Below are 144,179 nucleotides of genomic sequence, written 5' to 3'. Positions count from 1 at the left end.
CAGTCTATGGCTTGTATTTTTTTTCTAATAACAATAATGTATTGCTTTGGTCATTTCTAAATGATTTTTTTTTTTAATTTTAAAAAAGCTGATAGAACTGAGCAACTTGCTCAGTTAGGGTGACTCTGGAACTTAGCGACAGAACTAACCAGTCCTCCTGGTAAACTTGAGCCAAATTTCCACTGAGCCATGCTACTTCCCATTCACTCAGACCACTTACTATGACTTCAGGCTATCGTGACATATCTTAATACATCTTGATATAGCCTAAGAGCTAAACAGCAGCAAGGACCTGAAAAAAACTTCATGTTGAATTTGAATACTCAAAACTTTGAAAAGCACATAATTGTTGTCTAAGAAGCTAGTCCTCAATCAATAGGTCAGAAGAGGTCATTTTGCACTTCCAGAACTAAAGATTTTTTAAAACTCACATGCCCGCTTCCCACCCCCACCACAGCTCCAAGATTCCTATAAATCCTGAAGGCTCACACTCCCCTGAGCCACTGTGGCTGACTTCCTCTTCCTCTAACTCACCATTTCACCTGCACTGCCCTTCCCCTGCTTCCCTCTGCCCTGCACCAAACTAAACATGAAATTCATCCTCGTGCTCATGAAGACTTCATGCTACTGGACTTCACTGAAGGTCACCTTTCTCCTTGAAATTCAGCTCCCCGTCCTATTTGTCATTCCCCTGTTCATCATACATGCAAACATGCACACACACACACACACACGCACACGCACACGCACACGCACACACACACACACACACACGCACACACACACACACGCGCACACACACACACACACACACACACACACACACACACACGGGCTCAAGTCTCCCGTTCTCCCCTCCTGATTCTCTGTTCTCTGCCCCTTCTCTCAAAACTCAATTCACTTCCTTATGCAAAGCGGCTTAGGTCTCACCCACAAGTCAGCTGCTACCTTTGTTTACATCCAAGACTGGAAGGACTATCTGGGTAGCATACAAGAAAGAGAAGAGGCTTCATAATTTCATGTTCTTCTTTCTCCATCAGGGGAAGGGAGTAGCACAGAGATTTTTTTTCTCCCCACTGTATCAATTAGGATGATTTCAGCTGTAGGTAATAGAAAACTCAACTCAAAATGATTTAGACAGAAAGGACTTATTGTATCATGTAACAAGAAGTCTAGGGATTGACTTCAAGGGCACAAGCCCCTCCATCTTTTTTGCTTTGTCATCCCCAGCTTACTGGCTTGGTCCTTAGAGCTGTCTGTCTCGTTATGGGCACAACGTAGTTGCCATAGTTCCAGAAGTCAAATATAGATAGACAAAACAGTGTCAGACTGTAAAACTCACATTTTCTTCCATAAGTCTCTTTTTATCTGTAAGGAAATGCCATCCAGCATCTCACTGATTGGAACTGGTCACGCGTGTCCCCCCTAAAATATTTTGGCAAAAGAACTGAATTATCAAAACAGGCTTAAACCCATCACGATTTGCCTCCTGGGACTGAGAAGGGGCCATTTCCTAAGCACATCTGTTCTGGTTATCTATTACTACATGACAAACCATCCAAAAATTTGATGGCTTAAAACAATTTACTATTATTTCTCATAGTTTTGTGAATTGACTGGACTCAGCTGGGCATTTCTGGGGGCACTCTGTGGCTACAGTCAGAAAATGATGGGGGTTGGAGTCTTCTGAAGGCTCAACTGGCTGGATGTTCTCCAAGATGGCTTCCTTGCTCACATATCTGGTCCTTCAGGCCTCTCTGTCAAGCAGAATAGCCCAAACTTCTTACATGGCAGCCGCAAAAGACAGGGAGCAGGACTGCCAGTCCTTTTTAATACTAAATCTGGAACTAGCCATATTCTATAGGTCAAATCAGTCCAGCCCAGATTCTAGTGGCTCCAACTTTTCAGTGTGCTAATGACAGGTGTGCACAAAGAGGGAAGGAATTCATGGCAACCATCTTTGGAGTCAAGTTACCACTGGATTTCTGACCAACATCCAAATAAAACTGGGATCCTGTTGACAAGTAGAAGGTGGAAAAACAGGCATTGAGTAGGCAACCACTGTAGCTTTTATTTGGTTAAATCATCTCTGTGGAGAAGAGGTATGTTTGTAATCCATGCTAATCATGGAGCTCCATTATGGATCTCAAACCAGAATAGCCATTGGCAAAGAACTACAGAGACTCAATCACTCACTCAGTATTGCTACCATAATTTGTTTTAATCATAAGATATTTTGCCTTATAGAAATTTAGAGATCATCTTATCCAACAATTTTACAGATTTAGAGGCAAGGATTCAGATAAATTATATGCCACATCCAAGATACCCATAACCAGCAGAGCCAGGACATTGACCACGAAGCCTCAGGCATTTCCCAGTTCCCTGTTCTGCCTTAACAATATAGAGTTCCCACTTTCAATTGTGCAGTAGAGTTAAAAGAGTGGATTTGGTGTCAGAGACCAAGTTTATGTCCAGCTTTGTGTTACACAGACCTTTAGTAGCCCCTCAATATTCAGCCTCACCTTTTCCATAGTAAAAGACCTAATTGTATTTACAGCATGTGCTTAATTAAAACACTGCTTTCCCCAAACTTCTTTGTAGATAGGTACAGCCATGTGACAAAGTTCTGGCCAATAACATTTAAGAACAAGTGTGTGCCTTTCAGGAAGCCTCTTTGCGAGCTGGCCTTTGCCCATGGCTTTTTCCTTCCCCCTTTCTGCCCTTCCTCCACTGTGATGTCTGACTCCAGTGTGGCAGATGGAGTGTAAACAGCCATTTTGGATTACACAAAGGCCACACCCTAGGGAAGAGGGCTCCTGACAACTCAGTACAGCCACCCATACGTGATTTTGGTTTCCCCCCAAAAAATTTTCTCCATCTTGACTTTCCCAATCTCCATGTGCAGCATCGCCACCTTCCCAGACAAAAAACTACTCGTACTTTGGCATCATCTCCAGCTCCCCTATTTGTCACCAGATAGCAAATCCTTCACCACATCCTTCTGATTCCTCACTGCCTGATTTGACTCTTGCCTCCTGGCCTGGCTCTGCCTGAGCAGTTATCTGATTGGTAGTGACAGTGCATCTGACAAGGCCGAAAAGAAACAGCAGGGTTCGAACCTTCCTCCGATGAATGCACAGTCCTACAAAAGAGACAGTATGCCCTTTGTTCGTTTGGTCACTCAACTTTTGTTCCATGTGTGTTTTGAGCCAGGATGTGAGGTGGTGCCAAAAGACAAGAGAGGTGATCAAGACATTGCTCCTACCCTCAAGGACTCCCCCTTCTAGTGGAGAAGAGCGTCATAGATAAATGGGAACCAGAAACAAATAACTAGATGAAAATTTATTTTCAAGAAGAAAGTCCCCAAGCTAAGTTTCTGTTTGCCATTCAAGGAAGAACAATGCAAACACCACCCAGAATCTCTTAGGCCCAGTTTACACATTTGGAAGAGGGTCCCCTAGAGCCCATGTAATAACCTACAGCACGCTAACTTCTGTTATAATCTCTTAGTGGTTGCAAAACGCCATCTATCGTTTTAGCTAAATGGGATTTGGGTGATTACATTCCTTCCAGCTCTAAATTTCTATGTTCTATGAAATACATAACTAATGACAGTTACAGCTACCCAGACACATATATATATATAAGTGCTTAGAGTGTCAGGCGTGTCTGGAGATGAGTGAGTTAATCTAGGAGGGTTTGACAGAGGAACAACCCACAGAGCATTCCAGTAGGAATGAGAGTGTGTTCCTGTCAATAATACTTTCACGTGAAGAACAGCCACTATCAGAATCCTCGCTGTGCTTAATACAAAAAAGTTACCACATATCATTAGAAAATGAGGCAACGCTAGTTAATAAAATATTATGGTTTCACTGCACATATTTATCTTCTATACACCTACTGTTTCTAAAAATGGATTTGAAATCACTCACAATGAAAAACAGGAGGATTTTGTAAAGGATGGGTGTGAATGACCTGTAACAGAGGGACTAAGTCAGAATGACTGGATGGATTGAGTATTTACCTCTGAGCTTCCTGGTGGCAGCTACGTCAAAATGTAAAACATCCTGGATTACAGAGCTCTCATTAATTGATAAGAAGAAGAATATCAGTTCACCAGGATCTCTTTTTCTTTCTCCCATCCCTGCACCCTGCCTCTGACAACTGTCAGTCTGTTCTCTGTATCTATGGGCTCTTTTGTTTTGGGGGTTGGACTGGCTTGTTTTTGTTTCTTAGATTCCAAAGATAAGAGAGATCATACACCATTTGTCTTTCTCTGTCTGATTTATTTCATTCAGCATAATGCCCTTAAGGTCCATCCACATTGTCACAAACAGCAAGAGTTCATTCTTTGTTTGTGGCTGAATAATACTCCATTTTCACACACACACACACACACACACACACACACGCACACGCACACAACTTCTTTATCCAATCATCCATCGATGAACACTTAGGTTGTTTCTGTGTCTTCACTATTGTCAATAATATTGCAGTGAACATGGGGACACATGTATCTTTTTTGAATTAGTGTTTTTGTTTTCTTCAGATAAATACCTGAAGCAGTGGAATTGCTGAATCATATGGTAGTTCTATTTTTATTTTTGTGAGAAACCTCCATGCTATTTTCCACAGGGGCTGCACCAATTTACATTTCCACCAGCAGTGCTGCAGAAAAGGTTCCCTTTTCTCCACACCCTGGCCAACACTTGCTATTTCTTGTCTTTTTGATAGCAGCATTCTACCTGGCATGAAGCGGTATCTCATTGTGGCTTTGGCTTTTTCCCTGGTCATTAATGATGTTGAGCATCTTTTTGTGTACCTATAGGCCATTTGTATGTCTTCTTCAGAAAAATGTCTATCCAGATCTTCCACCCATTTACAAAGGACCTCTTTTTTAATTCTGTGGCGTATTTATTATATAGAGATTTATGAAAGGGACACTGAATACTTTGAGAATACATTCAAGAGTAGATTTGCAAACACTTTAAATCAGTGCTCAATAAAACACTAAAACATAGAATCAAGTTATAGTCTGGGTAGGACTACCTAATATAATGTGGCTGCGAACTACAGAAACCTATTTTTGGAAGGAATGAAAGTCCAGTGCTAGAGACTCTTGTAACACTGAATTGTCCTAAGCTTAATTGCCTATTGTCACTTTGCACAGATATACTTCTGTGTGGCCTGGAACTCTGCAACAGGACTTTGAGGGGTTCTCTGAATTCTCAGTCAACAATTGCTGACCACTTGACCAAAGTATGACAAACCAGTCCACCAAGTGCTGCTACCCAGGATCACAAAGAATTCTCTGACAGAAATAGCCCTCATTCTCAGCTGGCTCACCCCAAACTCTGAATGCCCTGAATTCCACTGAACACCACTGGCAGCAATGGATGGCCTTCTCAAATGGCCCAGGTGCATTTCCACAATGCCACATGACAGACGGGGCTGCTGATGCTTCCTCATTCTCTGTCCAAAAGTTCAAGAGCACAGATTCCTCTAGTCCTCCAAGTAGATGCTGCTTTGTCCCTCTGACAGCTCTGGTTTGGTCCAACCTTGATCAGCAGACATCTGCCCAGGGGCTACCTAGCTTCTCATCACTAAGGAAGGAGCAACAGTGCTCAGCCCCCAATGCTATTCAAAGAACAAGGACTCCAGAGACCAAAGGCAAACCTTCCAGAGTAAGACAGGATTCCAGCAACTGCTTGCCAAACTTGGGTTACCCAAGAGTTTTCTGGAGGATTTAAACCTACTTCTTACCCTGAATCCCCAGATTCCCCTAGATCCACATATCACACACGGAAAACTCCAGAGGGCTTTAAACTTCTTTCCCTAAATCACGCTGGGTCTCAATGATCCAAAGGACAGCCAGCAGAGGAGTGCAGGATAGAAAGTTGTGGCTTTGTATGTGCCCCTTCCACTTGGATGGACCTGCCTCTCTCTTATTCATCTGTCAAAATCTTGTTCATCCTTCAAAACCTGGGCCAGGCATTATCACTTCTGGAAACACTTCCCTGACGATTCCCTCTCTTTATCAGAACGAATCACTCCCAGCTCTACACTTTTTCTTCACTTAGTACAGACTCCATGATTGCCTCTATCATTTCATGTATGTATTTCTCGTGTTCAACTCTAAACTCCACAAAGGCAGAGGTGTTTACCCTTCTTTGTAATCCTCAGCGCTAGCAGAGGCTGACTATTTTCAAGGAGCCCAAGTAAGTTTCAAGCAATTCCAAGTGTTATATTCAGGGTTTGCTGGGCTCCAAGATGGCCTGGGTAAGGTCTTCCTACTTTCAGTGGAGTCTACCATACTTCAAATTAGATTCTTAAGAGTTGTGAGAGCTGATCTTTTATAATGCAAGACCTGTGCTGGTGACAAATCGGGATAAGGAGGGACTGTATGCTCACTGATGTTATAGAACTTGTAGAAGGAAAGTGTTTTGAAATATTTTCTCTATTGTTCCTTGCTTCCCCCCCATTCTCACCCTAGGCCCACTGAATTCTTCCACCTTTATATTACTGGGAGTCTCTTTTCTTCTCAGATCATGGTAAAAAGTCTCTCAGTAGGAACTGACAAAGATTCTTTGTTTGAGCGAACTTCAGTCAGGCTCCTGAACCTTCTCCTGGGTCCATCTGTGATCCTTCTTGTGAAATCTAGTTTAAGCAAGAACCTCCTACCCTTGATATCTGATCACCCTCGACATCTGATTGAGTTCCCCACCCTCCACCACCCACCAGGTGATGGCTGATCACCCTGGCCTGACTGTATGTAGCAAGCATCCTGTTAGGTCAGGTTAGCCAGAACTCTCCTTTGCTCTGATGTTTCCTCTCAGTAACTTCCCAATCACTGCCCCCCACCCCCACCCCAGCCTGCTCTTTGGCTATAAACTCCCACTGCCCATGCCGTATTCAAAGTTAAGCCCAATCTCTCTCCCCTACAGCAAAGTGCACTGGACCTACACCTATGCCAGTGCACTGGACCTACACCTACAATGATGGTCCGGAATAGAGTCTGCCTGGCCATCTTTTACAAGTTATCATTGACTATTTTTTTCTTTAATAGAACCAGTAGGGAAAGCTTCTTGAAGGTACCGAACTATTTTCAGGTAAAAAGAACATCTACTACCTTAAATCCAAGGAGAAAGGTTCAAATGCATATGTGCAAAAGTGGGTTTCTCTGTTCTTAGAAGAAAATGTGGGGTGACTGGGTGGCTCAGTCGGTCGAGTGTCCAACTCTTGATCTTGGTTCAGGTCATGATCTCAGGATCATGGGATCCAGCTCTGCACTGAGCTCAGCACTGAGCATGGAGCCTGCTTGGGATTCATTCTCTCTCTCTCTCTCTCTCTCTCTCTCTCTCTCTCTCTCTCTCTCTCAAATTAAATTAAAAAAAAAAAAAAAAAAAGAGAAAGAAAGGAAATGTTCCTTTCTCAGCCAAGAATGAGAGAAAAGCAACCACACCGGGGTGGGGTGAGGGAACATTAGAGAAGAAAACTGCTGGATCCAAGGGCACTGAGCCCACCCTCGTGCTCCTGTGCTCAAGGACCCCCAGCTGACAGCAGCCAACAGTGCACCCAGGCATTCTCTGGGTTGGCATGATCTCATAAAGGTGTGCGAATTTTGCCTATCTTCCTTCCCCCACCCATCATTTTAAACAACCCTTGTCCCATGAATGTCTAGGATGTTAGCAAGCTCCTCTCACAACGGGGGGGTGAATGTGAATCATCACCTTCTGGGTGATGGCGAAAAGGGAAAGCCCCCTAACAGGCAGAGACCATACAGAATCATTCGAAAATCAGCCACCCATCAGCATAGCTGTGGCACACATCATCCCCCACAACAATAGCCTTACAATTCTGCGGTGTTCTGAAATACGGAACCTTCCCGTATTAGACATCAGACAACTCAGCCCCAAGGTTCCACTGGTCCCTCCAGGACTCTAGTTAAATCATCTATGGCTTGAGGAAGGAGCCACAGTCTCTGTCCCCAGGCAATGCAGTCACTCCTGTTTTCATGATTGTGAAGAGTCCCTCAGCTACACTCACCCAGCTTCCAGCTCATACCCCAAGTGCTACCATTGTTAGGACTGGGGATGGGGGGCGGGTACTCACTCACCGTGCTTGAAGTTAAAATCTAACCTAAAATATACATTTTTTTACTTGGCGACTGAGGCATAAAATGGAATCATGTGGGATCAGGAAGTGGCAGAGTAGAACAAAGAAACAATACCAACAACACAGAAATTAGTGTTTTCTGAGCTCTGGGAAACACATGTTTGAGAAAGTTAATTCCCTGGGAAGTACTTGCTTCTATGTTGTAGTTTTTTTTTTCTGTTCTACTCTACCACTTCCTTATCCCATGTGACTCTGTTTCATGGCTCAGTCACTGAAAAGAAAATGTATATTTTAATTTTGAAGTGTGAATTCTAAAACATCTTTGAAGTGTGCATTGGTGCAACAAAGCCGAATCCCTGGGCCTGACAGATCAGCAACAGAGGTGAGAGGATTGAAAAGAAAGTTGAGAGCACAAAGAGTTGATTCAGCAAGAAAATTCTGGATGGCATGAGGTGGCGAGAATAAAATTAGTGGCAAACTAACTTACTGTGTTGCTCAAAATCAGGTAAATATTAAGACCACCAAAAACAAAATAATTCAGGCACCTCTAGAAAGCAGGTGGTAGCAATTAACAGGAGAACAAAGGAGCAGGGTTTGGGTTTTTTGCATTGATTTTTCTGCAAGAAAAGCACTGCAGTGCTTGAGCCCAATTAAAAGAATTCTGATGTTAATCGCTTCACTTGCGAAGAAGAATAAATCCAAAAGAAAGGTGTGTACAATAGGCTTATTGTTATTTTTTTTTAATCAGAAACACAGCATTTCAAGTGTTCAGTCACATTTTTTAATGGCAAAGAGAGCTACAATTGTTTTTCCAAGACAGTTATTCGATAATTCTTACACTGTTTGCTGTTATAGGGAAAATCTTTGGAAAGAGGGAACTGATGGTCATAGAAGTACGAGACCTGCAGAAGTTCCAACACAAAAACGTTGCTTATGTCTGGTTGACAGTCCTACCAAAGTCAACGGCCATCTGGTGCTTGAACGTCCCTTGTTATTTGTGTTTTTAAAAATGACTTATCATAATTCCTTTTTGCCTTCTAAAAAATGGAAGAAAGAAAGATGAGACAGAGAGAGGGAGGGAGGGAGGGAGGGGGAAGGGAGGGAGGAAGGGCTGGTCAACTTCTTGTACCTCAGGAGGTAATTTTTAATCTCAGTGGGAAAGAGCTTTATGCTCATATATTTTGACAATAACAGTAACAACACATGTATTACCCAAGCAGCCCCCTGCTCAAGTGCACACTAAAAATCTCTTGTTCAGAAAGAGACATGATTCCTGAGACAGTTGTCACACTTCCATTTATATTTGCGGCAAAGGAGAAAGAACGTTGATTTCTCAAGCCCTCACTGTACTTCTAAGAAATCTCAAGATTCTGAAACTCCATTTGATGATTTAAAAAATCCTGCAACGTTGTATGTGGAAAGTCCTGTCTATTGAACAGGCCTGAATGTTAGGGACTCATAAAAAAACAAAGACACGACGGAAGAAGAGAAGTCTTTATTTCAAGGGAGACAAAAGGATCCCTGGATGGCAATGGGCCAGCTGCCCTTCAGAAAAGAACTTCAGTTGATGGCACATCTTTGCAGACTTTTTCAGTAAACTAGTTCAATTATCTATTAAACCTCTCCTGAACCTTTCACGAACAACTTTTTGCTCATCTCTGTTACTTAAGACAAAATGAGACAAATAGCCCAAATGGTAAAAAAAAAAATTGTACAGCCACACTTACTAAAATCAAGAACTTAGAACTTTTCCCTTAAAAAGGAGTCATAAATTTTTCGAATCTTAAGTTTGGCCACTTGTTATTTTTATTTAAGAACAAAATGTACAGAATCTTCGGAATGTTCATATGTGCAAATGGCTCAGAAAGCATACGTATAAATTCAGAGATTAACTCCCTTTGGTGTTTCACATATTTGAGCTCACATAGTCAACAAACTTTGAAGTTATGGGTTTCTAGAGCAACAAGAATTCTGCAACTCCTCCACAGTGAATACTTGATTCTTTTAAAAATATATATGCAAAAACCAAATTGAGAGACATTCTACAAACTAACTGATCTGCACTCATCAAAATGTCAAGGTCATGACAAAGACAGACTGGAGATCATTCCAGATTGAAGGAGATTAAAGAGACTTGATAATTGAATGCAGTGCATCATCTGGGATTTTCTTTTGGTATAAAGGAAATTATTGGGAAAATCAGCAAGTTGAATAAAGTAGATTAGATAATAGTATTACATCAAAGCTAATTGTATGATTTCGATGATTGGCTGTGGTTATGTAAGAGGATGTCCTTGCTTTAGGAAACATACATTGAAGTATTTAAGGGTACAAAAGCATCATGTCTGCAACTTACTCTTTAATGAAACACAGTTCAGAAAGGGCACCTGGGTGGCTAAGTCGGTTAAGCATCCAACTTCGGCTCAGGTCATGATTTCATGGTTTGTGAGTTCAAGCTCCACGTCAGGCTCTGTACTGACAGCTCAGAGCCTGGAGCCTGCTTCGGATTCTGTGTCTCCCTCTCTCTCTGTTCCTCCCCTGCCTGTGCTCTGTCTCTCAAATAAATAAATAAACATTAAAAAATAAATAAATAAATAAATAAATAAATAAATAAATAAATAAATAGTTCAGGAAAAACAAAAAATGCATATATGTGTGTAGACATGCATTATACACACATACACAAGGAATGGGGAGGTATAAAACAAATGTATAACATAAAAATGTAGAGAAATGAACGATAGGGCACATGGGAATTCTTTTGTACTATGCTTACAAGGTGTCTATAAATCTGGAACTATGTCAAAATAAAGAGCAAATAAAAATATTTTTAAATAAAAATGCATAAGATTAAATTTTACTACCTAGATTCCTACATGGCCTTTAGCAGTATTTAATAAGAATATATTAAAAGGTCAAGACTCTAGTAGGGCATTTTATCCTAAAATTATTTACGAATGAGCACTATTTCAAGAAGGAAATGTCTAACAAGAAGAAGTTAAAAAAAAAGAAAAGAAATCATTACATTCACAGCTTGATATCTGGAAAAAGGCTTTAGCATGGATACAAGTTCTTTACAGGTTAGCAAGAAACAGATTTTAAAATCTAAAGCTTCCTTATTTTAGAAAAGGGGAAATATTATTATCAAAGGAAAGAATCATCCTCCCAAAGTATCAATACCTTTTAGAAGAGAAAATTTTCTCCCCACTCCCTACCGTGGTAAACAAAGAAGTTTGGGGATAGGAAGTTGATGGGAATGGAAGTAGCAACACCCATCATTGATAGAAGTCCCAGCACAAAAATGCCCTCAACTGGGTTTTAGCCCTGGGTTCACTGGGTGATTGCTTTAACAAACGGTTTTTAAGGAGCACGTAAGAGTTCCTCAGCCTCCTCCTTTACCCCAGGCAGTGGATCCCTCCTTCTAAAGGGTGAAATTCACTCTCCCTTTCAACTGTAAACCACAGAATAAAGAAAAATATCCTGCAGATAATTTAACTGGAACAAAGAAGTCAAATAATGGCCCTAGACAGTCTGCAAAATCCAGTGGCAAAACCAAGAAGACATATACCTCTCGGGTTATGTTTTCCACATTTAATATTAAGAATTTGATCATAAACTTAAAACGTCACTTTTAAAAATGCTTGTAGCTTTCACATTAATGTCCAGGAGAATGGGTGGGTCCCCTCACTTTCTTAGATAAAGTTCTCCAGACTAAAATAGGAGGAACTCATCATTAGACATGAATAATATGACCACATTACAAGTCCCATCTTTTTTTTCAATTTCAGTAAAATTTCAAACCAAAGTGCTTCATTTCCCAATCTAAACATTTTATTAACATGTATACTTGCCTTTAATTCTATGAGTACACAAACTCCTCAGTAGAGAAGAAGGCAAATTTAAAAGTTAATCAACTGGTGATTTGTTTTAGCTCTGAGTGTCTCTAAAAAGCCATGCGAATCGTCAAGAACACAGGCCTAAATTTTTAATAGTCCCATCTAAAAAATACGAAACCATTTTTTTTTTCTAATTTGACTTCATTTGGCTTGCTCAATGAAAACTCACCTCACATTCAGTATGAAGTTTATGGCTTCAGCTCTTGAGTTATATAAGCCCAAAAAGGTCAGATCACTTATTTTCAAGAAAAAAAGGTATTTTTTTTCCTCCCATGACTCAAATATGACTAACGTGACCCAACTGAAGCCTTAAAAAGACTCACCTACCAGTGGTTTGAAAAGTTTTAACTTGAGACAACGGAATCCGTAACTTAAAATGAGAATTTCCAGCAGCATATTCTTAAGTTACCTACATTACATGTTCAATAGTAACATATGCAACTATTTATTACACTTAAGAAGTCTTAAACTCACAAGGTTTAAGAATTTCACACGGGGGGCACGTGGGCGGCTAAGTGGGTTAAGTGGCTCAGGTCATGATCTCACAGTTCGTGGGTTCAAACCCCGCATCGGGCTCTGTGTTGACAATTCAGAGCCTGGAGCCTGCTTTGGATTCTGTCTCCCTTTCTCTCTGCCCCTCCCCCACTCGTGCTCTGTCTCTGTCTCTCTCTCTGTCTCTCTCTTAAAAATAAATAAAAATTTAAAAAAATAATTTCACACAAACACATTCTTTTCTAGACTTAAAAAAATCTATTAATGTATTAATAAATTAAGTTTTAAAGTAAAGCTGTTCAGTAGTCATAAAGCACTATATTTCTTTCCTGTGGTCCTTTAAATCAGCCCTGTCTGGAGCTAGTTTTTACTATATCCTTGGATGAAAATTAGGGCAGCTCCCATAGCTTTTCTGGATACTCAGGCAACAAAAGTTCCTCTGGTGACTCTAGTCCCCCAAACAGTCTCAGTTCATTAATAAAATGTTCAATCCTGATACTGGTTAAATTCTCCAACTATACTTTAAGTTTCCTTCCCTTCTGCAGCTAGGCCTCATTCAGCTGGACATTAACAATGGTGAAGGTGAGCAAGGCTGACTTCATCATTTACTCAACCAGCACTGTCTTCTCCTCCCGACCATACGCAACTCAGCTCCAGCCAACGCTTCAGCGTGGAGGGGAGTGGGAGGGGAAGAGGGCAGGAGCGGCAATATAGTGTGAAATTGCCTTCCAGAAGACTTACAGCTGACTCTTTCAACCATTGGGCTCTTCAGTGGGAACCTGGGCAATGGAGGACCTCCTACCAGAGAATTGTGGATAGGAATTGCAATTCTCACACCTCGGAGAAAGGATCATCTTAGGCTGGGAGCTTACACCTCCTCCCTCAGTCTCTGACAACGTGCTGCACCCCTCCAGCCTCTTTCTGTCAAGGTCTTGACAGACCCTTGATAAGGGTCTCCTTATCCCTCCAGCGGGACCTTGGGACCTTGGACAATCCCATACCAGCTCTCACGCTTTAGTGGCTCACCCTGGTTCCAGAGAAACCATCAGGCATTTTTTGCTCCACAAGTCCTGAGTGGGAGGGCTGTCCCCTACCCAGTAACCAATATTCCCCATTCTGTCAAAGCAAGCAACCAGTGTCAGCCCTGTTGAAGTATATTTCCCTAGGTATGAGATGACATAAACACCCCTTCCTCCTCTCCTTTTGGAATTGTAGAATATTTCCTAAACTTGCCCCAAAGTTCCTTCCCCCCCCCCACCCCAAACTTTCCTGTTAGTCTCTCCAACAGCTCAGACAGACTAGAACAGCTAAGAGTTACAAAAACAGGTTGCAGACAACCCCTTCATGATTCCCAAGGTGGTAGTCTGGAACTCTGGAGTAGTTGGCACCTATTTTCTTGTGATCTGAGCCAGAAATGATCACATTTTGAACATCTTGTTCTTAATAGTTTTGCAATATCTGTTGAGATAATTACAATTACATTGGAACATAACAAAGCCAGGACTGGAAAATGTGGTAGTAAGCATTCAGCTTATACTGTTTCAATACAATGTGTTTAGACACAATATTACACGTATGAGTAAATCTAGAAGGAAGGAAAAATACATAGCACATTTTGATACCAATATTAACATGCCTGAGAGTTCCTGTCGCTACACAGAATTCTAGTGAAACCATTAAAAGTGGTATATCCACATGGAAGACTTCTATCTACATTACCTCGTGACCAGATGCCCTCACATTCTTCCACAAAACTCTACAGGACCACTTCCGAAGGATTCGCAGACCCCAACATGGTACTGAGTAAAGAATTTCTTTGCCACCATAGATGTGCGGAACGAGCATAGATCTCAGAAGACCACTCTACCTTTTATGTGTTTTCTCGCTCTTCTCCAATTTGTCTGGAAATAGCTAAACGTGGTCTGCAAGTAAATAAAGGTGACCTGACGATTCATTATAATAACATCACACAATCTGGTCCTCTATAAAACAAGCTAATATAAGCTTCCCTTCCATAGGTAACTTTGTATTTGTTAATATTTAGTTTCCTTCACTTCTGTTTTAAAGGAAAGAGAATACATATGATAGGGGAAGAAGAATCTATTCTTCCCAAATTATTGAGTGGCACTATTTACCCCTTAATTTCTCTCCATCTAACAAAGCAAATTACAGGATTCTAACACTTTTGGAACAAAACAGACTTAAGGGATAATTTGGTCCAAACTGCCTGTGTGAGTTTCTGATGGTTGCTGTGACACATGACCACAAACTCTGAGGCTTAAAACCAACAAAAGTCTCCCTCTCACACTTCCGGAGGCCATACATCTGAGATGAGTATGGCTGGGCCAAAATCAAGGTGCTGGCAAGTCTGAGCTCCCTCTCTGGAGGTCTGGGCTCCAGGGCAGAGTCCGCACATGCTTCTTGCAGCTTCTGGGGCCAGCCAGCACTCTGCAGCTTGTGGCCCCATCACTGCAGTCTCTGTCTCCAGGGTCACAGTGCCTCCAGGGTCACACTGCCTCTTCCTCTTCTATGTGACATTCCCTTCTGCCTCCCTCTTATCAGGACACTTGTGATTACATTTAGCATCATCCAGGACAACCTCCCTTCTCAAAATCTTTAATTTCATCACATCTGTCACAAATTCTTTTTCCAGGGGCGCCTGGGTGGCTCAGTCAGTTAAGCGTCAACTCCGGCTCAGCTCATGATCTCAAGGTTCGTGAGTTGGAGCCCCACATTAGGCTCTGCACTGACAGCACAGAGCCTGCTTGGGACTCTCTTTCTCTCTCTCTGCTCCTCCCCCACCCACTTGTACTTCCTCTCTCTCTCTCAAAATAGATAAGTAAGATTAAAAAAAAAAAAAAAAGACTTTTTTTTTCCAAGTTCCACAGATTGACTTAATCTGTCTAAAGGCCATTATTCAGCCTACTACATGGTCCATTTTAGAAATGAGGAAACCAAGTCCAAGAGAAGAGATCTTGCCCCCCAAATCATGCAATTAGTTAGAAGTAAAGTCAACACAGGAACATAAATGTCTTGATCCCAGCAGAGTACGGCCGCCTTCCTAACAATGGCTCTGTAATTTTTTTTATATTTGTAAAATTACAAAATACATGTGCACACCATACTTGTTTTTCAAAACGCATCATGATGTATATGTTGTTTTTGCATAAACTTCTTTCCATGCCGATTATTATTCTTACACTTCATTTTTAGTTACTATGTACTATTTTGTTGCACTGGGTTAGCAAAATGTAGATATCACTATTCTCAAATTGTTGGAAATTTAGATCGTTTCAAGTTTATTTGCCTTGCCAATGAACATCTCTGTACTGCAATGAATATACTTGTACATCTTTGTACCCTGTATTTCTGATTTCTAGTAACAAAATCTTAGAAACAGAATTGTACGTAACAGAGGATGCATGTTTTTGAGGTTGTAAAGCAAACTGTCCTCCAAAAAGAACAAATGCCAGAAGTATTTATGTGCCCTCTCCCCAATGCTTATCAACAACAAAAATTGGCATTCTTAAATTTTATCTGAAAAATTAAAAATGGTATCCTAATGGTGCTTAATTTCAGGTTGACTACTCTTTATCCATTTGTGTTTATTACTTGATGTATTGCGCTCTCTCTGTCTCTCTCTCTTTGGCCTACTTTTCTAGTGGGATTTACCTTTTCAATATTGATTTTCTGAGTCTGAACACAGGTTCAGGACTTTCTGCTTTAGCTTCAAACCAAACAGTTCAAATTTTTCCTATTTCTTTATTGGCCTTCCACAAGACATTTCTTTTTTTTTTTTTTTTTAAGGGTTCCTCTTGGAAACAAAACCCTGATCAAAAGCAGCACACTTCTTTATAACAGCCACTAGATGGCTTTCATTTTCCTATTGCCCTCATTGTTTTGGTCTAGTAGGAACTCCATAAATGTTGGCTGAATTAAGTCACTTGCCCAAGACACAACCAGTTAATGCTAAGCTGGGACTGGAAACGAGGTCTTCAGGTTCCCAGCCGAGTGTTATTAATGCCATTGTCACACTGTTTACAGTTCTTATGGCCTTAAGTTTTATAACTATTTGCTGAATAACTGTGCTAATCTCTGGCTCCAAAGAAAAATAGATGCATACATCCAAAAAAAAAAAATTAGTTCCAACATCATGGTTGGCCATGGTTGGCAAGATGGCAACCTTGGCTTTTCCCAAAATTCAACCTTGAATTGCGATGGAATAGAGGGCCCCCTGTGTGGTAGAATTTGGAAGGAAGTGGCAATAGCAATACCCAAGAGGATCCAATTTCCAAAAGTCTTTTTATAGAGATTCCTATTTATCATGTACTTTTGTCCTTTTAGTACAAAATTTTGCAACACCAGAAGTCTCTTTCTAATGCAGATGCTCTTGGGTGGGCCAATTCATTTGGTCCTTAAAACCCTCCAAAATGAATCAGAACAGTGCTTCCGATTGCCTGTGCACAGACTTTTGTTGAAAAGCTGAAGCTCTTGTTGAAATTCTCCTTCTTTGTTGTTGTTGTTGTTGTTGTTGTTTTAATTTACATCCAAGTTAGTTAACATATAGTGTAATAATGAGTTCAGGAACAGAACTTAGTGATTCATCACTTACATATACCAGCCAGTGCTCATCCCGACAAACGCCCTCCTTAATGCCCATCGTCCATTTAGCCCATCCCCTCCACCCAATACCCCTCAGCAACCCTCAGTTTGTTCTCTGTATTTAAGAGTCTCTTATATGGTTTGCCTCCATGTTTTTAGACTATTTTTGTGAAAAGCTCCTGCTGATTCAGTTGTTCTGGAGTGAGGCTTGAGTTTCTGCATTTCAGACAAGCTTTCAGGTGTTGTGCTACTGAGCTGAGGACTAGTGCTTTGAATGGTCTGCAATGAGCAAACATGTCTCCAGAAAAGATCTAGAAGGAATAGAACAGAGGCATGAACCTGGTGGCAATGAGGCTTCTGCATGAGCTCCAGCCTCAAAAAGGCCAGCCCTTGGGGAGTTCACACCGTAGGGGGTTCTAAACATTTTATTTATCTATTTATTTTTTATTTTAGGAGAGAGAGCAAGCTGGGGGAGAGAGAGAGAGAGAGAGAGAGAGAGAGAGAGGAGAGAGAGAGAGAGAGAGAGAGAATCTTAAGCAGGCTGCACACTCAGCCGGGACCAGATACAGGGTGGGGAGGGAAGGAGAGGAGCTCCATCTGATGCCCAGGAGATCGTGACCTGAGACGAAATCAAGAGTCAGAGGCTTAACTGACTGAGCCACCCAGGCGCCCCTCTAAACATTTTCTAGGAAGGGCCTGAATGCGGTCATAAGAGACAAGTCAGGACACCAACAACTGTTTTGCTGGAAGCCGCCTGGTTTGAAAACAAAAACAAAAACAAAACACCAAGTTGGGTTCGGCAAAGGGAATGGGTGAGTCTCACGATGAGCCGCCACTATGCCTGGCACCCCCCGGGTACGGAGGAGAGACGGCCTAGCGGCCCGCATTGTTCAAGAAGCCCCACTTAGCAGGCTCCCTGGGCTCTCGCGTGAACACCTCACAGAGGCTGACTACGCGGTAAGCATGCGCGGGAGTCGCACCTGGGTCCGCGGCGGCGGCAATATTATCTGCTTGGAGATGATCTTCATAAAGGCTGGGGGCCGGGAACGTTTGCTAAGTTGGTTTCAGTGAGACCTTCACGAAGCTCCTTAAGCAGTTTGCCTCATAGCAGGCAATATTCAGCCTTCCTCCCTCTGTGGCGTTAGGCAGGGGCTTAGAGCTTCATTAGCCCCAGCTTAATTTTTACCAGATCCCTGCTGAGCATATACAGAAGCAATGTTTTTAATTGGCCATTTTTTTTTTTATATTTTGTACTTTTCTTTCTTCCTTTTTTTTTTTTTTTCTTTAATTTACACAAATACTACTGCACAAGGGAGATGAGTCATTGGTGAAGTTGGAAGTTTTGTTGGTTAGGACGTTTTTAAGGCACTGTGGTAAAGAATACTCCTCTCTTAAAAAAATAAATAAAAATAAACATTTTTTTCTTTAAAGAACACTCTTCTCTTTTAAAACCCATCCAGTTTAGAAATACATACATCTAGTTTCATTAACGATGGGGACTATGTTTGTACAACAAAAGAAAGAAAAACTAGCTCTAAAATATTTTCCCAAACTATTGTTATGTGTAAAATCATATCATCCATTACTTTGCCAAAGAAGACGTAAATTTAATTTCTAGAAATGGCACTCGTGTATTCTGTTCTTATCTTGAAAACATCGTTTCTCTTACCAAAAAACAAAAAGATTATTTTCATTATTATTTGTCACTCACAAGCTTGAGACAAACTTGGGCTAACCTTGTTTCTAACTTTCTGAGATTGTTGACAGCAGTTCGGATTTCTAGAACCTGTTTTGAAGACGCAGTATCCAGTAATGGAGGTGTTTCAATGAGTCAGCACTTAGCTCTCCTCTTCCCAGAAAAACAAAATTTCTTGCTGGCGTTCAGTGCATTCTGCAGGGGTTTTTTCCTAGCTCTGATCTGCACTTCCCATGTTGAGAAGTTTTCTTACTCCTTTTCCACCACTGAAAAGTTAATGTTATTTTAAAGTGTCCCCTGTCACAGCCCAGATTCTCCCGAGGAGCATATTCCTTTCCATAGAATGGGCATTTTTGCAACTTAATATCTTACATTTGATTACCATTGGTGCATATGTAAGTGCTGTCTTGCTCATCTTGTTTATTACGTATATGTATTAAAAACTAATAAAAGCAAAATAATACAAAAAATGAGCATTTCATTTTGGCATCCACCCTGCTACAAAACCCTGCAGATGTCTGGCTGCCTGTGATATATTTTGGAGGATGGAATCTGCAACTGTTATAATTAAGCAATACCATTAAGTCACCCGAGAGTAAATTAGAAGCTAAACTGGTGCTATGTGCTCAGGAACCCAAGATTATGGGCTGAGATCTCTATTCAGCGGATGAAGTCAGCTCCCTTCAAACTGATTCTGAAATAAAAGGTGTTATTTCTATTCCCCACCCCCAAAATACAGAAGTGTATTAAACATGTCCCTAATATTGATTTGGCATGCCAGCTGTAATCTTAAATTGTAGGGGGAAAATGTTTTAGTAAATAGAGCTATTTCTATTTTGCTACTACTGTTTCACTTGTAATGGGCAAGAGAAATGTGTAGGTCTGGATTATTTCCAGGGATTTGGCTGAGATCCAGGGACTCAGTAGTGGGAAAGAAAAAAAAAAAAGAAAAGAAAAGAAAAGAAAAGAAAAGAAAAGAAAAAAGAAAAGAAATCAAGAGAAAGGGGAAGAAACGAGTCCTGGTACATTCTGTTGCAGTTAGAAATAGATGAAGGTAATGTCACTTCTCGAGTTTTCTCTGCATAATACCATCTGGAGAGAGACGATCCAATCCCAACAACCAAAACTACAAATTGTCAGTAATGTGAGAATAGGACATTGATACAATACTTGTCACCAAAGGCAGCTTAAGCAACCTAAAATCCAATCTATTTAGAATATTAACAATTAAAAACATGTTAACTAACTTACCTAATAAAATTAAACATATAATCTCAGACATACCACTATGCTAAAAACTCCTCTTCAACAACAGTGTAAGTTGCCCAAACTAAGACATAATGGTCTGGACCCCTGGCTACTTATGGAATGTTCTTTGAAATGGTGTCCTGAGTACAGTCTGGGAGTTTGCTGGAAATGCAGAATCCTAGGCTCACCCAAGGCCTACTCTATCAGAATCTATGTTTTACCAAGATCCCCAGCTGATTCATTCACACATTTAAGTTTGAGAACCACTGATCCAGACTCTTGGCTTCCTGTTTTCAGGCACACAAGGCTACTCAAATTCACAAAGCCTCTTAGTCCCAGGACAATTTGTCTATTTCCCACTTGTCAATCACTGCCTTGGCTTTCACAATTTGGCTGATCTCCCAAAAGTCACACTCCATTTGGGCAGCTTCCAAGAATTCTTTGCAGATACCACACTGGTCTAGAGGATTGAATCCCCTCTCTTCTTTCCAGAAGAGCTGATTTCACTGAGCCCCTCACAGACACGGTGACAAGATATTGACGCTATACATTTTCAAGTTAGTCCTTAGACTAATCTTTAGGCACCGGAATTGCTGTTAGGATGGATCACTTTTCTCCCTACACCTGACATATGTCTTCCCCGATCTCACAATCTGCTGCAACTTGGCAGCCTAAGTTTATGAAGTTTTATGTTCTTCCAGTTTTTCTTCTTGATATCACTCTGCTTTTCTTCTTCATTTGTCTGGGGTTTTGTTTTGTTTTGGTTTGGTTACCTTTTGGTTTTTTTTTGTTTTGTTTTGTTTTGTTTTTTTTAAGTAATCTCTATACCCAGCGTGGGTCTCAAACTCACGCACGACCCTGAGGTCAAGAGTTGCACACTCCTCCAATGGATCCAGCCAGGCACCCCTTCATTTGTCTGGGTTTAACTGGTTTTGATCACATAATCTTTATGCAAAAAGAAATTCTTTGTGAAGTAGCATTTGTTCTTTACATATATGGCCCCTCCAGAGTGTGTCCTCCAGAATGATTCCACAAGCCTTCTTCCATGGCCTTCTCAGGCTCCCACTTTCTCACCTTACCCCATCAACAGGATAGAACACTGTTCCCCATTCTCTATGATTTTGTTGGAAGGTTGCAAAGGACATCAGTACCTGAGGGCATATACCCTCTAGTGATCTTTTAGAAAAAGGAAAAACACAAACACAAACGTAGCTACAGAAGGTCCACTACATCATATTTATACAAATACAAAAAGATTTAATTATGGCAAAGTTCAATCAATCACTATGGTAACTAGTATATCAACCAAAAGGCTGAGGTCTGCTTTATACTCAAGGCAACCTCTGTAGATTCTTCCCCTCCCCAAAATATACTCATTTGTCAGCTACCTCCATGATTATGTTCAATCTAAGACGTGCTACATAGGGTTTGCTTTTATTTCTACTTGGCAATTTCAGTATTGCTATGACTTCCACGATCTCTAGATCATGAATCACTTGAGCAAATAATGAGCCAATAAGCTCAAATCCAAGGGAAATTTCTGCAAAGCTGTCTTTTAACTCTATTTTCACACAGAGTGAAGTGTTCCTTGTCATAGAATAATAATCTAAGAAACAAATTCTGGCTAGATCCACTACTTGGTTTCAAATAGCATATTATTTTAGTATGTTAGAATAAACATTCCTTTATTCAATCTATAGCTTTTCAGCGCCTGCTAGATGCAAGGAACAAAAGAACAAAGGAACAACTCTTACAGCTAAATGATCTTTTTCTGATTTCTTCTCAAATCCAACACAAGGGCCTCCCGGCTAATTGAAAGGTCTCCATGGCTCTCCCTACTCCTAAACTCTTCCATCAGCCCTGGGAGAACCATCAATTTAGAAGAGGCCTTGAACGCTTTTCAGCTCCCCATGGAGGCACTCTCCCAAGCATCTAGAAGAGAGAGCAATTGATGGCAAATCAAACATAATTTTAGTTAATATGTTTCTTAGGCATCTCATTTTAATTTCTGTCCTCCCCCCACATGGACCACTTTTCAAACTAACTCCAATGGTAACAATTTCCCAGCCTCTTGAAACTCTATGTGCTCAGCACTGTGGGACCTCATCAAGTTCTCTGAACAGCTCCACGCTGTGCTCTCAGCACTCTGGGACAGTGGAAGACAACTCTCAAATAAACTAGGGGGAAATATGTTTTTCCTTCCCGATTCCCAGGCAGGTAGTTGGTCCTCAACACGTTTGCTTCGGATATAGCAGCCAGTCATAAAACCTCCTGGTCGTAGTGAGAGTCACTGTGCCCACGATGCATCCCAAGGTGCTGAAAGACTTCTGGTACCAGATGAGGACAGGCATAAGGCAGAGCAGGGGGCACTCAAGACAGCAAGTCTCCACGCTGAGTTGTAAGGCACTGGCTCAGGAGAGAGATGGACATGAGCAAACAAAACCTCATTTCGACGAAAGCCCTACCGGCTTAAGCTACCTGCTCCAATTTGGACTGTTTTTCCAGCTGCGATGCTCTTCAACTTGGAAGAACGTTTCATTCCATTTTCCTAAAATGTTCCATGGTAAATTCCTCTCTTTTGCAGATGGTAAGTTTTTGGTTTCCAGAGCCTCTCTTTCTAAGTTTCCCTGGAGCTTCGCACAACCTCTTTTAGGAGATACCGTAAGAGAAAACAGACAGGATGATCAAATTTAGACAAATGCTATCTGATTCTAAAACGGAAAACACGAAGATTCAGCTATCATTACCTAGAAAAGCAAACCCTATTAATAATAACACGATGCCCCCGATACATCCCCTACTTTATACTTTGTAAATGAGTCTGCCGTTTTCATCAGTCACCCCTCAGGGTTGGCGAGAAGAGCACTGCGCCCCAGGTAATATTTTTTTGGCAACCCCTCCCCAAAACAACAAAGCCAGTCCCCCACTGCTCTCCCTTCTCCATTCCTCAGGTCGTCCCCGTCTCTCTAATTGGTATTCATCCAGCGCAGAACAGTAGCTATCAGTACTTGATGATTAACAGCCTTGTGAGACCTTGTGCTAGCAGCAAGAGTTGGCTCTTGTAGCCACCATTTTAAAGGGGACGCTTGAATGTGAGATTCTTGTTTCAAAGAGGTGCGGATGGAGAGCACTGTGTTTCCACCATCTGAATCGGTCATGGAAGCAAGAAATGCGCCGAGGAGGACGTGCAACGAAACCCCCCAGCAACACTGCTATCCCTCCCAACGCTGCTCCGTACTGGGGAGCTTTGCAAGCGTGGTCTGGATTCTACATTGCTCAAACATTGATAAATCACTTGACTGTTTGGTGTTGAGATACCCCCTTCTGTTTCAAAGGGCCTTATGATCTTCATTCATTTTTCCCCACGTTGATCTTTGTGCAGTCCAGACCCTTTCACCCCCAGCAACCACAGATTCAGGATTCCCAACTCCCTGTACCGCACCAACTTCAGGGAGTCATAGGAATTTGGATCTTCATCTATATAGACTTACTGGGGAGCAACCCGGAGTTACATGCAGAATGCAACTTCTATTCTGAGTGATCCTGAAGATCTCTAGTTACATAGAATTTTGCATGTCAAGATTACGATCCCACCACATGGGGCTCTTTGCTTTGCACTGGAGTTGGGCACAGGATTTCAGAAACATGTTTCGGGTCTCTTGGAACGACCAAGTATGTTTGGACTGCACCAGATTTTATAAGCCATGGAGCAAATGTAAATACTTTTGGATGCTGGTACACATTTTATAAATAATTCTGGCAGAGTTTTAATTCTCTAGGACTTCAGGGGTTTGTTATATTCCATTTTTCATTATTTGTTCATTTCCATGTGGCCTTATTTCTGTAAACACGGTTTCTTGAAAAATGGAATTAGGTCCAGATTTAGCAAATACAAAAGGATGATTTGTAACATTTCTCTCATAAGCTGGATCCAAGCAAAGGCAAAATGAACTCATTTACAGTTAGTGAAACATAATTGTCCATTTACACATAAAAGTAGAAGGAAAAATTGATATTTTAAATTTCCCCACTCTCTACAGTTGCTATCCGAACCTCTCAGAGTGACTAGGCCTTTCTCTCTTGGTCAGTTGTCCCACAACCCAAAGGGCCCGTATACTTGACTAGGGGAAGCAATGACTAAGTAGCCCCAGTTACAAGTTCCTCTCAGAACTATTTCTTTCTTTCTTTCTTTCTTTCTTTCTTTCTTTCTTTCTTTCTTTCTTTCTTTCTTTCGAGAGATCAAGCAAGAGCAGGGGAGGGGCAGAGAGAGAGAGGAGGGAGAGAATCCTAAGTAGGTTCTCTGCATTGTCAGCACGGAGCCTGACGCGGGGCTCGAACTCACAAACCATGAGATCGTAACCTGAGCCGAAATCGAGAGCCGGACACTTGACTGAGTCACCCAGACGCCCCTAGAACTATTTCTCTTTAGAGTGCTTCACACTCTTACCACCCAGCGTTGGTTTTACAAAGTGACTCAAAGAGAAAGGGAAAGGCTAATGTTAGAGAAAAAATCCTGAGCTGCTTGTATGATTATGTTCCCTCTGCCTGAAGTACTCTTCCAGCAGAGGTCACCATGGCCCCACTCCCTCACCTCTTTCAGGTCCCTCAGTTGCCACCTTCTGAGGAAGGATCTCCCTGACGGCCTATTTAAAATTGCACCCCCCCCCACCTCCAAACCCCCACCCTCCTTTTCTGTTTCCTTTTTCTCCAGAGCCACTGTGTGCATGCACACACAAACACACCCTGCTAGGACGCAGGCACCATGAGGAAAGAGATTGCATTTTTATCTCTTTTGTTTACTCCTGTGTCCCTAGTTCCTAGAACAGTGCGTAGCACAGGAGATACGCTCTGTAAATATGTGCTGAATAACCAAATGAATACAAATCCATCAACAATGTGCATATAAACACACTCTCAACCACCCTGCCGGTGTAATGTCCCAGATGCACATCAGCCCTCAACTCTGTCTCACTGGGATGGAGCCTCTGCTTGATATTCCCGTTAACCTGCTTTCATCTCTAAGAAGGTTGCAAGTAGGGGGAAGTGCATTTCCTGAACTCAACACTTACTGGAAGTAATTAGTCAAGCTTCTCAAGTGACTAGTCTTCGCCTTTACCTCCTCAACAGGCTCACTCGTCAACTCCGGCAGCCTAAATTCTGACCCCACTCAGCCACACAAGGCTGAAATTCTTCCCGCTCAATCGCTAAACCCAAAAGGGTAAGGTCTCATGTCTCTCTCTCTCCTTCCCTTTCCTCCCTCCTTTTCTTTCTGCTTTCTTCCCTCTCACCCTCCCACCCTTCCCCTTCTTTCCTCTTCTTTCCTCCGTTTTCTTCTTTTCTCTCCCCGCCAGCATGCCACCTTCGCTGGGACCCACCGCTCATTCTACTTGAGAGTTGCCTGCTTCGCTGTCTCGGCTCCCCCCCCGCCCCCCCCCGCCCCCCCCCGTCAGCTCCCTGTGCTTAGCCATTAGAGGCTGAGGCCTTGGGGCTCAACCTACCATTTACAACTGGTAATTCCCCAATACCTGCTCCCAGCTCAGCTCTTGCCTCCAAATTTCACACTGTGATTTCTTCTCATTTACTTACCATCTCCACTTGACGCCTCATAGCCCCTCAAACGCCACACACCCAGAACTGACCTGCTCATTTCCATGTTCCCTCTCGCGGAAGGGCATCGCCATCTGCTTAGTCGACTGAATTAAAAACCTTAGACCTTCCTCTCACTCTTAAAGTACCTGCATGTGACAGCGGTCAGCAGGCCAGAGTAGGAAGCAGAGGCGTTAGGGGAAGAATAAACCTGGGCTTGTGTGACCGTGGACAAATGACTTAAACTCTCTAAGCCTTAACTTTCTTAAATGTAAAATGGACATATTTTTCATCTAATAACAATGTTTATCTTTAAGAATTGCCATAAGGGCTCGTTTAATCATTCTACAAATGAAATGTGTCAGGTGCTATGCTAGCCACTAGGGTTCAACAGTAAATGAATTAAGTTGCCTACTCTCTGGAACACAGGCTGTAGTAGATTATGAGTTAAGTATGTAAAACATCTTATTCTGAATCTAGGAGAGTCCAGAACCGAATTAGTAGCTGCTCAATAAATGGAAGCTATTTTCGTTATCCCAGTCGCTAAGAACTACTAATGCTTCTTAATACCTCTCTGCTTCCTTTGCATAGAAGGTTCTAAACCTATTCCCTCAGCTGTCTGGCTCCAGAATTGTGCTCAGTTCAAGTGTGGCTCTTTTGGAAGCCTTCTCTCCTCCCCATGCTGATAAACTGCTACTCCACTGGGCAATCCCCCTACTTCTCTCTTTCTCCATGAGCCTCGATTCTCATTTGCCTTCAACAGAACGTAACTTATTCATCAGTAGACCCTAGTGCCCTAGCTGTGCTCAGTAAGTTTGTTGAATAAAATTGAGCTAACATGGTGCTTTAAGGTCACAAAACCATATAAGACAGATTATCTGCTCTATTCTATACACGTGGAAACCTGAGGCTCTGAGGAGGGATATGTATCTCCCCTGCTCATAGTGTCTTGAGTGACACTCGCTCACCAAGGGCTGGTGCTGGGCTGGACAACTTGGTTAAAAGAGGCTAAGAGTGAAGTGAGTTTGAACCTAGGTTTTACAGAATGCCAAGAGTTAAGAGAGGAACAAGACAGGAAAATGGGATGCTTGTGGACATAAGAGCATGCGGACAGGAAAACAGGATGCCTGGGAGCATGTGGACGTAAACCTAGCAAGGAGAGATCTAGACAATTCCCACAAAACAGAAGAGCTGTTCACATATCCAAGATTTATATTTACTGGCTATTGGATGGAATTGGTCTGAAAATGTTGAGGCTAGGACTCAAGCAGAGGTCATCTCCCTCTAAGTCAAATGCCATTAACATTGTGTTTTATGGTATAAAGCTCTTAGTCTCCTCAATCCATTTTGTGAGCTGTAGATGTCATTCCCGTCCAACATTTAATAGCTACCCTTGTGTAGCTCAAATTTGGAAGGTATCAAGAATATTTACTGAAATAATCTACCTCCATTTTTATGTTAGGAGGAAAAGGGCAGGGGAAGAAGAAAAGATTTAGAGGGTATATGGCTTCAAATACCACGGCTAACAGGGGTTAGCCTTGTGTTCCCTGAAATTCAGGAGGGCAACCTGCTGCTGCCTAGTCTCACCAGGGACAGAGGCTCCTGGTTCTGAAAGAACAGCTGAAGGACTAGCTGCCCAGGTCAGGGGCAACATTCTTTCCAAAAGCCACTGATGCAATGGACAGGAAACTGCCTTCCAGGAAGGGCAAGCTATGGAGAGAGGTGACCCTGTGTCTCCTGGGAGAAGGTAAAAATGATTCACGAGAGGGGTAACCTGAGTAAGTAGTAGACAATGACAATGTTTGGGCCTACTAACAATGCGATTTGGAGGACTTTCTTATGATTCTCGTTTTAGGAGAATAACTTTAAAGTCTTACACTGGCCAACTGCAGACCTGGTACTGTTAGCTAGACCGATTAATGCTACATCTGTTCTAACACAAATAGCCAACAGGCATATTATTTCCACATTCCTAAAGGTTGGTGAATAGCAGTGGAATTAATTCTTGAGGACATATGAAAACATACTCTCCTCCTATCTGTAGCCCATCGTGGTTTTATTCTTACAGATGACACACAAACAGAGCTTCCATTTGTAGTCCGTGATTTTGAAAATTGTAACTAAGAGATTTTGGAGTTTCCCTTTATGAATGCTACAAAAACTGTGAAATTCACCAAAACTGTGATCCTGGATTTGATTTAGATAAGCTCCTAATAACAACTATAACAAAGTATTTGTTAACGTTTGTTTTTCCGCATGGTGTTTACTTCTGAGAGTAGGTTCTCCATCCAAGTCTAACCCAAATGGGGAAGGGGAGATACAGATATATATATATCTGTTAAGTATTACATTTCATTCATTACTATAGTGTAGAATTGAACACTATTCAAATAGTAAGAAAAGAAGAATATCACTGGAATCCTAAACCTTCAGAGAATATAAAAATGAATTAATTTTAGTCCTTGCCCCCAAGAAGTTTATAATCTAGTGGGAGGATAAAACAGTAGGCTCACGTAAGAGAGCTTCAAGAAAATACAATGTGGATTCAAAAGAAAAGGATGGGTTGAGAGATAGAGATTGATGCATTTGAGGTTCCTGAAACATCTTAACAGGAATATATCAAGGCAGCAAAGAGGAATGGAAAGTTGTAGAGTGGCGGACATCTCAGAAGGCAGGAAAGTGTGGGACACTCCCACCCTACTACCCCTGGTTTGGAACACTTATCTGTAAGAACTGCATGACCTCTCTTTTTCTGAAGGAAAAAAAAAAAAAAAAAAATATATATATATATATATATATATATATATATATGTATATATATATATACATATATATATGTATATATATATATACATATATATATATGTATATACATATATATATATATATATCAATTACTAAAACTGCACCACAGATTTTTAAAATTTTTGTTTTAATCATCACAGCTGTTGATCGCCAATCAGTAAGCAAATTCTTGATGTTATCTGGGCTTAACAATCAAAAGAATCTGAATAAGTCAAGCTAATTTAATAGCTAATGTGAATATGCTGGATCTTCTATTCAGGATTCATTTTGCTATTTGTCAGTTGACCCCAAAGTTGCAGTCTTTGACAACGAATAGACAATGTGTAAGGAGAGTTCAAAATTAGAACTTGTCCCTCAGTCTATGCAAACATGGTGTTACTATACAAGGCTACTGCCTCAACTTTACCAACAGATGATCCAGCAACCACTCCCCTGAGAATTATCTGGAATGACTATTTGTGAAGTTTCATCACTGAGTGTTCACCTTTCCCTTCCCACTGACATATCTTTCCTTCGGAAATGTGCAGAGAAAAAGTAAGCATAATAAGATACACATGATAATAACCCAGCAGAACTAACTGTAAGCAAGGAGAGGGGTTTCATCTAGTACAAGAGATAGAAGGGCTTTACACTTGAACTCGGACATGATCAAGTGACTACCTTGTATCTCTCTGTGTGTTGCCCTGCTGTAAAATGGGGCTGATTCAACTCACCCAGGTAGGTAATTCAGAGACATGGTAGGAAGATTAATTATTCAGGATTCACTGAGTGCTTTCAATATGAAAAGCACGATGTATGTCACAAACAGAGGGCTGTTGACTTCAGGGGAGACAAGAAACAGCAGGCACAGATGAACTTTTAAAAAACAAAGGCCCTATTCTCATGTAAATACTCAATAATAAAAGCTATGGAAAGAAAGCCACAGGAAATATAATATATAAACAGAATATTTTCCATGAGGAGTCAGCAGATTTTATCAAGTTAATAAATTATTACAATAGAGTACATAAAATCAAACTCATGCAGAATCAGACCAGAGAATATAACGTGTGGCTGCAGGGATTATCTGGTGGGAAAGATCTCATTGATTTTTGTAGAGCATTGGATCTGGGAGATTTTTAAATTAGGCAAGGATGATGACCCAGTTTGGATGGGAAAAGCTTAGAGGTTCCCAAGGAAGAATACAGCCCAAGAAGAAATCTCTGGAGGTAGTTATTTTTAACTTTTCAGACCTGCTTGACATGAAGAGAATTCTGAAAACGGAATGCAAAAAGTAAACATTTAAAGAACTTTGATATCATTTCTCATTGTTGTGACCCTGGCAAAAACTTTAAAAGAACAGGCAAGGTTTATTTAGAATTAAATAGGGATTTGAGGAAACTAAAATTGAGTTTGCTTTCTTATATTTATGAGTTTATGAGGGGAAAAAAGTTGGGTGAATTTTCTCTTGGGCTGTGACTTGACTAAGAAATCCTTGTACAAAATAAAGATCATAAGATCATAAGCATCAAATTCAAAACATATTAGAGGTAAGTACTTTTTAGTACTTTAAGTACTGAACTTAAAAATCAGTGGAAATATTACTGGAGCACTAAGAACATAAAAAAAAAAAAATGTATACCAGTTAGCTATTGCCAAAACGATGCTGCATAACAACCATAAAAACTAGTGGCATACAACAATAAGCCCTTGTTCTCATGGTTCTATCAATCGTTCGGTGTGGTTCTGCCTCACATACGACACTGAATCTGCTCATGTCTCCCGTCTTCCTTGACCCAGTCAGCTAGCCAAGGCGTGCTCACCTCAAGGTTCTAGACTGAAAACTAAAACTTCCATTCTTTTAGCCAACGCAAGGAATACTGACAAGCCCAAAGTCAAGGAGCAGGGAAGTCACTCCATCCATGTCATGAGGATCTAGCAAGGATGCGAATGCAAGGAAGGGTGAAGAGTGAGCCCAAGAATTCCAACCACATTTTGTTCCAAACTTACATATCAAAAAAAGTCTGGAAGAATGGTCCAGAGAGAGAGATCAAGATGGAGATACAGTAACACAAGCTTTCACAACAAAACCTTTGTTATAATAATGATGTTTTTAATTTCCTTTCCATCTATGTGTATATTTTCATAGTATGCATAAGCAAAATATGTTATACATACAATAATTCTAATGGCTGACATTAACCTATTCTCCTCTTACTGATAAAATAATCTAAGAAATTTTTCTTTTTAAATAGTTTTTAAATGACCATATAATACGGAAAGCTTAGGTTTGAGAAGCATTCCCCACATACCGAAAGTTTCTGATCATGTCATTTCTGCATATAACAAATAAACCTTTTTTTTTTTTTTTTTAAAGTAGGCTCTTTGGTGGTGCTTTAATTCATGACCCAGAGATCAAGACCTTAGTTGAGATCAGGATTCTGACGCTTAACCGACTGAGCCTCCCAGGCGCCCCACAAGTAAACTCTTAATAAAAGACATTCTACTAAGTTGCCATCTCTAACCACAGAGGTGAATTCCATCTCCATGAATTTTGGGTAGAATTTCAAACTAATGAGGACTTAAATCATCAGTCCCAGGATTTCTATACCATCTTCATTGACTCAGTAAATTTATAACAGAACCTCAGTAACCTTAACTATTAAACATACTTTTGAACTCAACTACCCAGAGAGTATTTTCCATCTGCAGTATCAGCTCTCCTGGTGGAAGCTGACCTTTTACCACTATGACTATTTAAAAAAAAAAACTTCTTAAAACGTAACCTTAATCCGGGAGCTCCTGGCGTGCACCTGGCGGTCCGGCGGATCTGTCTACAGTGTTTGGCCAGAACAGACCCAGGGACGCCCCTTCTATCAGCCTCCGGCCACGCTCTAACCTCTTTCCAGTCGCAACCTTCTGAGCCATCTCCTCCGCCACCCCCTGCCTCCGGGACCAGCCAACACCCTATTTGGAGCTTAGCTCCTCATAACCGATCAACGATGAACTCCCAGATTCGTCAGAATTATTCCACCGCAGTGGAGGGCCGCCGTCAACCACCTGGTCAACATGCCTCTGCAGGCCTCCTACACCTACCTCTCTCTCGGCTTCTGTTTCAACCAGGACGGCGTTGAGCCGGAGGGCGTGAGCCACTTCTTCCGCCGGTTGGCTGAGAAGCGCGAGCGTGCTGTGCTGAGCGTCTCTTGAAAAGGCAAAACCAGCGCGGTGGCGACGCCCTCCTCCAGGACGTGCAGAAGCCACGGGAAGATGAGTGGGTAAAACCCCGGACGCCATGGAAGCCACGCTGGTTCTGGAGAAGAACCTGAACCACGCCCGTTTGGGTCTGCATAGTCCGGGTTCTGCCCGCGCAGACCCCGATCTCTGTGACTTCCTGGAGTTCCACTTCCTGACTTCCTGGGTGAACAAGTGAAACTCACCGAGAAGATGGCGACCTCCTGACTCACCTCGGCGGGCTGGCCGCCTCCAGGCTGGGCTGCACGAGTATCTCTTGGAAAAGCTCACCCGCAAGCACAACTAGGAGCCTCTGGAGCCCAGCAGCCTTGGTGGGGGCCCACTGGCATCCCCCTTTTGCACGGCTTGTGCCTGAGCTTCTCCCTGCAGCCACTAGGCAGCTTTTTAACCACCTTCGAGCCCTCTCCCAAGCCGTAGACCGAATGGAAACAAAGGTTTTTGTAGCGAATATATTTATACTAATATATTTACATACATATAAAACTAACCCATCGTATAGAAACATTGATAATGTTCTGTGTTGGTAAAGAAATAAGCACTATTCTACACTGTTCACTGGGAGTAAATTTATGCAAATTTTTGGAAGGCAGTCTGGCAATGTAGATCAGGTAGTTAACCGATACGTGAAACGATCATACCCTTTGACCCAATAATCCCTCTTCTAGGAATTGATCTAAAGTAATTACGAACAAAAAGAAGAATACGTAAGATGTTCGTTGTTCTATTGTTTATGATAAAAAAGTAGAACCTACTTAAATTCTCATCAATGGGGAATTTGTTCAAATACCATGGAATATCAGGTAGCTATGAAAACAAGCAACACTAATCATATTAAAACACCCCAAGATATATTTTGACTGAAAAGTATTAGGTTAAATACCAGAATATTGTGTATAATATATTATATGTAAATGTAAGTGCCTTATGTGTTTATGTGTGCATGAAAAGCTATATACCAAACTGTTAATGATTATCTCTAGGAAGAAAGGGTTTTTTGGTGGATTGAGGGGATGGTTACTTTTGATTTTTCTTCTTATACTACATTATTTGATTTATAAAGAATACGTACTACTTTCATTTTTTCAATAAAAAATAGCTTTTTAACTATTTTCACTTTCTGTCTTCAAAAACACCTTTTCAACTCTTTTCACTTTGTCCGCCCTACCACCTCTACATGATAAAACCCCATCAAAATCCCACATGTGCAGAAACCAAAATACTGATTGAGTAAAATGTGTTATTATAAAGTTAATGAAAGTTTAAGGGAGCTGGCGCAGCTAGGTGCCAATAGTCCTGGGTCAGGTGCTGGGTCCAAATATGGTTTGGATGAGGTCTGGTTTGCCTACCAGTTGCAATGTCTACTCTGGTTTAAACATCAATAGGGGCAACTCTGGGCTCATAGCTGGCCGAGATTTCAAAGGCAGTGCCAACAATCCAGTTATCTCCTTGTTAATTGGTACCCATTTCACAGCCATGGAAATAAGTCTAAGAGAGTACCGAGATGTGGCAACACACTCTTTGCCTCCCTGCTTCCAAAGATGGCGTCACAAGCTACTCTCCTAGCCAGGCCTCTATCCAAACCCACTGCCACCCTCTTACCTCCAGTATAAGAAACTTAGCCTGCTCCTGTTTGAGAATGGGGCTAAGAACAAGAGCCAATGCCAACCACTCTATCTGACTTTACTTACTGCAGGTGCCTTGTTGCAGGCTTTAGCACACATACTGTTAAATCATCAGTCTCTAACCAGATTGCTTTCATGTGTTTTTTCCAGGCTTTCTCTACACCCTTCCCTTCCATATCCTCCCAAGGAGACTTTTTTTCTCCCACTGGCCCTTCAAGAGGCAGTTCAAATGCAGTCCCCTTTATGTGAAGCCATAGAAATTTGCATCCTCAACCCAGAAAATGCTTCACTTTCTTCTGTGATCGTATCCGCTACTTTGTACTTCTATCCATGCACTGTGAACACACTCTCTTGCCCCTGTAATTTATTGTGTACATTTCTGCCTTCCCAAAAGGTAGTAAGAGCCTTCAGTAACTCTCTCACCATCATCCTCATGCCTTTTACTTACCCTTTTCTGCCTGCATTATACTTACCCAGCAAAATGTCAACACTGGGTAAGCCAACCACCTGCCTTTTGCACTCCCACACGGAGACCGCAGAAGAATGTAAGTAACAATGCAAAGTGCTGTCACTACTCGCTCCATGTCCCCAACAGTCCCTGGACTCTGAGTACCGCCCAGGGCTGCCCCTCCCCCACTGCTTACATATAGCAGTTGCTGAAAATCTTCCCACCCTACTCAAGCTGTCTGTGCCCACCAGATTCCTCCCCACCCTCAGCAGGTAATTCGGATTACTAGTTTAGAGAGAGACCACTCACGAGGAACTGTCACAGTCTCTTCTCCACTTGCATCTGTCCCCCATCTATGCCTATGTATCCACACTACAGTGGATGCTCTTGGTGCCCCACTCAGATCCCCTTTTGTGGCAGGTATTCTTGTCCTTCAGCTGCTCCAAGGGCTGGTTGTTTAAAATTCACAGCTACTGTCTTCCTTGAAGAATTGTCCTCAGCCAGACAGAGCCCACATGGTCTGGAAGGTTAAGCCCCATTCCTCTGATGAGCAGACCTCAACCAATGAGTGACTGGCACAGGGGGAAAAGGCCAGTCCCAGGCCTCAAGGTGAGTAAGCTGACCTTAGTATCCAGTCAAGATCACACTCTCGCTTAGCCTGCTTCCCCTACCCTCTCATACCTCTCTCATTCCTTCTCCTAAGAGCACCCCTCACCCAAATCACTTGAACAAGAATCCCTGTCTCAGGCTCTGCTCCCAGAGAACCCAACCTAAGACACACCCTGATCCCTATCTCTTTTCCTCCTGTCAGTGTGGAAGAGGTGACTCTCTTCTGTCCAAGGCCAATGTGCTCTGGACCCTGCCCTCTCCTTCCTTATCCCAGACTGTCCTGTTATCCATTCCTTCTCTTTCCTGGAGCTTCCAATTCTCCCCTCTCCATTGTCTCATTCCCATATGAATATGTTCAAGATCATTCTTTCTTACAACTAAACTATACTAAACAGAAAAACTCCACCAAGCCTTTATCTCCCTTTTAAGCAATCTACAGCCACTGTTTTCACTTTTTTTTTTTTTTTTTTTACCTCCTAGGGTAGCGTAACTCTCTAAGATACAGAGTATCAGAAGAGGAAAAGACATTAGAAGGCAAATGAATTCCACTTCTGACATGTTACGTCTGCGATGCCTATCATAGTAAACTTAAAATGTCTAATAAGCAACTGATACTGAGGGTTTCAAGAAGTGATGTGATGGTAAATATTTAACTGGCTCTCGTGCAGACAGGGGGAATGCATGCATATATATGTACATACGTTTTATACAATTTACTGATATGGAGGCTGCGTAGTTCCTAATTTACAAATAATAATAGAGCATATAATACTCTTTAGCATAAATTTCTAATCACCAATCAATTCTTGCAGAATGTTTTCGTTGACTATTGCCCAACTCTTGCAACCCGTGATTGCAGCTGGTGAATGAGTGCACTCAGGGCATAAATATGGCTGTTATTTATGTTGACATTAGGAAGTGAGAGAAAGTGAAACACTGAAAACATGAGTCAAAACTTCTCTTGCTCACCAATGAGATGAGCACTTCTTTTTTTTTTTTTTTTTTGCTAAATTGGATAATAGTTTTAGACTATTAAAATATTCCTTCAATTCTTTGTGTACTCACAACCTAACAGCTGTAGAGCAACACACTATTAAGCTTAATCTACATTATTAACATTTTCTTGGTGGTTAGGCTGAGCCCCTAGGTGCAGCATTTCCTGATGTCCGTGGTGGAAACACTCCCACTGTGACCATTTTCAAGGAACCAACATGACATCACCAAATGCAGAATTGGAAGTGAGGCACTGTAGCACACCATTATCAAGGATTTCCAAAGATACCATAGACATACAAAATCTCAAAAGCATCGATACTAAAAAGTAGCAGGTGAAAGAAAGAGTGGACCTACTCCAGCCGACTCCATCTTGTTCTGTGTCCTCCACCTTGAGTGACTATGTCCCCGACATGCCCCCTTTCCGGGAAAATCGCAGAAACCTCAGACCATGCCTCCTCCCCTTGAGTAACCTCCCGCTCACCCGTTCAAACTTCCCATCAAAACACGCCCGGCGACCTGCGTAACAGGACTCCGACCCTTCCCCAGCCAATGGGCTGAGGCCACAGCCATTACCTCACCAACTGCCCCTAGACCCCAACAAAACCTTTGTGCTTTTGAAACTCGTTCTCTCTCTGGTATCTCACCGCTGCGTCGGTGCAGGTAGGAGATTGAGCTCGAGCTAGCTCGAATAAAGGCTCTTTTGCTTTTGCATCAGACTCGGCTCCATGGTGGTCTTTGAAGATCACGAATTCTGGGCATAACAGCAGGAATATTTATTACCTTTATTCTTAATATAACTTAATTGTAAGTTTATGTGATTTTAATAATGGCTGGGTTTAGCAACTGGCTCACAAAATTCTGGAAAAGTTAACAGTTGGCTCTCATGACCTGATACAAGCCAGCTGCAACACACCATTAGTTTAAAGTGAAGTGGAGTAACCTGGTCGAGGACAGAAAATCATATATGTAGTAGTCAAACCAGGGATACGGGTGGAATTCTCTCAGGGAAAATATATTTAATAAAAAGGTAAGGGAAGGTAGTAAGGATGAAACTCTGGAGGAAACCAAGATTTAAAGGGTAGGCATTAAAAGGTAAGCATGGGAAAAGATGAGAAATAGCTGATAAAGTAGAAATGGAGGCAGCAGAGGGCAGTCAGGCGGTCAAGAATCAGGGAGTGGCCAACAGTATAAATGACACCCAAGAGGCGATCACAAGGAATGAAAATTATCATTTATGGAATCATCTGTCCCTGCATTCAACATTTATTTTAATTGTTTTTGGAGCGCTCTCAAGTGGTTAGAAATCCAGTGTACTAAAGTGGACCTTTCAGTCTTACCTTAGGCTGAGGTCCAAAACCCACTCCAAATAAGGTCCTAGCCCACCTAGAAAGGATTTTGCTAAGGAGGTAGCTAAGGCTTTTTTTCTCGACGCGTAATGTAAGAGCACAAAAGGTATAAAGTTACAGTGATGTGAGGATGGAAATTTCTCTGAAGAGAGGTTTTCAAAGGACTGTGAGTGATAACCCCATACATATTCCCCTCACTTAAAGCCCAGGATGCCCTTCGCAACAGCTGTGGGATGAATGTATCACCTGAGGTTCCTGGGGCTTGGGGAACACAGCAGACTGGTGGCCAACTCACTCCAGAAGAAAGGGTACATCTGAAAGGCAGGGAGAAGTGGTCTGCAGCCACGGAGTAGGAGACTATGTTTGAGAAATACTGTCTCTAACAGGAACCTCAGCCCGGGGTATTTATTTGAAACATACCCTGACTAAAAGGGTTCTGCTGGAGACCTAGTCACCCTCTGCAGAAAGGCTGGAGATGTGTGTTTGGATGCAGAGATCACACTTACTGTATAAACTTTTCTTCCCTTAGTTTCTGTGACATAATTTCTCCTGGTTCGCTTACTTCCTGATTTCTCACATTGTCTCCCTAATGCTCTTGATCTCACAAATGCTTATGTCACTGGAGTTCAGTCCTCCTTATATTACATGAACTCCTCAGGTCATCTCATCCACTCCATGGCATCAACACCACCCCTGTGCTTTATGACTCTTGAGTCTCTAGCTCTAGCCCCACCCTGTCTCCTTGGTTCTGTATTTAGATTTGCAATCGTCTATTAGCAGCAACACGTTAGTTCAAACTTAAACCCTTCATGGTCTCTCTCAAGTCTTTGTGCATGTTTGGGAGTTTCTTAAAAATGTAAGAATACATTTACCATAAAACCCAGAAATTTTGTTCCAAAATATGTATCAAAAAGAAGTGAAAATAAATGGACACATAAAGACTTTGTTAACACATGCTTATAGCAGCATTATTCATAAGTGCCTACAACTGGGAACGATGCAAATGGCCATCAACTGATGAATGAAAAAGCAAAATGTGGTATATCCATACAATAGAATACTTACTACTCAACAATCAAAAGAGAGAAAACTACTGATATGCACAACCAGAAGGAATCTCAAAATCAACAGGTCAAATGAAAAAAATTAGAAATAAAAGATAGCATACTATATGACTACAGTTACATGAGATTTCTAGAAAAGGCAAAATTATAGCAACAGAGGCAGAACAGTGGTTGCTGGATCAGGGATAAGAACAGACATTATCTACAAATGGGTATGAGAAATATTTTGGAGTAACGGAAGTGTTCTAAAACTGGATTATGTTGATGGCTTCTCAACTGTATGAATTTACCAAAACTCATTGAGCAGTCTACCCCAGACTTCTATTAATATTTCACTGTAAAAGAGAGAGAGAAGACAGATTTAAAAATACTGCTTAAAAAAACTAACCATCGGGGTGCCTGGGTGGCGCAGTCGGTTAAGCGTCCGACTTCAGCCAGGTCACGATCTCGCCGTCCGTGAGTTCGAGCCCCGCCTCAGGCTCTGGGCTGATGGCTCAGAGCCTGGAGCCTGTTTCCGATTCTGTGTCTCCCTCTCTCTCTGCCCCTCCCCCGTTCATGCTCTGTCTCTCTCTGTCCCAAAAATAAATAAACGTTGAAAAAAAAAAAAAAAAACTAACCATCATCTGAGCTTTCAGCAAATTATAATCTTTGCTGGTGAGGGTTTTTCCTTTGTTTTGATGGCTGCTGACTGATCAGGGTGGTGATTGTTGAAGGTTGGGGTGGCTGTGGCAATTTCTTAAAATAGGACAATTAAGTTTGCCACATCAATTGACTCTTCCTTTCATAAAGGATTTCTTTGTAGCATGTGATGCAATTGATAGCATTTTACCCACAGCAGAACTTCTTTCCAAACTGCAGTCAATCCTCTCAAACCCTGCCACTGCTTTCTCAACTAAGTTTTTTGGAATATTCTAAATCCTTTGTTGTCATTTCAAAGATCTTCACAGCATCTTCACCAGGAGTAGAATTCGTCTTAAGAAATAACTTCTTGTGCTCATTCACAAGAAGCATCTCTTCACTGGTTCAGATTTTATCATGAGATTGTAGCAATTCAGTTACACCTTCAAGCTCTACTTCTAATTCTGGTTCTCTTGCTATTTCCACCACATCTGCAGTGACTTCCTCCACTGAAGTCTTGAACCCCTCAAAGTCATCCGTGAGGGTTGGAATTAACTTCTTCCAAACTCCTGTAAGTGTTGATATTTTGACCTCTTATCATGAATCACGAATGTTCTTAATGACATCGAGAGTGGTGAACCCTTTCCAGAAGGTTTTCAATTCACTTGCCCAGATCCATCTAAGGAATCATAAATCACTGTCTATGGCATCTATGGCCTTATGAAATATATTTCTTCAATAATAAGACTTGAAAGTCAAAATTACTCCTTGATCCATTGGCTGCAGAACAGATGCTGTGTTAGCAGGAATGAAAACAAGATTAATCTCATTGTAGATCTCCATCAGACCTCTTGGGTGACCAGAGGCATTGTCAATGAGCAGTAATATTTTGAAAGGAATCTTTTATTTTTCTTTTATTTTGAGAAGTAGTATACGTAGTATGTGATTTAATGACATAAACATGGAATAAAAATAAAGAAGGAGAATAGGAGGTACCCAGGGATAAGAGGTTGCTATTTTAAAATGGGTGGAAAACAGATTAAAGACCTAAATGTGAAACAGGAAACCATCAAAATCCTAGAGGAGAAAACAGGCAAAAACCTCCTTGACTTCAGCTGCAGCAACTTCTTACTCAATATGTCTCTGAAGTCAAGGGAAATAAAAGCAAAAATGAACTTTTGGGACCTCATCAACATAAAAATCTTCTGCACTGAAAAGGAAACAATCAACAAAACAAAAAGGAAACCAAAGAATGGGAGAAGATATTTGCAAATAATATATTGGATAAAAGGTTAGTATCCAAAATCCAAAAAGAACTTACAAAACTGAACACCCAATAAACAAATAATCCAGTGAAGAAATGGGCAGAAGACATGAATAAACACTTCTCCAAAGAAAACATCCAGATGGCTAACGGACACATGAAAAGATGCTCAACATCACTCATCATCAGAGAAATACAAATCAAAACTGCATTGAGATACCACCTCATACTGGTCAGGGTGGTTAAAATTAACAACTCAGGAAACAACAGATGCTGGTGAGGATGTGGAGAAACAGGAATCCTCTTGCACTATTGGTGGGAATGCAAACTGGTGCAGCCACTCTGGAAAGCAGTGTGAAGGTTCCTCAAAAAATTAAAAATAGAACTACCCTATGACCCAGCAATAGCACTACTATGAATTTATCCAAAGGATACAGGAGTGCTGATTCATAGGGGCACTTGTACCCCAATGTTTATAGCAGCGCTTTCAACAATAGCCAAATTATGGAAAGAGCCTAAATGTCCATCAACTGATGAATGGATAAAGAAGATGTGGTTTATATATACAATGGAATACTACTTGGCAATGAGAAAGAATGAAATCCTGCCATTTGCAGCAACGTGGGTGGAACCAGAGAGTGTTATGCTAAGTGAAATAAGTCAGTCAGAGAAAGACAGATATCATATATTTTCACTCATATGTGGAACTTGAGAAACTTGACAGAAGACCATGGGAGAAGAGAAGGGGAAAAATAGTTTCAAATAGAGATGGAGGCAAACCCATAAGAAACCCTTAAATACAGAGAACCAACTGAGGGTTGATGCAGGGAGAGATGGGAAAGTGGGTGATGGGCATTGAGGAGGGCACTTGTTGGTATGAGCACTGGGTGTTGTATGTAAACAATGAATCATGGGAATCTACCCCTGAAACCAAGAGCACACTGTATACACTGTATGTTAGCCAACTTGACCATAAATTATATTTTTAAAAATAGTAACAATAAAATAAAATAAAATAAAATGGGTGGAAGAGAAGACCATACTAATAAAGTGACATTGTGTAGCTAAAGAAATGAGTATGGAGTGAGACATGTGGTTATCTGAGGGAAAAGCAAAAGCAAAGGTCTTGAGACAGAAGTGTGATCGGCATGTTCAAGAACAGTAGTGAAGTGAGACATTAAAACAGACTGTAAAGCTAAAACAGTTAAAGTGGTGGGGTTTAAGTCAAGGATAGAACAATGAAACAAGATAAAGAGACCCCCCCCCCCGAAGACTCTAATATACAGTAAAGGAAACCGCAAGAATAACAACGTTACATCGTGCAGAGGGGAAAAAAGGAGGGAAGAACTCCAAAATATTAATAATGGTTATTACTAAATAGTAGAGTTATAGACAATTTTAGTTTTCTTCCTTATGAGCTTTTATGTATTTTCTAATTGTTTTAAAATTAGCATGTGTTACTTCAAAACCTATTTTAAGGGGAACGAATTAATCAATAAACGTGTTGGGGAAACTAGATAGCTACTTCTGGAAAAATATTTGAAAAATATTACAAATTAAAGTTACTTGTAAAAAATAAACCTAAACATCATAAAACAAAGAAGAAAAGGATTTTTCCAAGCTTTCAAGCAACAAAATATATTTCCTACACAAAATCAAAATTATATATGTATAAAAGGCCAAAATGAGGGGCGCCTGGGTGGTTCAGTCAGTTAAGTGTCTGGCGTCAGCTCAGGTCATGATCTAATGGTTTGTGGGTTTGAGCCCCGCATCGGGCTCTGTGCTGACAGCTTGGAGCCTGGAGCCTGCTTCGGATTCTGTGTCTCCTTCATCTCTCTGCCTCTCCCCCACTTGTGCTCTGTCTCTCTCTCTCTCTTTCAAAAACAAATAAAATGTAAAAATAATAATATTAATAAATAAATAAAAACAAAAGGCCAAAATCAAAAAACAGACGAGTAAAAAAGTATAACTCACGGGGCACCTGGGTGGCGCAGTCGGTTAAGCGTCCGACTTCAGCCAGGTCACGATCTCGCGGTCCGTGAGTTCGAGCCCTGCGTCAGGCTCTGGGCTGATGGCTCAGAGCCTGGAGCCTGTTTCCGATTCTGTGTCTCCCTCTCTCTCTGCCCCTCCCCCGTTCATGCTCTGTCTCTCTCTGTCCCAAAAATAAATAAAAACGTTGAAAAAAAAAATTTTTTTTAAAAATAAATAAAAAAAAAAGTATAACTCACTACATAACTTATTCAAATAGAGTATAAAAGTACAACTTAGGGGCGCCTGGGTGGCGCAGTCGGTTAAGCGTCCGACTTCGGCCAGGTCACGATCTCGCGGTCCGTGAGTTCGAGCCCCGCGTCAGGCTCTGGGCTGATGGCTCGGAGCCTGGAGCCTGTTTCCGATTCTGTGTCTCCCTCTCTCTCTGCCCCTCCCCCGTTCATGCTCTGTCTCTCTCTGTCCCAAAAATAAATAAACGTTGAAAAAAAAAAATAAAAAAAAAAATAAAAAAAAAAATAAAAGTACAACTTATTACCTGTTGAACTTATCCAAATATATAAGAAGTCGTTTAAAATCATTAAGTAATAAATAAAGGCTTAGATTTTTAAAAAATAAGGAAATACAAATGGCCAATATTCAATTCAACCAGGCTAATAACTGAAGAAATAAATATTAGAATAAACTGTCATGTTCATCTATGACATGAGCAAAGATTTATCTTTAAAAATGCTAAAAATTGGCAAAACTGGGATAATATATACTCAATCCATTCCAGGAGTGTAACTTAATATAATCTAATTGGAAAGAAAAGTCACAGTATTTACCCAGAGCCTTAGAAAATGTTTATGCCCACTTTGGAACCTATCCTAAAGAAATAATCCCAAATAATAACAATTTACACTTATATAGCACTTACTATGTGCCAGGCACTACTCTATTAATATGTAATGACATTAGGAAGTTTAAATAATGTATATATTAACTCATTTAATTCTTACAACAACCCTGAAGTAGGTATACTATTATCTCTAGTTTAAGGATGCAGCACCTGCCGCTCAGAGAGGTTCAGTCATTGCCCAAGTTTTCATAACTCATAAGTGAAGGAACCAAGACTCAAAACAAGGCAGTCTGACTCCAAATCCTATGTACTCAACCACTCTGCTATCTTGCCTCTTTAGTGAACAAGCATACATACAAAGATGTTTACCCCAGCAATGATGATAATAGGCATTTTCATAAGAAAAGCCAAATCTTTTACAATAGGACAAATGATTAAGCAAAAGCTAGCACAGATAATGTAGTATGCTTTTTTTTTTTTTTTTAAGATATGGGTTTTCTATTAAGGCTTTTTATTCACTTATTATAGGTTCTAAGAAACTTTAGTCTATTAAGAAAATGAAAAAGATGAAAATAAATGGCGTACTTTTAAAAACATTTATATTGTGGGGCACCTGGGTGGCTGCGTCAGTTGAGCATCCAACTCTTGATTTAGGCTCAGGTCATGATCCCTGGGTCATGAGATCAAGCTCTGCATCAGGCTCCGAGCTGAGTGTGGAGCCTGCTTAGGATTCTCTCTTCTCCCTCTGTCCCTCTCCTCCACTCATACTCTTTCTCTCTCTCTCTCTCTCAAAAAAAAAAAAAAATTAAAACCGTTTATATTGTAATTCGTGTAGTATATAACACTGTTAATTGTAAGACACATCATTATTTTATGTATTATCAAGAGAGGAAAAAAAATTTCTATTTTAGTGACACTACAATGTGAACTAAATGGGTCTTAGATTAGATGAAACACAGTATATTCAGTTCAAATGAGGAGGTAGTATTTCTTTTTGAAGATAATTTTATATCTGAGTTTCCAAATACAAGTGATATGATACGGCTTCTTATCCTTTTCAGCCTGAATTTTCATTCATCTTCCTTTGTGGCAAACTTATTGATGTGTCAGCCTGGAGATGAGTGTACAGATCCCACGCATGCTTACCAAGGAGTTCTTGCTATCTCGTTTTCACAGAAGAGAAGTTATTACTACTAACTAAGCATGCCAGGCCAGAAGCCCATCACCCCTCATGTAAGCCAACTGTCTGCGAGAGGAACTTGGAAATGCAAGAAGCCAGAAAATGTTAATAAAAGAAACAGGTTTAACAGGCAACTTGAACATGGTTGAGTGAATATTATGCAGTAAGGAAAGCCACTTGGAATGTGATGGAATGTTCGGGAGGGTAATGAAGAGAACGGGACAAACCCTGGGAAACAGAAGGAGCATTGTTAAGGCAGAATGGGCATACGGCCAAGGCCAGGAGATGGGAAGAGGAGAGGCCCAAGGAAGCTCACGATGGTAAGGTCATTATATGTATCATATAGTTGGCTACACTGCTGCAGGAGCAAAACAGCACGTTTTCCTAGCAAGTTGCAGAACCCTGTGGTTTCTTTAGCTCCGGGCACAGACCAGAGGATAACAGAGACCGAACTAAAGGAATGCTATCATCAATGCCACTTTTCTTCCATCTGCATTCCCACAAGAATATACTCCTCCAAGGAGACTTTATTATTATTATTATTAACAAGGGGAAACAGAAGAAAATCACTGTGCTTACCAATTTGTAACCATTTATAAAAAGATTGTGATGCTCTAATTCATTAATAAATCACCAGTACGATCAGGCCTATTTAAAAATGAAATGCATCCTTCTATTATATGGCTGAAGGATAGGTATTTACACAAGTTCATGTTCCCTTATCCAAAACTCTTAGGACCAGATGAGTTCATATACAGTACAGTACATGGCACCTCCAGGGGAATGTGAGTCTGATACAGACAGACTATAAATAACCTCACCAGAGGTCAGGCCAGGGTTTGTAGCCAGATACCTCAGGATAAGCCAGGACTGTGAACAGTGGAGAAGGCATCACAGACAGTGTGTTATAGGCACTGTGTTAAGGCCCTGGCTTTTAACCCACCTGTTTTATTACTTCATTTACAATGCATGAATTCTAAATTTCTGCATACATCCCAATTCATAACCAACATTGCCAATACCCTCTTTCAACCAATACTTATGAAACTCCCATCCATCACATATTAGAAATTATTCCAGGTACTAAATGACCAGCAGTAGACAAAAACAAAGTCCCTGCCTTCAGGGAGCTGACAGTGACTCCCTTTGGGCAATGAGAAAATTCATAAATGGCCTATAGTGATTAAACAATTGTTTGATTCCTAAATCTAGTCATGATTCCTAAAGGTGCCAGAGACCACATCCTATGTCACACCTATTTATATTTTGTGATATTAATGTCAGATGTAAGAAGTTCAAACCAGGCTTGCTAAACAGCCCTTTTATGGTACACTTTTAGCAAATATTTGGAATATATAGCACATTTGTAGCCACATTCCTCTTACTCTAAAACTGTATACTTGTGCCTTAATTTTTTTTTTTTTTTTGGTCAATTTATAGCTTTTATTATTTCTCAAAAAGATATTTGGTTCTTTTTGGTGATCCTTTTGTTGTTCTTATTTCATTTATTTATGCTCTTATCTTTATTATTCCCTTCAAAACCCTTCGTTATTGTTTAATTTGCATTTAATTTCAGCTTCATCTATATTCCTGAGTTGAATTTATTTTCCATGTCTTTTGTTTTTACATAAAGGCATTTAAGGCTGTCAGTTCACTTTTGAGAACTGTTTTATCAGTATCTCACAAGTTTTGCTATTGACAACTTTTATTGTAGCTTAGTTCTAAAAATTTTTTAAATTTCCACTGCAATTTTCTCTTTAACCACAAGTTATTAATAAAATTTGAAAGTTCATAACAAATGTACTGTTTCCAGAAAAAGTGATTTATATAATATTGATTTTTAAAAAATTTGATCAGACTTCTTTTGTAAATTAGCATAAGGTCAAGTTTTGTATATATTGCATGTACTTGAAAAATGTATACCGTCAGGTACAGGATCTGAGATTGCCCTATTAGGTTTTCTGCAGCAAGACTATCCAATACAGTAGCCTCAGACCAGTAGCCTCTCACTGAGCACTTGAAATGTGACTAGCGATGTACTGTAAGTTGAAATATAAGTTAAATTCTAAGACTTTCTATGAAAAGAAGAATATAAAATGTCTCGTGGGGGTGTCTGGGTGGCTCAGTTGGTTAAGCATCCAACTCCGGTTCAGGTCATGATCTCATGGTTCATGAGTTTAAGCCCAACTTTGGTCTCTGTGCTGCTGACAGCTCAGAGCCTGGAGCCTGCTTTGGATTGTGTCTCCCTCTCTCTCTGCCCCTCCCCTGCTTTGTGCTCCATCTCTCTCTCAAAAGTAAACAAACATTAAAGTGTCTCATGAATTTTATTTATGCTGAAATAGTATTTTGGATAAATTGGGCTAAATAAAATATATTAAAATAGTTTCCCTGTTTTTTCATTTTTTTTTTTTAAAATTTTTTTTGTTTCAAATTTTATTTATTTTTGGGACAGAGAGAGACAGAGCATGAACGGGGGAGGGGCAGAGAGAGAGGGAGACACAGAATCGGAAACAGGCTCCAGGCTCTGAGCCATCAGCCCAGAGCCCGACGCGGGGCTCGAACTCACGGACCGCGAGATCGTGACCTGGCTGAAGTCGGACGCTTAACCGACTGCGCCACCCAGGCGCCCCTGTTTTTTCATTTTTTAATGTAGCCACTAGAAAATTTTAACTTACATATGGGGCTGACATTTCAATTAGATAGAACCGTTCTATACCCTTATTATTTATCTGAGCCAAGTTTCTGCTCTAAGTAGATTGAAATCTTTCCACTATGGTTTTAAGTTTTATATTTTTGCTTTCAATTGTTTTTGCTTTGTATATTCCCAAGTTATTATATCTTAAATGTTTTTTCTATTTATTATTACTTAGGATCCTTCGTTGTTCCTACTAATGCTTTTGCTTTAAACTTTACTTTGGTATTTACACACCTGTATCTATTTTCCATGTTTTTTTATTTTTAGTACTATCCCTTAATAAAAATAATATAGCTGGGTCCTCTCCCCAATTTAACGTCTTTTAATAAATAAGTTTACTTTATATTTACTGTTATTGCTATGTTTAGATACAATCCTATCCTATTATTTTTTGAGTTTCTTGCTATCTTTCCCCTTTTTACTCCTTTATTCCTTCCTTCCATTGGATTAGTACATATTCTCTATTTCTCTTGCTCCTTCTTTTTCTTCCTCTTTTCTGGCTCCTAAATTTCTGAATTGTATTTTCTTCTTAAAATCATGACTCGTACATTTTTTTGTATTAATACTTTACACATTACTCTTGTAGTTTTACCTGAAAACTTTCCAACAAAGCCTAAAGCTTTTCAGTCTTTCTATTATTCTCCTGAACATGAAAGCCCCTTTGTGGGCTTTATAAATTCATTCATCATGTTTCCTATCTTGTATCTTGCTATTATATCAACTATCTATTGCTACAGTGTTGCATAACAAAGACACACACACACAAATCAGTTAACACACAATAAACATTTACTTAGCTAAAGAGGCTGCAGAGTCTAGTTGATCTGGGCTAGACTTGCTTATGCACCTGTGGTCAGTTGGCTGGCTGGCTGGGTGGCTCTGCTGATCTTGGCTGGGGGTTGGCTAGTGTTGACTTGGTTTTGCCTCATATGTTTCTCACATTCCTTAGCAGGTTAGCCTGGGCAAATTTCCATGGCAAAGACAGAGGTACAGAGTGGAAGCAGAACTGCATCAGTGCTTCTACAAGGCTCTTTGAATCATATCAGCTAATATCCTACCAGCCACATCAAGTCACACAGCCAAACTCAGAATCAAGGGGACAAGAAGTTTGACTGCACCTCTTCAGTGAGAGGAACTGCAAAGTCACATGGCAAAGGGGCATGAATTCAGAGAAGGGTAAAGAATTGAGGTCACGAATGCAATCAACCTATCATACTTAACTTTACCTTTTCTTTGCACCCAAAAGAGAAGTTATGTTTTCCATAAATAACTATATTTGAGGGGCGCCTGGGTGGCGCAGTCGGTTAAGCGTCCGACTTCAGCCAGGTCACGATCTCGCGGTCCGTGAGTTCGAGCCCCGCGTCAGGCTCTGGGCTGATGGCTCGGAGCCTGGAGCCTGTTTCCGATTCTGTGTCTCCCTCTCTCTCTGCCCCTCCCCCGTTCATGCTCTGTCTCTCTCTGTCCCAAAAATAAATAAAAACGTTGAAAAAAAAATAACTATATTTGACAAATTTTAGGTAATTTTTTTTAATCCTATACCTTCTTTTGGGTTTTCTTTTTCGCTCAAGTACAACTTGAATGATAAACTCTCTTGGTCTTTTTAAGTCTGAACATTTATTTTACCCTCACTACAGAATTATAGTTTAGCTGGGTATAACATTTAGGCTGCCTTATTTTCCCTCAGCACTTGACACCTCTATCTTTTGACTGTTGCTGAGTTTTCCAGTCTAATCGTGCCTTTTAATAGATTTTTTTTTTCTTTCTGAATACCATCATGTTGTTTCTGGATATGGATTCATTTTTTTTTGCCCTGATTGGACTTAGGGTGGATTTATAATCTGAGTATTTATAGATTTAATTGTGGAACACTGCCAACTTCTATTTTCTTACATATAGATTTTCTACCAACCCTCTATTTCCTTCTTAAGCTACCTTATTAAAACTCTGCATTCCCTTCCATATCTCTTTAAATATGGAACAATTTGTTCACTATTATCTAATTCACAAATTTCTTCAACTGTGTCCAGCCTACAGTTTATGCCAATTGTGCTTATCTCAATGGCTATATGTATATATTTCTTTGCTTATAAGGTTTCTGTTTTTAAATATACCTCTTAATTTGTCCAAGTTTTACGTTATAATTTCATATCTGAGGATCTATGCAAATGGATTTATTTCCTCAAGTGTCTTTAACATTCTTTTTTTTTTAAATGTCAGACTCTCCTATAAAGTTAACTTTATGTGGGGTGGGAATACATGTTCTGCCAAGAGATTTGTGGACAAATTTCAGAATTTTAGTTTCATGGGCTTAAAGTAGAAGGTTTTTGTCTTTTAATTTTCTCTTTCCCTCCTTTCTTCTGTACTTCCACTTATACCTAGAGGCCCCTGCACCAAGTCCAAGATCAACCATTTGAGAACTCTTCCCTACAAAGATTATTTTAGGAATATTTTAGACCTAATTACCACACTTCAGAATATCTTAGTTTAGCTCCAGATCAAGAAGCTAAATACGTAGTTTTCAGCATCATTATGCTCAGCTTCTTCGGAACAAGGATCTACGTAATAGTCAATAGCAGCAAGCTTTTTAAAGTCACTTTTTGTTAAGTGGGAGCAACAGGGAGGAGTCACATCCTAGCCTCTGAGGTCAAGCAGTAAACCTTGCCCCAGGATCTGATCGTATAATACTTTTAATCTCAATTTCATGGGAGCCTATTTGTCGAATGACACTACTACCGGCTTCCAGACTCCAAACACGGGAGGTTCATGGTTTCAGCCTTGCTCACCAATTTACATTTTTATTCCACTTTGTTCCATATTAGATCTTCACTTATTTGAGCCTGGCCATCTTTGGTTTGGCTCACTTGTTTTACCCAGTAGTAGTAATGACAGTAGTAGCAATAGTATGTTTGGAGAGGGTACATCAAAGCATGAAATAATTTCCACTTGACTAGAAGTCTACACTGAATGTTCAAACTCACATATACACTCACACCCGCACCAAAACAAACAACAACAACAACAAAAAAACCCCATACATATTATTTCTGGCCTTAAGTGACATTCTTTAGGTCAAAATGACACATTTTTAGTGGCACAAATCAATAAACATGAACTGTTATCTTCCAACAAACTACTGCAAGTTATGGTTCAATGCTATTTAATCATTGAAACATTTAAGTAGATTTTATTCCAAAGAACCAAAGAGTTAAATGCCATGGATTTGCAGCGTGGAATTCAATTTCTTCTTATGAAAATCCAGTTATAACTTATTAAAACTCAAAATGCTTTTGGGGGGGTATGGAGATGAATGACTTTCAGAATAGCCTGAGAGTCGTGAATAAAGAAAAACATTGCTGTGTTTATTTAGAGAGTATTACCCCTTGGAGCCAGCGTTTGCACTAATGCATTTTACATTAGCGTGCCGCATCAGGAAATCCTGACTTTTTTGGTGCCAAGGGGGTAATTAATATCAGTTCACGTTCTCAAAATGGTTGTGTTTATGTGGGAATGAGGACTGAGCACTAACATGTTGAGCCTGAAGTAGGAAAGCTTGCTGTGAAGTGAGATCTTGGGAAAGAATGGAATACTGAAATTAATGAACAGAAAATAGGATTTCTATGGATAGAATAATATTAGTACTGAAAAGAAAGCCACAGCCACACTTCCTTGCTCTTAATTTACTAAGCATTAACAGAAATAATTCCCTAGTATAGTCATATTGATAGAAGATAAAATCCTTCATACATACAAACAGTATTTTAATCTACTAAGATCAGGAGTCTGAAAGTTAAAAAATTTGATGATCTGTATGAAATAGTATATGAAAATTAACCATTATTCCAAAATCTCCTTCCACAGGTAATAGAGTTATATCTCTTACAGATATAAAATTCTTCATATTTGATCTAAGCTGAATAATGAGAGCCACAATAAATGTAAAAATAAAATGCTTTTGGTACATCTTTTTTTTTTTTTTTCCAAAAGAAAATTGGCAGGGAAACTAGAATCAAAGTACATACTTCATATAGTGAAAGTCGGAAGACTAAGGAAACCACAAAAAAGCATTAGAGAAAAAAGTCCAAAGAACAAATTGAAGCAGAAGCCAAAATAAAGTTAAAAACCTAAGAGATTTTACGAAGTCCTACCTAACAAAATTCTCAATGTAAGTACTTAGAAAACATACTATTTATAAAATTATTACTACACACATGCCAAAATGATATATATGACGTATATTTTTACCAGTACTTTAAAATTAACTAAACCTCTTGTTACCAAATATAGAATTCAGTTCATTCAAGTGATGGAAAACAGACGATGATCTTAAAGGAATTATAGTTTGCCCTACTTCATCAGTCAAGAATGATTAGTCACTGGGGTGCCCGGGTGGCTCAGCTGGTTAAGTGTCCGACTCTTGATTTTGGCTCAGGTCATTATCTCACAGTTGTGAGACTGAGCCCCACAGAGGACTCCAGGCTGGAAATAGAGTCTGCTTAAGATTCTCTCTCTCCCTCTCCCTCGGTCCCTCCCCCCGACCCTGACTCCAAAATAAATAAATAAACTTAAAAAAATGATTAGTCACTGAACGATTGTGAAGTACACCATACACACAGTATACTAGGCTTGTCATTCCTAAAAATTATGACTCCAAACAGAACATGCTATAGGGTGGTGTGAACTGGCCTTCTACTACAGGACCTTACATTAGACTACAGGCTTTGATGCCATCACAAAAAGCTTAGTGAGACAGAAAGGTTGATTCTCTCGTGTCAGAGTCCACACCAATAGGCAATAGAATGGGCTTCATGAGGCCATTCAGGGGATTTCTGTTGTGCTACCAGATTATTTTTCTTACCTATAAGGCCAAAACTCCCCACTAATAGGTCATGTTCCAGCCTTTCAGAAGTGGGAAAGAGAAAATGGAGCACATTTTTAACGATGTGACCTAGAAGCTGAACACATCACTCCACCTCACATTCCACTGGCTGAACTTACAGTCACTGTCCATACCTAGTTGCAATGGAAGCTACTAAATGCAGTCACTGGGCAGGTAGTTATGTGCCCACCCAAAACTTGGGGATTACTTTTTTTAAGAGAGAGAAGAGTATTAGGGAATAAGCCATATTCTCTAATACAGATCAAAAATGGTAAAAGCCTCTCAGAATATTCAGGATTTTTTATTCACCTATTTTAACATTAAAGAATTATTTTTAATGCACTGTTTCATGAGAAACTTCTTGGTAGGTTATCACAGTTAAACATTATAGCCTAAACAAATGTATCATTCACGTATCTAAGGTCTTAAACTATAGATCTCTATCAGGAAAAAGACAAAATACAAAATATACACGTTTATCCACATATGTACAAGTATATAACCCACACATACACACATCTTTATGCCTGTGCACAATGTATATACATGTACATAAATGTGTGTATATATAATATCCTCCCTTCATTACCAAGTTTCCCAGATTAAGTAATAAATTGTATGATCACCCTATGTATACGTCTTTATTGAGTTAATGAAAATTATACTGCATTGTCTATTTCTGGGAGTTGGGGTTTTAAAAATAAACGAGATTTTATAGTGATTTCTTTTTTGGAATACTGAAATACTTTGGGGCAGCTATGAAGGTAATTAATGAGTAGGGTACAAAAAACCTTGAAAACTTCCAACAAGCAAAACTCTCCAAAATCACATTTCAGTAACTCTCTTACTGTTAAGAAGCCAGTTGTTGTTTATGCTCTTGCAGTTAACTCTTATCCAATAAAACATAGCTTGCTAGGGGGGAAGAACCCACAACTTTGTGCCAATGAAAATGTACTTAAGTGAATCTAACTAGTCTTTGAAATGGCATTAAATCAAACATGGCTTAGTTATAATTAGTGTTTAAGGAAATAGAATATGGTGACATCTCAAATCAGTTGGTTTATTCGATACATAACGTTAAAATGACCAGTTATCCACAGAGAAAAAAATGAAAGCTCTAAACTTTACAATGTACAATTTTTGAAAATCAGAAGCAAAAAATAAAACATTTTTTTTTTATAAATTTACAAGTTAGGGAAGGTTGCAAGAAGCTATGAAATTGAATATGTAAAATCTTAAACCTTTAAGACAGTGAAAGACATCATAACCTAAGTTAAAAAATAATGAACAGGGGCACCTGGGTGGCTCAGTCAGTTAAGAGTCCGACTTTGGCTCAGGTCATGATCTTGCAGTTCATTGAGTTCAAGCCCCACGTCACACTCTGTGCTGACAGCTCAGAGCCTGGAGCCTGTTTCAGATTCTGTGTCTTGCTCTATCTCTGCCCCTCCCTTGCTCATGCTTTGTCTCTCTCTCTCTCTCTCTCAAAAATAAATCATAAAACATTAAAAAAATTTTTTTAAATAATGAACAGCCTGAAGATGTGTAATATATAGAAGACATAGGATTAATATATTGGATAGAGAGCTATATATAATTATACATATTTGTGCACATGTTTATATTATTTCCTCTCTCTTACACAATAAACATCCCAATAGAAAAATGAAGAAGGGACATTAAGAAGCATTTCACAGCACAAAATAATAAAGTGTCTTTAAGCATTTGAAAAGATACTCAAACTTAACAAATAAACCAGATGTAATTCAAATTAGATCCTGAGATAACACTTTTTTAATTTTTAATGATTATTTATTTTTGAGACAATGCGAGAGACAGAGTGCAAGCAGCGGAGGGGCAGACAGAGAGAGACAAGGAATCTGAAGTGGGCTCCAGGCTCTGAGCTGTCAGCCCAGAGCCCGATGCGGGGCTCGAACTCACGAAACGTGAGATCATGACCTGAGCCAAAGTCGGACGCTTAACTGACTGAGCCACTCAGGCACGCCCCGAGATAACACTTTTTAAAGCCTATTAAAATTGTAAAAATTAATAAGGCTAATAATCTGTTGCTGGCAAGGCTTTCTCTTTTAGGAGGACACTTTTAAAAATGTACATAGCCTTACACCTAACATATTTAAAATCTACCATTATAGAAATATCTCAATAAACATACAAAAAAACCAAAACCCAAACCCTTACCAGATCGATTATGAAAGCTTTGTTTTCCTAATAGTAAAAAATTAGGCACAACACAGAATAGGAAGCATTTGAGATATTTCTAAAACTATTTTTAAAAAGGAAGTTACAATATAGTATAGGTAGTATATAATTCCCTTTTTGTTGAAAGAGAGAAAACAATTAACAGATGTTGGCTTATGTGTGTATAATCAAGCTGGAAGAAATATATCAAACTTTTTACAGCTATTACCTTTAAAAGATTAAATTATGGAGCATGTTTACTTTTTGTGTAATCTATTTTTGCTGACTTAATTATTTAACATAATTTTTTTATTAAAAATTTTTATTTTTTGTTTATTTATGTTTGAGAAAGATATATAGCGCCATATCCAAATATTAATCCTACGTCTTCTATATATTACACATCTTCAGTCTTTTTTTAACTTAGGTTATGATATCTTTCACTGTATTAAAGGTTTAAGATTTTACATATTCAATTTCATAGCTTCTTGCAACTTCCCTAACTTGCAAATTTATTTTAAAAATATGAGTTTTTTTGCTTCTGTTTTTCTAAAATTGACTGTACACTGTAAGGTTTAGAGCTTTCATTTTTTTTTTCTAGTGGGGGAGAAAGAGTGTGGGGGAGGGCCAGAGAGAGAGGGAGACACCAAATCCAAAGCAGGATCCAGGCTCTGAGCTGTCAGCACAGAGCCCAATGTGGGGCTTGAATCCACAATCCATGAGATCATGACCTGAGCTGGTCAGGCTCAGGCACCCCACAAATGATTTTTTTAAATGAAAGAAAAAGCAGTGATTTATTAATACAAGTTTTGAGATGGTTTCTAATTAATAGTGAAATTAAAAAATTTCAAGAGCAGGAAGAGTTCTAGTAGCAAGGTGTTTTTAAAAGAGTACAGTTGACCCTTGAACAACAAAGGGGTTAAGGGCACCAACCCCTTAACATAGTCAAAGATCCATGTATAACTTTTGACTCACCAACAACTTAACTACTAATAGCCTACTGTTGACCAGAAGCCTTACCAATAACATGAACAGTTGATTATATTTTGTGTATGTATTATATACTATATTCTTACAATAAAGGAAGCTAGAGAAAATGTTAAGAAAATCATAAAGAAGAGAAAATAGATTTATAGCATGATAATGTATCTATCAAAAGAATCCACATGTAAGTAGATGGACTCATGCAGTTCAAACCCATGTTGCTCAAGGGTGAGCTGTTCCTTATTTAGAGGTACTTAGTGAAATAATTCAAGGATGTAGTATTTGCTTCCATTTCTGAGTTGAAGTAGAGACAACACAAGATTAGCCATGGCTTCCTAAGTTAGCCAGTAACCTAAGTTAAGTCACTGGTCCATGGGGCTTGTCATAACATACTCTCTACTTTGGCATATGTTTGAATATTCCATTTAAAAAGTTAAAAACATGTGCCAAAAACAATGTACCATCACAACTCTACAGAATAATAAGATATTCTTAAACAACTAAACTAGTATAACTGAATATTATTAAATGTTGATCAATGATCACCATGCTCTTTACTTAGCAAAATTGTGTTTCTAGAATTTTATAGGATGGTATGATATTTCTTCATTATAATACATTTCGCTAAAATAATAACTTCAGTTTTAGGAAATATAGTCTATATGGAGATGTCAAATTTGGTAGAAAGCTCCTGGTAAAGTTACTCTTCTTACTAGGCATCGAAGGAGTACAGTAATTTTTGTCACCACCAATTAAAAACTTTTATGAAATAGGACTGTTATAAAACAATTAAACCTTGCAAATGCACTAGTCTCTAGGAAGAAAGTCCTGGAGGAAATTCTGCTTATTAAAATTGCAATTTTAGTTTCCATTAAAAGGAGAATAAGACAACAGAAGATGGGTTGGCAAGACAAATTATTTCTTAATGTCAGTTGAGCTTATTTCCAATGAGATAACAGATCTACACCAGGTTGGGTTCAGTACAATTTTGTCTCCTCAACTCATTTATCTAATTCAGTCATCTTGATTATAGCCTCATGGACTTCATTTTCAGAGAAAGAATTCTATAACAAACAGCCCACACAACATGCTGATTACTGAACAGTTAATTCTAATTAACTTGGGCATGGCAAGAGAATTTTGATAAAGTCCTAGAATACAAATATAGTCTGCTTATACTAGACTAACTTATATAAAAAACCCACAGCAAAGTCTCCAGACAAAACAAGAGAGTCAAAGAGATCTAATTTAAAGAAACAAATGAGAAAATTAAAATCACAAATAATTTATTCTTCCGTTAGAGTTGATACAGTTTTAAATAGCAACAAAGTACACAGTGGTGGAAAATTGGCACAGAACCTATAAGCATTTTCAATCACAATAAGGCTGTCCATGCTTTATCTGTTCAAACTTGATGTCCATTTTCTACTGACCAAGTTGAAAAAATTCTATTCTGACCTTAAAACACACACGCTCTCTCTCATACACACACAGAAACACATTAAAATTCCTTTTGATTACAGTATATTGAGAACAGTACATTTTGCTTATTCAAATTTATGGCACCCCTTCTGTTTTGTTTCCAGTTAGAAGTGGGAAAAACCAATTCAATTATAAAGAATACATCTTATTCCCTGGGCATAGGCAACTGTGATGAAAATAGCAACTTACCTTTGGGCTAGATGTTTTCAGATTATGCTTAAATAATTGTGGTTATAAACTTCACAATGCATGATTTCCTGCCCAATGCAATATCCCTGAATTTACCTAAAATAATCAGGCACAGGACAGTCTCAAATATGATTAAATATGCCATGCTAACAAAGTGATCTAGACTGCAACCTTTATGCTTTTAATACAGATCAGAATAAACCTCATCAATAAGCATTTTCCTAAACATCTCTTTGTGTTATATGAACCAACATAAAAAAGGGAAAAACTTAAATGTGTCCTTTTATAAATGGCATTATTTCCAGTGAAGAAAGTTGAAATAAAGGTTTGTAAAGTCTTCTGAACTATTCTATTTTATAAACCAATTATCCTTCTAATGTTAAAAAATAAACTTACTGGATCAGTGTTGACTCTTCTTTGATACCATTTAAAAAATGCTTTGATATTATTCACTAAGTTCCCTGATTATTCAAAGAAAGTAAAATTAACACTTCCATTTTCAGTTATTGCTATTTTAGGAGAGAATTACCACTTCATTTACATGAAACTGCTACCTAGATTCCTCAGATCCCACATGAAGTAATTCTTATTGCCTCACATTTTAAAACTGTATTATAAATGATCTTTATAAAAAGGTTTTAATCCACAAAACTGGAAAGCTTTTAAAAAATGTCTTTTTACTCAAAACTATCACAGTGCCCTTGATTATCTCACAGATAAAAGGGATCTGAATTTCCTCTAAAGAACGTAACAGTGGACATATGGTGTGCTTTGTCTTCTCCCTCACCTTTATCTTTTATAGTACACCATTTTGAGACCCACACAATCAAGCATCCACCATGCTCCAATCCACATCAACAGAGGATTTCTGATTCTGTCCAATGCGTAGTGTACCGCCTTGCATATTCACATGAAATAAACATAATATACAAAATATTGCTGCTGTAAAAAGTGTACATTTCCCTCATCCCCTTACAAAAGAATCTGTGGAAAAGTATTAAATTCCCTTAACCTTCATAAACATACAAAGCTGTTCACACCTTTCAGTCTGTAACAGTCCATTTGAAACACAGTTCCCAAATCATTGCAAATTGGTTATGTCATTGTATTTTCTGTCCAATGTTGCCATCTAGAGTAGAAATGTGAAATCAAGAGTATTTTTTAGCTACTAAAGCCTTGTTACAACTAAGCCACAAAGGCTGCTTACTGATGAAACAGCCACTTATCCACAAGGTTTTTCCAAAAACTAGATGGAATGGAAGGATCTCTTCACACAGAGGTGTCCACAGTGCTGAGGTGACAATATGGCTGCTAATAGATACTGGCTATTGGAATGTAAGTACTTTTTCACTGCTGGTAATTTCCATACTGTCCCTAAAAGATAAATTTAAAAATGCAATTAGATAATGATTTGACCATAATTTGACCATAACAGTTTAGCATAGAAAATTATAAATAAATCTTAACACTGTCATACTACAAAAGCAACTTTATCAACAACAAACAGAAATTGTTATATATTTAGTACACAGTATCTCTGTAATTGCTCCTGATATTACATTCAATTGCAAATGGATTTCAGAGCCTTTGAACCTAGAATAGTACCTGTCACATAGTAGGAATTTAAATGTTTAGTGAATTTTGTTGGAACTCTACTGAGCAAGAATGAATGAGAAGTTCTGGTTCTGAATCCTGGTGTGGTTATGTGCTGTGTATTAAATATGTGTTAGTGTAACAACTTTGTAACTGTTTACCTTACTATAATTACTATTATGAATTAACATCAATGGCACCTGTAATAAGTAGCAGGGATGGAAAGGCACCTGGGAGATAAAGGGAAAAGAACCTTCCATCCATACTGAAGAAGTTTGGCTTTTCCCTGAGGCCAACAAAATGTCAGCAAAGGCATTCAGACAGGCAGCTGGTACATAAAGTCAAGAGAAGTGTGTTTCATTTTTTAAAAAAATTTTTTAATGTTTATTTATTTTTGAGAGACAGAGAGTAGGGGTGGGGGAGGGACAGAGAGAGAGGGAGACACAAAATTAGAAGCAGGCTCCAGGCTCTGAGCTGTCAGCACAGAGCCTGACACAGGGCTCAAATCCACACAACAGTGAGATCATGACCTGAGCCAAAGACAGACGCTTAACCAATTGAACCACCCAGGTGCCCCTTGTTTTTGTTGCTTTTAATAAGGTAAACTTGAGCCTGTGGGCTGACAGGACAGAAGAGAAAAAAGAGTACAGATAAAAAGAAGTGATAAATGAGGTAGAATTCTACAAGGGAGGTAAAAAAACATGGTAGGGTTAGATTTTGGAGAAGAGAAGGAACATCTCCTCCTTGAAAAGGAAGAAGAAAGGTAGAAGAGAACCTACTTTAAAAAGATTTCTTAACTGTGTTTAAAAGAGATGCTCATAAAAGCACCTATTCTCCAAAAATAGTACTCATAGGAAGCACATAATCAGCTAATTGTTTCCTTTCGCTAAATTTCCCCTTCCAAGTCACATTAATTATTTCATTTCAAGAAAGTATTCTAGGGGCTCAGTCTGACTCTTGATTTCAGCTCAGGTCACGATCTCACGGTTTCAAGAGACAGAGCCCCGTGTCAGGCTCCGTGCGCTGACAGCTCAGAGCCTGCTTGGGATTCTCGCTCTCCTTTTCTCTCTGTCCCTCTCCCACTCATGCTGCTCTCTCTCAAAATAAATAAATTAAAAATGGATGGAACTAGAGGGTGTTATGCTAAGCAAACTTAGTCAGGGAAAGACAAATATCCTATGACTTCACTCGTACGTAGAATGTAAGATACCAAACACAAGGGAAGGGAAGCAAAATATAATGTATATAAAATACAACATAAAAACAGGGACAAAACATAAGAGACTCTTAAATACAGAGAACAAACTGAGGGTTTCTGGAGGGGTTGTGGGTAGGGGGATGGGCTAAATGGGTGAGGGGCATTAAAGAAGACACTTGCTGGGATGAGCACTGGGTGTTATATAGGGGATGAATCACTGGAATCTACTCCTGAAATCATTATTGTACTATATGCTAACTTGGATGTAAATTTAAAAAAATAAAAAATAAATAAAATGTTTTTTAAAAATTAAAAAAAAGAGAATGTATTCTAGAAATAAACTACTTCTATACCTTAGGATAGTACCCTAAAAGTTTATGTTTCTAAAGAAGATATATTTGAAAATCTCTTGAATGCCACTCTGTATCTAATGGAATCATGCACTATAAAGAGAGTTAAGTATTTTAAAAATATTAATGTACTTCCTATAGTTATATTCAGCAAAATTTAAAGTTAGTGCTCATCTTGAAATATTTATGGGTAGAATATCAAATCTAAAATTTGTTTCAAAATACTCTTAAAAGAGGGGCGCCTGGGTGGCTAAGTCAGTTAAGCGTCCGACTTCGGTTCAGGTCATGATCTCACGGTCCGTGAGTTCGAGCCCCACGTCAGGCTCTGTGCTGACAGCTCAGAACCTGGAGCCTGCTTCGGATTCTGTGTCTCCCTCTCTCTCAGGCCCTCCCCCGTTCATGCACTGTCTCTCTCTGTCTCAAAAATAAATAAACGTTTAAAAAAAAAAATTAAAAAAAAAAACTCTTAAAAGAAAAAGGTAGCATGGGAGGTATAAAAAGCAACATTAGCAAAATGTTGATAATTGCTGAAATTGGTTGGTAGGTATACAGGGATCCATGATATCCTCTCTTTTGTATTTGTATAAAGATTCCTATAATACAAAGTTTAGAATAAGAACTAGTCAGTCAATGCTTAGCATCTAGGAACGTCTTATTCAATTGCTTAACTCATCATAGTATTTAGATAATCTAAGTCCCAACTCTATTGTTAACTTTCTGAGTCTAAAAATGCTCTTTGAGACTCAGTTTCTTCACTTAAAAGGTAAGACCACTAACATCTCCATCTCTAGATCTTAATTTTCTTTCCATTCATGGTGACATTAATTCCTACCTCATCAGTTTGTTAGGGCACTTAAATAAGAAAGGACATTTTAAAAATTATAAGGTATCATAAATAAGCAAGCCTCAATGCTGGAGGGCAGAGCTCCCCTAGTCAATGTGTGTAATGAAGTATTAATGATGAAAGTGATTGCACATATTATGAATCATGTGAAAGCAAAAGAGAGGTTAAGAACTTATATATAAGTTCTTATATATAAGCTATATAAATATAAGCTATAATTTATCTACTATATTATGAATTACTTGACAGTAGTGAGGTCTTAGCCATCCTTATACCCCAAGTACTGAAGAGTGCCTGACACTAATTTATAAGACTTCTTCAATAATGTATGCCAAATACTTTATTCAACCAATTACAAACATTTACTGAGCAACTATTATATGCTCATCACCATAATAAATTTGAAAAACAGGGAAGGTAAAACTTAGAAATAAATAAAGTACAATGATAGAAGTTCTATAGAGTTCAGAAACGAAAAGATTAGGGGCGCCTGGGTGGCTCAGCTGGTTAAACATCCAACTCTTGATTTCAGCTCAGGTCATGATCTCACAGTTCGTGAGTTCAAGCCCTGTATCAGGCTCTGTGCTGACGTGTGGAGCCTGCTTGGGATTCTCCTCTCTCTCCCTCTCTCTCTCTCTCTGCCCCTCCTCCACTCATGTTCTCTCTCTCAAAATAAATAAACTAAAAGAAAAAAAAGAAATGAAAAGGTTAACACAGCTAAAATAGTTAGAAAAACATTTCAGAGAATGTAGAAACGTTAAGAAAATAGTAAAAATATGAATAGCAGAGAAAAGAAAAAGGGGTATTTCAAATAAAGGAGTAGCTAAAGCAAAGGTATGACGGAAAAACGGGTAAAGAATGCTGAGGCAAGTAGGGAGTAAAAAAGGAATATACAATAATGAGAGCAGAAGCTAGTAATTACTTGGTAATACAGAACGTGGAGTAACAGAAATAAGTCTGGCTACTATTAATAATAGCTAACTCTTAATATATCTCAATAAATAACACCTTATACACACCTTGGTGTGTCAGACACTAATAAATGCTTTGTGTCCATCTATAACCTATACAGTAAATATTATCTCCACTTTATAAATGAAGAAGTTGCACTGAGAAATTAAGTAAGTTGACCCACACTTGATCCCACTGCTGGAATCAAATCAAACCACAAGCAAGGCCAAAAAAGTATACTGTATATCTGCAACCATTAGCAAATTCTAGGGTTAAAAGTATGGGTTTGGGAGCCAGAAACCAATTTCCACTACTTAACATGAACTCGTATGAACTCCACTACTTAACAGCTTCTTGCCCTTGAGAAAGTTACCTATCCTCCTTTCCTCGATTTTCTCACCTGACAAGGAAGAGTGATCATACTCTCCACCTGAAAAAGTTATTACAGAAGAAAAACCTGAAAACGCTCTTTGGATTACTCAAGAACTGACATTGCTGGAGACAGCCTATGAAAGTGAGTTCTAGTCAGTACAGGTTCTAGTCACTCAGAATTTGCCACCCAGCTGTACCACTTCTTGGCTCTGTCATCTTGGGTAAATCACTACAACTCTCTAAACCTCAGTTTCTCTATGTCTGCTTTTTCAAAATTTTTTTTTTTAATTACAAAATTCCTCTGATTAGAGTGTAAAGAAATAATGAGAAAGAAAGACAACAGAGTGGAAGGATCCTGCCGTGATGAAGGTAGGAGATGTTGATGGTCTCAACTAAGATAAGGCAGTGGTTACAGAGAACTGGAAGGAGGATTAACAAGATTCTGTCATGTATAAGATGGAGAGAGGGAGGAAGACTTAAATATCAAATATGGCACCTGGCATTCTAACTTAATGATAATACCTCTCTTCTTTGATAGAGAATATAGAAAGGAGGAGTTAAGTTTGGGTAGAAAAATTATGAATTTGTTTTGGTTATGCTACATTGATATACTTATGATACATCTAAGTGGAGATGTCCAGTAGGCATCTGATTTTGAGAAGCAAGAGTCAGACTGGAAATAGAGATCTAGGAGTCAACAGCATGCTAAACTGAAACCATGTGAGTAAATGAGATTATCTAGGGAGAGTATATTGAATGAAGAGTCTCTAGGCTAGAAACCTGAACAATACCAATCATCTTTAAATTTCTTCCTTTTAAATGTTTTTGAATGCTTATTTATTTTTGAGAGAGAGAGAGTGACAAACAAGAGTGTGAGCGGGGCAGGGACAGAGAGAGAGGGAGACACAGAATCTGAAGTAGGCTCCAGGCTCCGAGCTGTCAGTACAGAGCCCAATGCAGGGCTGAAATCCACAAATGGTGAAATCATAACCTGAGCTGAAGTTGGGACGCTCAACCGACTGAGCCACCCAGGCGCCTCAAAATTTCTTTTATTCATCTAATCAAATAAATCTTAAAATTATTCTGTCACAGTACTTTTTAGGGATCCCTCCCTCTTCTCTCTCTCTTCCCTTCCATTCCTTTCTTTCAGTAGGCTTCACGCCCAGCAAGGAGTCCAACACAGGGCTTAATAAACTCATGACCCTGAGACCAAGAGTGGGATCCTTAATCCACTGAGCCACCCAGGCAACCTCTTTCTGTATTCTTATGAGCACCATCCATGTTTAGGAAGTAAAGGCCTTATTTACTCACTTACTTATACTTTATTTACCAATATCTACTGACTACTTGAGATGTTCTACTAGGTGATGGAAACTCAAAAGTGATAAAAAATAGACATGGTGCTGTCTTTAAAGGACTGACATTCTAGGGGAAGGGAGCATGAAATACGTAATATATAATCTGTCAATGGAGATATATGCTATGTTGAAAAATTTAAACATGTAACATAATTAATGAAACTTCCCGACTAAAATGAGGAACAAGGCAAGGATGTCCTCTCTCACCACACTTTTACACCACTATACTGGAATTCCTGGGTTATGCAATAAGGGAAAGAAATAAAGATATGCAGATGACATGATCATCTAAGTAGAAAACCCCAAAGAATCAACAAAAAAAATCTTCTGAAACTAATAAGCAAGGATCGGGGCGCCTGGGTGGCGCAGTCGGTTAAGCGTCCGACTTCAGCCAGGTCACGATCTCGCGGTCCGGGAGTTCGAGCCCCGCGTCAGGCTCTGGGCTGATGGCTCGGAGCCTGGAGCCTGTTTCCGATTCTGTGTCTCCCTCTCTCTCTGCCCCTCCCCCGTTCATGCTCTGTCTCTCTCTGTCCCAAAATAAATAAAAAACGTTGAAAAAAAAAATAAGCAAGGATCATAGGATACAAGGTTAATATATAAAAATCATTTACCTATATACCAGCAATGAACAAGTGGAATTTGAAATTAAAAACAGTACCATTTATGTCAGCACCCCCAAAAATGAAAATCAGATACAAATCTAACAAAATATGTATAAGATACATATGAGGTAAACTAAGAAAGTGATGCAAAAAAATCAAAAAGAACCAAACAAATGAAGAAATGTCCCATATTTATGGATAGGAAAATCAACATTATTAAAATGTCAATTCTTCCTCACTTGATCTAAAGATTCAACAAAATCCCAATCAAAATTCCAGTGTTATTTGTGGTTACTGACACATTGATCCTGAAGTTTACAGTACAAGAAGTATAAGACCCAGAAAAGAAAACAGCCACACAGTATTGAAGAAGAACAAAGCCAGAGGACTGATACTTCCGACTTCAAGACTTACTATAAAGTCTCAGCAACCAAGACAGTGTGGTATTGGTGAAAGAACAGAAAAGTAGATCAATGAAACATTACAGAGAGCCCAGATATCAACCCATATAAATATAATAAACTGATCTTTGGCAAAGAAGCAAAGGTAATACAATGGAGCAAAGATAGTCTTTTCAACAGCATTAGAATAACTGGACATCCACGTGCATGACTCAAGACACAGATCTTACACCCTTCACAAAAATGAACTCAAATTGGATCCTAGACCTAAATGTAAAATACAAAAGAGTAAAACTCCTAGAAGATAACATAGATGAAAACTTAGATGACTCTGGAATTTGGTAATGACTTTTCAGATACAACACCAAAGGCACAATCCATGAAAAAAATAACTGGTAAGATGGACTTCATTAAAAGTAAAATATTCTACTCTACAGAAGACAGAGCAAGAGAATGAGAAGGCAAGCCATGAAGGCAATACAATATTTGCAAATGACACATCTAATAAGGACTGTTCCCCAAAATATACAAAGAATTCTTAAAATTCAACAATAAGAAAACAAACAACCCAATTAAAAAATGGTCCAAGACCTGAACTGACACCTGACTAAAGATATAAAGGTGGCAAGTAAGTGGATACGAAAAGATGTCCACATCATGTCATTTACAGAAACGCAAATTCTAATAATGAGATACCACTACACACCTATTCAAATCGCCATGATCCTGAACACTAACAACACCAAATACTGGCAAGGATGTGGAAAGACAGAAACTCTCAATAATTGCTGCTGAGAATGCAAAATGGTAGTCACTATGGAAGACAGTTTGGCAGTTTCTCACAAAACGAAAAGACTCTTACCATATCATCCAGCAACCATGCTCCTTGGTATTTATGGAAATGAGTTGAAATTTATGCCCACACAAAAACCTGCATACGGAAGTTTACAGTTTTATTCATAATTGCCAAAATTTAGAAGCAACCAAGATGTCTCTGAGTAAATGGATGGATAAACAAACTGTGGTACACCCAGACAATGGAATATTACTCAGCCCTAAAAAGAAATATGCTATCAAGCCACAAAAAGTCCTTAAATGCATATTATTAAGTGAAATGCCAGTGAAATGAAAAGGCTACATACTACCTGATTCCAAGTACATGACATTCTGGAAAAGGTAAAAATATGAAGAGATCACTGGTTGCCAGGGATTAGGGAGGAAAGAGAGATGAATAGAGGGAGCAGAGGAATTTTAGGGCAATGAAACTATTCTGCATGATACTATAATGGTGGATATATGTCATTATACATTTATCAAAACCCATATAATGTACAACACCAAGAGTGAACTCTAACGTACACTATGGGCTTGGGGTGATAAAGATCTCTTGATGTAGGTTCACTGACTATAACAAATAGAGCACTTTGGTGTGGGATATTGACAGCAGGAGAGGTTATACATATATAGGTTATGCCCATATATGAAAACTCTCTGTACTTTCTGCTACATTTTGCTGTGAACCTAAAACTCCTCAAAAAAAGAAAGTCTATTTTAAAAAAAATATTAAAACATGGGGCACCTGGGTGGCTAAGTCAGTTAAGTGTCCAACTCTGATGTCAGCTCAGGTCATGATCTCACAGTTCACGGGATCAAGCCCTGCATCAGGCTCTGCACTGACAGCACAGAGCCTGCTTCGGATTCTCTCTCCCTCTCTTTCTGCCCCTCCCCAGCTCAAGCATGCGCACACATGCATGCTCTTCTCTGTCTCTCAAAAGAAATTTAAAACAAGAATTAAAATATGTTTCCAGTCAAGATGGACCTGCAGCATGAAACAACCAAAAACCACTCAACACATATGAAATAATCCTATTCAGGACACAAGGTAACAAAGGACACCAATCTGAGAAACTAGGAACAAATGAGGTGAGCCCTCTGTATGTTTTACTGCACTGAGAGTCTCTACAGTCTCTACACTGCAGTGTGTGGAGTGAAACTAAGGCTGAGTCTGAGTTAGAGAAATAAAGCTTAGAGTCTGGAAAGAGAACAGGAGATAGAGTTCACAGGATCAAGTACCAGAAAGGAAAGAAATGCAGAGAGAGAGAACTGTGGAAATCTGAAGAGGAATTCTCTTGAGTATTCAGCATAGTACTGATATGCAAATGTATGCAAGGAAAAATACCAACCGCAAGGATTAGGGGAAACAATATTTGGCATTCATAAAGAAATAGTGCTTATTCCCACCAGCCAGAGTGAAACACCTTACAATTCAAGGGCCTGGGTGGAGTACTCAAAAAGATTTTACCTCAGTAGTAGAAATACTTAGCCCAGGACTAAACACTGCTCTGGTCCTGCCTAACAAACCTTAAAAGCAATCCTCATAAGATCAAGCTGTGTCTAAGTTACTTACCTGTATCCTAAAACAAAGCTCCAGTATATTTCTAAGAAGACATACGTTATCTATCACCCAACAAAGTAAAAGTGTTATTCACAGTTTCTGACATAAAATGAAACATAATCATGCATGCAGAGGATGAGGAAAATGACCCATAATGAGAAGGAAAAAAACAAACAATTAATCAAAAGAGACCCAGATGTTAAGAATTATCAGAGAAGGATATTAAAATAGTCATCATACTTGTATTCCATATGTTCAAAAATTTAGGCAGAGACATGGAAGATATAAAAAGGCCCTAAACTGAAATCCTATTTAAAAAACCCAACTTGAAATTCTAGAGATGAAAAATACAATGTCTGAGATGAAAAATACCCGGGAATGGATTAAAAGCAGATAAAAAATGAATAGGAAAACATCAATGAACTTTAAGATATAGCAAGAGAAACTACCCAAAACAAAACAGAAAAAAAGGGAAAATAAAAAATAGAGGATCAGTGTACTATGGCACAACTTTAAGCAATCAAATATGCACATAATTGAAAAGGACAGAAAGGGATATAGAGGTAAGAGACAGGAAAACTACTTGGTCAGAATGTTTCCAAATTTGATCAAAAACCATGAAGCCATAAATCCAAGAAGCTATATGAACCCCAAGCATAAAAAACAGATAATTTCACAAAGGGAAAATCGTAAAAAACAGCCAAAAAAAAAAAAAATCCTGTCAACCTAGGATTCTATACCTAGAATAAATATTTTCCAATAATGGAAGAGAAATAAACACCTTCTTGAACATACATAAGTTGAAGACCTGCATTACAATAAACATTAAAACAAAGTCTTTCAGGAAAAGGAAAATGATACTATGAATCCACCATAGGAGTGAAATGAATCCACCACAGGAGTGAAGAGCACCAGACATAGTAACTACATGAGTAAATATGTAAGATTTTTTCTTATTACTGAAATATCTTTAAAGGATAACTGCTTTTTAAAAAACAAAAAAATTCCATGTACTATATAGTTTATAACATATGTACAAGTAAAATTTATAACATTAACAGAAAGTTGAAAAGGAAAAAATGAAAGTAAACTATTGAAATGGTTCATACTATACATAAGGTGGTATAACATCACTTAAAATATGTTACAAAATGTATGAACCTTAAAAACATTATGCTAAGTAAAAAGAGCCAATCACAAAATATCACATGTTGCATGATTCCATTTATGTGAAACATCCAGAATAGGAAAATCTATACAGACTGAAAGTAAACTACCTGTTTCCCAGGGCTGGGTGTTTAGAGATAAATGACTATACTGGAAAAAGAAATCCCATTTAATAGTACACTCTAAAATGTTAAGTGAATTGAAGTTCATGAATTAATCAATAAAGATGGTTTTCTGGGGAGCCTGGGTGGCTCTATTGGTTAAGAGTCTGACTCTTGGTTTTGGCTCAAGTCATAATCCCATGGTTCATGGGATTGAGTCCCGCATTGGGCTATGGAATGACAGCACAGAGCCTGCTTGGGATTCTCTCCCCTCCCCCTCCTCCACTCACACTCTCAAAATAAACTTAAATAAATAAATAAATACATACATAAATACATAAATAAAATCTATAAAAAAATGTTTTTTAAAAGCAGAAAAAAATTGTTCAAAATAAGACAGAAAAAGAAATGGAGAATAAAGAACAATAAAAAAAAATCAAGATGACAGATACAACCATATTCATAATTACATAAAACATAACGTTCAAAGCCCCTCCATTAAAAGGCAGAGATTGTCAGATTGGATAAAAAAGAAGGACCTGACAAATGCTGCCTTCATGAAATACAACTCAAACATAAAAACACAAATATGTTCAAAAAAAAGGGATAAGGAGTGCCTGCCTAGCTCAGTTGGTAGCGCATGCAACTCTTGATCTCAGGGTTGTTAAGTTCTAGCCCCATGTTGGATGTAGACATTACTTAAAAATAAAATCTTTAAAAAAGAAATTAAAGGATAAAAAAGATTTATAATTCTATCACTAATCCAAACAAAGTTGGTGTGGCTATATTAATATCAGACAAAAAGACCTCAGAGCAAAGAATACTATCAAGGATAAAGGAAGTTTTTTCATAATAGTAAAAGGAGTACATTAATCAACACATAAAAATCCTAAAAATGTGTAAACCTTAAGAAGGTAGCATTCAGATATATGAAGCAGGGGCACCTGGGTGGCTCAGTCAGTTAAGCATCTGACTCTTGATTTTGACTCAGGTCAAGGTTTCAGGGTTGTGAGATAGAGCCCTGTGTCAGGTTCCACACTGGGCGTGGAGCCTGCTTTGGATTCTCTCTCCCTCTCCTCTGCCCCTCCCCAACTCATGCTTGCTCTCTCTCAAAAAAAAAAAAAAAAAAAAAAAAAAAGATACATGAAGCAAAATGGAAAGAACTGCAAGGAAAAATAGACAAACACAAATTATAGCCAGAGATTTAAAATATTTTTCCCAATAACTAATAGAGTAGAAAGAAAATCAGTGAAGATATAGGGGACTTGAATAACACTATCAACCAACTTGATCTGACATTTACAGAACATCCTCACAGACCAGATTCTGGGCCATAAAGTAAGTCTCAATAAATGTGGAAGAATTCAAGTCACATTAAGTATGTTCTATTATGAGGATGGAATTAAATGAGAAATAAGTTACAGAAAAATATCTGGAAAATCTCCAAATATTTAAAAAGCAAATTACATACTTTTAAATAACACTTGGATCAAAGAAGAAATCAGAAGCAAACTCAGGAAATATTTTCAACTGACTGAAAATAAGAACATAATATACACAAATTTGTGGGCTGCAACATAAGAAGTACTTAGAGGGGAATTTACAGCAATAAACATCTATATTAGGAAGTGGGGCAGTTCTTAAATCAATGAGAATTCAGCTATTACCTCAAGAAACCAGAAAAGAAGAGCAAATGAAACCCAAAGCAAGCAGAAGTAAAGAAATAATAAGAGGGCAGAAATCAAGGAAACAGAAAAACAAATGGGGATGGGGTGGGGGGAGGGAATCTATAAAACCAAAAGCTGGCTCTCTGAGAAGATCAATAAAGTACATAAAAACTGCTAGGCAGATTAACTGGGGGAAAAAAAGAGAGAAGAGAAGATACACATTCCCAATATCAGAAATGAAAGAGGTAGTATCACTACTGATACTAGAGATACTAAAAGGATAAAAAAGAAATCAACAAAACAAATGAAATGGACAAATCCCTTAACAAATAGAAACATCTCTTCAAGAAGAAACAGATAACCTGAATACCTTATGTCTAATAAAGAAAATAAATTTGTAATTAAAAACCTTCCTGCAAAGAAAATCCAGGTCCAAACAGCTTCACTAGTGAATTGCACCAAACATTTTAGAAGGAATAATACTGATTTCATCCACATCCTTCAAGAAAACTGAAAAGGGATCATTTCTTCCCAACTCACTTTATGAAGCCTGTGCTATTTTGATAACAAAACCAGATAAAGGCATTAAAAGAAAACTAGAGTCCAATATCCCTCATAGATGCAAAAATTGTTAACAAAATTTTAGCTGATCAGCTCTAATAACATATAAAAAGGATAATACATAGTTTATCCTAGCTACGCAAGATTGATTTAAAACTTGAAAATCAAAGAATATTATTTAACATACTAAATTTAAAAAGGAAAGCTATGATTCCTTCAAAAGATATGGAAAAATCATTTGACAAATTTCAGTATTCATTCCTGATAAAAATTTGCAGCAAACTAGGAATACAAGCAACAAGTTCTATCTGATAAAGGATATCCACACAAACCCTACACATCTCATGTAAGGCTGAAAGGCCGACTGTTAACCCCCTAAGAGCAGGAGTAAGACAAAAGATGTCCACTCTCACTATTTATATTCAACATTGTGTTAAAGGTTTTAAGGTGAGGTTAGATTAAGGGGAGAAAAGCGGAGCATTCAGATTGTAAAGGAAAAAATAAGTCTTTTTCCACACACATGATTTCTATGTGGAAATTCTGACAATCTACAAAAAAACTACTAGAAATAATAAGTGAGTTAATATTACAGTTCTGGTAAAATATCAATATAAAAAAACAAACTGTACTTTTATACAACCAGCAATTAACAATTGTAAATTAAAATTTTAAAAAATTTACAATAGTATCAAGAATATAAAAATACCTAGAGATAAATCTGACAAAACCTATGTTAAGACCTGTATGCTGAAAACTATGTAACACTGCTGAAAAAAAAATTTAAAGGGACATATGCCATGCTCAAAGGATGGATACTCACCGACCTCTTGTTAAGATACAACTCTCTGCAAATCTATACGTGTAAGGCAATTCCCATCAAAATATCTGTAGGCTTTTTGTAGAAATTGACAAGCTGATTATAAAAATCATATGGAAATGCAAAAACCCAAATGCCTAAACAATTTTGCAAAAGTTAAAGCTGAAAAACTAACACCCGATTTCAAAACTTACTGTAAAACTATAGTAATAAAGACAGCATGGTATTGACATAAAGACAGAGAAATAGGTCAGTCCAGAAAGACATATTTATGATTTTCAGCAAAGGTTCAAAGACAACTCAGTAAAGAAAGGCTAATCTTTTCAAAAAATAGTGTTGAGAAAATTAGCTATCCATTTGAAAAAATAAGATGCAAACTTCAATTCGTGCTTCATAGAAAAATTAACTCAAAATGGATTATAGACTTAAATGTAAAGCCTAAAAATATAAGGCTTCTAGGGATGCCTGGGTGGCTCAATCAGTTAAGCACCCAACTCTTGATTGCAGCTCAGGTCCTGATCTGCGAGATCAAGTTCCGTGCTGGACTCTGCGCTGACAGTGCAGACAGAGCCTGCTTGGGATTCTCTTTCTCCCTCTCTCTCTGCCCCTCCCCTGCTCATGTTCCCCCCCGCCCCTGCCAAAAATAAAGTATAAAATTAAATTAAATTTTTTAAAAATATAAGGCTTCTAGAAGAAAGCATTAAGAGAAAATATTTGTGACTCTGGGTTAAGTGAAGATTTCCCACACATAAAACCAAAAGCATGATCCATAAAAGACAAAGTTGATAAATTCGACTTCATAAAAATGTTAAAGTTCCTGTCTTCAAAAAAAATGTTGAAACAATGAAAAGAGAAGCAACAGACTGGAGAAAAATATTTGCAAATTATATATCTGATAAAGGATTTGTATGTACAATATACAGAGACCTCTCAATATTCAATAAGAAAATAAGGGACTGAATTTTTTTTTAATAAGCAAAAGATTTGAACAGACATTTCAGAGAAGATACATAGATGGAAAAATAAGCACATGAGAAGATAAGTCATTATCACTTGTCCTTTAGGACATGAAAATGAAAAGCACAATAAACTATCACCAGACATACACCAGAATAGGTAAAATTGAAAAGACTGACTCATTGACAAGTACCAAATTGTGTACTTTTAATATATGCAGTTTATGGAATGTCAATAATACTTCAAAAAAGTTGTTTAAATACAGAAGGGTAGGAAAATACAGTAGTTCCCCCTTACCCACAGTTTTGCTTTCTACAATTTCAGTGACCTGTGGTCAACTGCGGTTCAGTAGCAGATGATCCTCCTGACATATCGTCAGGTCAATAGCAGCCCAACACCATGTCACATGCATACATCACCTCACTTCACCTTATCGTGTAGGCATTTTATCAGCTCACATCATCACAAGGGTGAGTACAGTACAATAAGATATTTTGAGAGAGAAAGACCATATTTGTATAACTTTTATTACAGTATATTGTTACAATTATTTTTCTATTCTTTACGGTTAATCTCTTTCTGTGCCTAATTTAAAATTATACTTTACCATAGGTGTATTTACATAGGTAAAATATAGTATATACAGGGTTCAGTACTATCTGTGGTTTTTAAGAGTCTCAGAACATATCCTCTGTGGGTAGAGGGGGGCTACTATAAAGTGAGGCAATGCAAGATGTTACTATTTTACATAGGTAGAAGGACTCCTTGATATGATACGGTGACAGAACACAGCAGATTTGAAGAAAGGGAGGAAGCCAACTATACGTCTCAGGGAAGAGTTCTGGCAATAAAGGGTGCAGCAAATACAAAGGTTCTGAGGTAGAAATATGCTTGATGTGTTTAAGGAACAGTAAAGTGACTGAAGCAAAGTGAATGAGGGCAGCTATAAATAGAGATGAAGTGAGGGGTGCCTCAGTGGCTCAGTCGATTAAGCGTCCAACTTTGGCTCAGATCATGCTCTCAAAGCTCATTGAGCTTGAGCCCCACATCGGTTTCTGTGCTGACAGCTCAGAGCCTGAAGCCTGCTTCAGATTCTGTGCCTCCCTCTCTCTCTCTGCCCCTCCCCCTCTTGTGTGCTCGCTCTTTCTCTCTGTCTCTCTCAAAAATAAATAAATAAATATTTAAAAAATTCTAAAAATACAGAGATGAAGTGGTGGGACAGGTAGTGGGGGCACAAGTCATGTAGGACTTTGTAGGTTATTCTAAGGTCTTGCTTTTACTTTAAGTAAGACTGAAGTCACCACAGGGCTTTGCACAGTGGGGTGGCATAATCTAATGTTTTTAAAAGATCATTCTGGGTCCTATGTGGAGCATATCCTATAGCAGAGCTAGGACAAAAGCAGAAGACCAGTTCAGGTGAATGACAGTTGTAACTCTGACTTGGGTAAGAGCAGAAGGTTGTAAAAATGGCCAGATACTGGATATATTTTGAAGGGAGAGGTGATGAAATTTGCTGGTTGACAAGATGCTTGATTTGCAAAAAAGAGGGGAGCCAAGATGACTCCAGGTTCTTGGCCTGAGGAACTGAAAGAATCAAGCTGCTGTTTAGTGATATGGGAAGAAATGATGGAGAAACAACAGCCCCTAGCAAGGCTTATCTCTCAATTTCCCCCCTTTGAATTCACTGTGCACACTGCTAGAAGAGTCATCTGCCTAAACCACCACTATAATTATATTACTATTGGATTTAAGAATCTGTATTAGTTTTCTGTTCCCTTCATTATCTTGAAGAGGTGAACTACTTTCCCTAAAATGAAAAGACCAACAAGTGTTTGGATTGGGGGATACAGATAAGGTGAAATCTCTGATAAATATGGGCAGACTACTAACACTGAAGTAGCTAAAATGGTCCCCTCTTCATAGCCTTTTCTAGTGGGGAAGGAGATGTGGCTGGCATCTAGCCAAACGTCATGGGTCTTTTTCTATAGTACCATCCCAAATTCCTAGGAACTTTATGGAGTGGAATAATTATAATGAAAGAGGTAGTGTATCACATATCTATCATATATGCTATATATCACAACACATAATCTTTTACATATCATGTTCACCAAGTGCTACGCACAGCTAATATATTATATACATCATTTAAAATGTCTTATAAAGGCTTCAAATGATGTCAGGATAAAGTCCAAGTCCCGTAACATGGCTTGTGAGAGTCTTCCCAATCTAAACCTAACTTCTCTCTCCAATCTTGCCTCTCCCTCCCCATGCTTCTACTTTACTCAACCACACCCCTTAACACTAGTAGTCCTTTGTGAATGCACCTCTTTCTGACTAGAATACACTTCCCTCTTCTATGTCTACTTGTCTAATACCTACTCGTCCTTGGGCCCTCACACTATTATAATACTTCCCAAAGAACATTTTTTCTGTGATCTAGTAATCTAGATCCCCCTTCCACAAAAGTCTTGACTTCAAGGACTTCTCATACTATATTATACCATCTGTTTATTCTTCTGGATCTCATCTAGATTTATCTAGATTTAAGCTCATAAAGGTACAGTTTATGTCTATCTTTATTTCCCAATGTACCCCAATCGTAGATACTTGGCATATAAATGTTGCTCAAGAAACATTTACTTAATGACTGATGTTAAGTTTAGGGGATTTAGAAATACGTCATTTAGAGAGAAAACGGTTAGTTTAGTCCACAACATGCTGAAGTTGATGGAAATGGCAAGACATCCAAATAGAGATGTTCTGTACAAGTTGAAAAAATGGAGCTGAAGTTGGTTTGCAGAGGGTGGGCTAAGGATACTGAAAATATAAGACAGGGTGAGTAGAGAGACCAAGAAAAACACTGAGCCAAACATTTTTACTTAAAAGAAAGACAAGAAACAAGTGAGACAAGAAAATGAAACAATAAAGAAGGAATCACTAGAAATCTAAGAGAAGTAAAGAAGCACAGTAATTAGAAGCAAAGAAGACCATTCAGGAATGAAAATAGGAACATGTGTCAAATGTGTCAAAAGTGAAGGCAAGAGGGGCACCTGGGTGGCTCAGTTGGTTGAGGGTCCAACTCTTATTTTTGGCTCAGGTCATGATCTCACGGTCGTAGGATTGAGCCCCGCATGGGGCTCCACACTGAGGGTGGAGCCTGCTCGGGATCCTCTCTCTCCCTCTCCCTGTGCCTCACCTGCTCGTGCACAGGCACTCTCTCTCTCAAAATAAACAATAAACATTCAAAAGTGAAGTTAGAGAGACCAAAATAGCTAGCTGTTCCACCAGCCGTAGGGAGCATAGGACTTAAAATAGTGCCCAGCACATGAAGATAATTAATAAATATTTGTTGACTGAAAGAATAAATGATCAGAAGCTCATTTTTTAAAAAGTTAACTTGTGGGGGTGCTTGCTTGGGTGGCTCAGTCAGTGGAGCATGGGACTCTTTGATCTTAGGGTCGTGAGTTCAAGCCCCACATCAGGCGTGGAGCCTACTTCAAAATATCAATCAATCAATTAATTAATTATAAATAGATAAAAATTAAAAAGTTAACTTGTGGACTAGAATGAGCCTAAATCTTGTGCTCAGGAATCTTGCCCTTAAGCACTCATTAGCCAAGACTTTTTTTACTTTTAAAATCTAAATAAAATTTCTGCCTAACCCTTTGATTAATAGTGTATTTTTAAATATATGACTTATTTGTCCTTACCCTTTTAAGTCTCTTTTATCTCTTTTATCACTTAAATAGGAAGTGTCAGTACAAGGCGTTGTAGGCTTGAGAGAGCACTGATAAAAAAATTGCTCATACCTCAAGTTCTGATTAGTACTGCACTGTGTTGTTCCTCAAACCAGATCACCAACACTGGCCCTGGAACCATAACTTACAAAAAAAATAAGCTGTTTTAGGTAGCTTAAGTAGTCAGCAGACCAGATTTTCCTCACTAGAAGGTCATTAGACAAATCTGAAATCAATCTAAGGAAACTGCCAACATAATACATCACTTTCATTATAATTTAGAGTATGCATAACAGCAAGATTCAGAAAACAATGACTGTGGCACAGATTAGTTAAGTCTGAAAAGTTTACTGGTGAAAAGAAGGAACTTAAATAAATACTAGGTTCAAGAGGATACAGTCATCTTAGAATGAGCTACATCTTTACATATGTGAAAGCAGAAGGAAAGATAACGGGATAAACGTTAAGAAAAAAAAAAATTTTTTTTTAACGTTTATTTATTTTTGAGAGAAAGAGAGTGAGAGAGAGACAGAATCCGAAACAGGCTCCAGGCTCTGAGCTGTAAGCACAGAGCCCGACGTGGGTCTCGAACTCACGAGCCATGAGATCATGACCTGAGCCGAAGTCAGACACTCAACCGACTGAGCCACCCAGGCACCCCGAGATAAACATTTTTAATACTTGAAATAAGGGATATGAAAGGAGGCAACAGAGGCAGAAGTAACTATGGATTTAAAGAGACAGGACACCACCAATGTGGCAGAAGGTAATGGATATGCTGAAACGAAGACAAGAGCTACTAAGAGAGTTGACACAGATGGATTCCATGTCTCTATGTGTCAATGCACAGTCTTCAGCAATAAATGTGAGGGAGATGAGAGAAATCAGGGGCTTTAGAAGAGGGAATGATGTCTGGAATGCCCCGGTGAAGACCAGAGAGAGAGAAAGAGAAAGAGAGTATGAATATGAATGGATGCTGGGTCTCAGAGATAAGACATGTTTTACATGTGACAGTAACTATGGTCAGCTGTGCTAGCATTCTATGAAAAAGACTTAAAAGTAAATTTTTTTGTTAACTCATATACTATGAACAGGAGGAGGGAAAAACAAGCCTTCAAGTGAAAAACAACCTTATCAAGGGGGAGCAAATAATGGGGCAATCACACAGTTGGCCAAATAATTTACCTGGTCATATCCATAAGGCCTCTGCTGTGGCGGCTGTGGTGGTCCAGGCTGCGTTGGTCTATAACCCCCATACTGCTGACCTTGTCCTTGTGGGTAGTTAGGATACTGAGGACCTGGACCACCCTGTGAAGGACCTGCAAAATAATTAACATAAACAAAAGCCCAGATAAAAACAGAATTCTTGAAAGGGTTTAGAACCAGGTGTTATCACGTTTTTATATCTAAACAAAAAAGATAGTTGGTATCTTGATCTTCTCAAATGCTTTTTGAAATAAATTCCAAAGGTTGTAAGAATGAAAATATTATAAGGATAGTGCCATGTACAAAATGTTTTGATTCGGTGTAACCAGTAAGCTATGTGTTAGTCATGAATTTTTTTCCAAATACGTAAAAGCGACTCAGGAGTTGTTAAGCAGGTTAATTCCATGGTATCAAGAAAATTCATCTATACCACTACTAGAAAGTTAACCACTGTAAGCAACAGGTAAAAGAAAAAGCAACAAGGGCCCTGGGTGGTTCAGTCAGTTAAGTGTCAACTCTTGGTTTCAGCTCAGGTCATGATCTTATGGTTCATGAGTCTGAGCCCCTCACGGGCCCAGCTTCAGGCTCTCTCCTTCTCTCTCGCTCTCTCAAAATAAATAAACTTTAAAAATAAAAGTAAAAAGTAAATAAAAGAAAAAGCAAGCAGATTCAAATTAAAATACTGAAATAATTTCTAAATAAAGTTTGAGAATCAATGATATTTACAGCTGTATGACTCTAGATTTACACTTGCAATCACCAGAGAATCACAAAGAATAATTTTCCATGAAATTCTAGATTGATATTTGCAACCACCAAAAGAATGCTTTATGCTCTGCATTAATAAGTTTACTACCACAATATTTTCAAACCAAAACCAAAGACTTGAAAAGCCACAGGTTGCATGTGAAAAAACTTGATTCAAAAGTTACACTCTGTGTACCAATCACCTTTAATACTTAACCCATAAAAATGAATGATTTCCAATTCCAGAGATGGCAAGGGACTAATTTGGCTTGCCAAACAAATATGTCTGTTTCATAAATTCTACTACTGCCTATTGTAAAGAATGCTTTATAAAGCATAAGCCGAAAAGCTTTGACACTTAAATGTTTTCTATCATAGCCATTCAAAATCTGCCATAAAAAAAACACTGATGGCAGAGGAAAGTGTCAAAGAGAATAAATGTTCAAGCTTAAATAAATTCCATCGGTCTATTATTTACTTAATTATTATACACTCAATTATTAAAAGTCTAACTCTTCTATTAGAAGAAAGTATGACAACAGAAGCCTACAAATAAGCAAAATGGGAACTTCTCCTTTGGGATTCCCAAGGTCGAACAAAACAGCAGTTAACTACTCTAACCAAAAATACATTTCATTTACTCCCTCTTCCCACTGAAAATAATATTTATCTTAAATAAATGAATTTACCTGATTTAACCACATCATATTTGTTTTCACGTAAACACAGTAAAACTAGAATACTTATTCAAAATACAAATATTCAATGGTCAGGAAATGAAAATGCCATTTGAGAAGAGCAAGAATTCCTTTGTAAAAACAAGAAATCCCGGGATGCTTAGGTGGCTCAGTTGGTTAAGTGTCCAACTCTTAATCTCGGCTTAGGTCTTGATCCCAGAGTCGTGAGTTAAAGCCATGCTGGAGCTCACTTAAAAAGACAAAACAAATAACAAAAACAAACAAGAAATCCATGGAATATTTCTAAAAAAATTTGTTTAATGTTTATTTTTGAGAGAAAGAGAGCACAAGCGAGAGAGAGGCAGAGAGAGAGGGAGACACAGAATCCAAAGCAGACTCCAGGCTCTGAGCTGTCAGCACAGAGTCCGATGTAGGGCTCGAACCCACGAACTGTGGGATCATGACCTGAGCCAAAGTCGGACGCTTAACCAACTGAGCCACCCAGGTGCCCCCATCCATGGAGTATTTCTAAAGTCATATCTCAAATTAAAGAACTAGAACTTATCAGTTTGGGGGGAAATGCCTGGCTCCTAACACCTGACCAAATTTCAATGCATAAGTGGAAGACACAAGAGAATTTCAATCTGATTTTGGTTCTGAGGCTTGCTATAACGAGTAGAGAGAGGTGCCCAGAGTAATCTCAGAGCTTAAACTAATGAATAAAAATAATAAAATATTACTGATGTAAAAAAGAGACTATGTTAGCAAGAGATGATGTCAGATTAATAAGCAGTTACTTCTCTAGCATTAGAACCATATTTTCATATATAGAGAGTAGTGACAGTGGCCTAAAATTTATGAATGAGAGATCAGGTCTTTATCATTCCCACTCCCTGTCTAATAAAGTTATTTAAAGCTAGATATCCAGCTACTATAACTCTTATAGTGAGTTTATAATAAGAAAATACAGCTATACTTCCCCAAACTCTGTAAGATACATAACAGCAATAAATACGCCTCTATGGATGTGTATATTGCTATTTAACCAAAGAATGACAAAACATTTTCTTTATGCATTCCAAGTAAATCTCATTTGTACTCCAAAAGTCAATGTTATTTTTCATAGTAACAGTCATTACTTTTAGAAATAAGTTTGCTAAGCGAATTACGTAGATATGGTCAATAATCACCCAATTCATCGGTTTTCCAAGCACACACAAAGCTACTGGCTGGGCATGAATGCCAACGAGGTTTAAGAACTCATTTTAAATGATTACATACCTTACCTTTGGTCAATGAACCCCCTCTAGCTTATGTTTCTTTTTAAATGGATTACCAGTTTACTGGAGAAAAAACACTTTCAATTACTCAGTCAGTAATAGACTGAGCTAAAATCGTATTTTTGAAAAGAAGAATTCTTAGAGAAATAAACATTAAAGATGTCCTTCAATATTTCAAAACAAAACTGCAAAAAACTATTACCGTAGCCCTGCTGCTGTCCTGGATAGCCCTGCTGCCCTGGGTACTGCTGTTGCTGGGGTGGATATCCCTGTTGGGGAGGTGGTCCTTGGTAAGCATCTTGCTGTTGGCCATATTGTGAATTTCCTACAGGATAATTGGAGAAGAGAAAAAGAAAAAAAACTGAGAAGTTTGCTTAATTAACTTTTTTACTCTAAGATGCATAGCCAACAACACAAGAACAAAATGAAATGCCATATTGATTTTTGAAAGTTAACAAAACAAAGAAAAAACTCAAACCAAACAGAAGGATTTCGGCCAAACAAACTGCAGTTAAAGCCAATTTTGCAAGGTTGAACTGCAGCATTTTCAGCGTCTCTGCCATACGAGCATTACATTTACTGGAACATCACAGTCATAAGATCATGACTATGCTAAATAAAATAAAAAAGACAAAATTAAAGACAGCTACAAGAGCACACACTAGCTACACAAGATCAGCAAGCTGTTTCCTAAAGGCACTATACTTATATGTAAAATTATACATATGTAAACACACACAAGAAAAAAAAATTGGATTGATGGATTTATGTTCAAATAGAAAATTTCCACTGAGGAAAAAATTATTTTTAAATGTTTTAGTCTTTTTATTGTTGTTAGAAATGGCAAGTCATGGTTACACATTTTAAATATTTGTAAGGAAATTATTTTAATTGTTCTGGGATCCCTGTAACTTTCAAGACAGCCAGCAACTAGTATTCTACAAGAGCTTTGCATGGGTAGAAGTTGTCTTATGCAAGAATTTTCATTCCTGTAGAAGGGGATATATATGTGTATGTGTGTGAAGGTATATAGATACCTCCTTCGTAGTAATGTTGTGAGGAATCCTCATAAGGCCTATCGTAGCCTTGTTCAGGATACGACGGTTGCTGATAACCGTAATCATTATGACCTACATCAATTCGACAAGAGACAGGAAGAAACGTTAATGGCCACTGAGTGAAAACCCTAAATATATTTAAACTTTCAGATAAAATTGAAAAAAAGAAAAAGAAATGGAAATACATAAAAAATAATTTCAATTGCATTAGCCAAATATTTACCAATGTGATTGTTTCCATATTGAGATAACGTGCAAATTTTTTAAAAGCAAAAACAGTAGTTTTAGAAACATTACACTTAGTCTTAACTGATCATCCTCATCAAGGGGGGGGGGAGAAAAACTTTATCTTCAATTTTTTTAAAAAAAGAGAGAATGAAAGCATTTAGGCCTTTCACATGTAAATAACTTGAATTAAATTAGAATGAACAAAGGAAGCAATTATCATATTTTGTTAAACACCTGTTCTGCTGGTCGCCAATTCCACAGCATATGCTAAAACAATGCAAAATATAAAAAAGCTCCATAAGTTTTTTTCCCCTGAAAGAAACTGAAACAAATTTTTCACATTCTATTTACTTGCATAATGTATCTCATAAAGTTATTTTCAGATATAAGAACATTATTGCTTAACGCTGCCATTCTAGAAGTCTTTAGAAAGTATTTCTAGAGTATCATAAACATATACCTACATAAAATTAATACTGTGTTAAGTGCTAGAGTACCCCTTTAGTATTAAGGCTCGATAAATTTTATGACTGGACTTTAATGAAAATCAATAGTCTAGTTCTTTTAACTAAGTAGTACTAAAAAAATAGAGGAAATAACACTTCAGTTAGCTAAAATCTAAACTAAATTTTCAATGAATGCCTAATTAAGAAGGAATACAGTTATGAATAAATGTTATACTCAGTGTTCTAGGATTCCAACATTCCCAAACTACCTCAGAAATATCTACATTAAGGGTTGGCAAACGATGGCCTGCAGTATAAATATGGCCAGTGGCTTGTTTCTGTAAATAAAGTTTTACTGGAACACAGGCATGCCCATTCACATTTCCTACAGCTATTTTCATGCTACAACAAGGGTTCAGTAGTTGAGACTAAGACCATATGGCCCACAAAGACTAAAATACTTACTCTCTGCCTCTTTACAGAAAGAAGTTTGCCAACTCCTAATCTATATATTTACTGGCATAAATATCTGGTAAGAAAATATCCAATGCTGTTTCAGAAAACTGTTGTTATGAATGGAATACTCTACATAAATGTGAGAAAAAGATATTAATACACACCTATGCAAAAATGATACCATTTAGATTTTTTAATTCCCTGACGTAATAAGTAATTTACAGTAACCTTAAAGTTCTGATATATACAAAAATAATATGTCTATCTATTCTGAATAGAAAGGTCATATTTATAACAACATACATTTCACATTTCAGGAAATACACAGGACCAAAATAATAGTGTCAAATTCAACTCAGTTATATAAAACGCATTTTACAAATTAAAACAATTGTTTACTTTCAGACTTCCTAATAAATAAATTTAACAAACTAGATTTCACTTCTTTAAAATATCCACAGTATATAAACATTCTGAAGTTTCTCACTGAAAAAAATCTTAATATAATGTCTACATGTGAAACAACAAAAAAAAATCTAACATTCTGAATATTCAGGGCAAGAAAACCTGAGACTTAAAAAAATATGTCATTTTTTGTAAGAAATATCCGTACACATCCTCACTATCACTGGCAAACATTTATCATATGCAAAATTCTACAGGTGAGTGTTTGCTCTGCCTCTGCAGTAAAAACCAGCATCCTTATACTGATGTACCTTTATGCTTTACATATGAACCCAAAACTGGCAGCTAAATGATTTTTTAAATACACCACATTCTATCTTCTTACTAGTTTACATTAGCTTCAAATCGCCAGTCCCAACACTTTAGCTTTTAATTTTTAGTTTCTCCAAGTTTCTCTGTTAAATAGTTTACTTAAATATACCAGGGGAGCTTCCTGGATAAATGAAGATTTTGACAAATCCTTTCATAACAAGACAAATCATACTGTAACGTGAACAGCTACCTCCAATTTACCACAGTTTTGTATGTTTGTATTATTTTTTCCTCAACACTGTATCATAAAATTTCAAACATACAGAAAAATGGAAAACCCTGTACAGTGAGAAAGCCTACTTCTGCTTGGATCATTACTAAATGCAATACATCTTCAGTGACCACCTTTTCACAAGCCCCTTCCCACTAAAAAAAAATACCATTAAGCTAAATAATTAAAATTAAAATCTGGTTTCCAAATGCTTTTCCTATTCTACTAACTCTATACACAGTTATATTATGGGTATAATTTAGCCTCCAAAATTTTCAAATGTAAATGCTAATGTATATAAACCACAGTTCTTTGAGAAGTATTTAACGTTAACTAAAATGATAAAACTTGGAAACAGACTCAAGAACTATTATCTTCTATGTATTTATACAATGCATAAAAGTAAACCAATGGGTGAACTTTGCAGTGTGTGAATTATCTCAATAAAGCTGCTATTAAAAAAAGTGAAATCAGTAACATTTGCTTTAGTTCAATCTTCTTTTATATAAGAAAGGATTCCAATGACAGAATGTCATTCCTGATGGTACTAATATGGACTATTTAAACAAAATACACTTTGATAGAGATTATACACTAATGCAATCACTGGTGCTTTAGATTATTAAAGTGTTTCTAAATTTAGAAGAAACATATTGTTAGTTTCTTCACCCTCATTAAAATGTTTTGAACAGCTATCTGCATTAATATTGGGGAGGGAATAGAAAATGGGAAAGTTAACATTAGGAGATTTTACCATCAGGGTAATATTGCTGGTTCATGCCTTCTGGAGGACCTTGTCCACCATGACTGTATTGGTCCCCATAATAGTCTTCCTGGCCTGAGTACTGCTGTGGTGGGCCTGAAAAACCACAACCAGTCAAGACATAAATAATTTGTTTTCTATGTCATCAAAGGCTTTCTTTTCTAATCTGATATTGTAAGAGATTATTTCTCACCTGTAGATGCTCTGGCAATTGAGATACTTTGAACTATTTTTATACACACACATCCATAACACACAGCAACACCACGTTTCACAAAAATTATTACGACCATACATACAGGACCTAACAATACCAACTTAAAAAAACAAACACTAACTTCTTTAAAAAAGGTTCAAACTAGTAGAAAATTAATTTTCTTTTTGATGTTAGAGCAGTTTGGAATAAACTAGGGTTTGTTTCTGACCACATATTAAGTAACTTCTCAAAATTAAAATTGTATTTTCTGCTATACATTAGTGAGCTTTTGATATAAAATTTTATGATATAACCTCTTCCCAGAAAAAAATAAAAGGAAGCTGTGTAGCAGAAAGTTCCTATCCACTCCATGAACCTTTGTACCTACTATATCCACTACCTTTTAGAAAAAAATATGTAATAATAATAATAATAATAATAATACTAAAAATCAAGAAACACAAAGCCCTGAATTTGCCTATATGAAATGTTAATTAAAATGTAAAGCCTTTCAACTATACTTTTATTTATATTAAGCAGGAAATTTCCCAAATGTAATCTTACCCTGTTGAGGTGGTCTATAAGGAGGAATCTGTCTCTGACCCATCATATGATTGCCTTGGTTAACTTGACCCATCATTCCCATAGGAGGCTGCTGGCCTTGATAATGCTGCCCACCTCCCTGTGGCATATTGTATTGTTGAGAAGGAGGCTGCTGATGCATCATTGGAGCTGAAAAGAGACAAAATATTATGCACACAATTTTTTTACATATAATTTTAATACCTTAAGAGAAATACAAAAGTATTTTATCATATAACCCCCAAAATATGTAAGGTATTATAATGAAAACTGACTTCAATAAAAATAAATCTTTCAGTTGAAGTTCACATGCCAAAAATAATCTGCAAACGAGGGAAAACAACTAATACATGGTAGTTCATCTGAAATCCACTGAAGGAGTGTTCTAGTAATTTCTTTAAAAAACAAAGTGAATATAATATGTAAACATCCTGAATATATGCATTTTTCAAGATATGCTACATAGTATTTATCTACAGAATTCTCCTGGGAAAAACAGAATCTTTTTTTTTTTTTTTTTTTTTCAATGTTTTTATTTACTTTTGAAGGAGAGAGAGACAGAGCATGAGCAGGGGAGGAGCAGAGAGAGAGGGAGACACAGAATTTGAAGCAGGCTCCAGGCTCTAAGCCATCAGCACAGAGCCTGATGTGGGGCCCGAACCCACGAACTGTGAGATCATGACCTGAGCCGAAGTCAGACGCTCAACCGACTGAGCCACCCAGGCGCCCCAAATCTTTAAGCTATATAAGAAAATATACCACAACAAACTTCACAAAATCACACAGCAAAGCAGGGGTCAAACCAGATTAGGAAAGAAACCTAATCTCTGGACATCCCTTTTTCCCCCCCTTTTCAATTCCCACTCATTTCATTATATAATGGTAGATAGGGAAACGACACATTTATAAATACATTTATATTGGCGGATTTCATAAACTTTAATTTTAGGATTAATTCTTTAAAGGGTCTTCTTTCCCTTTTCCATCTATAAGATTTATAAATGAAAAAGGTCTTCCTGAAATCAAAGGGTTGTAGTGCTTCTTAGTAAGTACTAACACACACACAATCAAAAATACCTAGGCAGAAAACTGTAATAAGCCATAGAGTCAGGTATCAGAATTAGAGTGCCCAGGGGCACCTGGGTGGCTCAGTAGGTTAAGCATCCAACTTCGGTTCAAATCATGATCTCATGGATAGGGAGTGTGAGCCCCACGTTGGGCTCTGTGCTGACAGCTCAGCGCCTGGAGCCTGCTTTGGATTAGGAGGTAACTCCCTCTCTCTCTGTCCCTCTCCTACTCGTGCTCTCTCACCCTCTCTCTCAAAAATAAATAATAAACATGAAAAAAAAATCAAAACAACAAAAAAAAGAACTACAGCCTCCAAAGCAAGCAATATCCAGGTAGCCACACTACCACTGCTATAGTATCACATTGGCAACACTAAAAATATATCACGTGAAATAATCAACAATGGCCATAAAGTTCTGTGTTGCCACCTAACAATGTAAACAGCTCCTCAGAGGTTCACTGGGTCAAGTGATGGTATGGAGAACTCATCATTCTACCATCATAACCATTACTGTCTCAGAAGTACATATGAGTCATCCCCCAGTTTACTGCTTAAACAGCTACGTACTCCTCCTTTACTGACTCACGGACAATTTAAGGACAAAAGTAAAGGATTAGAGGCCTGAGAAAACTTGTACAGTAGAAATTACGCAGAACAGCCAAAAGTTCATCGTTTATTTAAATAAAAGTTAAAAACAAAACACAATTACCTCTTTAAACATATTACTAGCCTACAAAAGCAGCAACAACATTAGCAAAAAGAATTTAACTCTTCCACTTTGAAGACCTGTATTATCTAAAGTAATTTATCAGAGCTCTTTTTCTCCTATTTGCCATCTTTTGTTCTTCTATTTCGTTTCAAATTCCTCTTTCCCTCTAATTTTATCATAAATATAAGTCTTTCAAAGGTTACACTAGGACTTTTCTTTCAACAAGGAAATAAACTCTTTATAGTAGGGATAAGATGGCTCGGTGGAGAATGGAAGGGAAGAGAACTTAACACTAAATGCACTTAACACTGCCAGACATACTTTCATGTTTATTTCATGTAAACCACCAACAACTAACAGAGGTAAGGATCCTAATTTTCTAGTTTTTAGCTAAGGAATCCACAGATCAAGATAACCAACTGGGAACCAGACAAAACACAAGCTTGAAACTAGTTTAACTGAAGTTATAATTTTTAAAATATATTTTGTATATAATAAAGTATTGAACACTAGCAGGTATAATCTAATAGGCAGTATGATTAGGCATTTCTGTAACTCATTTTCAGTAAATGAAGGTTTTGCTTTGACTCTCTTCTCCAACACTGATTAAAGGCTTCCTGTCTCACAGAAGGCAACTATAAAACTAATGCATATAGTATGCATTGGAACCAGAACTTCAAATAGAGGAGGAAGAAAGCAGAAACATCATAGCTGGGGGGAAATCCAAAAGGATATAATAACAAAAAAAATTCTAAGCTTTGCTCTAAAGGAGAAAAGTAATCCAGCTTAAGCCCCAAATAGAAAAGACCATGGCACTTGTGCTTTATCTTTTGGGACTGTCAGCAGTTCCAATCCCAAAGAGCTCAATTACCACCACCGTTTTATTCTTTGTCACTTCCCTCCCTCCGAGGATCCTCCACATCAGTCAGGATCAAACCTAAAACCACAGAGAATGGAGGAGGATAGCATTGCTAAAACATGTTGTTTTTCATCTTTTTCCTTGAAGCCTTACCCATTAAAAAAAAAATTAGGACTTCAACTTTGATTGTTTAAGAACAGTATTATTTTCCATGTGATAATGAAATATGCTACACTGGCAAATGTCTATCATCCTTTGAGACAGTAATGGAAATGAGAGTTGAATCTCAAAAGTTTACACCAAAATTACTTGTAAAAATCTGTACTACAGAAGGAAGATTACAAAATGAGTCCATTATAACCATTTTCTACAAACAATGACATCACACATCACTATATGGCTTAAAAGTTGTTCATCTTTTAAATAAATCATTTTGACGCTAAGATGCGCAACAAAGTGTGATATTACATACACAAAGATCTTAATGTCTTAATTATCTACCATATGTTTTGTAAAAGTGTTTTAAGAGAACATATAACAAATGTTCATCACAATATTATTTCTTTCCATTCTGAGTTTCATATGTAACAGATATTCTATGGAAATAATGTGCTATATCTTAAACAGATGTAAAATATTCCCAAATCACCACATTTTATGTCATTGGAATTCTTTGTTCCAATGAGATGGTTAATACTTAGTTTTATCTTAAATTACTGGTCAAAAATTTTTTTAGAGTCAACTATAAAAATAACATTAGGTTTTCATTAATCTGTGAAAAATTTAAGATTATGTAATTTTTTTAAAAATTCTGTATACACACACATATATTCACATCTTCAAATGGAAACCAATACACTAAAACTCTATAAATCATATAATTAACCTATGAACGATTTTAAATAAAGGTTAAATGTCAGCTAACAGTTAATGAGAACTTAGTACAGGCCAGGTACTAAGCTAAGAGCTTTATGTATACTATTTATTTTCCCAAACTCTATGAAACAGGTAATACTATCATCAACTTCACTTTACAGGTAAGAAAATTTAATTTAAGGTTTACAAGCATTTAGAATCTTACCTAGAGTTGCACAGCTAGTAAATGATGACAACTTTAAAGCCACTATGTATATCTCCTCTCCAAAGTCAAATCATACTTCTCCCATGTAATATATCCCAGGATAACAGTTCTAGGTAACATTATCCATAATATACTATATCTAGATATACACACACACTATAGTTTATAGATGTTACTATACTAATAATACACTAATAGTGTATCATATGTACTGATATACTGTAATATAAAAATCCTAAAATGCAAGAAGTTTCTTTACCCCACCTCTATCTATATGCTATAATAAGAATTAGACTATGAAATTGCTTAAGTAATGCCCTCCAAGCATATTTTCCTATTCATATTTCACCACATTTTACTACTGTTCTTAACTTTTCAATCTCAAACTAAACCATTTGTAGCTCTCATTTGAAGGTATTACTAACAGTTTATTTACAAGAAAAAAATTCCAGTATTCTAGCAAACTCAATTAGCTAACCCACTATCTATTAAATAGCCATTTAAAATGAACGGAATTTTTTACATACCTACAATGTACATCTGTCCTCATCAAGTTTTCAATAGTTCATAAGGCATTTAGATATAATATCAAAGACAAAAGAACAGCCAAGTAACTAATAAAATCCTCCAAACTTAGTAAAGTCACTGTAACTAATACAAACTTAGCTGAGTTTCCTAGCAGCCAATGAAAAAAAAACAGAAGCATGATAGATATCAGCTAGTAAAAAAAGTTCACTAAGAGATATAAACTTTTCCGTAACATGAAATTTTTAGAAATTTTCATGAAAGTATTAAAACATACTAGTATCAATAACTTTTGTTGCTGTTTCCTTAGTAACACAGACCATCCTTATATGCAGATCCTCATATTAACCATTTCTTAAAGCTGTGATTTTCGACCATGCGTGATTTTGTCCCCCAGGAGACATTTTAGGTGGTCACAACTGCTATGAGTGGTGGTGCTCCTGCCACCTAGTGGAGACAGGACAGATCTACTGCTAAATATCGCAACAAGGCATAGGATAGGCCTCCACACAAATTATGCAGCTCAAAATGTCAACAGCGTTGAGTCAAGAAACCCTGGATTCTCAAGAGCATAATTGTAAATCATAGGCATCTCTACAAACTAGTCTGGGAATGAGAGTATGCATTTAGCTTTCTGGTGATTGAAAGTTAGAAAAGGGATGTATTGTTGCTTAATAAATCCAGAAAAATAAAACATTAGGCAGTTTCTTAAGAGTTGGACCTCATACATAGTTTTGACTTTACTATAAATAAAATTAACTCAAAAACAAAGTCAGTGCTAAACATCTATCATAATCGACTGAAAGGAACTCTAACAAGCCCAAGTAGAAAGCCATGGAGATGCGCTACATTAGAACATATAGTTTTGTGTCACTTAGCATGAAAGTTGGAAAATTACAAACCATTTGGCACATATGAGATTATTCTGCCCAGAAAAATTCTGAGGGAATAAATAAGGATGACTTAGAATATCTGTTAAAATTTAATCTCTAAAATTTATTCCTAGAGATTCTGGTTTAGCAGGCATGGGATAGGGCACACAAATCTTTTTTTTTAACAACTACCCCAGGTGATTCCAATCCATGTAGTCTTAGGACCACATGATGAGATAGAGTTCTAAGAGAAAGAATAACCAATCATCCACTTCGACCATAAAAGAAGCTGGATTATGGTTCATATAAAATGCTTAAATTGGGGGGTGCCTGGGTGGTTCAGTCAGTTGGGCGTCCAACTTCGGCTCAGGTCATGATCTCACGGTCTGTGAGTTCGAGCCCCGCGTCGGGCTCTGTGCTGACAGCTCAGAGCCTGAAGCCTGTTTCAGATTCTGTGTCTCCCTCTCTCTCTGACCCTCCCCCGTTCATGCTCTGTCCCTCTCTGTCTCAAAAATAAATAAACATTAAAAAAAAATTTTTTTTAATGTTTAAATTGGAGTAAGATTGCATCTCATAGGGTACTTAAGGTGTTAGCTATAAAAAGAATCATAAGGAATTCGTGTTATAAATACATCAAAACTCATCAAATGATACAGTTAAGATCTATGCATTTCACTGCACATACATGTTACCTTAAAAAGACTATTTTAAAAATAAATAAAATTTTACAATGTTAAGTCCTAATGATATGCAGACTAAAGTGTTCACGAGTAAAGTATACTGATATCTGCAGATTACTGTGAAATGCATTTTGAAAAATAAGACACAATTGATGGATTAGTAGATGGACAGACAATAAACAAATTTAGTAAAATACTAACTGTAGAATGCAGGTGGCAACTATACAGATACAATCCTTCAAGTGTCCTGCATGTTTGAATTTTATGTAAAAAAATATTGGGAGAAAATTTAAAAATTAATCCTAGGAGAATATATAAAGACTTCTCAAAATTCAGCAGTAAAAAACCAAACAATCCAACTAGAACATAGGCAAAAGACATGAAGAGACTTCACTGAAGAGGACATACAGATGGCAAATAAGCACACAAAAAAGATGTTCAGTATCAGCAGCCGTTAGGGAAATGCAAATTAAGACCACAATGAGATATCACTTCACATTTTTAGAACAGCTAAGATTAAAAAAAAAAATATGTTGACAATACCAAATGTTGACAAGAATTCGGAGAAAGCAGATCTCTCAGGGCACTTAGGTGGCTCAGTTAGTTAAGCATCCGACTCTTGGTTTCAGTTCAAGTCATGATCCTAGGGTCCTGGGATTGAGCCCAGTGCCGGGCTCTGTGCTGGGTGTGGAGCCTGCTTGGGATTCTCTCCCTTCCTCTCCTTCTGCCCCTTCCTCACTTGTGCATACACATATGCTCCCTCTCTCTCAAAAATAAAAAATAAAAATGAAAGAAAGAAAAAAGAAGAAGCAGACCTCTTATACGTTGCTGGGGGGGCAACGTTAAAATGCTACAGCTACTTTAGTGATCTGTTTGGCAGTTTCTGAAAAAACTAAACGTATACCTATATGACCCAGCAACTGCACTGCTAATATCTATCCCAAAAAAGGGAAAACTTTTGTGCAAATAAAAACACAAAATTGTACACAATTGTACATCGCACCTTTACGTAAAAAAGCCAAAAATTGGAAACTACTAAAATATCCCTCAAGGGTTAAACAAACCAGTATATCCATACCATGGAAGTCTAACTCAGCAATACCAACATATGAACTGATACATGCAACAACTTGGAAAAATATTAATTAGGTTGAGTGAAAAAAGTTAATCTATAAAGGCCTCATACTGTGTGATTCCATTTATATAACATTCTGAAAATGACAAAAGTATAAAAATGAAAGCGTAACAGTGGTTGCGAGGGATTAGAGATGGCTTGGGGTAAGACACATAGGCTCTCTCTGTATTACCTTTGTAACTTCCTATAAACCTGTAATTAATTCAAAATAAAGTTTAAAAAAATGCATCACGGGGCGCCTGGGTAGATCAGTCAGTTAAGCGTTCGACTCTTAATTTCAGCACAGGTCATGATCTCCTGGTTCATGGGATTGAGCCCCATGTCCGGCTCTGTGCTGACTGCAGGGAGACCACTTGGGATTCTCTCTCTCCCCCTCCCTCTTTGCTCCTCTCCTGCTCACACATGCTGTCTCAAAAGTAAATAAACATAAAAAAAAAATCTTTAAATAAAAAATGTAATGAAACAGAGTTTATAATCTATTGAAGAAACTCATCTGGATTTTGTCCCCTAAACCCAAAAGGTTTCAGTAAACTGATGGTCATCTGTTTTATCTGACAGTAACTGACACTTCTTTATTTGGTTCATTTCTGGAATGACAGTTGATGGATGACAATAGCACAGAGAAGAATGCTAGCTTTCTAATTTGTTATGACATGAGGAAACCTAGCTTATCTATCGGTCAACAAATAGGACGAAGTAGTGAACAAGACACGCTCCTGACTTCATAGAACTTAAGAGTCTAGGAAAAAATAATTAAACAGATACTACAAATAATTATGTAATTACAAGTACTCAAACAAACGTCTGCTACAAAGAGCCTAAGTACAGTCTACCTACTATACCTAGGTGGACTGTACCTTGTCTGTAAAGTAACTTAAAACTTGTAGAGTAAGTCTGTAAGTGATTTTTAGACTTTACTCTTTTCTGTATTTTCCAGATATTTCATATTAAATATTAGTTATTTTCATAACCAGAAAAATGTCATCATTGAGGAAAAAATTACAACCTTGAAAAACTCATCCAAGACAGCAATAGTGATCAAATTATAAACAAACATCTAATATAATCTGAACTATGATATAATTGCTGCATACACCTGAAACGGAACAGAAGCCTGCAATATTAAGCAATATTACATAGATTTAATTTTAACAGTGAAGAGAGATGAGTGTACACACAATTCTCACATATTCAAATCAACTAGAAGTCAAACATGCCATTTCTATGGGATACAATATTTGAAATAATGTCTTCATTTGTAAGTTTTCTGTGTTGCATTTGGAAGGAAAAAAGTTGTAGCGTTTTTTCATTTTGAAGATTTGTTATATTTGTTACATTTTGGGGATTCGTACAGCTCCTGAACCTGGGTAGGGACTTCGGGTCATACTCAGAAGAACTACATACTGTAGACTAAGATTAATAACTTGGGTAATCAAATCTACATAATGCAGCCCCAATATAACCTCTGAACACTGAGGCTTAGGTGAACTCCCCTGGCTGGCAATACTCTGTGCATATTGTTACACATTGGGACCAGGAGAGCAATGCATCCTGACTCCCAGGGAAAGAGACACTCCATGTTTGGTACCTCTTCTGGACTTCTCCCTATGCACTTTTTCCCTTGGTTGATGTTAATAATAATAAATCATAATTCTTCAGTGTAACAGTTTTCAGTGAGAATTGTGTATCTTTCCAGTAAATTTCTGAACCTGAGAGTGCTTAAGGGAACCCAGAACTTGCAGTCAGTGTCACAAGTGAGGCCAGTCTTAGGAACCATTCCCTATAACTTTGCAGTCGGCTAACTTCTCAGAGCTGGCATCTTTCTTACAACTTGGCCAACTGTCATCTTCCTTTCTAAGTCCAGGTCAGCTTCCAACATTTTATCCTTTCTATTTTCAATGTTATGAAATGTCTCCAAGAATTTCAACAGGAAGTATTTTGTCAGTCTTACCTTCTTTGGGACAGCTTCGTTCTTTTCATCACAACCAGTACTCTCACGTTATCAATGAGTTCACCTTCACTAAAGTACTTGCAGTACACATCTAGAGTCTCTCAAATGGCAGTAGTGTCAACATTCCCAGTCAGCAATTTCTTCTCTAACTTTATTTACAAAGGATTTGGATTTCATTTCCAGCAGTATTACTTCTCATTTCCCTACTACACTTCTATCTTTCATAAAATATCATGAAGGTTTATAACTCGGAACCAAGGAAGCAATACAGCTATATACTCTGCTTTATGTGCATAAACTGATAAATACACAGCGATCAATCACTGGCAGCATCTAAAAGTGACATGAATAGTCACTGATTATGACAGTCATCTGTTATTTATGCAGTGATTCGTAAACTGAAGAGACAGAAGCTAAGTTTGTACTTCATACAAGGGCTCACAGTTCATCTACCATAACTGAAATCTGAACCACGCTGTTGGGTAAAAGGTGTCATTTAACCAAACTGTGGTAACTCAAATTAATGCATACCAGAACTGCACAAACGAGGCCTGCCTAGATTTCTACAGGACGTGTTTTCTCATGCAGGGACTGAAGATAATCATAGTACTACTACCTCAAGGATATTGTGAGGATTAAATTGGATACATACATACCTGGCACTCGCTGAATATTAGTTCCTATTTTTGATCAGTAATATGCACCCGCCCCCCAAAAAAATACTCGTGTTACCACTTGTGTTATACTTGTGAAACACTTGTGTTAACCAAAATCAAATCAGTTTCTTTACTGTAGGACTTCTGAGACGTTTTAACACACTAGCAAGCAGGCAGAGTCCTCCAAAGCATTTTAGCAATAATTATTACCTAAGTCTATCTGGACCAGAATTTAACAAATGCTGAACAAAAGGCCTGACATAATTAATAAATAACTACATATTTCCACAAAAGTAACATTACCATTTCAGAATCCTATTACTAGAACAAGTCATTTTAAAAAGTTAAATTCCTAGTGTTCTAAAACTTCCAAAATGTTTTATATATACTAAATAAAGGGTGACTAGCCTTAATATATAAAGAACTCCTTCAAATTAGTAATAAGTAGACAAATCACAGAATATAGAACACAATAGGCAATTCACAGAAAAAATGCAAATAGCAAATGCTATGGGCTGAATATATGTGCCTCTCAAATATTTTAAGTATTTATGTATCTTACCTAACAATTTTATTTCTAAACTTCATTCTACTAAATTCTTGTTTAAGTACACAAAGATCTATATACAAAAATGTTTGTTCCAGAAGTAGTTATAATAGTAAAAGACTAGAAGCATTATCAAAAGGGTATACGGTGGGGCGACTAGGTGGCTCAGTCAATTAAGCATCTAACTCCTGGTTTTGGTTCAAGTCATGATCTCATGGTTTATGAGATTGAGCCGCACGTCGCAGGGCTCTGCACTGACAGCATGGAGACTGCTTGGGATTCTCTCTTTCCCTCTCTCTGCCCCTTCCCAACTTGCACTTTCTCTCAAATAAATACATTAATTAAAAAAAAAAATCAACCAATAAAACCATCCATATTTAAAAAAAGGGGGGGGGATATGGTTTAATTAAATAGTTAGATCCATATCATGAATGCTATTTTTAAAATGAGGTAGATCTACAAATACTGATAATAAAGAGGTGCAAAGAAATATACTACTATGATCACATATACAATTAAGTGCTAGGCTCATCTCAAGCACATCTGCTTGGTATAGCTCTTATCAGACAATAATCCACAATATAATAAGATAAATATAACACTCCCAGCTATGATAATACATATTCTTTGTCCTTCATATTTACATAATAAAAGTACTGAGATAAAAATTTCCCACTACTCTAACATCAAGCCTCCAGATTAGACTATTATCATTTGTAACTTATTACCTAAGTGAATCAGGACTTTCTTAATATTATTCAAACAAAACTAAAACCAGAAATAAATTGATGTGCCTAAAAGAGACAACTGATAAACTTATCTCAATTTTTTTGTTGTTGTTATTAAAAAAAAACTTTTTAGGGGCACCTGGGTGGCTCAGTCAGTTAAGCATCCAACTCTTGATTTCATGATCTCACAGTTTGTGATTTCGAGCCCGTGTCAGGCGCTGCCTTTGACAGCACAGAGCCTGCTTGTGATTCTTTCTCTCTCCCTCTCTCTCTGCCCCTCCCCCGCTCACACTCTCCCTCTCTCTCTCTCAAAATAAGTATTTTTTTAAAAAGCTTTTTATTCTGACCAACTAATTTCATACAAATTATGCAAACAATTCTGAATCAGAATTTGTATATGCATCGTTTCACTTCACCTTCCTTATTAAGTAATTTCGTCAAAGGTCCCACATACAATAATCTACTGGGCCAAGATTTGGATCCAAGTCTAAAGAATTATACACACAGAACTTGTGAAATACATGTTTTAGCAAAAAGTAATCTGTGAAAACTCTTTATATTTGCATGTGTAATTACTAAAATGATGTTAAATGAGAAAAACTACAAATATTAATGCCTGGGAATAAAAACTGCAGATTCTATCAAATGTAACTGTTGGTCACTTTCAGAAAGCCTTGCTATTCTAACTTGACTTTTAATACTCTAATGAACGTACCACTTGTTTTATTAAAGAAATATCTTTAAAGTACTAACTCTGTATTTCCAGGTCAGCATGTAACATTTGGGTTTACTTCCTATTCACTGAAGAAACAGATCTTGCATGCCTACTTTGAGGCATTGTTCTAGGAACTAGAACAAAACAGATACACTTCCTCCATTTTTTTTTTTTTTTAATTCTAGTGAATTCAAGTATTTGAATTCCAGTGAAGTTTATGCTGTATATAGGAGTAAGCAGATCTAATTATGTAAGAGGATGGTGATTTACTTTGAATACAAGTCTTATTCTTAAAGTTCAAAGTAATAATCCCCGAACTTTTATCTGGATAATAGTGAAAATAACACAGGAAAGTTTATGCTGGATTGACTACAACATTTTGCCACCAGTATAAGAAACAACTTAAAAAGTTCCTAAACTTTTCATTTTATCTGGAAGTAGTAGACCCTCTAAGAGAACACGGAGAAAAATACTGTGCTATAGTAATAAACTTAGTTGCTAAATTAAAAAATATTTCAGTCTTCTCAATTCACAGATATGTATAAAACTACAAATCAACTACAAATCACCAATACCAATGCCATTATTACACATGCATTTTTTTAAGTAAAAAAAAAAACATTAACTGCTGAATTTTCTTTTACTAACCATGAACACAGTAATATATGATTAGTAAATTTAATGGGGTCAACTTTTTGTGTAGCTTTTTGAAAAGACATATTTTGTGTGGTTGGTCTGCAAGTTTTAGTTTTAACAGTCTTTGTGCTGATTTGATTTAATTTTTCAGTAAAACATTTAAAAGCTAAAAACAGCTTTTAAAGAACTAATGAAGCTCAAAAGATTCTACAATTTCATTCCTAGAGATAGTACTTTTATTGTAACACTAGTACACAATGTGCCTTATTATACTAGAGCTAATAGTATAAATTAACAGAATACTTCTCTGCTTTTTTAAACAATCACAACGATAAATTATAAATGTCTATCTGTTCTTTGTATTAATTTCCATCAGACTCCTAAATTACAATGACAACATTTTTAGACAAGTTACCTCCCCCCCCCCCCTTAATTTCATTTTCAAAGCTGAGAGAGAAAGAAGGAAGGGAAGAAAAAGGGAAAAACAAAAGTCACTTCAAAACTATCAGAATAAATGTATCTAGACTTTGATCTGTAACGTTCTGTTTAGAAAACTACTACCACATTATCAGTTAAAGCTCCCAAATATGTCACTTAAATAATAATTAATGTAATAATAATTGCCTTTTAATTATTGTTTTAAAATAAAAATTCTCCGCATTAGTCTTTTTCCATTTTTTTGTCATTTGACAGAAGTTTAATGTAAGAAATCCCACAAATGTTTCTTTTCCTTGACTAACCCCATTATTTAAAAAATGGTAAATAGATTTAACAGTTTTTCTAAGATCTCTTGATACAGAAATATGTATGTAGAAATACAGGGATAGCCAAAAGATTTCGATATTTTGATTTTAACTCAAAGAACAGCTAGTAATATCTCAACAAATGTTAAAGAGTTCTGAAAGTTAAATTGTTTCCTTTTATAGGATTTTGATGTTTTCTAAGCATTTCTCAAAGAACTGTTTAAAAAGTGGTCCCCTCTGATTTCTTCCACCTATTTATCAAAACAAAACTTTTAATGTAAAACATGAAGCCTACTTTTAAAGCTAAGAAAATGTTTTATATGCAATGAATATTAAAACTTTAAATAAAACTCATATAAAATTTTTTTTCATCCAATAGATATCATAGAATTAAAATGTCGTACAAGGAACTCATAATTAAGAAAGTAGATATTCCTGCAAGCTCATATAACTTTCTCTCTTTTTTTGGCAACTGTAATTTTCTTTGGTATTCTTTGTATATGAAATATCAAAATTTAACTGATAAGTTTATTTGTCCTGAAGAGACTTTTAAAATACTGAAAAGTTCCTCACAGATTTCCATCGTATTGTTTTTTGAAAAATAACTTTTATTTCTTTAAGTCAGATCCCTACACAGAAAACAGACTATACAGAAAATGACTAGTAAGAAATTCATAAATTATGCAAACAAAGCAAAAAGCAATAGAACTACTATAGTAGAAAGAAAAACTATACACTAGTAATACAAATACAAAACGCGACATTTTTAAAAATAGTTGGTCCCAGATGCCTGGGAGGCTCAGTCGTTAAGCATCTGACTTTGGCTCAGGTCATGATCTCACAGTTCATGAGTTGGGGTGACCTCCAGCCCTGCTTCGAGTAAAACATGAGCTCCGGGCAAGCCCCGTTTCTTTCTTTCTTTCTCTTTCTCTCTCTCTCTGCCCCTTGCTCACTTGTGCCTTCTCTGTCTCAAAAAAATAAATAAAAAGGGCGCCTGAATGGCTCAGCATCCAACTTCAGCTCAGGTCATGATCTCATGGTTCATGGGTTCGAGTCCCATGTCAGGCTCTGTGCTGAGAACTCAGTCTGGAGCCTGCTTCAGATTCTGTGTCTCCCTCTCTCTCTACCCCTCCCCCACTCGCACGCTGTCTCTCTCTCTCAAAAATAAAAACACATTACAAAAAATTTTTAAATAAATAACAAATAAAAAGAACAGTTGGTCCCTACGTTTAGAACAAAAAATTCCTATAAAAACCTCAATTCCTTTCTCCAAAAATCAGTTACTATTTTCTACATGCACATTGCTATATGCATTATTTTTTTGTTCTCCAAATCTTATAGCAACATCCATTCTTGTAAACACCCTATCATTTTCTTAATTACAGTTTCTAAATAGTGTGCCATCATTACTGTAGATGCTGTGAGAATCATTACCAAATTTCTTGCTCTCTCTCTCCTGGTAACCAAACTGTATGGAGAAACCTCCGAACTCCCCTCTGACCTGCCACTGACTGGATCTTGCTGTTATTCTAAACCTTTAATTGACCTAATTTTATAAAAAAAAAGAAATTCCATCATGGGCACTAAACAACTTGAGGGGGAGGGGAGAAATGGAGCAAGTGCCACTTTTGTGAAGCTACACTGATAATTTATTATATTGGCTCTCTTTGTTTTCAGTGTATCTCATCAAAAATATAAAAGCTTCTGTATTACTATTTAAGTGTTAGAATATATTATTTCATCATAAGTAATTATCAACAAATTAACCTTAACTCCCTTTATCTGGGTGCACTTTTGTGCTTTGTTTTTCAAAATCAAAATCTAGAAAAATTTTTTGCAAATATGAATTCTATCTTACACTTAACCTCACATTTTGCAACTGAAATAGCTTTAGGCTGGCAATATGCCAAATGTTTTAGCAGGCAATTAGCAGAACAGAGCGCCACTTACTGGTTTTTAGTTATTATTCACAAGAATATTTAAAAAAGAAACATGATAATTTCATTCTCTGAGATTGGTAACAAACTTTAATAGACTTCACCCCATTCTAAGAATAGAAGAATACAGCAGCATCTCTACTGAAAACTCTAATAACAAATTACGTTAACATTACCTCTTAATGCTGAAACACAACATCAGAAAACATTCATAAAAATCAAGGGAAATTCATATAAATTAATAAATCCTTAATAAGTAAAAAAAAAAAACAAAACAAAACCATCGAGTAAAAGTTTAATAGCTTATACTTGCTAAGATAAAATTATATTTTCTCAACCTTCTAGCTCTAAACAAATGTTTGGCTATTCATCTATTAAAAAAATTTTTTTTAATAAAAATACAACAATCTCAAATGAACTGTCCAAAAGACATGAAAGTAAATAAGCTTAAAAGCTAAATTAAGCAATTTAACTTCTAAATGCAAAAACAATTAAACTAGTGTCAAGTTCAATGTTCCTTTTTTATAGGAATGACCATTACTTACTTTAAACTGTATTTTCAAGAATCAGCTACCAACTTGAAATAACTGTTTTACTTTCGAAGGCTAACATAGCATTCTAGTGGAGAACGATATCAAGCTTATTTACCTTGGTTTGGTTGCATATTCATATTTGGTCTGGGGCCATAGCTTCCTATTGGCTGCCCTTGACTCATCGTCATCTGATTCTGTACTGGCACGCTCTGTGATGATGGCACAGAATGGTTGTAACCTCCCATGGATCCGTGGCTACTTGAAGGCATGTTCATGGAACTGTTTGTCATATTGAGTTGATTGGGTCCCGGTCCCTGAATAGGCATATGGTTAGGCCCTTTGAAGAAAAGTGGTCAGAACCAAATATGAAAGTTAAAACACATGGTCTATTAAAAAGTACTTTAAAGAGCTTTTTATTTTCTTTTGCATACCATAACAATAGCAAACAATAACTTGAGTATTTAATCAACAGCAAGCAAAGTAAATGCATTACATGAATGAGAGCAAATACTGTGAGGGAGAACTTATTCCCATTTTACAGATTAAGAAACTAATGCTTTTAGAAACCAGCAACATTCTGAAAAAGAAAAGCAATGATCAACTAGCTTTATAAGAGAGCAAACATATAAAGCGGAAGTAATTTTTTATTTTTATTTATTTATTTTTAAGTTTGAGAGAGAGCATGTGTGCATGAACGGGGTAGGGGCAGAGAGAGAGGGAACCCCAGGCAGACTCTGCCCGAAGAGCACAGAGCTCGACACAGAGCTCGACACTTAATGGACTGAACCACCCAAGTGCCTCTAAAGCTGAAGTAATGAAAAGTGTGTAGTACTAACATATAAATGAATTAACAGATCAATGGACCCAGAGCAGAGTCTAAAAACACACCCAAATTTCTAATTCTGTAAATGATAATAGTGGTGAAATTCAATAAATAGTGTGACAAACGAGTAGCCATCTGGAAAAAGTCCTACCACATTCCTTCCACCAAAAATAGTTCCAGATGAATAAAATATTAAACATTAAAAAAGAAAATGAGGAAAAGAAACCATAAAAGAGAATTTTAAAAAGAACTTTTAAAATATTCTTGAAGTGGAACAGCCTTCTTGCATGCCAGATAAGCCAGAGCCATAAAAAACTGATAAACTAGACTAGACTACATAAAATAAAAAAATGTAAGTATGACCAAACCAGACAAAACGAAACTAAGTATTAAAAAGTAGGAAAAAATTTTTTACAAGACATATCACAGACTGAACTAATTACGTGAACATATACAGAAAGTAAAAGACCACCAGCAGTAAAAAAAAAAAAAAAATGGCAAGGGACAGGAATGATTAGTTCACACAAAAACTACCAAAGAGACATAAATATGAGAGGACTGCCTGCTTCATTTATAATAAAAAGGCCAATTAAAATTATGAGATCCTTTTTTCATTTTTCAGATTCTAAAGACCCAAAGTTTTGATCTCTGAAGAAAAGTAATTTCATACATTGTTGAGGTATATAAATATATAAATACTATTTTTATGTAGAGCAATTTGGCAATAACTACCATATTTTATTTAATTTTTTTAATGTTTATTTAGTTTTGAGAGAGACAGACAGATTGTGAGCAGGGGAGGAGCAGAGAGAGAAGGAAACAGAATCTGAAGCAGGCTCCAGGTTCTGAGCTGTCAGCACAGAGCCCAACGTAGGCTCGAACTCACAAGCCATGGGATCATGACCCGAGCCAAAGTCGGATGCTCAACCGACTGAACCACCCAGGTGCCCTGGCAATAACTACCATATTTTAAAATGCATATATCTTTCACACAGCAGTTGCAGTTCTAGGACTTTATCCTATAAATATACAGGTCTTCGTGTGCATATGTCCATGAATGCAAAACTGCATACGTATTTATTTACTTGTTTACTTGCTTTTATTTTACAGGCATATTCACATCAGCATAGTTTTTAATACCGGAAGATTAGACATGACCTGTATTTCATTATAAGGGAATAGTTCAAATAAATCAGGGGCATTCCATGAAAAAGAATGAAATACAGCCACCAAAAGCATAAGGCAGCTCTTTATGTACTGAGTGGTCTCCAAAATATATTTTTATATACTTATGGTCTCTAAGATATATCTTTAAGAGGGAAAAATATTAAACATAATACTACATAATATATGCCACCACTTGTATTTTTTTTTTTTAAGAGTAAGACAAAAGAAAAAGGAATGTGAATATGCATATGTTTTAGATACAGAGAATTATCTCTTGAAGGATACCCAGATACCAATGACTCTCTGGAACAAAGTATCTGGAGGTGAGGGCTGTATACCCTTTGGTACCTTTTGATTTTGGTACCAGAGACATACATTATCTTATTTTTTTTCAAATCAGTTAAACATTTTTAAAAAGGAATCTGAAACTGATGTTATCTGACCAAGATCAAAGAAGATATAAGTAGCTCTATGACTTAGATTTACAAAATAATAAAAAACAACACAAAAATAGGAAACTGAAAGACTAGATACAAATTTGTGTGCACAAAAAAGTTGGCTAAGCTCTATTAAGGAGGTTTTAAATAAAGGAAACATAAGTAACTGGACCAATTTCTCCTACACCTAACTAGAACACTCTATAAGAGACTATTTTGGAAGCTCTACAGTGTTCTGAACAACCTATGTCATAACTAGTTGAAAAATCTCTGGTTTATAAAGAATGTAACTACTCCAGATGGCCTTATACAAAAACCCAAATGTCACGTTAACAATAATTACATTGCTGCTCAAGTGTTTCTCTGGCCTTAAGCTTGAATTTATATGGAGAAGTCAAAATTCTAATTAACAGTACGACCATAAAAAGTCACAAAACTCCTAACTCGCACTACCCTTCCAGTTCTAAAAGCAACAGGTCCTGATGAGCTAAATGTGGACTCACCAGAAGTTTCCTCTTGACTACAACATAACAAGTAGTTAGAGGTCTTTATTCCTATTTCTCCCCTCCCAGGGTGTGGGTCATGGGGGCCATGGACTGTGGCAAGCCCCCAAAGGAAACAGAAGACAGCCACTGAAACAGCATCACCCTTCTACACGATCAATCGCACACCCATCTTTTATAAACCGGGCTATCTGGCTTCTTTTGCTCTGTGTTCTCCTTTACTTCATTTTCTACACCCACTGTCCCTGGATACCAATGCTACCAACCAACACAATCAGCTAAGACAAGACTATCCTAAAGATGCTAATTACTAATTTTACAAATGAATTGCTTTGTTATTTCATTTACTTTCATTATTGCTATCTGTATAATACTTTGTTAATGAAAATAGCCTTTGTCTTTAGAAAGTAAAAATATTCTCACATTAAATGAAGAAAACAACCCACCAAGAATTATGGGTATGGGTTGTAGCTCTTGTTGCAAAAACAAAAGAGTTTAATGATACTTTTCAGATTAAAAGTTCAAATCAGCAAAAGGTAACTAATTAAGCATCCAACGGCCTGGAAGATACTCTAAATGGCTCCAAACTTAGAACGGAAAAATAGTAAAAGGAATAACTCATTATCTAAAACATCTGAAATTATTTTTCCTTTAAATTTGTTTTAATATCAATTTCCATATTTATATTATGCCATAAACATATATATTTGTAAAAATTTATACTCAGCTTCAATAGTATCAATGTGGAAATACTAAATATATTACATTAGCACTTTACAGATTGTTTTCTTTCTTTTCCTCATGTGTTTTTTCCAGCAATACTGTTTCTGAGACCAGTAAATTTTCAAGTAAATACAAAACCCAAGGAAATGTTATAATACCTTTATAATCTATAAAGAGATTTTAATTCTTAAGTCATGGCGCAATGCCTTTTTTTCCAAAAAGCTTCTAAAGCCAGCTGTATTGCATAGTTTCAGACAGACTAAATTTAGCCAGTTCTGTTCATCAGAGGAATGCTGTGTGTCAGCTACATCAAAGCCCAAGGGCAGCCTGATAAACACTGAATACAGGTCACGTAGCTCTGTAGCTAACAAACTCTAAGAGAGCTTGTACTCGGGGGCATTCAAAGCAGTTTTGTCATCAACAATCTAGTATCCCTTGAGCCCCCATGTCGTTTCAGTTGCTAAGCAACTCTGGTGTTAATGTCTTAGAGGAGAAAAACTTACCAGGCATCTGGCCGTTCATCTGGTTCTGCATGTGTGGTGCAGGAGGACCCCCACCTACCATTCCATCTGAAGGCATGTTGTGAGAGCGTGGAGGTGGGGGAGGGCCGCTCTGATTCATCCCTCCAGGACCCATAGGCATATTCTGTGTGGGTGGCTGAAAGAAGACAGTTTAGTAAAACAAGAGAAACAGTTAGACTAATATATTAAAGATGCATGTAACAGTTGCCTGTACTATTAAACTAAATAGGAACAAAAACACAAATACATTTCAACTTATTCTAATGCATTTTAATAACAATTATTTACATCAAATTTAATATGACCCCCAAACTTAACAAGATCATTAGTGTGAAGATATCTTCTGACCACCTCAGACCAAAAGAACACCACAATTAAAGTATATTTTACTTTATAAAATCTCGATAGTGAAAATAAGTTTTTTAAATATTCTATACCAAAATTCACATTTGTTTATATACAAGGATTTTAATGTGTTCACTGTTGTTACTTAAATTATGTTTTAAAAATTAAGTTTCCTTTCATTATTAATATATTTAGACATATTTACTATTAATGATGGATTTTACCTGAAAAGTCACTGTAACAAAAATTTATAGAAGGACAGGAAGCCCCTAAATATGATATACTTTGTACTGTTTGAGGGGGAAATAAATTTTGGCAAGGGAATGTTTTAAACCACGAAGACTCAGTTCAGTCCAACATTTTTGTGCCGACGACTCCTATAGATCGGAAACATTACTGATGGCCTCCAAGGGTACAGAGACAGCTGCCTCAAAAGGATGCCTTTGGCAAATTTCCTAATGAAAGTGTGAAGAAAATCACTGACTAACCTTGAGAGTTCACAAAAGGGCGAAAGGAAAAACACAGATACAAGGTGGTCTGCAACACCTGGTTCCCTTCTTGGGGATATTTTGGTGAAGAAAGCAAATGGTTAGTTTCTTTCCAAATCCCCATTTTTAAGCCTACAGGAGGAGAAGGAGCTATTATTTACAGATCTATTTCTGCCTTCTTTCTCTACCTCTCTATGTTCTAAAAACATAATGTTGGCTCCCATACTTGTCATTCTCTTCCTCCCACATTTTTTTAAGTTTATTTATTTAATTTAATAAAGAGTGCAAGTGGGGAGGGGCAGAGAGAGGGAGACAGAGAATCCCAAGCAGGCTCTGCATGCTGCTAGCACAGAGCCCAACACAGGGCTCAATCCCACAAACCGTGAGATCATGACCTGAGCCAAAACCAAAAGTTGGACACTCAACAACTAAGCCACTCGGGTGTCCTTCTCCCACATTTTTACATGGCTACTTAGTTACTGTTTCTGTACCATCTCGATTTTGTGAACACAATCCTCTCTGATACCCTTAACCGATAAAACATTGTCTTGTAGTCATCACACGTAAATACTCAAATCGCCAACAATTTAACATCACCAACATTTACACAAATAACCAAGTACAACTCTAATAGCACCCATTTAAAATTCACAGTCTTGGAGTGCCTGGATGGCTCAGTCAGTTGAGCATCCAACTCTTAATTTCAGCTCAGGTCATGATCCTAGGGCTGTGGGATCAGGCCCAGGAGGGGGCCCCACATCAGGCTTTGTACTGAGCATGGAGCCTATGTAAGATTCTCTCTTTCCCTCTGCCCCTCTCTCCCACTCATGCTCTCTTTCTAAAGTAAATAAAATTCAAACAAATTTAAAAACAAATAAGTAAATAAATAGAATTCAGAGTCTTAGTTCCTTTACTACTAAATCTAGAAATAACTGCTCTTTATTAAATATTTTTTCTTCAATTCTCATTTTAAATTCTTTATCCACTTCAGATTCTTTAAACACTTAATAACGTTGTTCAGAATTTTAAAAAATTACCAAACATCAACTCAGTGTCACATATCTTACTTTGAAATGATCCTTTACTATCCTTCAAATATGGCTGACTGTGACCTTCTTCTCATTTGAAAATAAAAATCCCGTCTTCTAAAGTCTTGTCCAAATTCTCTGCTGAAAATGTTATGTTCTCACTCTCAATAGGTAAGAGCTTTTTCATTTTCTTGTGACACACTTAATGAAACATCAGTATTCACAGCTCCCATCGTAATAGAGTAGCTTCTATCAAACTAACCCATCTGCCAATAAAAGTTATAAAATCTACACAAATGTAAAAATTGTTTGAAGGCACTGAAGAGCAATCTACACAGAGAGAAACAGGAGGGGCTACAACTCTTGAAAGAAGGGAAGCACAGAAGATCAGCTCCTCCAAACACCTTGGCTTTTTCCCTAACTTTGCTGTGGTAACAAGAAAACAGAGCCCGAGCAGAGTCAGCAGCCCTACTGGACTGAGAAGGAGGAGGAATTCTGGACTATCAGAAAGCTAGAACCTGAAGAACAAAATCCCAGAGTGGAAGAACCACAAACAGGATGAAAATTCACAAAAACTAGCATAGAACAGGAGTTAAGAGGCTAAAGAGCTGAGCAGAAATTTCAGCTTCTGCCCAGGGCTAGGGAAACAAAAGACTGGCAGTAGTCCCTACCAAGTCAGAAAGGCCTTTGTAAACAACGCAAGCTCTCTGTTGAGACTTCAAAAAAGGCTCTTCTTAGATTAAGGTCAAAACAACTATTCAGCCCTAACAACTCTTAGAGACAACGCTCAGTACTCAAGGTACTCTAAGTACTTCACCTTCCAAAGGAAAACTTAACTCTCTTTGGAATTAGATAACACCAAGTAGAGCTCCACAATTGTTCATTCATAAGTCTGGCATTCAATGAAAAGTTACAAAGCATTCCAAAAACAAGAATAAACGGACAATACTCATTAGGATGGCTATAATTTTTTTTAAAAACTACAGAAAGTAACAAGGGTTGGCAAGAATGTGGAAAAAATGAAACTCATACATGCTGGCAGGATTGTAAGGGGTGCAGCCACTATGGAAAACAATTTGGCAATTCCTCAAAAAGTTAAACACAGTTACCATATGACACAGCAACCCCACTTCTGGTACAGACCCAAAAGAACTGACGACACAGAGTCACACAAAACTTGCACACAAATGTCATGGTAGCATTGTTCATAATAGCCAAAAAAACAAAAACAAAAAAAAAAAAAACAAAAAAACTCAGAAACAACTCAAATGTCTATTAAATGATAGATAAACAAGAACATTCATACAATGGAATACTATTCAGCCACAAATGAAATGAAGTATCAATACTTCAACATACAACATAGATGAATCTTGAAAACATTATGCTAAGTGAAAGAAGTCAGACTCAAAAGGCCACACATTTGTATAATTCCATTTGTATGAAATATCCAAAATAGGTAAATCCAGCGAGAAAGAATGTCGACTAATTAGATGTTACCAGGGAATGGACAGAGGGAAAACTGGGATTGAATGCCCACATTTATGAGGTTTCTTTTTGAGTTGATGAAAATGTTTTGGAATTAGACAGTGGTGATGGTCGGATAGCACTACGAGTATACTAAAAACCAATGAATTGTATTCTTCAAAAAGTTAAAATGGTGAATTTCATGTTATGTGAATTTTATCTCAAATTTTTGTAAAAAAAAAAAAAAAGAATAGATGAACAACTAAAAGAAATAACAGAACACAGAAAAAGACACTCAGGTCATTCATATTTTGGAGTTATCTGAGAGACGTTAAAATAACTGACTGATATGCTCAGTGGTTAAAAAAAAAAAAAAAGGATAGATGGAGAATTTCAGCAAAATACTAGAATTTTTAGAAAAGTCAAATGGAAATTCCAGAACTGGAATATACAATCAATGAAATTAAGAACTCACTAGTTTAGAAAGAGCAAAATAGAAGATTGGTAAGCTGAAAGAAATGTATAAAAAATATGACACACCAAGAAACATAAAGGCACGAACATTAAAAAAATAAAAGCATAAAGACATGTACAACATGCTACAATGGTTTAACACACATCTAACTGGAGTTAGAAAAGCAGAGTAAATGAATCATAGGCAATATTTGAAAAATACCAGTCAAAAATTTTCCAAAGCTAACACAAGTCTCTAAGCAGACATGCGAAGTTCTATAAACCTCACCAGAATATGAAGAAAACGATACCCGAGTCAAGGTCTTAAAAACCAAAGTCAGAGAAAATCTTAAAAGTAGTCAGAAAAAATAAGACACATTATCTTCAGGAGAAGGACAACAAGACTAACGACATTTTTTTTTTATCAGAAATAAATGAAATAGAAGACAATAAAATGGCATCTTTAAAATGCTAAGACAAAACAAGAAAATAAAATAAACCAACCAATCTGGAGTTCTATAAGAGAAAATATCTTCTGACATGAAGATGCATTAGTAAGAGCTTCAAATAAACAAAAGCTGAGAGAACTTGTTACAGATGAAGGGAATTCATCAAGCTAAAGGAAAATAACCCCAGATGGCAGCACAGAAGTAGAGGACTTAATACAGAGAAATGGAAAGGTAAGTGTTTAGACAAATATAAATTAATATTGATATTTAGAATAATTGTAACAAAGGCTTATATGGTTTAAACAGACATAAAAGTATAAAATATATGACAGAACTAACACAAAAGACAAACACAAAAAGGAATAAGTTAAGTACACTGTTCTAAGTCTCTTGCATTTTTCAGCAAGTGCTAAAAGTACAAATTTAGACTGGAATCTTTATGAATCCAAAATGTACACTGTAATTTCATATGCAACTACTTAAAAATGCATACACATATAAAAATGTACAGCTAAAAAACTAGTAGAGAGGAAAAAATAATGCTTGATTAGTTCAAAGAAAGGCAAGGAAGAGACCAATAGAAAACTAATACCAGGCTGATATTCTCAAATCCTATTATATCATGTTCTGCGTTAAATGTATCTGCACCCAACATTTCACTTAGATAACAAATATTATCAGATTGGATTTTTAAAACACCCAACTATATTCTGTTTACAAAAGATCCACTTTAAGGACATACACATGTTAAAAGAAAAAGATACTATGCAAACACTAATAAAAGTATGGTGATATCATTATATTTATATCAGACAGTTGACTTAAATCAAAAAACACTACTCGAAATACTAGAGGAATACTTCATTATGATAAAAGGATCAGTTCAACAGGAATATGTAACAATCATAAATTTCTATACATCCTGTAACACCACTTCAAAGTCTATAAAGCAAAAGTTAACAGAACCAAAAGGAAAAACAGAAAAACCCATAATAATGGCTTCATTTTAACACACTTCTTCTAGTAACTGGTAGAATAATGAGACCAAAACAAAAATGAAAAACCCTAAGAATATAAAAGATGTGAAATCACGGCTATTAACCCAATTAGTATATGTAAAATACTATACACAGCACCTGCATAATATACATTCTTCCCAAGTACTCATGACATAGACCAAACTAGACCATATAAAGGGCCATAGAGCAAGTCAACAAATAACAAAAGATTGAAATAATATAGAGTATGTTTTCTGAGCACAGTGGAATTGAACTAGAAATCAAGAACAGAAAGCTAATAACCTATTACTCAATGAAGAAATCACAAAAAAAAATTTAAAAATATTTTTAACTGAACGATAATGAAAATGCAACATCAAAATCTGTGAGATGCAGTTAAAGCTATGCTAAAAAGACAATTTGTAGCTTTAAAATGCATATTTATAATGCATGTTTAAGAAAAGTAAAAAAAAATAATGATAAAAGCTTCCATTTCAAGCAGCTAGGAAAAGACAGCATATCAAATCCAAAGTAGTACAATGAAGGAAGTAACATAGATGGATACAAAACTAAACAAATCATATGAATTCTTCCAGAGAACACAAAAAGGAGAACAATTCCCAATTCTTTTATGAGGTCACCAAACCTATGATATCAAAACCTAACAGGGACATTACTAGAAAGACATCTACAAGCCAAACTTTCTCATGAACAAAAATCCTAACAAAATTTTAGCAAACCATGAAACTCAGACTGTATTAAAAAGATGATGCATTATATAACCAATGGACTTGGTTATGTAAGAATGCAAGCTGATTTAACTTCTGGAAATTAATCCTTGTAACTCGCAAAATTACCAAAATAAAATCCATATAATTATCTCAATATATAAAGGAATATTATTTGATAAAATTCAATACCTACTCATAATACAAACTTTTAAAAATTAAGACTAGAGGAGCATTCCTAATCCAATAAATCTAATTTACAAAAATTTATTATCTTATTGATGAAATATTGGAGTCTTTGAATTCAGGAATAAGAGTATCCATTAACACCATATCTATTCAACATAATAAACCCATAAACAAATCAATAGCATTAAGAATAAAGTTAAAAAAAAGTAAAAAAAAATTGGAAAAGACACATAATTGTCATTATTCACATTTGACATGATTGAGTGCACAGAAAGCCAAGAGAATCTGTAACAAATTATTAGAATAATTGTACACAAGATCAATATATAAAAATCAACTGTATTTTCTATATATTTCCAACAAACTAGAAAATGAACTTTTAATAATAACAGCATACATAATAGCATCGAAAAATTCAATAACTAGGAATGAATCTAGAAAGATGTGCAATAGCTCTACAATGCAACACTGCTGAAAGAAATTAAACGCTTACTAAATGGAGGGATATACCATTTTTATTGACTAGAAGGCTCAATATAGTGAAGATACCAGTTTCCCCAATGCTGACCTAGAAATTCCATGCAATCTCAATCACAATCCCAGGAGGCTTTTTGAAGAAAATTCACAAGCTTATTCTAGAATTTATATGGAAATGCACAGAAATTAGTATAGCCAGGATACTCTTGAAAAAGACCACCACAAACTGCTATACTAATTTGAGATATGTTGTTAGTATAAGGATAAATAAACATACCAACAGTGGTGAGAAATAGATCCACACATACAGTCACTGTACTTATAATAAAACAACTTATATTCAATGGGTAAAAAATGCTATTTTCAATCAATGGTACTATATCAGTTGAATATTATATGAACAAAAATGAACCTTGACTCCTAGACTCAGATCATACACAAATTTAATTTGCAATGGATCATGGATTAAGAAAAAAACGTTTAGAAGAAAACAGAAGCATATCTTCATGACCTTGATACAACAAACTATTTCTCAAGATACAGAAAGAAAACAAAGATTGATAAATTGGATTTCATTTCAGTTAGAAACCCTCTTCATATAAACACACCATAAAGAGAATAAAAAGACAATTTTCAAAATGAGAGAAGATAGCAAAGTGAAGAAAACAATTAACAGAATTTAGAAAAAAGGCAACCTATGGAATGAGAAAACATTTGCAAATGACATATCCGATAAAGGTTTAGTATCCAAAATACATAAACAACTTACAAACCTCAACACCAAAAAAGCAAATAATCCAATTAAAAAATGAGAACACATGAACAAACATTTCTCCAAACAAGATACACAGATGGCCAACACACACGAAAAGGTGCTCAACATCACTCATCATGAGGAAAATACAAATCAAAACTACAATGCAGTACCACCTCACACCTGTCAGAATGGCTAAAATCAACAACAATGAGGTGTTGGCAAGGATGTGGAGGAAAATGAACCCTCCTGCACTGTTGGTGGGAATGCAAACTGGTGCAGCCACTTTGGAAAACAATATGGAGGTTGCTCAAAAGGTTAAAAATAGAACTACCCTAGATCTAGCAATACTACTGGGTATTTACCCTAAGAATACAAAAACAAACAGAAACCCATGGGGAGGGGAAGGGGAAAAAAAAAAAAAAAAAAAGAGGTTAGAGTGGGAGAGAGCCAAAGCTTAAGAGACTCTTAAAAACTGAGAACAAACTGAGGGTTGATAGGGGGTGGGAGGGAGGTGAGGGTAGGTGATGGGTATTGAAGAGGGCATCTTTTGGGATGAGCACTAGGTGTTGTATGGAAACCAATTTGACAATAAATTTCATATATTAAAAAAAAAACAAAAACAAAAACACAAATTCAAAGGGATACATGCACCCTGATGTTTACAGCAGCATTATTTACCATAGCCAAGATACAGAAGCAGCACAAGTGTCCATCAACTGATGCATGGATAAAGAAGATGCCGTGTATACATATAATGAAATATTATTCAGCCGTAAAAAAAAAAAAAAATGAAATCTTGCCAGCTGCAAAGACATAGGTAGAGCTGGAAACCATAATGCTAAAGCAAGGTAAGTCAGTCAGATAAAGACAAATACCATATGATTTCACTCATATGTGGAATTTAAGAAACAAAAACAAATGAGCACAGGGGGAAAAAGAAAACAAACCAAGAAACAGACTCTTAACTACAGAGAAGCGATGGTTACCAGAGAGAGGTGAGTGAGAGGATGGGTTGAATAGGTGATGAGGATTAAGGACTGCACTCGTAGTGAGCACCGGGTGTCATATGGAATCATGGAATCACTGTATTGTATACCTGAAACTACTATTACACTGTATGTTAACTAACTGGAATTAAAAACTTAAGAGGCAGCTGGGTGGCTCAGTTGGTTAAGCATCTGACTGCAGCTCAGGTCATGATTTCACGGCCCACGGGTTCAAGCCCTGCATCGGGCTCTGTGCTGACAGCTCAGAGCCTGGAGCCTGCTTCAGATTCCGTGTCTCCCTCTCTCTCTGCCCCTCCCACTCATGCTCTGTCTCTCTGTGTCTCTCGAAAATGAATAATGTTAAAAAATTTCAAATAAAAGTAAAAATAAAATAAAAACTTTAAAAAAGGGAAAAAATATTACATAGCCAACAGAAGATTTATATCCAGAACATATAAAGAACTCCTATAAATCAATAATAATAAAAAAAGTCAACCCAATAAAAAATGGACAGAAAGGGGCATCAGGAAACTTTTTTGCGATGACAACACTGTTCTATATATTAAAAAAAATTTTTTTTGTTAATATTTATTTTTGAGAGAGAAACAGAATGTGAGCAGGGGAGGGGCAGAGAGAGAGGGAGACACGGAATCGGAAGCAGGCTCCAGGCTCTGAGCTGGAACAGAACCCGATGTAGGGCTCGAACTCATGAGCCATGAGATCATGACCTGAGCTGAAGCTGGACGCTTAACCGACTGAGCCACCCACGTGCCCCAATATATCTTTAAAAAAAAAAAAAGCCTTTTTATTTATTTTGAGAGAAAAAGGGATCGCAAGTGGGAGAGGGGCAGAGAGAGAGAGAGGGAGAGAGAGAATCCCAAGCAGGTTCTGCACTGTCAGTGTAGAGCCAGATGTAGGGCTCTAACTCATGAACCACAAGATCATGACCTGAGCCAAAGTTTGACGCTTAACCAACTGAGCTACCCAGACACACCTGTTCTATATCTTAACTGTAGTGATAATTACACAGATTTGTAAAAATTCATCTATACAATTAAAATGAGTCAATCTTATTTTATGTGAATTACACCTCAAATGTCACTTTTTCAAGAAAGCCTTCCCTATCAGAATAGTCAGGCTTCATTATCTGCTCCCATAGTCTTAGGTGCCCTTCCTTCATAGCATTCACTACAACTGTCATTTAAAATGTTTGTGGGGGCACCTGTATTATCTCAGTCAGTTAAGCGTCTGACTTTGGCTCAGGTCATGATCACAGTTAGTGAGTTTGAGCCCTGCATCAGGCTCTCTGCTGTCAGTGCTGAACCTGATTCAGATCCTCTCTCACTCTCTGCCCTTTCCCTGCTTGCACTCTCTTTCAAAAAATAAATAAAAACACTTACAAAATAAATTAAAAAAATAAAATGTCTGTGCAATTACTTAACGTCTGATTTTTGCATCATATGTTAAGTTCTGTAGGGATTGGGTCCATGATTATACTTGCGTATTGCTGTAGCCCCCAATCATCTAGTATCAAACAAAGGTACTCAAGAATATTTACTAAATGAAAAAGTTACTTTGAGGGGCGCCTGGGTGGCGCAGTCGGTTAAGCGTCCGACTTCAGCCAGGTCACGATCTCGCGGTCCGGGAGTTCGAGCCCCGCATCAGGCTCTGGGCTGATGGCTCAGAGCCTGGAGCCTGTTTCCGATTCTGTGTCTCCCTCTCTCTCTGCCCCTCCCCCGTTCATGCTCTGTCTCTCTCTGTCCCAAAAATAAATAAACGTTGAAAAAAAAAAAAATTAAAAAAAAAAAGTTACTTTGAAATACAAGCAACATTTCAAATTTGATTAGGGACCAATATTTTTGTGGTAACTTTCATAATGATTTTTATTGTCAACACTGCTTAATTCTCTACATTCCTCATCTCCATTTGGAAGTCTATCAGATATTTCAAACCTGAAATCTACAACACCGAATCCCTGGTATCTCCACTACAACCGCTCACCCAAATCCCTTTACCCAGGAGTCTCAGTTGATTACAATTCCCTCATTCCAGTTGCTCTGCTGAAAACCATGGAGTCATCCCTTACACCTCTCTTATTCTCATCCTTTGCCCCCCATATTCGATTTTTAGATATCCTTTAGACTCTACCTCTAAAATATACCTACAATTTTTCCATTTCTACCACTTCCCCTTCTGTTACCACCCTGGTACGAGCCACCATCACATCTCTCATGTTGATTACTGCAACAGCCTCATAACTGGATGCCATGTTTTGATCCATGCTCCTCTATCATAAATTTTCCACACAGGAAACAGAATGAACTTATTAAAACATAGCTCTTCACTCTTCTGCTCAAAATCCTCCAAGAGCTTCCAATTTCAAGGAAAAAAACTAAAGTCCTTACAACAGTTTACAAGACAGGATTTGTCCATACAACTTCCTTACTTTTTCCTGTCGTAGCCATAAGCTTCATGTTGTTCCCTGAACAAGCCAGGCCGAGTTTCACTTCAGGACCTTTCCACTGTTTGTTTTCTCTGCCTAAAACATTCTTCATCAAGTCTTTGCTCAAATGTCACTTTCTCAATGAGGTCCTCCTGACCACTCTGCCTCATACTGCAAATTCCATCCTCCACCTCCAGCATTCCTAACGCATCTCTCCCTGCCCTATGTTTTCCTTTTCCATAGTTCTTATTATCTTCTAATAAGCTATATGATTTAATCATTTATTATGCCTGCCTTGCTTGCTAGAATGTAAAACTCAAGAAAATGGGAGTATTTGTCTATTTTGTTAACTGATGTTTCAAAAAATACCTATTGCCTGACACATAGTAGCCACTTAATATTTAGTAAATAAATGAACTCTCAAACTTAAATGATTTACTATAAAATTAAAAACAATTCTGACTATAAATTATGTTCTATATTTCTTTAAAATATAAACCTATTACTGTAAAATATAATTTTTAGTTTAATAATCCTTCATCTGTGTAACTATCATTTGTATAACTGTCATTAGTATGGTTCCCCACAAGGAGGCAGTAAAATGACACACAGAAATAGGAGATCTAAAAATAATTATTAAGCAAAACAGGAAACATATGTATAAAATACTGCCAAAAGCTGATTGATGACCAATACATATACAAATGAAAGTGCTGGACTGGTCAACCAAGAATGGATCCAAAACCCTCATCAGTATTATATTTGCCTTACTTCCTAGTCCTATGTAAGTCTCACCAAAAATGAGCTCTAAACATAACTGAAACAGTTCACAAAGATCTCCCTGATTTCTCATTCATTCCCATAAGAAATGTCAGCATGCCATCATGGGTAGCCTTGAACTGATGCAGGCTTTTGAACTTATTAAATGATTTCCTCAATTTAATAATCTTATCATGTTGTCATGTTATCTTGTCCTTCAAGTAAGAGAGCTAATACAGAATTTAGTCCCACTATAAAATCTCACCAATTGAACTTTCATAACTAATAATGCCTTCCACTGATTTTCATAGCATGATGATTCTCCAAACTTCCTAAGGAGTTAAACCCCAGAATGACTCACTCACTAACAATATACTTCCCAGTTAGTAACAGGTTCCCCAGAAATTCAACCCTTATTTTATGAAACAGCAAACACCTCCACCATAACAAATAGAACACTAGACTATCTCCACTATGAAAAACTAAGCCCATCTAACCTTAATGAGGTTAATTACTAAACAGTCCAGAATCTTAGAGAATAATTTCCTTCTTCTCAGACCAGAATTCTCTACAATATACTTCAAAAAACAACTAATCCACTCCCAAAACATGGGAGTATAGGACTCTAAGCCTTTCCTAAGGTTGTAATAATACCATCCGTTAAGAAACAAGAGTGTATGTATTTGTTTAATCTTGAATTTATTATTTTTACATTTATACCAATCTGGATAAATTACAAAACTAATGTGTCATCACTAAGAAACCATGCAAATAAGAAACATTGCTAAAAATTGATATGCATACTTCCAGAAACTTATTAAAAATTCATATATATGTATTTTCAGTTTTTACAAGTAGAATTACACTAGTCTCTGATTTCTTTCATTCTTCTTTAGGAATTATTCTTGATCAACATACAATTCAATCTCCTTCAAGAGGGACGAATTCAACTATATAAGCCATATATATATACACATATATATATATACATATATATATATACACACACACATATACGTATACATATATACACACATACGTATATATATACACATATACACACAAACTTATTTTACATTTAATTTTTATTTTTATTTTATTTTATATTTTATGTGTGTATATATATATACACATATACATATATATATATACACACACACACACACACATTTATTTATTTATTTTTTTTGAAAGAGAGAGACAGCACAAGTGACCGAGGGGCAGAGAGAGCAAAAGAGAGACAGAAAATCCCAGGAGGGGCAGAGAAAGAGAGAGAGGGAAGCAGGGCCCACCCAAAGCAGGATTCGTACTCCCCCGAAGCAGGGCATGAGCTCACCTGATGTGGGACTTGAACTCACGAACTATGAGATCATGACCCGAGCTGAAGTCAGATGCTTAACAACTGAGTCACGCAGGCACCCCATAAGCTATATTTTTACCTATTCCCAATACTGAGACTAGCTCCCTAGTTTGTTTTTATTTTGCCAGTATAAACAATGCTTAAATTAAGAGCCCTGTACAAATACTTTTCTGTACTTATTCCATGTAAATAAGAGTGAATTACTTAATTTCCAACATTTAGGTTCTTTTCTTTCTTAATTATATGGCAAAGAAATGTTTCTCCTTAGAGAAGTGAGCTAGATACATTGTTTTCAATTATGATGAAGAGACAATCTTTAAGTTCCTTACTTAGTACATATGGAAGCCACTTTTACTGATTTAACAATACAGTTCTGCCAAAAAAATGTATTTATGCACATATACACACAAATATTTATATTCCTCACAGCAAGATTATAGCCAATTGCTATACATATCTGGACTCAACTAGACAGTGCTTGAATTTCATATATACTATCCAGCAAAGAGTTAACATGATTTTTGCTAAGATTCTGAAATGACAGGATAGGCAATAATATTGGCAAAATACTCCCTATACTAATCCAGAGAACGTGCTTCCATAATTCAGTTCTCCACAAAATACAGGGTCACCTCCTTTGTGAAACGTTTCCTAACACTCAACAGCAAAACCTATCACTTCTACTATGGAAAATGTACTTTAAATGTCCAGTACTTCTTTTTTTTTTTTTTTTAATGTCCAGTACTTCTAAAATAACATATATTACACTGTAGTATTACCATCGGTTGAGAGTTGTCTTTAATTTCATTTACAGAACTTTTTGGCACATAAAAGATTTTAAATATTTTTAAAAGGATGAAATTAAGTACCTTCTTTATAGTTTCCTCCTTTGTTTTTATTCTCAATGAAGTCTTCCCCACCTCAAAATCAGACATATAATTGATGTCTTTATACTAAATCTCATACAAATACAGAATTAAAAAGACATTTCACTTGTAGTCGTGCTTCTGTTTTTAATACTAAAATGTTTTAATTAGATGCTTCTTATTGTGCAGCACCATATTATGCACAAGAGGAAGACTTGGAAACTAGCTGTAGCAGGTGAGTAAGTCACAGATGACCACAACATTTCTGAGTAAAAGAACTCAGTGTTTATGCTACTCACTTGAGATAGGAAGTATAAAAATTCAAGCTTGTGGGCTTTTTTTCTTTTAGCAGCAGGAAACAACAGAGGGTGAGCTGAGGGAAACGGAGTCTTGCCCACACTGTGTTGGGAGACCTGTGGAATATCCAAATGGATAGGTCTACTGGAAGATGTATTCATGTTTCCCACTCAGGCAAGAAGATACATATTTGGAAGTCATCGATGTATACATGGAACCTAAAGTCAGGAATGTAAGAAACCAGGAGTATGGATGAAATCTCCCCAAAAGAGTATATATGGTAAAGAGATGTTCAAGAACAGAATGTCAACATTTGATGGGAATGTTAAAGAAGCTGAATAGCTAGAAAGGTAAAATAAAAAAAAAAAAACTATCACAAAGTCAAACAACAAAAGTTTCAAAAGAGAAAAAAGTCAGTATCATAATGACTAAACACACATTATGATGTTTATCAAACAGTCAAAACTTACAAATTCTTCAAATGATGTCAATATTTAAGAAAGTTCTTTCCATACTTCTAAGTAAGAATTTAAACACTTTCACTATTTTTTTTTAAGTTTATTTATTTTGAGAGACAGAGAGAGGAGGGGCAGATAGAGAAGGAGAGAAACAATCCCAGGAACTCACGAACCAGAGCCGAAACCAAGAGTTGGACACTTAACCGACTGAGCCACCCAGGTGCCCCGTAAACACTTTCATTTTTAAAATATGTAACTAAAAAAATAAAACAGTGTGCTATGGCAAGGTTCTACATGCATAGAAAAAAGGAAAAGCATGTGTTTATATCGGCTTTTCTTTGCATAAAAAGGTGTAAGATAGAGATGAGAGTAGAATTTTGTATGACTTTTTGTAGTTTTTGATGTTCTAACCACATCAAAGTATCACCTATGCTAAAAGTTAAGGTAAAATTTACACATGATGTACACTCTGCTCACATATAAGATGTTCCACAGCTCTGACCACGCGTTCCTTCACTTTGGGTGGGTCAAACCTGTAAGCAATGAATTCTGGAATACCGAATTTCAGCCAATGAATTACCATAGCACATAGATGCTCTGCCAGCACAGTCACCGCATCTGAAGACTCTGTGTGACCACTTTTCCTGAAGCATGTGGAATGAAAGGTTCAGCAAGTGCTGCCTGAGGGCTGCTGAGAACATTGAGTGTGCCTCACCAAAAAAAAAGGCAACTTAGGAAATACGAAATGTAAGATGACTGTACTTACCCTAAATCAATTTTTATTAATAGTTCAGACTTTTATTCTTTGTACAGAATACCTGACAAACAAAAGTTATCTTTAAAAAGCTGAAAATTCAAGAAGTATATCTAGTTAAATTAGGAATTTTTAAAAACTTAATACTCATAATGAATTCATTGAAAAGCAAGATAAGTAATTCCTAACAGCCTTCAATCTTCTTTTAAAATTAACAGACATGCTGATATACTCAATCTCAGTGAATGTCAAGGCAGGTCGAGTCTCCACTCTCTCCCTTACCCTTCATATGTATTGAGTGATTGAATCCTGCCAGTCTTACTTCAAATACTCCTGAATCTGACTTTTCTTCCAATTTATACTTTCTAGCTGTGTACTACCTTCATCTTCATCATTGCTATTTCCTGTGTAGCTCCCTCCATGCTGGACACCATGAATTGTTTTATTTAATCCTCATAACAACATTATAGAATAAGGATTTTCTTCCTCGTATTGCAAAAATGGTTTGTGGTCTACAACATCAAATGAAGTTGCCAGTACAGGAATAGGAATGTTTTCCTAAATTTTGTATATCCCCAGAATGTCACCGGATACTTCATTTAAAAAGCATGGAAATATAAGGTCTTCAATTCTTATATGCACAGTAGAATCACCTAAGAAGCTTTTAAAATATGCAGCCGAGGCAGAGAAACACGAGACTATGATTGTCCAGGTTCTTTCCATCTCTAAAACTTTCAATACTGAGAAATAATTCCAAACTGTATGCCTTAAAATGAACTACAATAAAAAGATTCTTGTCTCTCCCAAGTTTTTCCCCCAATAAAAATTAACAAAAACTTCCCTTGATTTAAAGTTTTCTCTCATAAGTCTTTCCTAAAACTGATGGTGCCCACCACTTCATATGTACTAAAACCGGCAGATGACAAAAATAAGTGAACAATAACTAACATTAGGCTAATAGTTAAAAATGCAATTTCTTCGAAGTACATTTGAGAAGGAAAGCAAAGACTTACACATAGCACAGTCATATTTTCTACTGACAAAATGTTCCTGGTCCACATGATGAAAATAATTATGTCAATGGTTTATGCTATTTCAGAAAGTAAAAACCAACATGAGAACTAATATTCAAATGATGCCTCCAAGGTTTACCAAGGTAAATAGGGCCCCACATATACTAACGAAGCCAGAGTAGTGTATATTCTCAGTTGTGTCAGCTTTTTATAAATATTCAGTCTCTTTCCACGCCACGTCTGCTGTCTGGTTACATTGCTTGTATGTATGTCTGCCTACAGAATCTATTCTCCCATTTCTGACTTGCTGCTTCCCAGCTACGGGCTTAAAATTAAAGAGCCAAACTTATTAAAATATGTATAAGGTTAAGAATAAATAGCTTCTGTTACAAACTTATAATGCTTTTGTCATAAGAAAAGAATACAGGGGTGCCTGGGTGGCTCAGTCAGTTAAGCGTCTGACTTCGCTCATGTCATCATCTTGTGGTTTGTGAGTTCGAGCCCCGTGTCGGGCTCTGTGCTGACAGCTCGGAGCCTGGAACCTGCTTCAGATTCTGTGTCTCCTTTTCTCTCTGCCCCTCCCCCACTTGTGCTCTGTCTCTATCAAAAACAAATAAATGTAAAAAAAATTTTAAAGAAAAGAATACATAGGGCCCAACAAAAAGTAAAATGCCTAAGTCATAGTGCACTGGCTTTATAATTTATATTTCTCCTTGTAAATCTTTTTACATTTATTTCTGGTTTTTGAATTCCTGACTTTCTTTCAAACAGGAGAAGTTTGCTAGATGGAGACTAGTCCTAGATACATGACTAGTACTATAAATACATAATTCTTCTTTTGGGGGGACATAAAAAACCTGAAAGTTGAACCTATACATAATTATAAGCACATTTCCAATTCCAACAACTAGTTAATGAAGTAAAGTGAAAAACTCCATTCTGGAAAACTTTTTACCCCAAAACATACAGCTTTTTTTCTGAGTCAAAATTTCTCAGACTAGTATTCTCCCTTTTGTCAGACTGGTTGTATTCATTATTTTTCCATTATTCTGGTTTTCCCAAATTTACCTTACTTCCTATTTCACCTCCAATCCAATTACTTACCTTTTAGCTGATTTTTTCCCTCTCTCTAGCCCCACTTTTCTTTACTACCTCAAGTCTCTCTCATTAATACCTCCTACTATGAGAATATATTTATTTCTATTTTTTCAAAAACTCCTCCTCCTTTGTTAACTCAACTTCTCAAGCAATTTGACCTTCAAAATACTTGAATTTTTAATGAAAATTTGACCATGTATTTTAAATTAAACTTTGACCAATATTAGGAGGCAAAAATTTTATTTCAAAATATACAAATTATAGCATTTCTTTTTTTTATTTTTTTAAGTACTTTTTTAATTTTTTTTTTAATGTTTATTTATGTTTGAGAGAGAGAGAGACAGAGCGTGAACAGGGGAGGAGCAGAGAGATAGAGAGACACAGAATCAGAAGCAGACTGCAGGCTCTGAGCTGTCAGCACAGAGCCCAACACGGGGCTCGAACTCACAAACCGCGAGATCATGACCTGAGCTGAAGTCAGACACTTAACTGACTGAGCCACCCAGGCGCCCCTACAAATGGTAGTATTTCCATGTGTTAGTAAAAGAGGATATAAAATGGTGACTCCATATTAAAGGAGTGAAATAATGGTAGATGGTTAGGAATGAAATGTGTCTCTTTCCTTTGTGATGGTTCCTAACCAGGTGGTGTCAAATAACATACTATTGTACCTGAACACAATGGTAATGATTTTTATTGTCCTATTTAATCTATAAGGAAAAATGAAAATTCTATAAAAAAACAAATGCAAAAATTCACTTAAGAGTTTATAACTTAACAGGTGACAACAGAACAGTAAATTCTAAGAGATTTTGTTGTACCATAATGCATTTCTATGGTAAGCTCACTTTTACCACATTGGCATCTCAAGAATCAAAGAGTTTCCTCAAGAAGGGCAAAAGATGAGTGACTGAATCTCAAGATACATGATCTAACCAAACATTTTTATGTTTTATTTTTATAGTAGCTAGAGAGTATATGGGACATATCCAAGAGGCTGTAATGTTTAAGACTTTAAGACATTTCCACATTTTATGGAGACAATATTTCAAATCAAGACAAACTCACAAAATCACAGTTTGCACAGGATCGTAAGTTGCAAAAAGAATTGCAATTGGTGGGTAGAAGGGAAGTAGAAGGGATACAGAAACAGCAGAAGACATTTTGCAAACTACCACTTCCCAACCACCCACAAGATTCTAGTAAGACTATCTAAAGGGAAATGTCCCCCCTTCCACCCTCAATACCCTGACACTTGAATCCCTGCCATGATTGTTGTCAGTGATGAGAACATGTTGAGAATCTGTCCTATCTTCAGATGTGCCAGAACAGGGAAACAAGGTTAAGAATTACTTAATTACAGGTCACCATGATGATGATAAGCTAAATTCTTAACCTGCCACTTTAACCAATCATTTAGTCCCTAAACTATAAGCAGACCCAGTCACATAACATTTTTTAAAAATTAATACCTAATTATAAGAATAATGCTAGACCAAAAAAAAAAAAAAAAAACCATGAAAATGATCACTGCATTCATTTCCATAACAACACAAGAAAATAATCAAGACATCGCAGGTTATAAAATTCAGATTCAAGCTCTGTGAAGACCTGGATGAATCCTACACTGACACACCAACAAGAGCAAATGCAAGATTTTATTTCCATTCCATCCTAGTAGCAACAAGATATGGTACCATAATGCACAAACTGCTTTCAGTAAGGCCTGTGTTCAAATCCCATGCTACCGTTTACCAACTATGAGTCCCTTGGCATGTCAATTAACCTATCTGAGACTGTTTCCTCAGCTGTAGAATGGGACTAATATCCAAAAGCCTTCTGAAGATGAAATAAAAGTTCTGAAGGACTCAATGCATAGTAGTCATTCTGCAAGTGTCTGTTCTCTCTCCAAACAAACAGTTATATTTGAGTAGCCATAAAAGTAACTAATATTCTATTAGTTATTCTATGGACAGCAAAACAGAATACAATTCTAATACTTAAAGGACTGATCTAAGGTAATGATAAACTAGGACATTCAAACAACTCCACTGAGAACAATGAAAAAAAAAATGGAAAGATACTTTAAAAATATGTTTGAGGGGCGCCTGGGTGGCTCAGTCAGTTAAGTGTTCGACTTCAGCTCAGGTCACGATCTCGCAGTCCGTGAGTTCGAGCCCCGCGTCAGGCTCTGGGCTGATGGCTCAGAGCCTGGAGCCTGCTTCCGATTCTGTGTCTCCCTCTCTCTCTCTGCCCCTCCCCCGCTCATGCTCTGTCTCTCTCTGTCTCAAAAATAAATAAACGTTAAAAAAAAATTTAAAAAAAAATAATATGTTTGAAGATATAGAAGAGCAGACAAGGTAGTAAAAAATGATCAGGCCAAGTTCAAAAGAAGAAAGGAAATCCAGAGAAGTGGGCCCAAACTTAGGAGGGGTTCATTTGCCACAGGCACGTTCACAATCTACAAAGCCAACTGATAATTTCCTAAAAATGATAAAAGATAGCAATTCACAGATTTCAGAAATCTCAACACACAGCAAGCAGGATAAATAAAAGAAATCCACACCTACAGATAGGACAGTAAAACTTCAGAAAACTCCAGATGAAGCAAAAAATCTTCAACACAGAGAAAATAGATTCCCTTCAAAATAGTAACACTAACAACTAAATTTCCAATACATACAAGCCAGAAAACAATAATCTGTCCTGGCAAAAACACTGCTTAAAAATGATGGGGAAATTGAAATAAAGGCATTTTCAAACAACAACAAACCTGAAGGTATTTGTCGCCAGCAAACCAGTCCAAATGAAAATACTAAAATATGTGCTTTAGGGAGGAAAAAGAGAATGATCAGAGAAAAAAGGTTGTAAATGAAGGGAGAAATAAAAAGTATCAGAAATGGTAACAATGATGATAACTCTAATGAATACTAACTAAAAATAAAAACAGTAGTAAGAATCACTTGTGAGTAATCATGTAGAGATTTAAAGTGCATGACAACAATGAATGAGTCATGAGGAATGAACAGAAATAAAACATCCAAGGGTCCGTGATCTGGGATGCACACTACCAGCTGTATAGTAACCACCGAAGGAATATTAAGTATATATATGTATGATTTCCAACTTAGAAGAGAAAAAAAGGAATAAAAAAAAATAATTAGAAGACAAAAGAAAAGAAAAAAAGGAACATACAACAAAGGAGACAAACAGAAAGTACACTGAATGATGATAGCTTTGAACTCAGAAACGTGAGCGATCACATTCAATATAAACGGGTGGATTTAATGTTCCAAATTAAAAGATTGCTAGAATGAACTATTTTTTAAAATCTACATGCCATTCATAAAACACATTATCTCTAACACAAGGGAATGGAAAGGTGAATATACTATGCAAACACTAAAGAAAACCAACTGAGCTACATGAATCTCAGATAAGCAGACATTAAGGCAAGATGCATTATTAGACATAAAGAAGGAAATTATTTCATAATGATATGTTACAAAGAACCACAGAGCTGTAACATTTTAAAATATATATGCACTTGCTAACAATGCCTCAAAATGTTGTGTTAAACAAAAACTTGGAAGAGTTACAAAGAAAAAAGAACAATCCACAATTATACATTTTAAGCATACATCTCTCAATAACTGATAGAATAAACGAAGTATCAGAAAAGTTAAAAAAAAAAAAAATCACTAAGGCTATAGAAGATTCAAACAAGATCACCACATTTGACCCAGTAAACATATACAGGCCTCTGCATTCAGGGACAAAGGACCACACATTCTTTTTAACTACACACGGAACACTTACAAAAACTGACCATACACTGCACCATAAAACAAATCTCAAAGAATTCCAGAGAACTAAATCATACAAAATGTTACATAACCACAATGCAACAAAGCCAGAAATCATTAATAAAAAGAAAATGATAAAATGCCATTATGTCTCAAAACTAAAAAAATGTATTTGTCAACCCATGTTTAAAGAAGAAAATGGGGCGCCTGGGTGGCGCAGTCGGTTGAGCGTCCGACTTCAGCCAGGTCACGATCTCGCGGTCCGTGAGTTCGAGCCCCGCGTCAGGCTCTGGGCTGATGGCTCAGAGCCTGGAGCCTGTTTCTGATTCTGTGTCTCCCTCTCTCTCTGCCCCTCCCCCGTTCATGCTCTGTCTCTCTCTGTCCCAAAAATAAATAAACGTTGAAAAAAAAAATTAAAAAAAAAAAAAAAAAGAAGAAATAACACTGGAAATTAGAAGCTATTTGAAACCGAATAAATATGAATATACTACATATTCACACTATTAGAAATGTATGCCCTTAAATGCATATTATTAGCATTAAAAAATGAAAACTGATAAAGTAGGCATTCATCTCAAAACTCAGAAATAAGAAAAGCAAAATACAGCAAAAGGAAATAAAGATCAGAAATTAATCATAATCAAAAATATACAAAAGAGCAACAGTTCACAAAATGTGGTTCTCCAGACTCTTTTAGAGTCTAAAAGGTCAAAACGATTTCCATAACAATATTTTTATGCTATGCTGATATTTACAACAATGGTGCAAAAGTAAAAAAGTGGACGTAACTCCAAGAGCCTTAGAATGAATCAAGGCACCAAACTCTAGAGTAAATCACTGTATTATTGATTACCACAGACTAACAGTTAAAATAAAAAAGAAAAAGTCATTTTCACTTAAGAATGTGCTTGATGAAGAAGTAAAAAGTACTCATTTATTAAATTCTCCATGTCAGTTAAATATTCTGTGACAAAATGAAAAAATAATAAATATATCTGCTGCAAATCAAAGTAAGATAAAAGCACCCTGTCACTGAGTTGCTTGCTGATACAGGCATTTTCATGGAATACCATTTTTACTTGAAAGAAAAACTGCTGGACGTTTAAACTATACTTATCCAGGCTTGGTATCTGGCAGACATTTGCTCAAAAATCAACACAGTGAGCCTGGAAAGCAACTGACAGCATTTGCTGCCAATGATAAACTCGACTTTTCAAGCAAGAAATGAGAACTTGGTGGGGCGCCTGAGTGGCTCAGTCAGTTAGGCGTCCGACTTCAGCTCAGGCCATGATCTCACAGCTCGTGGATTCGAGACCCGTGTCGGGCTTTGTGCTGACGGCTCAGAGCCTGGAGCCTACTTCGGATTCTGTCTCCCTCTCTCTGTCCCTCCCCTGCTCATGCTCTCTCTCTCTCTCTCTCTCTCTCTCAAAAATAAACATTTTATTTATTTTTTTTACATTTTTTTACATTTATTTATTTTTCAGAGACAGAGCACAAGTGGGGGAGGGGCAGAGAGAGAGGGAGACACAGAATCCGAAGCAGGCTCCAGGCTCTGAGCCATCAGCACAGAGCCCGACAAGGGGCTTGAACTCACGAACTGTGAGATCATGACCTGAGCTGAAGATGGACGCTCAACCGACTGAGCCACCCAGGCCCTCCAAAAATAAATAAACATTAAAAAAAAAATTAAAACAAAAAAAGAAATGGGAATTTGGCAAACTTGTATCTACTGTCTTCAGTTTGACAGCTTCCCAATGCTTACTTTTGATGAGACTGGTGGAGATATCAAATGTGGGTTTTGGTATCATATGTCAATATTTAGAAGTTGTACATAACTCAATGCACTTACATTTTCCAAATGACCAAAGCATATTACAAAATTATGCATGATTAGAAGATACATCCAAAATGCAAAATGCAGGGCAGACCCATAACTTTAATGTACCAGAATAAGAAAATTCTATTGATACGGTTTCAGATTCCATACTGAAAACAACCTTTAGAAAAAACACTTGTTGAGATCCTCCATACTATCAAAGAAGATTATTGTACAACAATCTGAAAAGGCTATTAAAACAGTCTTCCCTTTTCTGATTCTGTATCTGAGTGAGAGATTAAATTTTATTTTATTTCAACCAAAACATATTACACTAGATGGAATTCAGAAATAGGTAAGAGGGGTGTCTGGGTGGCTCACTCAGTTAAGCATCAGACTCTTGATCTCGGCTCAGGTCATAATCTCACAGCTTTGTGAGTTCAAGCCCCGCATCGGGCTCTGCACTGGTGGTGTGGAGCCTGCTTGGAATACTCTCTCTCCCTCTCTGCCTCTCCATAGAGAGTGCAGGTGATCTCTCTCTTTCTCTCTCTCTCTCAAAATAAATAAACATTTAAAAAAAACTTTAAAAAAAAGTAGTGAAGAGAATACAGCTATTTTCTGTTAAGTCAAACATTTAAAAGAAATTTGCAATATTATTAAACAATGCTATTCATAGCTCACTAAATCTGTTCTAAAAGATATAGTTATTTTTCCTTTAAAGAATGTTATTTGTATTAACATGCAGTGGGTTTATTATTATTCAATTTAAATGAACTCCTAAAATTAAAAATGTTTCTGTCTTGGGGCACTTGGGTAGCTCAGTAGGTTAAGCGTCCCACTCTTGATTTCAGCTCAGGTCATGATCTCCTACTTTATGAGACCAAACCCCACATTGGGCTCCCAGCTATCAGTACAAAGCCTGCTTGGGATTCTCTCTCTCTCTCCCTCTTTCTGCCCCTACTCTACTTGCTCTTTCTCACACGTGCGCATGCGCGCTCCCTCTCTCTCTCTCTCAAAATAAATAAATGTTAAAAAAAAAAAATTTCCTGGGCTGCACGGGTGGCTCAGTCGATTAAGCACCTGACTGTGGCTCAGCTCATAATCTAGTGTTTCATGAGTCTGAGCCCCACATCCAGCTCTGTGCTGACAGCTCAGAGCCTGGAGCCTGCTTCGGATTCTGTGTCTCCCTCTCTCTCTCTGCCCCACCCCCGCTCACATTCTGTCTCTCTCTCTCTCTCAAAAATAAAATAAAACATAAAAAAATTTTTAATTTCTGTCTTAATTAAAAAACTGAGGAAAATTTACAAATATATCAACATATATAACCTATATAAAGTTCTTCAGAGTCCTCAATAATTTTTAAGTATAATGGGGTTGAGAACAAAAAAGTGATTCTTTGAAAAGACTTAAAAACAAAAAAAAAAGGTAAAAACAACTGGCAAGTGTGATCAAAAACATTTTAAAAGAGAAAGCATTAATAAATTATGTTAAAAATAAAAAAGAAAATATCACCACAGACGCTGAGGATATTGGAAAGATAAGATTATTTCATGAACTTTATGCCAATAAATTTGAAACTTAGTAAATGCTAAACAGCACAATTTACCAAAATAGGCAACTCATAAAATATGGAAGTTATCAACTGTCCTATAACCAACAAAGAAATTGAGTTAGTAAACAAAAGCTTTCTCGCAAAGAAAACTCCAGATCCAGATGGTTTTTCTAAAGAATTACACCAATCATTTAAGAAACAGTAGCTCTATCATGCAAAATATCCCAGATAAGAAAAAGTAGGAAAATTCTCCAGCTCATTTTATAATGCCAACATAACCTCAAAATAAAACCCAGACAAATGCATTGTAAGAAAGGAAAATTAAAGATCAATTACACTCAAGAACAAAGACATAAAAATCTTGATCAAAATTTTAACAAACTGAATACAGCAATTTTTTTTAAGAGACCAGGACCAAACCAAACCAAACCAAAGACCATTATTACCAAGTGGGTCATGAAAAGCAGGTTAATTACAAGAAGGCAAGATTTACTACACATTAAAAAGTAAATCAATGTAATTCACCACATTAACAGATTAAAGAAGAAAAAATTTATGGCCATCTCATTAGGTGCAATAAAAGTATTTAATAAAATTTAACATCCATTCAACATATAACTCAGTACAACAGAAACAGAAGGGAACTTCCTTAATCTGATGACAGGCATCTACAAAAAAACTACAGCAAACATCATACTTAATGGTCAAACAGTGAAAGCTTTCCCTTTGTGATCAGGAACAAGATAAGGATGTCCTCTATCACCACTTCTATTCAGGAATGTAGTGGAGGTCCTAGCCAGAGAAGTAAGGCAAGAGAAAGAAATAAAAGGTGTAAGGATTGGCAAGAAAGAAACAAAACTCATTATTCACAAATATGTTCGTGAATACAGAAAACAGAAGGCATCTACGGAAAAACTGCTAGAAATAAGAACTGAACAAGACTGTGAAATTCAGCATCAATTGCATTTCCATGTAAATAGCAAATGCAGTTAGAAAACTTAAAAAACAAAGACTCTTAAAATAGCCTCAAAAAATATGAAGTGCCTAGCAGTAAGTCCAATGAGAGATATGCAAATCCTCTGCAGAGAAAATCTTAAAACTCCACTGAAAGATATTTAAAGGACAAAATAAATAAAACTACGTGCAATGATCATGATTTGAAAGCCTCAATATTGTAAAGATATAAATTCTCCCCAAATTTATTTAGAGTCAAGGTAATCTCAGTGAAAATCACAACAGGATTATGTTGGAAATGGTGATGTTTAAGCATATATGGAAATGCAAAGGACCAACAGCCAAGGTATTCTTGAAAAACACAAGGAGTAAGAAGTTTTCTAACATACATCAAGATTTATTAGACTATGACAAGTGTGACAAGATAGTGGACTTTATAAAAACAGACCAATGGGATGGAATAGAGATCCAAGACCCACACATATATGGACACCTGATATATGATATAGGTGGCATAACAAAATAGAGAAAGGTTATTTTGTTTTGTTTTTCCAATAGATAATGCTGGGACAGAGATCTATCCAAATGGAAACAAATGAAATAAAATCCATTCCTCATACCATTCACAAAAATAAATTCTACCTAGCTGGTAATCAAGTCCATAATAATAATTACATAAATTACTTCTGATTCAAAAAGAAATTTATTGATTATCTATTCCTAGTGGAATATATCTTGAGGATGAGCACCTTATTGTTAGTGGCAACCTTGGTATTGTTATACCGAAATTACTTTATATGTGTAGTAGCATAAACCAAATAACTATAATAATATCATTAAGGTACCAAGATTTTTAGAATAAGACAGAAAAGATAATACATAAAATCAAAGCTAACTAAAAAACCTTTCCTGAAGGGAAATATCACTAATTCAATACTTTATTTCTTTTTCTAAAAAACGTGTTTACTAGTTCTGTCCACCAAAAATACCTAGAAAAACAAAAACCCAGTAATAATAAATGTCCCAAACATCTATAAATTGTGGTCTCTAAATATCAGTTCCCATTGAAAAAGTACTGCTTGAATAAATGGCTGAGGCAGAATAACTCTTGGGCAGAAATAGTCAGCCTGATAGCTCTCCCAATTCCTAAAAGAAAAGAAGCTATACAAGAATACCGGAATCATGTCAGAAGGACACAAGAGCCAAATGAAGAGGGGATCACTGACCAAAGATGAGATAACTTGAAGTGTCATAAAGAATGACTGCAATGGACTTAAACCCATTAAAAATATAAAAACCTGTACGTTTAGATGACAATAATAAAAAAAAAAAAATCACTGGTCACTTTCACAGATTACCAGGGGCCAACTGGTTACTCTAAAAATTGATAAGAGGATAGAAACCAGCCTTTATCATGATTCTCATATAGGGACTATTTCAGGATAATCAAATACTTAATGAAAGGAAGTTTTTCTTTTTAAAAGAAGTACAGCTAATAAATGTAAGAGGAACTGTACAATTAGAAATTCATCATTCTGTGATCCCAAAATAAAATAACAGATCTGATCAACAAGCATCAATGACAGCTAAAACCATTAAGGGAATAGTTGATGGAGAACTTTATAATAGATTGATCAGGCTGTACTCATTGATCAATCTTAACATTACTAAAAATGGAACAACCAAAATGTTCCTCCTGATGTGATACAATAGATAATACACAGCACCATCAATGAAATATTCCTAACACAAAACTAAACCTAACCCTCATCAAGCCTCCCTACCCAATTTTCAGTTTGTAGGAAATAAGAGATGAAATGGAAGAACATGTTAAAGGACCATGAGGATACAATCAGCCAAATCCAGAATGTGAGAAGCTACAAAATATGCGACCCAGTTTCTTCAACAAATAAATGGAGAATAAAAAAGATAAACTGATATAGATTAAAAGAGACTTAGGACACATATCAAACCAATGCAACACGTGGACCTTGTTTGGATTCTGCGGCAAACAATCACTAAAACATTTGTATGTTTTGGGGAATGCAAGCTGGTGCAGCCACTCTGGAAAACAGTATGGTGGTTCCTCAAAAAACTAAAAATAGAACTACCCTACGACCCAGCAATTGCACTACTAGGCATTTATCCACAGGATACAGGTGTGCTGTTTCGAAGGGACACATGCACCCCCATGTTTATAGCAGCACTATCAACAATAGCCAAAGTATGGAAAGAGCCCAAATGTCCATCGATGGATGAATGGATAAAGAAGAGGTGGTGTGTATATATACAATGGAGTATTACTTGGCAATCAAAAAGAAGGAAATCTTGCCATTTGCAACTACGTGGATGGAACTGGAGGGTATTATGCTAAGTGAAATTAGTCAGTCAGAGAAAGACAAAAATCATATGACTTCACTTATATGAGGACTTTAAGAGACAGAACAGATGAACATAAAGGATGGGAAACAAACATAATATAAAAAGAGGGAGGGGTACAAAACAGAAGAGACTCATAAATACAGAAAACAAACAGAAGGTTACTGGAGGGGTTGTGGGAGGGCGGATGGGCTAAATGGGTAAGGGGCACTAAGGAATCTACTCCTGAAATCATTGTTGCACTATATGCTAATTTGGATGTAAATTTTAAAAAATAAAAAATTAAATAAATTAAGAAAAAAACATTTGGATGTTTTTAAGATAATCAGTGAAACTTGAAGATAGGCCGGCTATAATAAAAAGTAAGGAATTTTGATTAATCTTGTTGGGTGGAACTAGGGTTCTTCTCTGCCATAGATGCATACTGAAGTATTTACCAGCAAAAGCATAGGATGCCTGGGATTTGCTTTGAAATACTATAAACTTATTCATAAATGATTTGTGCAATTACAAATTAAATAAATAAATTGGTAGGCAAGTGGGTATGTGGGTGAATGGATGGATGGGTATAACTTTTTCAGGGAGGGAATCAATTCCAGGTGAATTAATTCAAATTAAATACGAAAGCAAAACAATAAAGCTTTTAGAACAAATAGAAGAATACCCTCATGTTCTCAGAGGGCAGGATTTACTAAACAATACTTAAAAATCACTAAACAAAAATGTGTTATACTATACATAACTCTATAAAGATGGTCTACTTTACACTATTTTAAAGGTACTTACTGCTGGTAAAAGAGACTGCATATTTTGATTAGAATCTGCTATTGTAGCAAGGTAGACCAAGTTCGTATGCAACATTTGCTGATACCTATTAAAACAAAACAAATATCAATATTAAAAATAATTTTCTTCCTATCTGCTTAAATACAAATAGCATTCTAATTATTTCTCGAGTTTAATAAAAGATTTATGTTACCTGAACATCAATAGCACTTCAATTTTTCCTAGTTCCTCTGCAAAATAATTCCAAATAATAAATACATTCAAAGATAATAATAAACACAGATCTTACCATTTGCTAGATACTGTTATAGTTGTCTTATATATCTATATATTTTATCTAGTCCTTAAACTAACACTATGAGGTAAAAGTTCATATTTTCTCCATTTCACAGATGAGGCAACTGAGGTTCAGAAAAGTTAGTAACATGTACAATATTAATGTTGTACAGCTTAGTAAATGGAATTACTGAGAAATTTACTGGCTCTACACATAGTACATATGCTTTTAAAAAAGAGACCTAGAATGAAAGAATTCAACAAAACTGGTATGTTTATTCCCTTCCCTCTGCCATTTTCATGTTGCCAAAAACTTCAAAGCCAAGTATAGGCAACACGCTCTGCTAAAAATGTCAAAAAAGAGGTAGGAACCACACAATTTTTTCTTCTCCTGCAGCAGTGACCAATAGTTTATGCCTGCTACAGTTATACTGCCCATCTATTGGGGCTCAGCATATAGAGAAGACAATGAACAGGTGTCTTCAATTACATATATACATATTCATATATGTATGTATGAGACAAAATAATTACATACATGTATATATGAAACAAAATAACAGGACACCAATACCACTAAGAATTTACTTTTAAAAATACAGCAAATTCTCACTACTGCAATGAAGTGGTTAAACATGTTCATTGTGATCTTATGAATTGGTTTTGCTAACCTTCTGCAAATTAGTAATGATCCAGTTACTAGTGTTCGTCAACCCTCCAAATATAAACTTGAATCCTATACCAAACTGTCAGGCTGTTTTAGAAACTGAGAAACATTAAATACAAGTTAAAATAATAAAAATAAGATAAAAGAACTTTATTCAGCTAAATAAAGTCTTCTAATACAGATCCCAGATGAAGTCATTCTCTAGACGCTATATAAGGAATCCTAGTAAAGTTTTTGCTGCATTATTTTTTTCTATTAGAACTGGTTTCACTACTTTTTTCTTATTAGAGAAAAAAAACCTTATTTCTCAATTACCTTAAATTTTCCTGACAGGTTTATGCTCTTAATTTTTTTTTTTTTTTTTTTTTTACAAATTTATTGAGGTATAACTAAAATACAAAGAAACACATATTTAATTTGTACAATTTGATGAATTTGGACATATACAAACACCTGTGACTACCATCATCACAAATCAAGATAATAGACATACCCAACACTTCCCAAAGTTCCTTTGTTTCCTTTTGTTTTTGATATTCTTGCTTAAAAATAATTTAGGCTGTTAATGCTTCTCCTCACATATTACCCTATGTTGCTCAATCAGAAAGCATATAATGTTTGTTATAAGGACCAGAAATGATTAAATTGTACTGATCTATTCACAATGGTTAATTATGTTGTCAAAATTCTTACAACAGCACTAACAGGCACCACTAGCTGGAACTATTTCATTATTCTGTAGAGCTCTTGAATGGAATTTAAGATACAGGGTTCCCAAATCTTGCCATTTTTAATTAGAACATATAACCCATTTCAAAGTCTACTCCATGAAGTCTTTCTTTTCTTCTCTGAGTATTAATATGGCTTTAATATATTCAGATATGAGATTTGCTGACCACCCTGCAAAAATAAAAATAACAAACCTTACTAAGGGACTATGGTTTCCTCTAACTAACCCTTTAAGGAAAAATGTTAGTCATGCTGATTAGTCCTTAACAAGTCAATGTTAAAATACTGTTAAATCTAATCTGCCAAGGTCTTAAAGCCTCATTTGTAAGATAATGAGAGAGTTAAAGTAGATCTCCAAAGTCCCTTATGGTTCTAAATATCTATAAATAGAGCATCTATTATGGAGTACCTTAATTTGTAAGCCATTTCCCCAACCTAAATCTTTTTAACGTTCAATTTTGAAATCATTTTAAACTTACAGTTTTAAGAATAGTATAAAAAACTCCCAAATATCTTTCTCCCATACTCCCCAATCATTGGCATTTCACGTCTTCCTCCATATCTAAACACACACCAATATACACACACATGCAAGCACACACATACTTTTTTCAAAACCTTCTGAGAATCAATTACAAACATAATACTTCTGACACTTCAGTGTCAACTTCCCCAAAACAAGGAAATTCTCATATACAACCACAGTACAACAAATTAATGTTGATATTAATTAACTGATAATTTATATTAATTAATTAATTAATTAATTAGGACAGTAATATCATCTAATCCACAGAACCCATTCAAATTACTCCAATTGTCCCAATAGCCCTAAATCTTTTTACTTAATATAAGGTATCTTACCAATATTCAGTAGGTTTTCTTTTTTGTAAAACCGCATTATTTTTACAGCATTCATCTAATAAGCTTTTTCTAACATCATTCAAGACTCAAAGATGAACAGTAATGAAAAGGTAGTATATATACACATTCTAAGTTTGTGTATATGTCACCCAAAAAGCAATAAACAAATATTCCAGAAGAATTTGGCTTCAGCTGACCCCAATGAAAGGATAATAAAAAGCAGATTCTTCTATAAATACTAAAGAAACATTTTCCTAAACTTCAAACACTATTACATTTATCACTGAATTAGTATTACTTTAATGTACATGCTTATTATCTCTAGAACAGTCTACATTAACAAAAGAAAATTGAGTGGTGATAAGGGCAGATATAAACATTTCAACATTTTACACTGGATGATGGTAACTTCCTACTACACACTCACAGACATTCCAGTACACCCGTAATTGTGAACCTATTCCATGAGAGGCAGTTACACTTCCCAAAGATTCCACTAAGAACCACTCCACCAATTATCTTGAACAACATAAAATAACCACTGTTAAATTTATTTATGTAATTAAAAAGTCCGAGAAAGTCAGATCTCCTTTTTAACAAAAAACCTTCACCAAGAAACTATGAAGATAGTATTTATAATAGAAATATAATTTATAGAATAAAAGTTATCTTCCATACTGGAGATTTAAAACTAAACTCTTTTACATAATGATTATTACAAAATTTTTGCATGAAAACCACTTACAGGACCCTCTGAAAGTTGCACCCATGACAAAATACAAAAAAATAAGGGCTGATTTAAGTAAATATAGAAGTTGATATAGAAAATGCTCAAATCAAACACTACCATAGAGCAATAATAATAATAATACATTTAATACATTCTCACACGTATGTTATCAGAATTTAAAGAGAAGAGAACCTGTGCATATGAGCTCCATAAGTGATTTACTAATTTTATTCAGTGTACCATGACTGTGTGTGTGTGTATGTAGATAAAAATACAGCAATATATACAAACATGCTACTGGTGAAAAATCTTTAGGTGGTGAGAATACAGTATTTGCGATCTCATTTTTATGTTATCTGTGTTTTTTAATTTTCTACAATTCATATGCTGCTTTCATAAAAATAAGGTTATTTTATATTTTAAAAAGTTTCAAAGTTATCACATCTTAAGGAATTGTTTAATTAAAACTGAACTACCAATTCCCAGATGCCTGTCATTTATTCATTTCCTCTTCATTTTCCTTTTCCTTTTCCCAATGCAAGAAAAAAGAACATTTAAGGTTGAGACAAGGAATTTTTTTCTCTTCACTCACAAAACAACACTAACAAATTGAAAAAGAAAGACTAAAGAACTCTAAGAATGAAATTAAATCTATCAGGAAGAGCAAAGTATAAGACTATCTAAATCAATTTAAGCCCCATCTGCACAAAATACATGAGAAAATGAGCTCTATTCCAATATGCAAAGAAGGGGGAATTATCATTATACACAAAAAAGCTGAGAACATAAAGAACAAAACAGTATAAACTTTTGCTGACTCAAGTTGGAAAATTTGATTCTAGATCAACACTTCCCATCCATGTCATGTATAGCTGGGTCCTTTAAGAAACTCAATCAGTCCTATACCACAAAATCCCTTGGCTATCTGGCAGTTTAAAAAGCCATACGTGAGGGGTACGTGAGGGGTACATGAGGGGTGCGTGAGGGGCGCCTGGGTGGCGCAGTCGGTTAAGCGTCTGACTTCAGCCAGGTCACGATCTCGCGGTCCGTGAGTTCGAGCCCCGCCTCAGGCTCTGGGCTGATGGCTCAGAGCCTGGAGCCTGTTTCCGATTCTGTGTCTCCCTCTCTCTCTGCCCCTCCCCTGTTCATGCTCTGTCTCTCTCTGTCCCAAAAATAAATAAACGTTGAAAAAAAAAATTTTAAAAAAAAATAAATAAATAAAAAGCCATACGTGAAAATAAGTATTCTAATCAGAACCTGTCAACTTTTATTATCCCATGGCTGATCTGAGGTAGCGAACTCCTTCCTACTGATTACTATCCATAGTTAAACTAAGGAAATAGATCAGCTAATTATTTTTTAAAGAACATTTTGAAATAAGGGCACCTGGCTGGATCAGTCAGAAAAGCATGTGACCCTTGATCTTGGAGTTACAGGTTTCAGCCCCCACATTGGGTGTAGAGATTAATTAAAAATAAAATCTTAAAGAAAAGAATATTTGGAAATATAAACAGATATGAAACAACATACATAAAGTAATGAAAATGGTCATATAAAATACAAAACGTACAAGTGACTAGAAAATAAAATATCCTAGTACTCAGACTTAAGTTTCTAAATATCATTCTCTAAAATACAATCAGGGCTTTGAAGAAATGGGTGATGCCAAACTGGAAAAGGAAAAAGTACAAGATGAGCCTAGAACATTTTGGAGTGCAAGAAAATAAGAAAATGCTCAAAAAATAATGGATGCTTACCAAGAGGCCATCTTGAGGGGTTCTAGTGGCCAACATCAGAAACAATTTAAGAAAGAAAATAGAATTACATATAACCTAAAGAATACAGTTAAGAACCCATAAGTCCATTCAGATATAAACGAATGAATGGAGGCAGGAAACGAGAAATTTTTTCTTAAAATGGGATTTCAAATAAATGTAGAAGGAATGATGGACTTAGTCACCATTTGGCAACCACCACAGTAATAACTGTTTCAATCAAGAATCCTTGCATGGTGGGTGCTAAAATTAATGTGTGAAAATGAGAGGAAAGAAAGGGAAAGTATGAAACAGCTTGTGTGCGTCTCAAGGTATCTCCCCAACAAGATACACATATGAATTATAAAGAAAAAAATAATAACTTCACAGTGGAGAAACTGGCATCATCCTAATTGATTAAAATTCTCACAAATACTGGGAGGAAATTCTTATTCCCATGGCTCCCATTCATATGGCTACTTAAGAATACCCTGAAAAGGACACCACATCATTTCTGTGATGCTCCTGCCAAAAGTGCGTAACATGAATCTAACCAAGGAAAACACCAGTCAAACCCAAAATGAGGGACATTCCACAAAATAACTGCTATGTACGCTTCAACAACATCAACAACATGAACAATAACAGATTGAAGACTGGTTCCAGATCAAATACTTAAGGCATGTGACAATTAAATTAAACATCTGATCCTGCACTGGATCCTAGACCAAAAAAATATATATACTAATGGGACAATCGGCAAAATTTTAAACAGGTCTGAAGTTTAGGTAATAGTATTGCATTCTTAATTTTAACGACTATACTCTGATTAAGTATTTGTGTCTGTTTTTATAAAATACACACTGAGGTAGTTAAAGATAAGAGAATCATGGCTGCAACTTATTCTCAAATATTTCAGAGAAACGATATGGAGAAGAAATGAATGATATGGGGGGGGAGAATGAGTAGTAAGGCAAGTAAGATAATATGTTAACATTTAAGGAATTTCAGTGATGGGCATAAGGCATTTCAGTGATGGGCATAAGGAATTTCTTACACTGTTCTTAAAACTTTTTTTCTAAGAGTTAAATTATTTCAAAATAAAAATTTTTAGAAAAAAATACCCCTTTTCACCAATCAGATGTGCAAAATTTTTTGAAAGATGACTAATATCCAGTGCTGGCAGAGGGTGTTGAAAACCAAGCCTCTGAAACCTGGCTAGGAGAAAGCAAACGAATACAATCTTTTTGCAGGGTAATTTGGCTATTAGGGATGGTCTCTGACCCAGCCATTCCATTTAGAAAATTCTAACCCATTAAAAATAGTGCACTTTGGGGGCGCCTGGGTGGCTCAGTCAGTTAAGCGTCCGACTTCAGCTCAGGTCATGATCTCACGGTCCGTGAGTTCGAGCCCCGCATGGGGCTCTGTGCTGACAGCTCAGAGCCTGGAGCCTGTTTCTGATTCTGTGTCTCCCTCTCTCTCTGCCCCTCCCCTGTTCATGCTCTGTCTCTCTCTGTCTCAAAAATAAATAAACGTTAAAAAAAAATAGTGCACTTCGTGCAAATGCACAAAAAATGTTTGGAAGGACAGGTACTAAACCATTAAAAGTAGTTACCCCTGTGGAAAGGAGAGAAGCCTAAGAATGAAAAGTAAACTGTGACTTGCTTTAACCTCTATAGACTTTTACACCCTATGATGTCCTTTCTACAATGACTTTTTACATGACTTTTTCATTTCAAAAATGTTAAACAGAAAGGAAAAAGACAAAGCAACCATGAGAGACTCAAAATTAGATAAAGCATGAATAAAGGGATAGCAAAAGTCCAGCACAGCAGGAAGGCCCATGCAGAGCCAAGAGCCAGGGCTGTTGGGAAAATCTACTTGGGAACAGACCAGTGAGATCTCCAGGAAAGACAGATGTCACAAAACTATGGTGAGAATAAAATATTCTACAGCTGTGTTGTCCAACAAAGCAGTCACCAGGTAGAATGAAATGTGGCTGGTTCAAAATGACATTTTAGAGTAAGACTTACAAGAGATTTCAAAAAACTAGATACAAACAAGAGTGTAAACTATCTCAATATATACCGGGTATATATATTGGGTATATATTGGGTAGCTTGGGTACGTTGGGTAGCTCCATCAGTCATGTGTCCAACTCTTAATTTCGGCTCAGGTCATGATCTCACATGTGAGTTCGAGCCCCTCATCAGGCTCTGCACTGACAGCACAAAGTCTGCTTGGGATTCTCTCTCCCCCTCTGTCTCTGCCCATCCCCTGCTCATGCTCTCTCGCTCTCAAAAGAAACAAACTTTAAAAAAATTAATAATAGGGGCGCCTGGGTGGCGCAGTCGGTTGAGCGTCCGACTTCAGCCAGGTCACGATCTCGCGGTCCGGGAGTTCGAGCCCCGCGTCGGGCTCTGGGCTGATGGCTCAGAGCCTGGAGCCTGTTTCCGATTCTGTGTCTCCCTCTCTCTCTGCCCCTCCCCCGTTCATGCTCTGTCTCTCTCTATCTTAAAAATAAATAAACGTTGGAAAAAAAAAATTAATAATAATAATATATTTATACTGATTATGTACTGAAGTGATAGAATTTTGGAAATAATGGGTTAAGTAAAATGTTATTAAAATTAATTTCTCTTGTTTCTTCTTACTTGTTTAATGTGTCTTACCAGCAAATGTAAAATTGCATTTGTGGTTTGCAATATATTTCTACTGGACAGTGGTATTCTAGAGACTTTTTAAAAAAATTTTTTAATGTTTATTTATTTTTGAAAGAGAGAGAGAGAGTGGGGGAGGGGTAGCGAGAGAGGGAGACACATAATCTGAAGCAGGCTCCAGGCTCTGAACCGTCAGCACAAAGGCCGACAAGGGGCTTGAACTCAAGAACCACAAGGTCATGACCTGAGCCAAAGTCAGATGCCCAACCTACTGAGACACCTAGGAGCCCCTTCTAGAGACTTTTGATAAAATATTCAACTTGCTCCACTACATCAGATTCTATTAAGGATACCATTTATTTCCAACACATCACTTCAAAGTAACAAGTTTGGTTCTTATGAATGATAACCAATTCTCTATTGCTTTGCTTTCTTAACCACATATATGGATGGTAACTATTCTATACATGTGAAGATCTAACTTTTCCACTGATCAGGCAACACACAAATTTGAAGTCATTATTTTACAATGCAAGATACCTTTAAAAAGAGAAAGAAAGATACCCACTGCATCCCAAAGAACAAATTTTTCTTTTGTAAAAATCAGGAAGTCATTAAAATGTGTATATGAACGTTCATAGAAGCATTATTCATAACAGCCAAGAAATGAAAATGTCCACTACCGATGGATAAATAAAACATAGTATAACCAACCACACAATGAATAATTACTCAGTGACAGAAAGGAAGTAGTCACGTACACTTCAACGTGGATGAATCTTGGAAAACATGCTAAGTAAAAGAACTCAGTCAAAAAAGACCACATATTGTAGCATCCATTAAATGAAATGTTCATAATAGGTAAATCTTACACAGGCAGAAGGCAGATTAGTGGTTATCAGGTGGTGAGGGATTAGGTGGAAATGGAAAGTTACTGCTAGTGGGTATACGGTTCTCTTGGAGATGATGAAAATGCTCTAAAACTGAATAATAATACAACTCTATGAAGATAGTACAAGCTTTGAATTGTACACTTTAAAACAGGTGAATTGCATGGTATATGAATTATATCTCAGTAAAGCTGTTATTAAAAAGAAAAGCAAAAAGTTAACCAACACGGAAATACGAAACAAAAAATTTTTTCATATCATTCTTACTGAGAACACTCTGAGGTCTTTCCTTTATTCTGATAGTCCATTATACACTGAATAAGATGGTTATTTTCATCCAACATCTGAAATAAAATTAGAAAAAGTTTATTGTAAATCCAGTGCATCATGTTAAATTTTCAAAAATCTTTCAGATTTCTAGAAATGTTTATTCATAGGAACTGAACCCATTCAAGTCTTCTCAATCTTATTCTACACCTCTGGAATGATATGTTTAATCAACAATTTTTAAATAATTCTATTCCAATTATTCACCTTTTGAATTATTACCTGAAGCCCAGAAGAGGTTTCTTTTGTATTCAAACATTTTATTACCTCGACTGCCTGTAATAGAAACCTTAGCCTGTCCTGACTAAAAGATAAGGGTCTAAGCTGACTTTGCATCATTCTTATGTTTTGCAGTAGTAACGAAAAATTTCGTCTTACCCACAATGAATACATGAAAACGCCAGCCCATGAGGCTTGAGGAGATAGCTGGCTAGTTTCCCTGTGTTATACAGTATGGTTCTATGATTCTCCAAATATGGAATAATCAACTAGATAATTTATAAGCATGTACAATATTTATTACAGACTTTATGAGCTTACCTTAAAATTAAGTCGTCCCAAAAGTTTAAAAACAAAGCACGTATCGATTTATCATTCTATAGTCTCATAGCAATTCAAAGCAATATTGGATTTAAGGGTCAAATAATTCCTCTAAACAAGGTGGCATTGAGGAAAGAATACTGATGTAGCAATGAAAAGGCCAGTCAGTTTTAGTGCCAGCTTTGCAATCCTTTGCAAAGCACTTATGATTCTAGAGGCTCAGATTTATCTTAAGGTCAAGGGACAGGAGTAGATGTCCCTCCTGAACTTGGCCCACATTTCCCAAATTCAATAAGCATAACATAATACCAAAATCACTCTATCTGAATAATCTAATGTATCTCTTTTAAGTAAAAAACACAAAAATCCATTTCACATTAATTGTGACTTTCTTCCTGCATAGGAATAATTTTCACTTACTAAAAAAAAAAAAGGAAAAAAAAATACTGACATCCTCTTCCAAAAAGTGTACTTATTTCTTAAATAGAATCACTGAATGCCAAAAAAATGTGTCTTTAAAATCCCTTAGTCCAGTCTAATGATTTCACAACATATCTTCTCAGTCGATTCCTCAACCTAACAAACTTCACCATTAGAATATATCTTCTCATTTCTAACATCAATCCCTCACACTGTAAAATAAGGCACTGAATTTGGAATCCATGTTCTCTTCTCATCTGAGAATGAAAACTAATTGATCTGCATCTCCTGAATTAATCACCAATAAACATCTTAAGATGTATGGAAGAAAAACTCTTTTTGGAAAACCAACCCACCCACCAACCTCAGAACTCTTCTACAGTCCAAAAATAAAAGTAAAAAGTGAATCCCTCCAGAAACCTGTTTTTCGTGTATGTACTTGCAGCTGATTGCCAGCCTGCAGACTTAGCCCAATGCACTGTATGAATGCACTGCATCTCCAGGCACTGACAAGCGGGTTTGTTCATAAAATAAAGCAACAGTTGGGCAAATGTCAAATGCCACACCAGAAAGAACTTGACAGTGAACAGAAGCCCATTAACATAATCTACTAGGCATACATCGGTGCCCTGACTGGTACGAAAAGTTGATTTTTCTTCAACTTCCGTCCTCATCTCCGTGTATACAACAAAACTGAAATATTTAAGGTAAACTGCTAGATTTAGAAAGTAACTTTTCAAAGTCTGGCTGACTAAAATTGAGACTACTGTCTTGCTCACAGGCAACACGGGGTAGCGGACAATAAAGAACCTTTGTGTCCCTAACTGGCAGTAACACAGCAGCGACAGAGGCACTACCCTCTAAAATGGGACGCACCTCCCCGACTACTTATCACGACTTCTGCAATAGGTCACGATTATCAGATTGTCTCCACCACTAGACTCCAAGTTCCATGAAGGCAGGGACCATGGCTCACCACCGTAGCCTCAGCACCTAGAGTAGGCGCTCAGTGAGTATCTCCTGATGTACACGGATAGGGAGTGAATCCGGGAGGGAGAGGAGAACTCCGAGGGTAACCCCGAAGTCCAGGGGGCCCTCCTTCGCCCGCCCCTCGGACTCTTGCAGCGTCCCCCCTCCCCTCCAAGTTCTCCAGCGAGCTCCCCAAGACGGCCGGAGTGCGCAGCGCAACGGAGGGCGGCGACCCGCGCTCCGACTTCCCCTCGGCCTCCCGCGACCCGAGATCGGGTGTGCGCGAAGCAGCCGCGGCGCGCTGGGCGGGGCGACGCCAAAGTAACTCCGGAGCGACGCGCGGGGCCGCGGGGGGCGCCGGCTCCGACAAACAGCCGTTCCCCGCGCGGCCGCTGCCGCCGGGCGCACGCGCCCCGCCGCCGGAACGCCGCCCCATCCCTAGAGAAATCCAGCGGCGGTTACTTGGGCTTTTGTGCCTGTAGGAAAGAGCCCAAACGCGCGAAGGACTCCGTGGGAGAACCCGTTCGCCGCCTTCCGCCACCCACTCAGGCACAGCCCGCGGCTCGGGTTCCCACACACGACCGCCTCCCAGCAGGCCCGCCTCCGCCCCTGGCCGGGCCGACTCCCGGGCCGGCCCCGGGTGGCGCTCCCAAGGGCAGGATGGGCCTGGCATCCCCGACCCCACAAGGCTTCACCTTCTGAATCGCAGCGGGAGTGATCTCCCCCTTGCCTCGCTGCCTCGGGGCTGCGAACGCAACAGACATGTTGCCGCCGTCACCACTACGGGCAAGTCCCGAGCGCTCCGGGTGAACGGCAAACTGGGGGAGAGACGCCGGCCTCTCGGGCCGAACCACCTCGGGAATGCGGGGAGGGGGGATGCTCCGGCGCCGAACGAAGAGCCGGCCGGCCTGGCCTACAGGAGTTACTCCGGACCATAGAAGTCCTCTTTTGGCACGTTACCAGCGAGGCATTGCCTCGCAGCACTGCCCTGCTCTAGGTAGACCTCTTGTCCTTCCCCCTTTCGTGACCCGTCCCCCCTCCCTTTTGAGCTAGTGGTAGGGCCGCGCCCCAGTCCTCCCTCCGCTTCAGCGATTCAGGAAATGGTCCCGCCGCCGCGGGAGAAGGAGAGGCTGGGGCAGACCCTGTCACAGGAAATGCGAGCGGCCCGAGCCGGCCCGCCCCTTTCGCGCGGGTGCAACTTGCCTCTCTCTCCGGCGCGCTGAAGCCTCCCTCCAAGTGCGTTTCGGCGCTCGGCTCTAGATCTGGTTCAGTTTTTCCAACTTCATCTTAACCCCACGCCCCCGGGGAAGAAGTGGCCGC

The 144,179-nt window shown here is 37.2% G+C and overlaps 1 protein-coding gene and 1 pseudogene across 5 annotated transcripts; one reads left to right on the top strand and one right to left on the bottom strand.

Annotated features, from left to right (window-relative positions):
* The first annotated feature begins 31,302 nt into the window (after nucleotides 1-31,302).
* Nucleotides 31,303-31,858, top strand: LOC115528029 (annotated as a pseudogene).
* Nucleotides 31,859-55,674: 23,816 nt separating this feature from the next.
* SS18 (SS18 subunit of BAF chromatin remodeling complex) lies at nucleotides 55,675-143,790 on the bottom strand. 5 transcript variants are annotated; one of them, XM_030336104.1, is made up of 11 exons: nucleotides 143,555-143,790; nucleotides 140,871-140,947; nucleotides 132,034-132,118; nucleotides 103,310-103,463; nucleotides 99,269-99,490; nucleotides 83,760-83,927; nucleotides 82,991-83,095; nucleotides 80,098-80,190; nucleotides 79,263-79,385; nucleotides 76,336-76,469; nucleotides 55,675-57,450 (listed from the first exon to the last, which is right to left on the bottom strand). In XM_030336104.1, the coding sequence occupies exons 1-11, from the start codon at nucleotides 143,621-143,623 to the stop codon at nucleotides 57,424-57,426; spliced, it is 1,257 nt and encodes a 418-aa protein (XP_030191964.1). In that variant the 5' UTR covers nucleotides 143,624-143,790; the 3' UTR covers nucleotides 55,675-57,423. The 5 variants fall into 5 exon arrangements, with proteins under 5 accessions (XP_030191964.1, XP_032451203.1, XP_030191961.1 ...); XM_032595312.1 differs by lacking the exon at nucleotides 80,098-80,190 and adding an exon at nucleotides 132,227-132,263 and having other exon boundaries at nucleotides 143,555-143,663; XM_030336101.1 differs by lacking the exon at nucleotides 143,555-143,790 and adding an exon at nucleotides 142,767-142,868.
* Nucleotides 143,791-144,179: the final 389 nt, after the last annotated feature.

The sequence above is a fragment of the Lynx canadensis genome, chromosome D3 (genome assembly GCF_007474595.2).
Source record: "Lynx canadensis isolate LIC74 chromosome D3, mLynCan4.pri.v2, whole genome shotgun sequence".
NCBI classification, from domain to species: domain Eukaryota; kingdom Metazoa; phylum Chordata; class Mammalia; order Carnivora; family Felidae; genus Lynx; species Lynx canadensis.
The sequence above is the reverse complement of the archived record's forward strand: the minus strand, read 5'-3'. Positions and strand labels throughout refer to the sequence as shown.

Bases quoted from the DNA above. Each gene is read 5' to 3' on its own strand.
- SS18 (XM_030336104.1), bottom strand. From the start codon at position 143,623: ATGTCTGTTGCGTTCGCAGCCCCGAGGCAGCGAGGCAAGGGGGAGATC. The intron at 140,948-143,554 runs GTGAAGCCTTGT...ATTTTATTTCAG, and splicing joins CTCCCGCTGCGATTCAGAAG to ATGTTGGATGAAAATAACCA. The intron at 80,191-82,990 runs GTAAAATCTCCT...GAATTGATGTAG, and splicing joins CCAGCAATATTACCCTGATG to GTCATAATGATTACGGTTAT.